The sequence below is a fragment of the Mustela nivalis genome (assembly GCF_964662115.1).
Source record: "Mustela nivalis genome assembly, chromosome: 4".
NCBI lineage: Eukaryota > Metazoa > Chordata > Mammalia > Carnivora > Mustelidae > Mustela > Mustela nivalis.
Window position 1 is genome coordinate 26,587,090 of NC_139023.1, and position 144,179 is coordinate 26,731,268.

General features: G+C 43.5%; 2 protein-coding genes across 2 annotated transcripts in view; both read right to left on the reverse strand.

Moving 5' to 3' along the window:
• Positions 1-7,968: 7,968 nt before the first annotated feature.
• Positions 7,969-79,335, reverse strand: DCUN1D4 (defective in cullin neddylation 1 domain containing 4). Its single transcript, XM_082728386.1, is given in 13 exon segments — positions 7,969-11,302; positions 11,544-11,646; positions 13,722-13,826; positions 26,010-26,118; positions 32,930-33,021; positions 37,439-37,509; positions 45,098-45,189; positions 47,914-48,028; positions 58,437-58,476; positions 58,656-58,726; positions 78,957-79,014; positions 79,016-79,086; positions 79,089-79,335. Coding segments are annotated over 13 exon segments (1,215 nt in total). The 5' UTR covers positions 79,321-79,335; the 3' UTR covers positions 7,969-11,246.
• A 43,273-nt stretch (positions 79,336-122,608) lies between these two features.
• Positions 122,609-144,179, reverse strand: part of CWH43 (cell wall biogenesis 43 C-terminal homolog) — a 54,609-nt gene continuing 33,038 nt past the window's right edge. Inside the window, exons 12-16 of the mRNA XM_082728377.1 lie at positions 143,173-143,322; positions 137,442-137,586; positions 133,536-133,597; positions 126,364-126,519; positions 122,609-122,874 (exon numbers count right to left, since the gene is read on the reverse strand). Coding sequence (XP_082584503.1) covers positions 122,796-122,874; positions 126,364-126,519; positions 133,536-133,597; positions 137,442-137,586; positions 143,173-143,322 — 592 coding nt within the window. The 3' untranslated portion in view covers positions 122,609-122,795. The remainder of the gene's footprint in view (positions 122,875-126,363; positions 126,520-133,535; positions 133,598-137,441; positions 137,587-143,172; positions 143,323-144,179) is intronic.

Consider the following 144,179-nt stretch of genomic DNA (forward strand, 5'->3'; position numbering starts at 1 on the left):
TCTCATTTTTCCCATTTTTTCCATCTGAAACTCCAAACGTAATGTATTTTAGATCTTTGCTGGTGTCCCATAGATGCATGAGCTTCTATTCATTTCTTTAAAATTTTCCTGTTTTTCAAATTGGATTACTATTCAGTAATCTATCTTCATTTTTATTGAATCTTCTTCTTGTGAACTTTTCATTTGAGGTATTTTTTACTCCTAGAATTCCCATTTGGATGTATTTTATAGTTCTTATTCTTCTATTGAAATCTCCCATCCTTTCCCTTCAAAATGACCATGTTTTCCTTTATGTTTTTAGCCAGTCATTACATCCACTTTAAAATTCTTATTTGCTAATTCTAACATTTGGATCACCTCAAGACCAGTCTCCATTGATAATTTTATCTTCTGAGATTTGGTTATATTTTATTGATTCTTCACAAGTCAAGTAAGTTGGGGTTGTATCCTGGATATTGTGATTGCTTTGTTGTGGAAATTCTGTGTTCTGTTATATTCCTCCAAAGGGTGTTCATTAACTTGCTTAGGTTCAAATAGCAAATTCTGTCTATTGTGTGGCACCTCACATTTCAGTAGTTTGATCTTTAGATGGGCTTACTGGCAGCCTGCCCTGCATATGCGTGTTTCAAGGATTGGCTTAACATTTGGACAGAGTTTATGTGCAGAATTTGGGATTTCTCCTTCTTGGCTCTGTTTCTGGGATTCCCCTTCACTTTCTAGAGGCTGTGGTTGCCCTGAAATCTAATTTCTGGTTATTAGAAAGGCTGCAGAGTTTCTTGAAGTTTTGCTCATCTCATGTGGGGCAGACTGGAGCATCACAAAAAGCTAAAAAGCTAAACTCAACTAAAAGCTGTCGAAAATGAAAAACTTTTTCTGTGCCATTCTCTTAACTCAGGTGTCAACTAACCTTCAGACTCTGCCTGTTTTTGCCTGCTCTTCAGTGTTTTCAGGTCATTATTTGTTTTTCATTTATCTTCAGTATTTTATGGTTTCTACTTTAACATGTGGCTGCTTTTTAAGGTTTTCTGTCTTGTTTATTTCAGAGGTTTTACTTGTATATTGCTTTGTATTTGTGCTGTGTGGGTCTTGAATTGGGGCCTCCTATTTTCATTAGTTTAGGAAAATTCTTAAGCATTGTTTTTAAAATATTCCCCTGCCATGTCCTCTGTCCTCTTTTTCCAGGTCTGAAATTATTGGTATTTTAGACCTTTTCACTGTGCTGTAAATCTCTGGACTTGTTTCTATGTTTTCCACCTTTTTTTTTCTTTTTTAGTTTCTTGGTTCTTCAGTCTAGATGTTTTCTGATGTATTTTTTATTCATTAATTCTGTCTTGGTTGGGCTTATTACTCTTCTGTGAACTCCTATCCACTGGGATATTAATTTCATTTATTAAAATTTTCAGTTCTATAATTTCCATTAGATTCTTTTTTTATAGTTTCCAATACTCTGCTGAAATAGTCTCTCATAAATATAATTTATAGTTATTTAAAGGCCACATCAGTTAATCCTCATATCCAAATTTCTTTTTTTTTTTTTCAAAGATTTTATTTATTTATTTGACAGAGAGAAATCACAAGTAGATGGAGAGGCAGGCAGAGAGAGAGAGGGAAGCAGGCTCCCTGCTGAGCAGAGAGCCCGATGCGGGACTTGATCCCAGGACCCCGAGATCATGACCTGAGCCGAAGGCAGCGGCTTAACCCACTGAGCCACCCAGGTGCCCCCTCATATCCAAATTTCTTATGGGCCCTTTTTCTATTGTTTTTTTTTTTCCTTCCTTAATAAAGTCTAGCCCCTTTTTGTAGGTTTGGTTATTTTTGAATGATTAACATTAAATAACATTACATTGTATAGAAGAAATCATAGATACAGTGTAAAGTTCTGTATGATATTTCTTTAATAAAAGAAAGATCACTTCATGGTTTCAATAGTCTTATAGATCTGGATATAAAAACGTGGAGCAAAGACAGCTGGGAAAATGGGTTCTGGTCTTGGAACTTTGAGGACTAAAACTGCTCCATCTGTCTTTCAGGGAACGGCATATCTCATAGTTGCTTCTTACTGATGCTCTGTGCCAATCAGCTTTTTACTTATTGACATATAAACAATGTGAAATGACAATCTAGGAACACCTGGGCGGCTCAGTTAAGCTTCTGCCTTCAGGTCAGGACATGATCCCCGGGTCCTAGAATCAAGTCCCATGCCAGCCTCCTTGCCCAGTGGGGAGCCTGCATCTTCCTCTGCCTGTTCTGTCTGCCATTTCCCCTGCTTGTGCCCTGTCCCTCTCTAACAAATCAATCAATCAATCATAAATAAATAAATAAATAAATAAATAGACAATCTACCCCAAATCATCATGATATTATAGATCTCATACCCGTCTGTTTCCTCCTGTCTGTTTCAGTATATTTTCATTCAGATTTCTGAAAAAGAGAGTGCGCGAGGCTCAGTGAAGTCTATGGATTGGTACCCACTGGGACAGGCACGTACCCTGGGTTAGTCAGCCATAGCCGTATCCATAGGTGTGAACTCACATATTCAAAAAGGGCAGAAAGCCTTACTGAGAAGTAAGTCTCAGCAGGCATGCCTGGGTGGCTCAGCTGGTTGGGTGTCTGAATCTTGACTTCAGCCCACATCACAGACTCAGCGTCATGAGATGAAGCACGGAGTCTGCTTAAGATTCTCTCCCTCCAAGGTCCCCGGGTGGCTCAGTCATTTAAGAGTCTGCCTTCAGTTGGGGTCATAATCTTAGTGTCCTGGGATTGAGCCCCACGTCGGGCTCCTTGTTCAGTGGGGAGCCTCTTTCTCCCTCTCCCTCTTCCTGCTGCTACCCTATTTGTGCCGTCAAATAAATAAAATCTTAAAAATATGGAGCACTGGGTGCGGTGCAAAAACGATGAATCCTGTTACACTGAAAAGAAATAAAAAAAAAATATATATATACATATATATCCTTTCTCCAGTGACCTCAATTTCATGGCTGAAGTGTAACCAACCCATACGTTCCCACTTCTGAAAATCAGCCGATCCCTGAACTCTGTGTTTCCCCAGGATTTGATAAAATTAGCAGAAGCGGGGCACCGGGAAGTTCATCAGAGACCCAAGCAGCACACATAGGGCTTACATGCCTCACCCCTCCTTGTGGCAACCTTTTCTCCATATCACACGGCCCCCTCCCAAGCTGCTGGAGGTGAAGACATCTGTCCGAGTCTAACCCTCACTCCCCCACCTTCCAGCCACCTGACTTAGCACGAGCTACGTAAACATTCCAAACCTCAGTTTCTTTGGTATACTTCCCATGATTCTTGAAAGGTGTCTCAGGAGACCAGGGTCAAACACTGGTGTTTACACAGTATAAAACCTCACTGGCTGCCTTCTCTTCTGAAAGGAGTTAAATATTGTCAGTAAACCACCAACTGGCCCTCCTGTCTCCTACCTCCCTTGAATCCATTACAGTTTGCTGGCAATCAAGTCTCAAAATCCGCGAGTACATACATGACATCAGTGGAGAAGGTAGCAAAGATGATTGTGTTGTACCAGAAAGTCTCACGTATTTTTTTTCTTGCTCCCTGTCACAGGTCTGTCACCTGCAATGTCATCTCACTGTGGTCAGAATTGAAAAAGTACTTGACCTCAAATGCCCCTTTATATCCCCAAATCTCCATGCTGGAGCAAGAGGGAGAGAAGGTTGTAGGTGCCTTCTAGCAACTTATCCTGAGGACGGTGGTGGGCTACGGGGGGAGACCTAAGTCCTCCAACTGCTTAGCTGCAAAGATTGTGACAATTGGACAGTACTGGGTCTCTGCTAGCCCATGCTCTCCCAGTCTCTGGCACTGGGGTCTCTGGAAATTTGTCAGTAAGGGAACTCCCTTTTTCCTGAGCACTGTCCACAGGTTGGCCCTGCTTGCTTCATGGCTCGCCCCGCCGCTGCTGGAGGTTCCCCACCCCTAAATCTCTCTGCCACACAGTCTGACCCTTCATCTCCTCAGCTTCCCACTCCCCTTGCAGAGCCCCTGGGGGTCTTCCTCCCATGGGTGTCTTCCCTTCTATGAAAATGCTTCGTGGCTGGGCCTAGGGAAAGACACTCCTGGAAGACGGACCCCCCCCCCCATCTCTCTCTTGTGGGGAGTGGGCTGGGGTGCTCTGCACCTGTCACTTCCATCTGGTGAGTGGACAGGCTTAGGGCCAGTCTCCAAAGGCAGGCAGAGGGGTACACCCTCCAGGAGATGGAAAAGAGGGCATTTCTCACTGGCTAGAAGCCTTGCACTGTGTGGGAGTTTTGAACTATAGTCGGATGTCCTCAGAGTGAATTCTGGGGACCTGGGAGGTTGGTCATTGCTCCATGACAGAACATGCTTTACCATCTCCTGCTTGATGTAGCCGCCTCGGTACATTTCATATCCTTTTTCCTGAGATATTTCTTCTGTTGGCATTTTTTGGGTCAATTACATATCTCTTCATGACAACCACAAACTCTCTGTCTTGAAAAGCCCAGTCTCTCTACTGTCCCTATATCCTATCTCTGTGTCCTCTGTAGCACCCGAGAGTCAACCCATGCCGAGTCCCAGCTAACCCTATAATGCCGTATTCTCCAGAGGAACTCTTGGCACCAACAGAGTGTCTTTCTGGTCTACCACTTATCAGTGGCTTATGCCACTTACACCAATGGGCACAGACCCCCACGCCCCGAGGTCCTTCCAGATTTTTCAATCTGTCGATTTTCTATTTATCCCAGTCCCCCACTCGGCACACTTAAAGATTTTAATGCCTGTGTTCCCAATTTCACCTAAGAGTTGTGCCTAACGTACAGTTGAAGTCTGTTGCTTACAATGATCACACTGCAAATGTGAAAATCAACCTCGATGAGAGAAATAGAGGAGGAGGAATTTGAAGCATTAGTGAGCATTCAGGCATGCAGAATAGGGTGCAAAAAGGCACGCAGTATTCTATTAGGGTGATCTGTGATGGAGTCATAACTCCTGTCCAAGTCCCACTCTCAAGAAGGTGTAGGTAGCAGCCCCCACAGGTAATGAGCCAAAATAAAAAAATAAGCAAGTAGACACGAAATGGAGTGGCTTTTTTTTTTTTTTTTAGAGATGGAGGAAGGAAGGAAGGGAGGGAGGAAAACAGAGAGAGAGAGAAGTGGGGACGGGCAGAGGGAGAGAATCTTAAGCAGGCTCCACGCCCAGCACGGAGCCTGCCATGAGGTTCAATCTCATGACCCTGAGACCATGACCTGAGCCAAGATCAGGAGTCGGACACTTAACTGACTGAGCCACTCAGCCGCCCCGAAATGCGGGGGCTTTTAATATACTATTGAAAGTTGGTGACAACTTTTTGGTGAATGAGTTCACCGGCTGTGAGTACAGCTGCAACTCTCCTCATCATCACATTTATCCCGAGACTTCTAGAAAACACTAGTTTGAATTTCAAATATTCAAATTTCGGCAATTCCCAGATGTCTCAGCTAGTAAGTGCCAGAGGCAAAAAAATAAACAAAAAAAACAAAACAAAAAACCCTCCTCAGCTTACCTTCTCATCGCCCCGGCTCTTCACAGCCCACATGCTTCAGAGAGTGGTTGCAAAGGCGTTATTTCCAAAGAATTGAATACATTTCCTCAGAAGAGATTACATTTTAAATGATGTTTTTAAAAAATTTCCATTTAATTACCGTAGACAATTTGTGTTTCTCAGTTTCCAATTATTATTGTCAGCATAGCCCACTTACTCACTGTAATTTCTGAGCAAGGACTTGCACACAGGGGACGGTTTTGGGTTTTGTTGTGGCAATTAAAGATAAATGTTACGAACAGATTCTGGTGGGAAATAAACCCGACCGTCTGCTGCTGAATGTGCCAAGAGCCGTGAGCGAGCTGTTTGGGATTCTCTTCTGCCCCCAGGGCTTAGGCTAGTAGACAGGGCCAGGAAGCTCTTGTATCATTTCCTCACGCGCTAGGTTTCCCCCTTCCAAGCTGTCATTAGGTTCCACGGGCAATTCTTCTTTAAAGGGATCACAGAAGCTTCTTTCTCATCTTCTACCTGGAAGCTCCTTCTTCACACGAAGATATGGGGAGAAGGTTCAGGGGAGTCAAAAGGGGGGATGCATGTTGCTCTGTGGGGAGCACATCCTGCCTCCCTGTGGGTTCAGACGAATCAAGAAAGGTGCAGTCCGGGAGCTCCCTCCCCTCCTCACCCCTCTAGCTCTGGGGCGGAGTCCGTGATCTTCCATCTTTTCCTGCAGGTAATGTTTTCCATTTTCTGTTCACTGTGCCTCTATGTCCCATTATTTCAAATAGCTGTCTTTTAAAAATGCGCTTCCAGGGGTGCCAGGGTGGCTCAGTGGGTTAAAGCCTCTGCCTTTGGCTCAGGTCATGATCTCAAGGTCCTAGGATCAAGCCCCGCATCGGGCTCCCTGCTCAGCGGGGAGCCTGCTTCCCCGCCACCCTGGCCCTCTCTCTGCCTTCTTGTGATCTGTCAAATAAATAAAATCTTTTTTTAAAAATGTGCTTCTGTTGGAGCAACCATCCTGTAACCTCTTGCTTTCATAGGTCTGCGGCAATGCAGCTCAAGCTGGGTGTGTGCGAGTGCATGTGCGTGTGCGCGCGTGTGTGTGGGGGCAGGCATTAGTCATCTATGCCCTCCCCGGGACATCCTGCTCATTACGTTGCTGGAGAACCTCATTTCAATGACTGGGGTTTTTATGCGGACTAGTATTGCCCAGAGAAACCCCCCTCGTGTTCCTGCTTTGTAGGGTTGCACAAAGTGCCTCATGACTTTCTGCTGTTCCCTGCGGCCCAGGTTGGGCCCGTCCTACCGCTGGCCCTCTCCCAGTGCTGGCCGTCCGTAGCCAATGAAGCTTTTCCTTCATCTCCACCTACCGACTCTGTAGGCGTCTGCAAGAGGATTTTCCAGAGTTGAGCCCAGCTTTGGTCCAAATGATAGCGGAAAGCCCATCTGTGTCATCAATTTAAAATGGAGATTGTTTTAGGAACCTTGTCTTCTACCTCCTGTCTTGTCTTCAAGCTCCTGGGAGTCTTAAATAAAAGTCTGGATCAGTCCTTGTGGGTTCTCTGATCTTTACGTGAGGTTTCTTAGGTCCTCACGATTCTCTGCCCTGCACGGTCTTGTGACTTGCTTCCTTCTACGTGCATTTTCGGGGCACCCGCGCTGTGCCAGAGGTCTGTCATTGGTGAGCTGATACTCCACCATCAGACAAGTTCAGAGTGCTAAGCAGGGCTAATACTCGCTAGAAACTAATTGGACGGTAGTACCAGAGGCAGTGAAGTGGGCACTTCTGCCTGGCTCTGGCATTTTCCAAGTACTCAATTATTAGCTCAGTTTTAGAAATCTGCAGCGTATGATTGCATATCTTTTTAATTCACTGTCTGGCTGAGGAGGGTTTGTACTGTTCCAGATGAAGAGACTAGAGAGAGGCAGGACAGCTACGTATGGTGCTTTTCCCCGGATTACGAATGAAATTGCTATCAAGGCCAATATTGGTATGAAGAGAGAGATTTTAATCTAGACTGTTTATTAGGTAATAGAACTGTATCAATGTGAAATTTCTTGAGTGTGATCCTTGTATCGTGGTTCTTAAACTGTCCTTGCTTCGAAAACTAGGTATCAAGCATCATAATGTAATTTACTCTTGGTTCAGGAAGAAAAGTGTTATCTGTCCACAGAGAGAAGTGTACGTATGTACAGACAGACAGACACACACACACACTCAGAACGCCACAGAAAAGGCGGCAAAACGTTAACAGGCAGAAAATCTAGGTGATAAGTATATGGATGGGTTGAAGTTCATTATATTTCTTGAATTTTTTTTCTGTAGCTTTGATTCTTCGGTATAAAGAGTTTGGTGGCGGGGGAGGGAGGGACCAAAAAGTAAAAGAGAAAATGCTTTAAAACTACCTTAAGTGGTTTTTGAAGCAAAATCCCAAGAAGAGAAGAAAGAACTCACGAATCGGTTCTGAAACCAAACACAAATACTTTTTATTTATGGGATATCATTTTACATCAATTCCATTAAAACCTAAAACCAGTTTGCTGTACTCAAGTTAGGTGGCAGAACAGGGTTTCAGTTAAGCTGGAGTCACAGAACTTGCACACGTCTATGGGCGGAATGCAGATACTGACGACACGAAGCGTTCACAGTTACAGGCTGGCTGCCGTCCGTTTAACAGTAACCCCCCAGGGAAAGGCCTTAGGATGAAAAGCAACCCACGTTTTGGTCTCATTTACAGACACCCAACACTTAGTTGGTCAATGAATTTTATACATTTATTATACAACATATGAAAGAATAAAAGATAAGGCTTACAGAGGTATTTTAGCAGTCGTAAGAATAAAAACCAAGGGCACACACTAACTCGGAAAGCTTTCCGTATAAACTTCAAAAGCACTGTTAAAATGGAGACGGAGAGGCAACAGATGTGTGTTGTTAAAGGAGAAGGTTAGAGGCTTGTCTAGTCGGATTTGTAAAAACTTAATTCAGAGTTCATGCTTTGAAAAGGCTGCATGTAACATTATAGTGGGTGTTTATGGCAAATCCAATCGTGAAATTTCTGACCTACCAGTAAACACCGCAAAGTTTTATCATGACGACAGAGTATTGCAATGTGTAGTTCAAGACACCGTGGGAAGAGAGAAAGGGTGTAGACAGGTAAGAAAGAAAAACCAGAAGAAGGCACCCTAATTTCTTGAACATTAGCCAGTAAGTGTCTGATGACTGCTCAATTTTATGTAACTTAGGGACATTTTTTAAAAAGAAAAGCATCTTGTTACTCGTTTGGCCCCCTTTTCGTCTCCCTAAAAATAACTGCATAAAATCAAGAGCCAAGGGCAAGCAGTCCACAGGCACAGAGGCTTCCTTTTCAAGGGAGCTCGAAAACTATCTGGAGTCTTTTAAATGTACGAGATGGTCACTGCTTGGGGATACTTACTTTCCATATTCCAGATCACGAATAGTTTTCCCTTGGGTTTCTTCCCCACTGATCAAAATGTTCACAGTGGCTGAAATGGAACATCTCCCCGTAACCATCCTCTTATGTTAGGATTAACTGTGCTTAGTGTTCCCAAACATTCTCCAGTACTAACCGTAACTCTGAAAATAATTTCATCTATGATTTCTACTTGTTTGAACAAAACTAGAGCGGATCGAATCTAAGAACTATTGCCTTTAAAGTGTGATTTTTTTTTTTTTTTAACTTTGAGGGATACTTCTGAAAATGAATCAAGTTCTTCACAAATTCACACCTGCCTCTGGCCCATCACCCCTGGAACACCAGGCACCTGCTGGGATGGAACAGATCGGTCCCGAGGGCTATGCTTGCATCAACACCTTCTCTTCTCTTCGGTTATTAACTTGTGCAAACTGGTATGAGGTTGTAAGGTAGAGAGGCGAGTCTACCATTCCTAAGCAAGGAATGATGAAGTCTGCTTAATCATTACAGAGTTTTTCACACTTCTGGTTTATTTCACAGCAAACCAAACCTTTCTTTTTGGTAGAAAAAGGGAGTGATTTCATTCTACCGCATCATGATTTTGTATATGCACACACACCGTATATACATACAAAATTTCTGTCTTTGGTGGTTCAGTTAGGGAGAAAATAATATGAAAATCCAAACACTGTTTGCAAAGAAACTGTGACATAGTGGTCAGGAGTAGCATTGTCTGTGTGCTTTTGCTCATTTAATGCCATTTAAAGGTTCACATTTAGTCCAAGAGATTTTTTTTGGCCAGATTTTGTGATAACCCGAACCTCTTCCAATCATTATCCCATCACGGATCTTGCTCATACCTACTGCATGCACCTGTCCGAATGCACCATTAGCTTTTTATCGGTTTAAATCATTAGACTTTTATGTTTTCACAAAACTTTAGGGACTAAATTAGTCATTCAATAGCACCAGAGAGTTGAGGGGGAAACAGGTTATCTATACATTTCCTCAAGAAGGGTAAGGCAAGGAAAAGAAAAAAGAGAAAAAAAAAAAGACATAAAATACAAACCTAAAAATACCGTCCTGTTTACTCTCGTTTCCTCATCCACATAAATAATGGCTATCACCTTTCTGTACAAACTACTCGGGTAATGAATGACGAGTGGCCCCTCTAGGAAAGGTCCTACCGTGTGATAAAATGAGCTCAATGCTGGTGGTTTCGTGTCCATTGCCTGCAATGGACACTCTGCCAGGAAAAGCCTAGCATGAAAGAAAATGAAACAAAACACCTCTCACTTCTAGTAGAGTTCTTTTTCCAAAAAAACTAGAAAATTAGACACCATGAAAGCTTAACTAAAAATCTAAACCACAACTAAAGGTGCTTTGTGGTTACAAACTGCCAGCAAACCATCAGGTTTCCACGGAGCAGGCAAAATCAATGTTACCTAGAATGGCACGGGAAGCATGGGGAGACCCAGCACTGACAAGGAGAAGGCAAAAGAGAAAACAAAAACAAAAACAAAAACAAAAACCCAAAACAAAAACAGCAAAGGAAGTTTACAAGAGTTTCAAACTCATTTAAAAAAGGTGCAATTTTAATTTGTTCATTTGTACCAATATTCAAACTACTACGGCCTAACATCAGAGAATAAAAACCTACACCCTGCATGGTGGAAAGCATCTGTGGCATGGTACGTGTCGAGATGTTCAAATAATTGTTCCTTCCATCATTTAAAAACACTCCCATTGAAGTAAACCAAATTATATTTGGCGTGTGCCTCTGAGAAGGTCTGACTCGCACCTCTTTCCACTAGTTGGCCTCTTAAACGATGAGGTTAATTCTGGCAACATTCGCTTATGGTAAAGGTTGTTCTCTCTTGTGTTCTGAAATGCTACACTGGAGACCAAATAGAGTATAACTGGTTCGTTTGAAAAAAGGGACTAGAAATATGCCACAAAAATTATTTTTACAATACAGTTTTGCAGAAATAATCTCTAGGTGAAGCTTTGTCTTTTTATACACATATACAAAATTTAAACAGCAATATACACATCATCACAGTGAGGGCGCTGGCCAAGTCACCAATCTGTAGTGTTAGGAACAAACTGCAAAGCAGCCTGCCAAAAGGACGAGGCTACACAGCAAGCAGAGCCGGCCCGTTCAATAGCAAACACCAAAACGTCCCTGCAAACGGGAGACAGTGCAAGAAAAGCAGCATGCGCTTGGATACAAACAGCAATTTATGGCTAATGGTTGACAGATCTGTGGTAACAGTGACTCTCTCGCTGCTATGCATAAAGTCCTAGGACATCTGTTTGTCTTTATACCACTCCACAAACTCGTCCAACAAAACTGGCCCTGAAGAAAGAGAGAAAACAAAGGGGCTATAAGGCTCTTCCCAGTGAGGAGGGTGCGCTGATGGATGGGGCGACTGGGATGGGGGCGGGGTTGATGTGTATGTGTGTGTGTGTGTGTGTGTGTGTGTGTGAGAGAGAGAGAGAGAGAGAGAGAGAGAGATTGAGAGAAAGAGAGAGACTGAGAGAGAGAGAGAGAGAGAGAGCGAGCGAGCATGAGTGCACAGCCAGTGCCCGGTACTTACACGCTCCGTCTTCGTCGTAGTTGCTGAGGTCAAGGTTAATTGTCCTGCTAAACTCTAGCACATTGCACCACTGGTCTTTGTTAATAACTTTATATTTTGATTGCTGATGGAGGGAAAAGTAACATGAATTACTGACACTTACAATGAACAAATGACCCAGTTTCAACGGCTGTGTGCATCAACTTAATAAAGTTCATGAAGGTTAACTCTTTCATTTGAGGTATGTTAAGCACCAATCTAGGAGAGGGATAGAGACAGCAAGAGTAGAACTTAAGATGACAATTCCCATTAGGAAAATATTATGAGGGCGCAACACAAAATGACAAGCACATCAAAGAAAAATGATTTTTATCCCTAGAAGTGAAATTTCTAGACTGCCAAAGCCCTTATTAACCTACTTCATAGAGATTCTGCAAGAATTACAAGAGATAATTTATGTAAAGTACCTCATTCAGTGCTTGGCAGAAAGCAGGTGCTAAATAAAGAGTAGCTCCCCATTAATAATCCCTGGCCTGATCAGCACGTTCAATGTCAAGTACACACACAGCAGGAAGTTACTCTCCAGGAACTGACGAAGGGCTAGCAGCGGGCTCAGAGCTAGGTGCTCTAGCTGTTGGAGAGAGTTACTGTTCTAATCATTCAAACATTGAATCTGATCATAAAAGTAATAAATCACAACACCCATGAAGTAGTTCTCCTATTCCACTCAGACAAAAAATATGCCACAGGTATTTTTTTTTTTTCAAAGTACACAATTCCTGTATAAGGACTGAAAAATTAAAACTCAGATTGAACAGTTTTTAAATCCTACTCACTAAAAGTCAGGAACACTGGGAACCAATACGAGGAGGGGAAAAGCAGAGAGAGCTGAGCCCACGGTTTTGAGGGTGCAAACACAAGAGAAGCTCAAAGGAAACACTCCCTGTGTCCTTTGAAAAGAAAAAAAAAATAAGCCAACTAATGTAAAAGAAGAACAAAGCACAGACTACAAGTTGAACTTCTGAAGCAACTCAAAGCAAACATCAGTCTTGGAAACAGCTAAAGATGCTCCTGGAACCATGCAAAGTCAGACTGGCTTGCGGCAAGGTCTTTCAGCTACAAAACTCCTTGCACTGGGGCTCAAATTCTGCTCTACTCTGAGAACAGGACTTATTTCTACTCATTTTTCGAAGAAACCTAACATTTCATGGGATGGCCAGAGAAATTAGAACAGATCGCTTGTAGCCATGGACTGTCACATCAATAAATACTTCTTATAGTAAAAACTCTATCTTATACCCGTCTTGAGGAGTCCTGGTTAGTGACCGTTAAAAGCAATTTTTAGTAACAGCCCTCAAAGAATCAGATCAGCTGAAAGTTTTTCTGGATCACTGCATAAAGTGGGCTGTAAGAAAGATTAAGGAAAGAGTGAAGCTGGAGTCAGGGTAGGGCCCAAGTTTTTCTCAAAGACCCAGGACCCTCGTCCTTTGAAGCAAAGGGCACTTTTTAAGGGGTCTGGGTCTGGAGGGCAAGAAGGATGCCGTCCGTGACAACCCCGAAGCTGAAACTTACGTCTCCATTACTTTCAGGTCCTACAGTATCACAGGGCATCAAAACCAGCTCCGATAACGAGCAGCTCAAAACGTTTGATCATTAACACTTAGAGCAAGCAAACCTCGGTGGAGTCAAGCTCTGGAGACTTTTTCGAATGCAAACGCAAAGGAAATGGAAACCGAGGGAGATGCCTAACCCTTAGATTGAGCTAGGTGCCCGCATTCTTGGAGATAAAGAGTACAGGACCAACTCCTATCATCAGAAGGTGCACAGCTGTTTCTGAACCTTTGCTTCATAAGAGTGAAAATTCATCTACAGCCACAAAAGAAAGTAAAGCTTGTTTTACTGCTGCTATCCAGAGCAGGATATCCTAGCGGAGGTCAAGGGGGGCAAGAGAGCGGGAAGGACAGAGCCATGGCCGTCTCCGATGCACCCGCACCCGGAAGTGATGCGGCACAGACACCCCGCCCCCCCCAGACAGCCTCAGAGAAAACAGGGAACTGCTCACGGACAACGATTATGTCACCATCATTCCTATAGGCAGAAAAGTACAACAAACAGAAAAGTATGTGAAATGGTTAAATAAAGTATACTTGGTAGTTCTAAGCAAGCAAACATACATTCCATAAAATAACAATTTGGTACCTCTAAGAATTGGTGAAAAACTGGAAAAAGGGGCCAGATTTTTCCTAATAACAGTCCCAACATGCACTTGGCAGTGTTTATGTCTAGGCTGCGCTGGTCCTTTTCCTGTTTAACAAACAAAAACAAGGATGAGCCGGATGCCCCCAAATAATAAATTCCAATAATCCAAATTTCTATTTCACTTCAACACAAAATTAGTAAACAGCTCATTTGTCATACACCATAAAAACCCTGAACCAAACCTGAGGTGGGGGAGGGGGATGGTTCAAATGCAAGCGACGGCTTAATCAGTTCGGTGCTGGGTCAGTTTACCGTGGGCAAGACTCATGTCGACGGAGGGACCGCCCTAATGCAAAAGCGATTAGTTATGTAGTCACGGTATCTATGATCATTTCACGGGATAAAGAAAAATCGACAACTCAATCACTTGCTGCGACATTTACAATAATTATCCAAATCATAATTATGGACCCCAAAGCCTGTAACTTTACTAAATGGAATTTAAAGGTTTTGATTTCCATGCTTAGGAATCAGGTTTCCTTAAGAAAAATCATTTTTTCCCACAATTTTATTTCACTGCTAAGTGTTTTTCATTGTTTTTCTTGAACCTAAAAAGCTGGAATTAAATCAACTCCTAATAAATGCTGGGGCTCTGGAGATTCCGAGAGGATGAACGCATCCACGCACTGGGGAGCAAAGTGTCTAACGTGCTGTGCTGCAGTCCTCCTTACCTTGGATTTATTAGATGTGGAATATCTTAGCAGAACACCCCTAACTAGTAGCCAAGGGAAAGACAACATTTTATAAGGAAACCAGAAAAGCAATAATACATAAACCTGAATATGGGCAGATTAAGTTCAAGTTCACTTCTACTTGCGATGAAGGATCCTACTTTCTCGTTCTCACCTTTCCCACAAGTTTCCATTCCAGAAATACAAGCACGCTGTTTCTAAGTAAAGGGAGCGAGGACCTGGGCCCATGAGCGGTAACCTCACATACCCGAAGCTAGCCTCCTTGTGGTATTTTTACTACAGCGGAAATGGGCAAAGGATTTTCGACAAAGGGAGAGTGAGCGCCTGGCCATCCCGCTTGGGACGGAATCTCGGTGTTCGTCAGATTCACGGATGATGCTGGGACCACCCCGGTCAGCCACGTCTGAGCCACACATACCTTGCGACCAAATTAACTGTTACCTCGAGGACTCTAACACTGAGGTGCTCACTAGTACACACGGAATCTCTGGCCATGACACTGCATTTGAAAGTGAAGGACTTGAACAATACGGCCCATGGGAGGGCCCCGCTCTACAACAGTACACAGGGCAGATGCAGATACAGGAAGATGGGCAACAGGTCTGTCTTCCGTCCCAGTGGCAAAGGGTTAAGGACTGTTCCCCGACAGACCAGGTCAGTTGGTCCAAATCCCCCTTCTACATTACAGGCCACGCATACGGAGTCTGATGATGGTGGGGGCCCAGCTCCACAGTTCCATGCAAACAGGTGGGACCTCCTTTCCACGGCGTTCTCTGCCTGTCTCCTGGCCACGCATATGCTCTTGCTCAGGGCTGCGGGACTCACTCCCAGGGAGAGGAGGACAGGAGGTGAGGCGCGCCTGAGACTGCCCACCTCTCACCAACCACCCTCCTCGGTTTGCTGCATTACAGGGGCTCACACTTCTGCGAGGCACTGTGCAAGCAAAGGGACAACTTCCCCTTACCCTGTAACATGGGTGTGGCACACAGCAACAGCACACCACACTATAAAGCAATCCACAAAAAAATAAAATAACGAGCAAACTGTTGAAAACACACGCGGCACCACGGGACGGGGCCCAAAGTTCATTTGCTGAACAACCGCTCAGGTAGCACAGGGCTGAGGCCACCGGCGTCCTGCACACCCTCTCCCCCTGAGGAGTTTGTAATCGCTCACTACACCTAACGTCGCTAGTCTTGCCTTGATACAGTTGTGCCTTCTTCCAACATCAATGCCTCTGTCCCCATCACGATGGACATACACTAAGGTGACAAAAAAAAAAAAAAAAAAGATACAAAGGACCTGGACAGACTCTTTGCAACAATATAATCATCTGACAAACTGATGATCATGAAGGAATTTCAATGCATGTGTTTGGCAGTGATGCCAAAACATGGAGGAAAGGCATCAGACTCACAGGACCGGAAGCTGAACAGCACTCACTTACTCCTGCTCTGCAAGGGTGCCAGCCAGCAGCTCGCAATCACTAACACCATCTTCTGCCTAGCAAATAAGAGAAAGATATTATGGACGCACTCGCGGTCTGAACGGTGGCATCTCGCTGAAAACCAACATTGCCAGTGGGGGGGATACAGACTAAGTGCAAATGACCATGAATGGAAACGCTCAAAGTTCCTGGGAACAGCACGGTTGAGAGCTCCCACAGCACACATCTCCTAACCAGCAAAACCGGAGACATGCCCAGGGGGTTCTAGACAATGATCCTAATGGCCATCTCCGCAAAAGGGCTCCCAATCAGAAGTGAAAAGAATCTTCTAGGATGCTATGAGGCAGCCATCGACATCATGGGCAGTTAAAAAAAGAAAAAAAAAAAATCACCTTAACAAATTCAAGGAGTACAACAAAGAAATACTGAAGCTCCTTGAGAGAAATTTGAATAGTACCCTGTCAACACTGACCTGATGACCCTCTGCTCTTGGAGCAACCAGGGAGCAAAGGACAGATTTCTGCATCTCAAGGTCAGAATCTAAGCAGAAAGGACCTTGAGGCAGTCTTGTCAAGAGCCCGTCAGCACCCCCAAAGGCCCATCAAGGCTAAAGGAGAAGAAACCAAACTTTCCTTCCTGCCTACTCCTGACCCAAGAAGTGGGGGTATCTCTTGCATGCACTTCCATTGTCTAGGAGAACAGCTTAGAAAAGAAGTTTATTTTTCAAGTAATAATAGGAACCAAACAGGTTCTAGACACCAAGGATACACTAACTCCCTACAACACACAACTAGAACTAGATTCTGCCTTGCTGTTTTCCTTAAACAGAGATTTTTAAAAGCACAGTTACAGACGAATCGGGCCTCTTCGTGGGGCAGCCGTAAAACCAGAGGAATGTACTCTGGAGATCTGAGGAAGTTATGTGTCATCTCTGGATTAAATGCATTCCTCAAGCTAAAGTCTAACAGCAGCGAATGTAGAAAGTGATGATGTTTATCAAGGTCTGATTTAAAGTTGCAGTACCTATTTACATATATTCAATATATACATAAAAATTACCTTGGTTTATGTAAAACTGTTCCAGGATAGGTCTTCTTGTAAAATATGAAAATTAAGCACTTTTTTTCTTAAATGGCTCAAATGACTTAACAATAACAGAAACAAAGCGATTTAAATATGTAAATATGGTATTACAAAATGAATCTGTCACCACCTAGGTATCTAGATATTCTGTACAAGAGGTTCCCAACTTCCAGATTCTCTATTTCCAATTTTCACAGTGTTAACAGCTTAAAACTTGCATGTGAAATGGGGCGCCTGGGTGGCTCAGTGGGCTGAAACCTCTGCCTTTGGCTCTGGTCATGATCTCAGGGTCCTGGGATCGAGCCCTACATCAGGCTCTCTGCACAAAAGGGTACCTGCTTCCTCCTCTCTCTCTCTCTCTGCCTGCTTCTCTGCCTACTTGTGATCTCTGTCTGTCAAATAAATAAATAAAATCTTTAAAAAAAAAACTTGTATGTGAAAAGGGGAGCCCCAAATTATTAAAAGTATAAAGAAAAAAAAAACCTTAAAAAAAAAATCCCTCTTGTTTTCAAGAGAGACTAGGTGAACTCAAGAAACCGACAGTGACTACAACTCACAAACATAAATGGAAAATACCAAGGCAGAAATTGGTGCGTGAAATCAAAAGGCCTAAACTGAAGACCTATGACACATGCCCTGCAATTCTTCTATGTCACCACTGGCATTATAAAAAAGAAAGCAAAAACGCAGTCCTCCTAAACACAGCTACCTAAAGGAACAAATGCAAGGTAAAGATAGCGCTAAAGAACTCGAATTTTGATACGGTTCTGTTTTTGAAACTGATAATACAATAAATCAGTTTTTCAAGTGGGAGTCTTTTTTTTTTTTTTTAATGCATGTGAAAAAACAAGCAAAATGTCAAAAAACCCAAGAGTGCCCTTCCACTGGGAAAAGTGAAATAGTTTTGCTCTTAGAACTTACCCAGCATTCATTAAGATAACAATGTTTGCAAAACAATTACTTAATTAAGCTAAACTATTGACACTTCCTTTAAAACAAAAGAAAAAAAATCTGCCAACAGTCTTTCCTTGTCATTTTACTTGGCACAGATTCCCTGACTGTAAGCACTACTCTTGGAAAACAAGTCATTATTTGGAACTTGAGCTTTGCAGACAACCTAAACCATGTCAGTGTAGAATAATTGAACAACTGTTCCTAATTCTATAGGGTAATTTAGGGACTACTTCAGCTGCACCAAAAGCTGTGAAAGGAGCTTTATACTGAAACACATTTAATACAATGACTCTGTCAGGACAGGGGCTATTCTAACCCCCACTTTATAAATAAGGAAACTGAGGCACGGGGAGCTGAAGGACCGTCATCAACCAGTCGGTGAAGTCCACGCCCGAGCTCTTGGGTGAGTAGCACAGCACCTCCCTGAGAACGGTTCAGGCAGCGCAGTCGCATCAGCTTTACAGCTGGCGGCTGAGCAACCGCGTCTGCCCCGCGGACCGATGCGGCCGAGCAACCCCGTCTGCCCCGCGGACCGATGCGGCCGAGCAACCGCGTCTGCCCCGCGGACCGATGCGGCCGAGCAACCCCGTCTGCCCCGCGGACCGATGCGGCCGAGCAACCCCGTCTGCCCCGCGGACCGATGCGGCCGAGCAACCGCGTCTGCCCCGCGGACCGATGCGGCCGAGCAACCGCGTCTGCCCCGCGGACCGATGCGGCCGAGCAACCCCGTCTGCCCCGCGGACCGATGCGGCCGAGCAACCCCGTCTGCCCCGCGGACCGATGCGGCCGAGCAACCCCGTCTGCCCCGCGGACCGATGCGGCCGAGCAACCCCGTCTGCCCCGCGGACCGATGCGGCCGAGCAACCGCGTCTGCCCCGCGGACCCGCTGCCCAGGGTAAGGAAGCGGGAGTGAGCGCACCGCCCCTCCTGCCTACTTTCATCCTCCCCCGGGACCACCCCCTATTTTCTTCCGAATTCACAACGAAGAGCAGAAGAAAGCAGAGGGACGGCGGGCGGGTGTGTGCGGCGGGGGCGTAGACAGGGAAACGAGGCGACTGCGCCGCTGACGCCCCGAGACCGACCCACGCGAGGAGAGACGACCAGCGGCTCCGAGATCGCAGCGGACTCGGTCGGCGTCGGGCCCAACTCTCTGGTGACACGGGCCGCTGCGCCAGGCCTGCGAAATGCTCCTTAGCAGCTTCTGCGTTGCTGGTTTGCAGGGAAATGACTCCGCTGCTGTTTCACTTAGAGGGAGACGTGGGACCTCTGCCATCCCGCCCGGGCACCGGGGCCCGCCCCCCGCAAAGCGCGCCCCGCCGGGGACCGCCACGGGGAGCACCGCACCAGCCGCCGGGAGCACCCTGCCAGGGCCGGGAGCAGCCTGCCGCCCACTAAGCCCGCGACCGCGCCTCCCAGGAAGGGGCGCTCGGGCTCTTCTGCCTCCGTGGAGCCCTCCGGTTCCACTTCTTCAAGCTGGACCTCCAGGAGTGCGGGGTCAAGAACTCCCGCCAGAGAACTTGCCCGCTCTTCCCGGCGCCTCAACGGAAGGCCTCCCTGCCTCCAGCGGTGGCTCCTCCCACCTCCTCTTCCTGCCCTCGGTCTGTCCGTCTGGATCTCTCCGGTCTGTCCATCCGGATCATCTCCCGCACTCTAGGAGGCCCCCACGTCCCCTCTCTCTCCTTTCTGCTCCGGGCCGGACGGGGCCTGCTCCTCTCAGGGCTACGACGGGGCTGCGTGTCCCCCTCGGCCCACCATGTCCCCTCCTCAAAACTCTGAGTGTCCACTCGCCCCGTGACCGCAGCTGGCTACCTGCCTCTGCCATAGAAAACAGGAAAAACCAAATGTACCATATTTAATAACTCTTCCCAGATCAACACAAATTACTATACTTAGTCTTTTACCTCCTTCCATTTGTCCAATCTTATTCTCACTAGATCCTTAAAAAAAGAATCAAGAAAAAATGGCTGTTTTATTTTAAATGAGTCCATATAATGATACTTGTTTATGTAGTAATATTTACATTTGGGGGCGGAACCCTTCTGCAAAAATGCCCACTTGTATGAAAGAATTGGCCATTTCAACCCCTGAATGTGTGTGTTCCACCATCTTCCTCCACCAAGACACCACAAGATGGGGACAGTGTGAAGTCAGGGAAGGCAGGGTGGCCCTGCGTGCTGTTCCCTCCTCTCTGGCTTCCAGTCTCAACATCTGCATAATGACAACACTGGACCACATGGTCTCTTGTGGTTTCTTTCAGCTCTAAAGTTTCACAATTCTAAGACATCCATGAGACTATAAAAGTAAGTTCAAGTCAAAAATTAAGTTAGAAAAATAATGACAACAAACCACTATTTTTAATTGGCTACAAGTTTGAAAGTGAGGGAAAAAAACCCATCACATTCATAGGGCTATGTAATCTTGGTGGAGAGATGTCAAAGAGGTCATCTTGCCATCTTCTGGTACTGTATCATAGCTTCTTTCCTCATATATTAAAGTATAATTGGAAGTATTTAACGTAAACCATTGTTATTTATAATAGCGAATACTTAGGATACTGAAACAATAAGAAAGCTTAATTTCTGTTAAAAGTTTGCTTTTAAAAGGTCTGCTATGTTAATTATATGTTATTACCTCTAGGAGTTCTTTCTTAGTAAGGAAAAAATAAATATTAGAGGGCAAAAAGAGGAGATGGACTTTTCCCAACCAAGATGAAGTTAGAGAAATCAGATTTCCCCTCTCACTTTGAAAGAATGGGAAACTGGACCAATTATCTGAAATGATGGCTGTCACACGATGGACAACAGGCAGCACAGGACCATGACCGCTAGAAGGAGATAGGACAGAAGGCCTAGGGTGATACCTGCTCATTGTTCTGAGGCAGGTTCCAACCCAGAACACAGGAGGAAGAAGCCAAACCAAGCCCAGGGGTTCTTGCTGAGTTGGAAAGGACAGAGGCTGTAGTTCAAGGAGGCAAAGGTGATTATGATTTGTGGGACAAAATACCAGCAAGGTGGGGGCCTACACAGAGAGGTATCTGGAAATCCATAGAGTGTCTCCCCTGGTCATTGGCCAAGGACTTATCTGTGCAAGTGCGAGAAGAGACTGAGTGCAGGGAAGGCAGCAACCACTCACTGAAAAGGAGTAAGAAGAAAGTCCCAGACCTCCGCAGGGCTGGGGAAAACCCTGTGTTCCCACCAGCTACAGTGGAAAGATCTAATACACATGGCCTTGGGTAGAACCTCAAAAGAGACTTACCAGTGGGGTTGAATCATCCCAAAACTGAAGGTTGCTCCAGACCACGACTTTCATAGGATCAGTCTGGTTCCAAGGAACTATAACTGTACACCAGGAAAATGCTTAAGCTCAATCTTATTTAAAGGAATACAACAAAACTCAGGAACCAATAACACCTGGCATCCAATCAAAAGCCAAAAAAAAAAAAAAAAAACTACTAGGAATGCAGAGAACTTGTCAAATATGATCACAATCAAGACAAAAATTAAGGAATAGAAAGATACGTAAAAACGAGAGACGTGATGGTACCAGGAAACGGAGTTTTTAAAACACCTGTCATAAACATGTTCTAGATGTTCAAGAAGGTAGAAGATATTATCACATAACGAGGAGAGAAATGGATATAAAAAAGGCTCAGATGGAACTTCTCCAACTGAAAAATACAGCACCTAAAATGATAAATAAACAGGCCAGGATTAACAGCAGAATTAGACACTGAAGAAGAAAAAAATCAGTATTAGCAGGCATCGTAAGAAATATTACAAAGGGTAAGGGGAGACCCCAAAACTGAACATGGAATCACTGGCTTGTGGAACAAAAATCAAGCTTCTAACACAGGTGTTAACTCCTGACCCAGAAAGACAGAAAGGGGGAACAGAAAAAATGCTGAAGAAACAAGAGCTGACAATTTTCCCAACGTAATACAAACTGTAAGTCCACACATTCAAAAAACTGAACAAACCCTAACCAGAATGAACAGAAGGAAAATTATGCCAGGGCATATCGTAATCTACTCGCCAGAAAGGAGGGAAAATGAATAAAACCAGCTACAAAACACTATGTTCAACGGAAAAATGAACATCAGACTTCTCATCGGAAACTAAGACAGAAGACAAGGGAAAGAGATCATTTAAAGAATATTAACAGTCAATCTCTAATCTTTTATCCAGAGAAGCACCTCCTGTATCGAAGGCAAATTAACTTTAGAGAACTCACCGCCAGAAAGTCTGTACTATGAGGAATGTTAAAGGGAATTTTTTAGGCAGAAGGCAAAGAATACCAGGAGGAAATGTGGATCTACGTCAAAGAGCACAAACATGGCTCATAAAAGATATCTTTGTCTATTTAAAGCAAAAGTGATAACAATGTATGCTATGGTCTGATGTTTGTGGCTCCCCCTGAATTCGTATGTTGAAATCCTAACCCCCAAGGTCATGGGTATTAGGAGATGTGGCCTTTGAGAGGTGGTTAGGTCATGAGGCTGGAGGTGAATGCCATTCTAAAAGGAGGAGACCCCAGAGAACTCCCTCTTCCCCTCTGCCACGTGAGGGTACAGCAGAGAGCCATCCAAGATCAGGCTTCAGGCAACCACCAGAGACCTAACCTGCTGGCACCTTGACCCTGGCCTTCCCAGCCTCCAGAACTGCAAGAAAGATTTCTGTTACTTAATAAGCTACTTAGTCTCTGGTATCTGTTATAGTAGCCTGAACAGACTAAGACAATATACTGTGAAATTTATAGGACAAGTAAGTACAATGTCCCACAGCAGTAGCAGAGAGTATGGGAGGGCAAAAGGAAAGTCTGCTATTGTAAAGGTTCTTGCATTATACATAAAGTGGTAAAATATTATTTGTAGATTGTGAAAATATAAAGATGTATACATCAAGCCTAGAGCAACCACAAGAAAAATGAAACAGAGAGGCAGCTATTAAGGCAATGCTGGAATGGAATGATTAAAATGGGACCATTTAAAAAAATACCTCAATCCAAGAAATCATGATAAAGGGGAAAAAGGAACAAAACAGATGAGACAAACAGGGAAAAAAATACTATAGGACACGTAAGTTTAACCATACCGATAATTACATTAAATGTACATGGTTTAAGCATCTTGAGAGGGTATTTTCAGACTGTCTATATGTTATCCATAGGAAACTATATTCCGAACAAGGAACATTACGGGAGATAAAGAGACATTTCATGATACTAAAGGATCAATGCTTTAAAAATCTGCAACCATATGAACTGTATGTACACCTAACGTCTGCACTTCAGAATACGTGATGAAAACGACAGGAGGAATAAAGCTGGAGAGTTCATCGCTCCTCTCGGTAACGGACACAACCCAGAAGGCAGGTAACGGGAAGGTCAGAGAAGACCGGAACAACACTATCAACCCGCGCCACCTAACTGACCGCCGTAAAACACTTCACCCAACAGCTGCAGGATACCCATTCTTTATGCGTTTTACACAAAAACACATTCATCGCGGCAGGTTGTGTTCTGGACCGCAGACCAAGTCTCCACACGTGTGGTGAACTGAAATGACACGTGCTGTGTGTGCTCGGACCACAACAGAATTCAACCAGGGATCACCGCGAGGATTACCTAGAAAGCCCTAAATACGTGGAAAATAACACCAACGACACGTTTCTAAATAACCAACGTGTCAAAGAAGAAATCACAAGAGAAAATGGAGAATATCTTGAACTGAATGCCAACGAAAACACGTACAACACCTCAAAATGGCGGATGCGGTGACGCAAACCGAACCGAAGGGTCCAATGACAAAGCCATCTCAGAGCGTAATTTGGCCCAACTGAATGTGTCTGGTGAGGACTAATGTGGGCGGCAGTTACTCATCTTCCCTACCGGTAAGAGGAGTTCACTGGCAGCGCTCAGTAAAGGAAGGATCTCTGCTGGCTGCGACTGGGGATGCAACGAAGGAAAATGCCGACTCCCTGGCTGCGTCCCAGACAAGGCAGGCCCGTGCCCAAACCCCACAGCCGCGCTGGAGGCAGCAGCAGTGGTGGGCGGGGGGCGGGGGGTCGGGGGCAGGGGAGGCTGTGGGCAAGGGGACAAGGGGATGCGGGTGGCTGGGCCCAGAAGCCCGAGGCGGCAGAGAGCTGTGGGAGCGCAAGCAGGGCTCCGGGCGGGGGGCCCGATGGCGGAAGGCAGGAAGCAGAAAGGCCAGAGCAGGTTCAGCAAACAGCGGGCTGGACGTCACAACACGTGTCCCATGAGAAAGGAAACCCGAGGGCCCCGTGGCCTGGACGTGGGACCTGACCCTGGGTTTGAGTCCGGATCTACTGCTGATGGACGGCGCGACCATGGTGCAATGTCTCTGCTTCTCCGCAGCCCACTCCCCTCCTCTGGGAAGGAGGCTGAACCCACCCCTGCTTGTCACGCACTGTGTGTTGGGGGACAGCCACACCGAACACATGGCGAAGCACGACATACCCTGAAGGCCCAGGGGGCGGAAGGAAGGCTCTGCAGAGCCGGAAGGTGGCCCGGTGACCCTGGGGCTGAAGGCAGACGAGGGACACCCTCCTGACGGGATGCTGGATGAGAAGTGACAGGATGTGGAAACCAGGTGACTGTGGCAGCGCAGGCCTGGAGTAACTAGGGCCTCGAGTGGTGAGGCTGTGGTGGAAGCACCAAGGAAGAGGCCAGCAAAGGGGGCTTCTGCGACAGACCACACTGACAGGCCACACTGACAGGCCACACTCACGGGCCACGGATGCGGCAAGCCGGGGCGAGGAGTAAAATGGAACTCGAGGCTAAAGCAGCGGGTGTGTGGCAATCTCTGACCCCCAAACAGAAAAGCTAGAAAACAGGGCTTATTTTGGTGAGAAGCTGTAATGCTTTGAAACACACTTCGCCCATACAGCAAGAACAGCGGACTCTGGGAGGAACCCGGTCTCATGTAATAAAATGGTTAATCCTAAAAACCATGTAGCTATTCTAAAAGCATCAGGCAAATAACTCCCATGTACAACTTCACAAATGCCATTTAGTACAACACTGTGTCTGAGCTGCACCATATCATTTCTAACATAAACTTTGATGTGTTGTGATTTTATTGGTAGGTTATAGAAATGCAAAAATTCACAAATGAGGCCATGTTAGAGAACTACTAATGTGTTATTACAGATGCACCAGAATTTACCATCAAGTAAACCCTTGGGGCTGACCTACCAGAGTTAACGCATGTAAAAAGGGAAAAAGATCAGCATGGTGATTATGTTTAAAAAAAAAAAAAAAAAAAAGAGTTCTCTGTCCCTGAACTCTCTGCTTTAAAACCCAATCAATCAAGAAAGCCTCGTCACCTGAATCCACCAAATGCACAAGCCTAACAGAGACCGCAACACCGTTCCTGAATAGAGTATAACCGTATGGGCCGTGGGCTGTGTGTGAATGAACACAGCGCCAGCCCGAGCCTCGGGACTCCCCACCCACGGTGACTCGGCTGAGAAAACGAGACTTCATTCACTCCAGCAGAACCACGGTCACACACTCAGATGGGCCTCACCACGTGACAAACAAGATTGCTCACTTTTCAGCACGATGACTAGAAATTATGTCTGAGTCACGTTCACTGGAATGCGCTTGGGTCTAAACTTCAAACGATTCCCAAACACAACACAGCACCCAGAGGGAAGCTGGATTCTACCTGAGTGGCTTACTCCGGTAACTCAATGGGTGAAGGTCTGCTGTTTCACCAGAATGACAAGCTTTCCCAAGCCTGTCTCAAAGACATTTAAGAAAACGGTCTACCGCATGCCCATTTGTAATTGACTTCTAAGCCAATCTCAAGAACAACTGAAGGTCTGCCATCACAGCTTTCTGCTAACATGCTACATTTTTGCCCAGAATCAGTTAGTTTAGAAAGCGTACATGTAGAAAGAAGTTCTAACTAGCATCCTGGGAGTAACTTACTCAACTTTGTTGCTTGCAGCATGTAAAAACAAACCTCAAAAGGCAATAAGAAAAGGGGGTGGGGGAGGGGAACATCTGGAGAGGCTCCAGAGAACTCACCCGTGCAAAGTCAAATGCATATCTGTAAATAAGTTTAAAGTTTGTAGAATCATTTAATAATGATCTTAAGTATTCCAAAGTATTTCTGAGTTTTTCTGTTGTATCACATCTAGAAAAACAGAATAAAGGCAAATTATAACCTGAGTTTTTTTCTTAACTGGGTCGTTACATAAAACAGAATATCTAAAGAACACATTCATGACGATCTTATTTTTCCCACATTTTTGACTTAAAAAAATTTCCAATGTACATAAAAATGGAAAGGACAGGAAACAGGCACCCACATACCCATCCCCTAGGTTCATAACAAATACTGTCAGATTTGCACCTTCTCACATTCAGGCACTTTTTTCCCGTACCAGCTACTACTTCAAAGTAGCTGGCCAACATTACGACGCTTCAATCCTAAACGTATGAATACCATCATCACTCTTAATATTTTACCAATGTCAACTTTCTTAGCTAATGTACAACCCATATACAAAACTTCCAACTGTTCCCCCAATTTTCTTTATAGATGCTTTTTCTTGATCCAGGATCCAATCAAAGCTCATGTACTGTGTTTAGCTGTTTATCTCCTTAGTCTCTAGAAGGACGTCCTGCCTTTTTCTGTCTTTCTTGACAATGCCATTTTCGAAAAAAGTCGTTCTGCAGAATCCCAGTTTGTCAGATAATTTCCCTAGGATTATACTTCAGCTAACTACTTATGGTAAGAACACTGCTCATGAGATCCTTCTCCCTGTGTCCCGCGGGGAAGCTCCTAATGTCAGTCTGGCCCATTGTGAGTGATTCTAAATTGCTTCATTCAATTTAAGTACCATCCCCCAGATTCTCCACTAACAGGTACTTTCCCTCCTCTGAAATGGTATAAAATTTATGGGCTGCTATCTTGAGACTGAATCCTGTTCCTCAACAACTTTCATCCGGTGGCTTTAGCACCCACCTGCTTGAATCGACTTCAAATTTGAAGATGTGAAATGGTGATTTTCCTGACTCTCTCCTGCTGTGACACTACCGGCTGGAGCTCTTCTATAAAGAGAAGTTCTACTCACCCCCTTTCTTCTCTTCTGGACTTAAGGATTTTTGCTTTTTATTCAGTGTTATAATCTTGCATTGCCTTTCGTCTTTGTGATGCACAAATTGTCCTCATTTGGGCAGCAGCCCCTCCAAGCTGGTGCCACTGTCCTTCTGACATGTCCCCGTCAGTCTCTGAGCACGTCCTTGCTTCTGGCACAAGACATCCTAGCTCACTTTGTACTATCTCTACCCTAGACCTGAAATCAGCTATTTCTCCAGGAAGCTTTGGTGATAAAAACCCATTTTTTACAGGTAAATAACACACGGTTTATTTTTCCTAAGGAAGCAGACTAATTGGCTATTTTTACAAACTGATTTTCTGTTCCTAATATCTAGCCCTTAAAAAGGAGAACCAAGAGTCACCACTTCCACCAGTGATATTAACCTTTTCAATGCTGGATGTGCTTCTTACTAAGTATAAATAATGCATACTATAAGTCTTATCAAAGTAAACATTTTACATACTTGATAAACTAAAATATGATTCATACTAGAGCACACTGATCTATTTTTAGCAATAAATCTCTAAAGGTTTTTTTTTTGTAGCTAACTACAAAACAGTTCCCATAATCTAATGAGATAATAAAATATTTAAAAGCCAAAAATTAGAGTAAATGCTTCATTTCTATGAATCTACAACAATTTAGAATGTCCTCTATTTCTTCCTGATGTTTAGAAAGTAAAAAAAAAAAAAAAAAAAAGATAACAATTAGAGTATTTTAGAAGTCAGAGAAGGCTTCTTGAAGGGACTGAAATGTTTGCTGACAGTTAAAAGCAGACAGCAAATATTTTTAGCAGAGAGGGTCTTTCAGATAAAAGGAACAGCACGTGCAAAGGCCCAGTGACAGAAGGGGGGCATGCCAAGTTAAGATGAAAAGGAAACCACTGTGACTAGACAGGGTAGATGAAGAGGGGAAGTTAAAGGGAGGTGGGGCCAGGCTGTAAAGGGTTTTGCGGTCCAGACTGTTTTGTTTTTTTAATTGAATGCTAGAAAAAAAAATGGAAGCCACCCTTTACACCATGGGAGAGACCACAATAACTGGGCCTGCATCTTGAAAAGCCCACTCTGGATCTCTATGGAGAAAGATTGGGGAAGACTAAAAAAAAAAAAAAAAAGATGTTGCTAGCCTAGATAGATCTAGTGTCAGACCCCAAATGTGGGGTGAACAGTGGCTCAAAGGTCATATAAGAAAAGCAGTAAGTGGGAGTCTAGGGAACAAGCTATCTCTGCATTGGGCATTCTACTGTATGGTTTGATTTATTGTTTATATATACATAACTAATAATATTTTATTAATAATAATATGGGGGAGGGTCAAAGAGGAGAGCAACCAGCTAACCCCCAAACATTTAAGGCCGAGGTCTCTGCTCTTCACAGGAAGGGCAGGTGAAGGACCAAAGCCACAGGACATCAGCCAGATATGGGCAGGTGGTTTAGGGGACTCCTGCCCAATGAGAGGAAGAAGAAAGATGTTTGTTGCAACAGATTCGAGGGCAGGGACCACTCATCTAGACAAGAGCTCTAGCTGCACAGCTAACAGAAAAGGAAGGAGCTGCGAATCTTCAGGCAGGACCACAAGGCCAAACGTGAATGAAGCTCAGTTGCCTGCCTGCGAGTCCTGCCCCCACCCCGGCCAAAGACATCCTTCTGCTTGAAAGACACCCAGAGCTCCTGTCTGGAGTGTAAAGCATAAAATGCCTGAAGTAAAATTTTCACTTCGTGGATGTACCGAAGACAGTGATGTGGTTTAGGGCTAATATCATCAATAAAGGGTTTAATCTGCTTAAAAAGGGGCCCTGATATGTACCCCAGTGTTCGCAGCAGCAATGGCCACAATCACCAAGCTGTGGAAAGAGCCAAGATGCCCTTCAATGGACGAATGGATAAAGACATAATCCATATATACAATGGAATATTATGCCTCCATCAGAAAGGACGAATACCCAACTTTTGTATCAACATGGATGGGACTGGAAGAGATTATGCTGAGTGAAATAAGTCAAGCAGAGAGAGTCAATTATCATATGGTTTCACTTACATGTGGAGCATAAGGAATAATTCGGAGGACATTGGGAAGAGGAAAGGAAAAGTGAATTGGGGGAAACCGGAGGGGGAGACAAACCATGAGAGACTGTGGACTCTGAGAAACAAACTGAGGGTTTTGGAAGGGAGGGGGGCAGGAGGATGCGTGAGCCTGGTGGTAGGTATTAAGGAGGGCACCTATTACATGGAGCACTGGGTGTTGTGCATAAACAACGAATCTTGGGACACTGAAAAAATAAAATTAAAAATAAAATAAAATAAAATAAAATTTAATTTAATGTAATTTAATTTTAAAAAGGGGGGGTCCTGCCACACAGTCTCTAGACTGACCCCCATCAGGGAACAGGCCGCTGAGCGACCCTGTTTGAGCCACAGATCGCCATCTAGTGGTCACTCCACAAGATCACGTGCAGGGCCTGTGAAGAAACCAGTTTGGGGCACTGAAGCGAGCCGCCAGAGACTTTCCAGAAAGCAGTCACATCTTCAGCCCATCTTCCCTGCTTTTCATTGTAGCACAAGTGAGAAAACTCCTATTGGCCCAAGCCCAAGAGTGACAGACCATGCCACTCCACTCAGGGACATCACCTCCCAAAACAAAATGTGCACCTATCGTGGGATGGTTTCTTTTGTGATTTTGCTCCTGTAACAGACTCAGAAGCACCAGAAACTGGAACAATAAGCCTCAAAGGTTCTGAAACCAAAAGTAAATTCTCTATTACCTGGGGAAAGGCCTTTACCCCTTCACTTAGCCACAGGTATTTTTCTGGCGCCTCATCAGCTCTATGCTGAGTCAGCTACCTCTCTGACACTGTTTTGTTCTGTTTAGGGTAAACATCCCTATAAGCTTAATTCATCAGAGGTAACCTAAAGCCTATATGTTGCAATAAGGCGATAAGCAAAACAAAGAGTCGACTGAAATGAGCTGTGCCTTCTGACTGAGAATGATCTACAAAGCTTAGCAATGACTGTGCCCCACCAGCTGCTGTCACTCCTTCCAACACTCACGAAACAAGGCCCCGGTGGGGCCGGGCAGAGTTCTGAGAGCTCAGGTGTGAACCACAGCGCACCACTCCCCCTTCCTGATTCGAGAGGCGCTGGCGGAGACACCCAGGAAGTGGCGGAGCTCATTCAAACCTCTGGTTCCAAAACCCATGGGCTGTCTGTCTTTGGCACGTTCCCACTGTACAGTAACCATTTTTTTTTAAGCTTAGCATTTTCATCAAATATACTAAAATTTTATAAATACAGGTACTGTCATATAATTTTAATTCCACTTTGAGTTCAAAATACTTCCCTAGGCACGTTTAATAAAACTAAAAGAGAGCAAAAAAGAAAAAAAAAATCCAAAACAGAAGACAAAACAAGTAATTCAGAAGATGGACCACCTTCTGTCTTTCCAGCCTGAGTGATTAGTTTCCATCCTTATGTACTTCTTGTCCATATTTACTGGGCGTGCACACCGTATAAACACAGTTCTTACTCAATTCAAGAAGCCTAGAGAAAAGTGGCCTTATTACTTTTAGATCTTTTGCCTGAACTTTGCTTCCGAGACCCTGCCCTGAACGGACTGTCTTGTTCATGGACTTTGTTTCCCTAGGATGTAGAAACACTGCTCTTGGCACGACCCGGCCATTCAAATACTTGCTAAACAAATGATGCCTCTAGGGAGGTCCGAGGGAGGGGGAGTGGAGGTTCTTAAAACTTGACAAGATGAAAATGCTAATTCTGAACTATAAAGAACCTTAGAGGTTATTCCGAGTAATTATCTCTTCCCTCGTCATGGGGAAAGCTGTCTCAGAGCTGCACAAGGAGGAAAGAAAGCAGGCTTCTCAGTGTCCTGAGTGGCCGGGCTTGTCATTCCGCCCCAAATGGGAAGGACCAAGTTTCGTACAGGAACACATCTGCCACCAAGTGTGTCACACCAAGTGTTAACCAGGGCTCCCAACGAAGGACTAGCAGGGTTCCTGTAATCCCCCTCTGCACCCCCCGAACATACGCACACCTCCTCCAGGGAGCTGCGCACTTCCCAGCGAAGGTGGCCCCCACATGGGAAAACCCTGGCATTGTGTAACTTTCTTTGGTAAAGGCAAATGTCAAGAAGAATCCAGAATGATGTAAATTGGATATTCTACACTCCCTCTTAAGACAAATGAAAGTGCGTCTGAAAAATAAGAACGGTGCCTCCTCTGAAGACTTGATATGAAATAAAACCTTGATATGGCCATGCCATCATCAAGACAAGGATCCTATAATGGAGCAGCCATCCTGTGCCGTGTTCGGAAGGCAGCAGAGAAAGACAGCGAGGAAAACCATGGAAGTGAGTAGATGTAAAACTGTCAAGGAGATGTGCCCAACACCAAAAACACAATTTTTAAAAGAGATTTCAGAGGACTTAATCCCTCAAACTCTAGGCACCGTGCTATTGACTTTTACCTAAAACTCATTCGCCATCAGACAATAGGTGATACAGGAAGAATGTTGACTTGAGAATCAGAAGTCTGGGGCCTTCTTCTCCTTTCTGCCCCTTTTATCATGTACCCCTGCCTAGCCTCAGTTTCCTCATTTGTAAAATGTGCAGGAGAAAGCCTGATCTGTCTTCTTCACCAGGCAGCTGTGAAAACGTAATCAACTACTACAGCCAGGTGCAAAGACAGCATTTTTATCAGTAACAAATGTATGACGCTAGTAAGTTGGCAAGTTCCAAATTGTTTCAATAAAACCATAAAACCATTTCCACTCCAATGTCAATCCAATAAATATCAAAGTCTATTATTCCAAGTTGAAGTGCAAAAAAAAAAGATCAAAGTTACCATGTTTAGAATCAGCACTTTACCTTCTAGGACCATGAAATATTTACGTACCCGTCCCAACCGTATCCTTCAGTGCCCAGCAGAGGGTAACAACTGTTTCCTTGAATGAAACTCTTAGTGTGTGCTCTCCCTCACTCACACACACACACGCATGCGTGGAAAGTGAACTCATAAAACCACTGGGTTTTTTGTGTTTTTTTTTTTCCCCTTATTCTGGCTCAGGTAATACAAATAGAATCATTATTATCACTTTTTAATTACCAGCGTAATGAAGTTCCATTTTTCCCCAAAGCTAACATCAGATTATATAAAATAGAAGATATCAAATATTTTCATTTCTAAGTTAAACTCAAGTCAAAGTCTTCCCCCTACCTGAAAGCCGGATGCTATTACGCCTTTACTGTTTAAGCTTTAAGTCTGTGCTGATAGGACAGCAACCAGACACACGTGGCCACCGAGCTCTTCAGATGCAATTAATGCAAACTGAGGTGGACCAGAAATGTAAAACATGCACCAGAGTTGGAAGATTTAATATGAAAAAAAGAGCAGCTCATTAATTTTTAAAATACTGATTATACATTGGAATAATAACAGTTTGGATATTTGGAGTTAAATAAAATATATTAAAATTAATTTTACCTGTTTCTTTTAACCTTTATTAATGGAACTATTAGAAAGTTTAAAATGACACACTGGTTCACATCTATGAGAAGAGGCTTCTATTGGGCAGATCTGCTCTAGAAGAATACTAAAATAAACAATATACATTCCATACAAATTTTAATTTAAATTCATGCATAATGTCCTCTTCACCAGGTAAAAATGGGATTTGGTCTTTACACCTAGGGCCACAGATGAAGTCTGCCAGATCACCTGGCTTCCTCCAGTCACCCAGCCCGGGCTCCCTAACCTCCCTTAGAAACAGCCAGCTGGGAAGTGCAGGGAGGCCTCCCCCACAAATCCACTCCCAGGGCAGCCTCGGGACTTACTGTAGAGAAGTCATTCCTTTCAACCATTCCTGCAGAGTGAAATAACCCATGTTTTGTGCATCCAATTTCCAAGCTAGGACAAGCATAACTACCTGTATAAAGACAAACAAACCAAAAATTAGAACAACCAATCAAATCAGAATGACAGATCTGAGGAATTAAAACATATCAACAACTTTCCAGATGCCTGTGTTTACGGTAGTTTAGTCATTGAAATATGAACAGGGTAACTTCAAAGATGCGTTCTAGTTTGGAAAACATCTTTTTTTTTTTTTTTAGCAATTTCTTTTTTTTTTTTTTAAATTTTCTGAAGCTCTTTTTTTTTTTAAGATTTTATTTGAGAGAGAGACAGTGAGAGAGAACATGAGCGAGGAGAAGGTCAGAGAGAGAAGCAGACTCCCCGTGGAGCTGGGAGCCCGATGCGGGACTCGATCCTGGGACTCCGGGATCATGACCTGAGCCGAAGGCAGTTATCCAACCAACTGAGCCACCCAGGCGTCCCTAGTTTGGAAAACATCTTAAAAAAAGTTTGATCATCCGTCTGTTGACAAAGGCTGGGAGGAACATGAACTCTTACAACGCATGACAGTGCAAGTGTAAAGCCATTAACCACTCCAGAGCGCAATTCCGCAATATTTACCAAAATTAAAACCAGTTACTGACCCAGCAACTCCACTTACGGAAAGTTACCTTACAGATACATGTATACAAAGATGTTATTATTCAACAATATTTTCTGCAGTATTACTTACAGTATCAAAAGCCTGAGAACCACCACACATCTATTAATAAGGGCCTAATTAAATACTTCCTCGTTGAATGCTTTCCGCACAAAGAAATACTATGCCACCATTAAGACACATGAAGTAGAGCCATCAGCAGAAATGGGGAACAATCTCCAAGGTTTACTAAGTGAAAAGAGCAGGTGCAGAGCGGCAGGCTACAAAAATAAAAAGGCGGTTGATGGGTCATGTAATAATGGAGTCATATCACAGACACACAATAATGTTTGTGAATTTAACTGTATAGACTGGAGGAAAATTATCTGAGAGGAGCCCAACATTCCACTTGAAAAAGCATGGTGCCTGGACCGAGCACAGGCTGAGTGGCCCAGCCCAATCACTTCTCAGGCTTCTAGGGAACCCTCGGAAACGCGGTATCAGGAACCGCAAAAACTCTTGTTTACGGCACAGCTTATCACTTAGCAGCTTTAGAGAGACGGCCCACAGCTCCTGATGGTGAGCTTAATGAATGCCTGAAGGTATGAAGCCAACGTTTCAAAGGCATGTCCAGCTTCTAACTATCCAGGGCTCCGCACAGCGACAGAGCTGACCCTGCCCATCCATGAGTGTGGAAGAGGAGGAAGCCTTCCCATCTCGTCTACCTCAAAGACCCAACATAAGACGAGGAGTAACTGAAAAGGAAAGGAGGTCATCCCTAGACAGGTAAAGAAGAGGGATGGGGATTTGCTAGGACCACCCCACCACTCTGTGGGGCTGGTTCTCTCTGGACAGTTGGCCATACCTAAGGGACACCCAAGTCCTGAACTGGGGCTATACACTGACAAATGACTACGTGTCTGCCTGTTTGTAAGCACAGCAAAAACAATGGGAAGAAGACAGATGTTTCTGCAAACGTTGGCCAGGGACTAACATGTTCCATGTTTTCTTTACACAGGACTCGAAGGCTTCATTTCAGCTACCAGAAGAACTTCCCCAAACATCAAGCCACCAGCCAAATGGCCCCACTGGGTCCGACAGTGATGGTGGTAAGAGGATGACATAACAGGAAAAAAGTAAGGCAAGCAGTCAATTAGAAATCACTCGAGATGATTTAATTAGCCTCTGAGAGCCAACACACACATTAAGTACTTCAGAACAATAGTATTTAGGAGATGCAGCAAGTCTGTCCTTTTGTTCTCCAACAAGCTAGTTTGTAGATTAAAAATGTCCAGTTTTATCTAATTTCTAACTGCAAGATTAATGAAAAGCTTTCTCTTCATGCTGACTTTATGGTGAAATTTCCACCTTGGAAATTATTATCTGTGAGAACTGATTCTCTAAGCCCTTGCACCAAATCTCAATTAAATCAATACATGTCAATTTTTAAAGTTACTATGTTTCTTAGATTAAAAAATCTAGATTACTAGGTAGATTGCTAGAACTGATTAGTAAACCAATATTTCCACATACCACGCGTATCATCACAAAATACCATTGCTTAACAGGTTAAAAAATTTTAACTTAAGAGACCAGGAGGCTACTCAGAAGAACTTCCCAAAAAAAGCTTACACGTTCTTCCAAATATATACACAGTAGTGGATCTCTCCCTAACCCTTAGCTTTTCTTGGAATTTTGACTCTGGCATATCAATTTACCTAGGTGACATGACCCACGTTTTCTAATTCAAACTTGGTATCTTCTCACATAATATGTATACTCAATATTCTACTGAAGAGATTTAAAGTTCACATAAACACTTGTTAAGTTAAAACAACGGTTAGGACACAGAAACATACACACACACACAAATATGCAAGAAATGTGGCTAAAAAGCCAAGTCGATATTTGCGATGAGTATTTCTTTACACAAAATGGGACTTTTTCTTATGGTAGCTAATCAGGATGCTAATTACTTAAAGGATTTTGTTGTTGCCTTAGTAAATGACAGCACATTTGAATTTTATGAGCCTGCTTAAATTTTATAAGCTGTAAGTCTCAGGCAAAGAGAGGGCTTTACAACCTGTAATTTTTTTATTTTTTAAGATTTAATTCATTATTTATTGCTTCCCACTGAGCCCCAATGTGGGGCTCGATCTCAGAACCCTGGGACCTGAGCCGAAGACAGACACTTAATGACTGAGCCACCCAGGTGCCCTACAACCTACTTTTAAAGTGTTTTCAAGTGCTAAGTCAACAGAGCAGACAAACCTTTAAAAAAATATCCCCTCACTTATTTTTCAAATGTTAACACTTCTGATATTGGGACGTGTTCACAACTGATGCATATCAGTTTACTTAGCAACATGTTTTTCTTTCTTAGTGATGATATAAAACATAACTTCTATTGGTGTCTTAGAACTGAAGCACACTAATAAATATTCTAGGATAATATTCTGAATTCAGTCTCCTGGGCTTCAGTGTGATTTCACATTTCAAGACTATTTTTTTTCCTTCAGAAATCGAGAACTAAAGGCCTCATCACTGCTCCACAAAAGGATACTAACAGTAGCTCTCTGTAACTGAGTACAGCTATTTGAAGAACCAGAATCAAGGGCAGCACTCCCTCTTCCCCAACAGGCCTTCTCGGGCCCAACTCACTCTTATCCCTCTTACCATTCAGTCCAGAAAACACTCTGCCAACCTCGGCCCAGTCGCCATCAGGAGATTTCCTTCATAAAGCTGGTGAAATATTCTTTTCTGTGTCTATGACTAGTCGTCTATGGGCCTCATCAAGCAAATACTCTGTATTGGCCCTGCTGTCCCTAAACCTTTAGAGCAGGCTGAGTAATTTATTAAGATCCCTGAACTAGATCACATTAAAATAACAAATATAAGGACAGAAATCCATGTAATGAGCTAAAAGCTCTTTAGAAAAAGTAAAGCGTTGGGGGGAGTTGGGGGAGGACAGAGGCATAGAAATGTTAAGGATAAAGAAAAGTTTTAAGAAAAAGTGTTAAGTCTTCATTTCCAGTTGTCTTTAAGAGCATGGGCACCAGCAATCTTGCCAAGAAGAGTCTGAATGAGAGGGATGATCTCTTGAGATCTCTTCTAGATCATAAATTCATTTAGGAGCGAAGACATATTTGTTAAATCGGAGGCTAATGCTATATTAGACTGCATGGTTAATGAGCCAGGACACTTGTATGAGTACCGTTTTTCATTTTAGTGTAAGAGAGATGATGTAGGAACAGGAAATAATGTTCAACAATACCATGATGATAAGAATTAAGAAAAAATAATTAAGTGTATAAAGTAACTTCTAATTAAATTTTTTAAGGACATATTTAGGGCCTTTATATACTAAAAAGTAATCCCTGTGTTAAATCTGATCAGAAGTGGAAAAGCTATAAAAAATTCTTGATCATTACAACCTACTCAAAACACTGATGAATAATGAATTATTCAAAGATCTGGACAAACTCTACATTGGGCTGGAACGCCTATAGAGGGGGACAGATAGACTGTGACTCAGTCTCCCAACTGATCTCCCACTGAAGGCACACAGGCCCATACCACTTTTTAAACATCTAGCCTAATTACTTTATTATAACCAGGACTTTCAGATACAAGAACGTAAACAAGAAAAAAATGACTAACCAGTCACACCATACCAACTGCAATGAAAAAATTTTGCTTAGAAATCAAATTAGATTGGAACTTGTTGCCTAGATTGCTTCATAAAACTAATACACACCGTTACGTTTTTACTGTTGTTTTATTTGTCAAGGGATAAAAGAGGTAAGGAAAATAGTCAACTGATTTGCCTACCTTAATAGGCTACACTTACATTTTCTGGTTCGACACCAATGTCTTCACAGAATTTCTCCATGCCTTCAGGGCCTACGACATCATCGGTACCTGTGATGAAATGAAACCAGGTACACTATTACTCCTATAGTAGTGTTATACAGTTAAAATATGATTAAAGGAAACTAAAATCAAGTAACACAGGCCATAATCCTTTCTGAAAAAAAGAAGTCACCAAGTATAAACTATAAAATATTCTGGAATTTCCATTACTTTTAAAAGAATTCGGCTCTGCACAATGATTTAAGTCAGTTTATTGCCACGTCTTCCAACCTGAGGACACAGGCTACACAAAATTTGCGTCTCAAGATCAGGCTACCTGAGTTCAACTCCTTCTCTTTCAAGGAGCTCACAGCTCTATCTTATTTTGGTCATAATTTCAATATATACAATAATCTCCGGAAACCCAACAGGAACCACATAACATTCCTTACAAAATTAACTGGGAAATAACATAATTGCTTCTCTTCCGTAGGAGAAAAGCAAGCAGTCTTTCTGTTCTTGATAAGGCAATAAAGCCTCTTTCTTCCCACTCTGGCTTCAGCTTTGTTTCCTCCTAAAAGAACTGCCTACATGTTCTATCTCTACTTTATCTCCCATTCATTCTTCAACCACTGCAATTTAGTTTCTGCTCCTCTCTATTGAAACGCTTCTTGCCAAGGTCACCAACGACACCGTCACTGCCAAATCTAACAGGCAGCCGGTTTTTATCTGAACTCTCCGCGCTATCTGAAACTTTGGAGTTCTTTCTTCACAAAGTTTGCCTCCTCCCACAGCTTCTGGAAGTACCCTCTCTCATCTGGTTTTCCTCCTCCTTCTCTTTTGGCCTCTTCATGGGCTCCTTTGCTTTCTCCCAACTTGTTAAATTTGACGTGTAGAGTTCCATCTTGAAAGCTTTCCTAGTCCATTCTATACCCTCTGCCAAGGAAGTTGCAAGGGCGCTCAAGCTCTCGGGCCCACGCTTTCCCTCTTAGCTTGGGACTGTCTACCACGTCCTGTCGGACGGCCACAGCTGAACTCATCTTCTGCCCTGAGCCACCTCCTGCATTTCATTTTCAGCCACCACCTCACTGACCAGATCATCTCTCCATGCCACGCCTGCTCATCCTCCCATAGTCCCTCTCAGCGGGTGGCCCCACCAGAAAACAGAAACTTGGGAGTCATCCTGGACTTCTCCCTTCTTCTACACGCTCCACGTCCAGTCAACTAGCAGGTGCAATGCCAATTTTGCCTTCCAAATATTTCTGAGGGGCTCCTATCCTGTACTAGCCTGTTCAGGCTTTATTCTCCCACGCAGATGACCACAGCAGTCTCCTGGGGATCTCCTGAATTCCACAGCCCCGCACCCCCCGACCCACCCTGCGCACAGCCACCTAAAGGAGCCATCCCAGACATAACCCCATGCTGGCTTCACGCCCTTCAGTGGCTCCCCACTCCCCGAGGATGAGGTCCAAAGTTCGGCATATCCCATAAGGTTCTCTACGATGTAGAGCCTCCCTTCCTCTTCAGCCTCCCATCTCTCCACCTTCAGCTCAAGTTTCTTAGAAAGAAATGAATCAATAAGCAGTCCTCAATGAATAAAAACTGAGCCGCAGAAACACTTACCTGTGGTTTGCTCCGCACACACGTCCTGCCACACACCTAACACCAGACTGTTCTCTGTGGCCTCAGCTCGTCCTCCTCTCCCCCTTCCCAGCGTCAGCTGGCCGGCTTGTTCAGTCCTGAAGACTGAAACCAGACAGGGAGTCCTCCACTCCCCCCCACGCCCCCCTGCAGAGACTGGGAGGGGGAGTCCTCTGTGACCCCGCCACTCCAGGAGCACCTCCCCACATGCGGCCCATCTGCTTTAAGTCCCGGCTCCTGTGTCTTTCCCTCAGGATTCCTCCAAAGTAAGAGTTACTGTATTTCCAGGGGACCCTCAGCACCCCACCTGGCACGGAGCAGGTGCTTTTAGAAAGCGTACTGAATGAATGAGTGAAGAGTGGAATACAGGAGTTGCTCTACAATCTCTGCACAGCCCCCTGGATCTAGCAAGCCCTGCAGAATCCCACCGTCTTCATAGCTCTGTTTCATCCAGGTAACATTGACCTGACACACGGTGGACCTTTGCTAAAGACGGAGAATACATGGGCCCTGCCCTCCAGGAAGGAAGACAGAGCATAGGAGTAATTCCTTTTTTTTTTTCTTCTTTTTCATTTTTCATTTTTTTTTTTTTTTTTAAGTAATCTGTACACCCAACGTGGGCTTGAACTCACAATCCGGAGATCAAGAGTTGCCTGCTTAACCACCCGAGCCAGCCAGGAGTAATTTCAACACAAAATAATGATATACAGAGGCGCCTAGGGGGGCAGGATCCACAGAGCACGCAACACTCTATCTTGGGGCTGTGGTCCAAGTGCTACGTTGGATGTAGAGATTATTTTAAAAAAAAAAAAAAACCTAAAAAAAAAAAAATAATTAAATAACAATAAATGTATAAGGTTGCTGTCCTCAACATAAAATGAATATTGAAATCACCTAGAGGGCTTGTTGGAAAGTTTTATGTCATTTCCCTGCTTCGAAGCCTTGGCTCCCCGCAAGTCAAACCCAGGCCCTTCCCTTCTAACACAAGTTACTGGCCACCGCAAATACTTTCTCTGCATGTTGTTATTCTCCTTTGCATCACAAATGTGCTGTTTTGTTACAAAATGTTTTGTTTCACATATTCAAATCTGTTCCCCTTTTCGGGGATTTTCTTTTTTTCTCCTTTTATTTTACAGGTTTTTCTACATAGTCCTAATTTACTTATCTTGATGACTGGGGGGAAAGTTCTTGTTCAAACAAAAATTTAAATACTGAAATCTTTAAATAATACTTAAACAATAAGACAATAATAAAAGTTATTATCCAAATAAAAGAACTGCATTTTTAATCCGGTTATGTTTTGCTACATTAACACACACACACGATACCAAAGTTCATGTCAAAGTGAAAGTGAAAAAAAATTAGAAAGCAAGTTTCCCCTCCAACCCTTCCCTACTCCTCAGAGACAATCATTTATTAAACAGTCCTTTAAATAGCCTTCCCAAAATAAGTTGCTTATAGAATTCTACAGGCATGGAATAGGTCCATGTTTATTTGCTGTTTCTGTTCGTCCATGAAATTCTCTGTGGCTTTCCAGGGAGAATCTGATCATTTCATCTCCAGCCAATGTTCGTGTTTGCCTGCTCCTTTCCAATGACTTGTTCCCCATTCTTTCCATCTCTTGTCTAACAGCACTGGCTCATCATTTCCAAAACTTGGGCAAATAAGCATCGCCAGGGGTGAGCACTCTTATCTCTCTTCACTCAAATGAAAACACATTCAGCATTTTACCACCTGACAGGCTGCACGCTCTGCCTTTGAGGGTGTGGACACCAACACATGGGCAGCACGTAAATATCCTACAAATGACACAGGAATACAGCCACATGGGAAAACGCTCCAGTAGACAAAGTCAAGGCAAAGTAGACTATAAAGGAAAAGGTGTTTTCTCCCTTTCCTACCAGGCGGGCACAGGACCTCTCAGACCTTCCTGCTCGGACTTAGGTATGCGCAAATACACGATGAAATCACTTATCAGTTTGTGACACACAAGGGTTCATGCTAGGCCTGTAAATCCTGCCCCTCGCATACCTGGTGGTCTGCCAGGCGAGGGCCCACACATGCGCTCTGCTAGTGGCCTGTCTTCCATCACCTCCCTGCACGGAAGCGTGTGTACGAATCACTGTCCTGGCCATGGTTCTACTACTGTAAAGATTCCAGCGACAAGATCCAAGAAGAATTCTTCTTGTGGTGAAATATCCACCCATTCCTATTATGCTAAGAGGTTTTGTTCTTAGGAACGGATGCCCTTTTTTGGTATCTACTGGGAGGACCCCTTGAGAGGTAGTTGCAGATGTGGAAAAAAAAAGTTACTTTATAATTCATTTAAAATTCCTGTCTTTGGTTTCCATTCCTCCCAACTGGAAAGGGCTCTTCTGCCATAACCTTGAGCCTTGAGCCTTGCAAGGTGCCTCTTTTTCCCCAGGCCTGCGCACAGGCACTTGATGGGTCCCAGCTGACTTTCCTACCTTGTCCAACCTCCAGCCTTGGCCACTGACACCTCTCTCTGCCAGCATTCGGCCCAAAGACGATGCTTCTCAGGTCTGTCTGTTGGCCTGAGTGCACCCCAGAGCCTGGCACCCAGCAGGCCCTAAGGGGAGGTTTGCTAACATATACTGTGTGTCTGTTATGTTAAGTTCTCCACGGTTCTTCCTTTCCTCCAGATTCTACGTGATGCCGTTGTCCTATTACCTACAATACTTGCCTCTGTTGTTTCTAAAGAGCAAGTTTTAACCATATGCCTTGCAGGGGCATGACTCTGCCCAAAGTAGTATTTTATCCTAAAAACCGTAAACTATAGCTTGTCAATCAACATTATTTAAAAGATACCCATAATTCCGCTACTTAAAACAATTTTTCTCTTTTAGCCATGGTCGTCTTTCTCGTGCATGCACTGAGATTTAGTTGTAATCACGCTACTCGTTGGGATCAGAAATTTATCAATTCACGCACAGAATTCAGCCATCTTAACTCCGCCATAAGAACTGAGAATTCTTCGTTCTGAATACAGAACTGGCTGACATGAAGTGGTTAGAGGTGAAGCATGAAGGAGATGATTTTTAAAAGTTGTATCGAAAATCCTAAGCTGTGGATTGCCCTGGTAACAAGCTAGTGGAGATATATTTGGAAGGCAGATATACTGACAACGCTCTAAAAAAAAAGTAGTCCCCCCCCCTTTCCCCACCATCCTAAGCAGGGCCCCTCATAAATATATTTAACCTTTTTCATGGTGGCCTCAGGCCCTCAGAGGAAAGTTTCCATAATGCCACGACGCTGCATCCCCGAGGCAAACGAGGCCACACTGTCCCCTGCGTTACCCGTAGCCTCTGTTCCCCTGCTGACAGATCACTTGGTCACTTAGCATCTGCTCCTGCTCCTTAATCTCACTTTGGTAAACCCAAACACAATCCTGTCATAGAACTTAATCCAAAACAGAAACTAAGGACCTAGAGTCAGGACTTGGGAGAACTTCTATGATTTACATATATGTGAGCTTCCTTGGAACTCTGACTTCGACAATGGCACGTGTTTGACTTAATTCCTTATTCTTAGATAGACTTCAGAAAGTAGACGTTATCGGGTCAATTGCTCAGGTAACACTGGTTATTTTTCATCCTAATGGAAAGAGCTGGGACTCCTGTTGCAGATGGAGGTCTGCCATGGGCAGTGGGGGGCAGGGTAAGGAGTGGAATGAACTCTGGGAAGAAGGGAAGAGGCACCCCAGTGAGACGACTACACCACGAAGGCCCCTACCGCCCCTCTACCCACCCCAGATGAGAGTGCAAGGAGTCAAGCCCATGCCAGTTGCTCTTTCTCAAGGAAACAGAACTCACCACAGGTGCTAAAGACTGCCTCTTGCTAGCTGGCGCCCCAATCCCCTCTCCTGCCCTACCGCAGCCCTGCCTGCCCCCCCCCACCCCAGACTCATCCCACAGCACAACCTGACAGTCACCCTGGGTCATGTCACCATTTGCTTTTCTTGAATAATGACCTACAGCCTTTATTCATGTGCTTGGGATATTAGAAGGGAAAGCAGGTATCAGCTGGAGAGCTCCTCATTAGACCCAATTTCAAGCCATTTTCCCTACCAACACAGGAAAAGAAGACAAAATGGGGGAAGGGAGTAAAAACAGGGATGGCCGCACCCACAAAGACTGTTTGCAGAGATGAACTGCAAGGTACCACCCGGCAGGGATTTCAAGGAACCTAAAGAATGTGGCTTAATCTTTATCCCAAATGTCACCTTCCTGAGCCAGAGAAAAGCAAACAACAAGGAAAACTGTAGCCTGCCCTTTTTAAAGGACACAGAAATGTGGCCATACCATGAAAAAATGATGTTTGCTTGGAAAGACACACACACACACACACACACACACACACACACACACACACACATCAAAATAGCTATGCTCTGATGGCAGAATTAGGTGTACTTTTTGTCTGTTTAAAAGACAAAACTTTTTCCTTTTCATAACCTACGTCCATAAAAATCAATGTGAACCAAGACAAGAAAGCAAAAAAACTTCATAGCCAAAGTAATATAAATATGAAAAGACCACATTCAGCACCCAAGTATCAAACACCTGGCAAAGGGCCAACCGCTTTTCCTAGGAATACAAATGTCTTTGAGAGATTCACTTTCTCTCGATGTAACATGGAAACACATACATTCTAATACTATGTATTTGTACTAAGGTCCATGCCCTGCAAACAAAATCCGGCTCCAACTAGTTCAAGCAATGAAGGAGAATTCATTAAAAAGATATGGGAGTAGCTCGGGAAAATCCAAAGACCTGCAGGGAAACAGGATCATGTCCTTTCAAGTCTACCACCCAGGAGAGAAAATGCGCTTCTCCTAGCTTCAATCTGAAACTCCCTGGGAACTTGATCTGATTGGCCTGGCCTCAGTCACCTGCCAGCCCCTGGAACAACTTCTGTGGCCAAAGGGACAAGGTTCTTACCAGAAAACGAACAGGGTGAGGTAGGGGATGGGGTGCAGGGGGTGGGGGTGGGGGGTAGATCAGTCCAACAGGAGGACACGTAATAAAAGGGTATGTGAACCAGTTAGCAAAAGGTCGTGGGTCAGTACAAAGAAGGCTATTAAGCTAATGACGAGGCTTCGAAGCTGACCAGCAAGAGCTGTCAGATGGCAGAGTGGAGAGGAAACCCTCCAAGCAGAGGGACGCGGTGCATCCGGGAGTGGTCTTTTAACCTGGGGGGAGCACGGAGTTTGCAGCAGGAGGCGAGGCTGGAACGGAATGGTAGGGAATGTCATGTCCGATCTGCTCAGTTTTTTGTTTTTGTTTTTTTTTTTTTTTTTAAGTAAGACCACAGGAGGTCCATGAAACCTAGTTGGGAGCAGAGAGAGAGGACAGGAAAATCGGTCTGAAAGGGGCTGAAATTGTCAAACGCGCAGGCTAGGAGAGGGCCAGAAACACTGCAAAGAGGAAGGGGAGAAGAGCCTTCAGCTCAGACTTGTCTGGAAATACTCCTTTTCTTTTTACCCTGCACACAGCCACAGTGACAAGCCACCCTGGATTTCAGTCTGATATTATCCGACCAGTTATTGTGAGCTGCAAACACAGGACGGAATTTGAGACACTTTAAATGACAAAACAAACATTTTCTGCCAAATGATCTTTCAAAATAGACACTTAATATAAGAAATTCCATTGCACATAAGGGTTCAAAGCAGCAAAGCTTATTTTAACTTTGATGTACAAACCAAAGAGTCACCCGCTACCAGCATTCTAAGTAGGTTTCCTAGCAATCCCGAGTATTTCTCCCAAGTGTATTCATCTTTTCAGTTCCCTTCTAGTGTTCTGAATTCTTTGGCTTAGCTGCTGGCTATAAATAGGACATTTGGTGACTTGTTTCGACTATGTTCCCTCTCTCAAACAGGAAGAGACGGCACACATACCACATTAGAGAAGTACACATTTTTAAATTCTTCACTCTTTCCTAAGGCAGTCCTTCCTCTCATGAGGGATAGTCCCAAATCTGAACGAGGACCTACCTGCATATTCGTAGAACCACTCTAAGCATCTCTTACTTGAAAAGGCTTCTTCTTCCGTCTTTATTCTGGTTGAATCATATTTCCTATACATGCTAGAAATGGAGAAAGGAGTCTGAAATTATTTAAAGATGCGGAGTTTCTTTTAAGTGGCAGACAGTTTTTTCCTCTTTTACCCAAACCAGACATCTATTCAACCAGTATTTCCAGTATGTTTTAAACATTTTGCTTCCTGCACGTGGACGTTTCAGCTTTTATAACTACACTTTTAAACACAGTCAGACCCAAAACAGAATTAAATGGTAAATACTTGATACAGGTTTTGCTCTGATTAACAAGTACTCAGTAAGGACGGATTTAATATACTCCCCTCTACCTCATGAGCCAGAACCACCTACAGAAGGATATAGTGAGACGCAGCCAGAACTGGCTAAAGTGTTTCCTCCCAGCAATGACCCTACAACTCACTCCTGTCTCTGCATTAAATTCTCCTTTCAGGTCTTACAAATCAGGGTGGGCAGAGAATGCAGTCTAAGGAAGAACCCATCAGTACTGGACACATCAAGGGAATATTAAGCAAATAAAAAGAAACATAAAATTATGTCCAAGCATCTAAGGGGAAAAAACCTCAGAAGAGAGAAGTACAGGAGCCTGGCTTCAGCCCCTCTCCTGTCGTGCCCCACTGGTATGGAAACACCCAGCATAAGCTGCAGAACCAAGTCAGGAAGCCCAGCAGCCTACTCCTGCAACACGGACTCCGCAGGAGTTCTGCATTTTGTGATGACTGGGACCTAAGAACCAAGATGTGTCCCATCTGGGGAAGGGAGAGAAAGCCAAGATCTTTAAAGTAGTCCTTTCAACAGAAAATTTCTGACTATATACCTTTTCTTTTCCTCATTTATATATAAATTGCCTAAACACGTATGTGTATGCATATATATATATATGTCAACACTTAAGAATATAGTTTTAATTTACATATTATATTTTACAAAGATCATACAGAAGTACATTTTAGTAAAAATTTATTCATGACCTAGACATTCACCAGAGTATCTGTATATACCGATTATAGTTTCTGGGTTTTCATACCGAGCATGGCTATAGGGTATCAAGATACTGAAACAGCAAACCCCCCAGTTTTGTATTTCTTCTATAGACCATACTACCCAGAAACAAAGGTGGGACCGGCCAACGGTTCAGAGAGCTTCCAATCCTGGGCTGAGACATTCTCAGCTCACGAACTGTAACCGATCAACAACATGGAGACCTACAGAGGACCCTGCCATGTTTGAACCGCTTTGAAGTACTCTACATAAAAAAGGACAATTGAGTACTATTTGGTAAATAAAAGATACCAATACATGTGATTATATGAATGAACCTCCGAAACAACATGCTAAGTCAAAGAAGCGTGAAACAAACACACCGCTCACGTGAAATGCCCAGGAAAGGCCAATCTGTACATGGCCGCTAAATGGGGCGTTGTAGGCATCTGGGGGTGAGAACGGGGTTGGGGGTGGGGGACTGTGAATGGGTCTCAGGTATCTCATTGGGGAGGTGGACATCTTCTAAAACTGGTTTATGTGATGGTTGCATTAACCCTTAACTACTTGGTAAAAATCACTGAACTGTACGCTTAACGTGGATGAGCGCTACGGTATGTAAATAAAGTCGGTGTTTTTTTTTTAAAAGACCAAGAATGAAACTCAGCCAAAGCTACAGACCCCTATCCCTTGGGTGGCCAGTGAAATGCTATCCTATTGGCAAGAGGACATCACACCCTCCCGCAATGCAGCTACCAGTTTCTAAGCAGCTTTCTCATACGGAGTTATCCCAGCGAGTGGTGAGAAGGAACGAGGGCTGTGGATGCAGTCACAAACTCCATGTGACTCTCAGCATGTAACAGCTCCATGACCAGAGCATCAATACCACCAAAGAAGTATCAAGTGCCTGTCTTCCCAAAGCTGAAAATCACTGGTTGAAGCCTTGCTGGTGATTGTCTTAGTCACTGCTACCTTCTTACAGATCACATTTGCTGCTCATCTGGGCTAGGATGAGGGATGCCATTTTCAGAGTCGAGTTCTCTATCCTTCCAAATGAGGCAGAGCATATTAAGTACCATGGCAAGAAAACAACAGAAAGATCTCATCTAAATCCCCTTGGTTCACAGATGTGAATATTCGGGCCCATGAGTGAAGTAACCTACAGAGCCAGAATGGAGGAAAGTGGAAAAAAGGCAGAAAAGATTGAAATTATGATGTCTGTTCCCAACGACTCACAAAAATCCAGGTGAAAGATTAAAGATGCCTAAGATAAACAAGTCTACTGACTTTCAGAGTGACCAAAACCACTTCTCCAAAAGAGAAGTGGTTTGCAGGGTCTTATTTTTCATGGTTTCTAAGGAAATTCTCACTCATCTGAGACTGGTCTGCCTGGCTAACACTCCAAGCAGGCTAAGAGTGGCCAGACCCCCGGCGCCCCCCCAGCCACTCGGCCCTGGGGGCCCTCATGAAAGCAATTATGGATTCCTGTGATTGTGTTTGGTGAGACCCTCTTAGAGGACAGATACATACCAATCCTGTGGTCCTCAACGGGCACAGACGGCAAGCCCTTGAAAGGAAAGAAAGAGACTCTACACCAGTTTTGGTGGCTCAACGGACCGAGATAAAAGTTCAATTTCTAAGAACTCGACTTACCTAATTTGGATTTCATTCATAAACCCACACGTAAAATAAATATCCCAAGATAATTACGCTCTGAAAGTGTGCCTCTTTGATACACGTCATCGTGTCTGATCTACTGGCTCTGCGACATACCCATCGTGTCTACTTTTCTTGGCGGATAAGTCATCTCCAGACGCGGGTCTTCTCTTTTTCCTCGGCGGCATCACTTTACTAAAGCAGTCTGAAGAGCTGCACGAGCGCAGGCTTCCTAGGGACAAAGGGTCACAGGGCACAACAGCCAGTTTAGCCACATCCTACGTCCCCAGAGCGCGCCACCCACCAAATTAAGAACATCCGCGGCTTGTACTGTAAAGGGTTTTGATGTTATTTGTAAATGTTCTAAGGTGAAAAAAAAGGTTTTTGGTTCCTCTTTGGGAAAATGTTTCCGTCAAGAAATAAACCTAGAAAATGACACAAGTAAGTTAATATCCCCCCGCCCCAAAAAAACATATTAGAAACGGAAGTTATCATGATCTCCATTTACTCTCCAAAAACACGAACGTAAATCATCAAAGCTTTCGGTCTCTTTCATAGGTCAGTGTTCCTTCAAAAGGAACTGCACTGCTATCTCATTTGTGTATTTCATTAGGCAAGGTCAGAGCAACCAGTAACCTTGAATCTAAAACACTAACAAGTACATTAGTCCCAATACTATTAAGCTTCAAGCGATAGCTGATATCAGAGAAACAAGATTTAGATTTTTTGGACAGAAGCCTGACAGAATCTTGAGCAAAATTTCCATACTAATTTTTAGTCTGCTTCTGCCACTTTTGGTCAGGATTTTCAGAAGCAAACCTTCATTTGGTAAAAGATACTAAAATGTACTAACAGATGATCCCAATAGGGAACATGTACAGGGACCTCACGGTCAGCCAGGCCCAGTTTCTAACACTTACACGATGTCTTCACTTGTTAACCTCCTACCCGGCGGCTTATGAAAAGAGAATCCTCACTACTGCCTACGCCGATAAGAGAATGGGGGGCAGGGAGAGCTTAGGTTAAGAGGCAAAATTGGAATTCAAACCCAGACAGTCTTGCTTTGGACTGTCTAAAGCCATTACAACTTATAAAACAATTATAAGATAATTAAAACGTGTCCATCCTGGCACAGGTGCTACTGGATATGCCATCTGGGTCCCACACTAACCCTGAATGTCAGTCTGGCAAGGTAGAGATTGTTATCTCTGCTCGACAGATGGGAAAAACCAAAGCTTGGACATTCAAGTGGTTTTCCAAGGTCCCCAAAGCGTTGAGGGGTGAATTCAGGACCCCCATGTCTCTCTTCCTGCCACTAGTCCCTTGGTAGAAGGCCCTGGGCTCTCCCTGAGTCAGAGGGACAAGAGGGAGCTTAAGAAGGGTGCTGGTGTTTGAATGATCTGTGTTCAGTGAGTAAGTTTATGCAGCTTGGTCCATCACTGACCTATTCTGGTTCACCGTTTTAAGAGCAAAAACTATGATGCCTCCCTCTCGGGACTTCCGTGAAGAAACACACGCCTTGGAAGTGCTTTGCTGCCAAGCACTGTGTGTAGAGAGATGGTGGGGGTATAAACAGACACACGTTCTAATGGCAGGGATGCCCGCACTGCTCAGGGGGACCCCAGTACCCCTGTGTAGGCATTGCTAGAATCCCCATTTTCACAGATGAAGAAACTGAAGAAGAGCGATTAAGTCCCAGCCAGAAAGCAGCAGGTGAAGTGGATGATGGAAGCCAAGCAGCTCCACAGCGAAGTCCCCGCGCTCAGCCACTACTCAGTATCGCCTCCCTGAGGCCGTCCCAGCAGAGATGGAGAAGCAGAGAACTCGGGACAGAGCCCCAGGTGAGTGTGGATGTGTCAGAGCTGAGAAAGACCCAGGCGGGAAGAAACACTCGGAAAGGAAAAAGCGTTGTGCTCTACAAGCCAAAGGAGGAGAGCGGGTTTGGAGGTGTGGTCCAGGGCAGCCGAGGTCAGCTCAGGAAGGAGCGAAGGCCCCCACGAAGACCCCCACCGGACTGAGGGATGAAGGGCCCACAGCAGCAGGGGGCAGGGGCAAGGGTGGAGGCCAGGCTGTGGAGGGTCTGGCTGCAGAGGGATGCGGGTGAGGGAGCCCGCACAGGGCACAAGAGAGCTCTTTCTAGAAACCTGCTCTGAGGGCAGGGAGAGAGCTGTCCATAGCTACAGGTCACAGCCCCAGGAAGAGCGCTGATCAGGACTGGAACCTAAATCCCGGTTCACAGTGAGGCTCACAAATGGAGCTAGGTTCCCAGGGCGCCGTGCTTCAGGCACAGATCAGCTGAGAGCACCTCTTCTGTCATAAGCCACGACCACAGCCCGAACGGGGCGGCTGCCCAGTGCCAGGCACTGAGCGATGCATGAGCTCCTCCTCCTGCCTCCTCCTCTAGCTCGGAAGCAGACCCCAGACAGGGTGAAAAAGACAACCCGCAGTCACCCTTTTCCAGCTCCCGCCCAGATCCTGTGCAAGGATGCCAACGGAGAGTTTTCGGAGACAAAAGGCGGACAGTATCTCGGACCCCAGCAACAGCAGCGGCAACTGGAAGAGGAAGGTGGGGAAAGAGCCTCCCACCACCGCACACCCCGTCTTCCCTACAGAATGGTCCTGTTTATAAATAACACTAAAGCGTACAAAAAGGTCGAAAGAGTTTCACAGTGACCCAAGCTTTTTAAAAAAAAAAAAAAAAAAAGAAAGAAAGAGAAAAGGAAAAGATTTATTCTTGTTCCATGAATGCTTTGGGGTAAGGTCTGCAGAGTGTAACAGTGTGTCCCGCCTGGCTGGAAAGCCGGCCACAGGGCTTGGAAACAACAGTGTGTCCAAGGAACAGCGCGTGTTGGCGAGGACGTGGGGCTAACAAGACCATCGTGCACTGCTGGTGGGCAGACAAGCTGGTGCAGCCACTCTGGAAAACAGTACAGAGGTCCCCCCAAAAATTGAAAATAGGAATACCTATGACCCAGCAATTCTGCTGCTGGGTCTTTATACCCAAGAAAAACAAAAACACTAATTTGAAAAGACTATATGGACTCCAATGCTAGGTGCAGCATTATTTACAACAGCCCAGAACGGGAACAATTTTAGTGGCCAGCAATAGATGAATGGATAAAGAAGAGGTGGGGCACACATACAGTGGAATATTATTCGGCCATTAAAAAACAATCAAGTCTTGCCATATGCAACAACGCAGATGACCTGGAGAGTATTATACTAAGTGAAGTAAGGCAGAAAAAGACAAACACCGTTTGATTTCACTTATATACGTAGAGTCTAAAAAAACAAAAAGAAAGAAAAAAGAAAAAACAAACAAACAGAAACAGACTCATAAATAACAAAGAACAATTTGGTGGCTGACAGAGGGGATGTGGGCTGGGGGGATGGGTAAAATAAGAAAATAAGTGAAAGCGATTAAGAGATACAAACTTCCACTTATAGGTAAGTCACAGGGATGCAAAGTAGAGCACAGGGAATAGAGTCAATAATATTGTAATAACCTTATAGGGTGAGCGATGGTAAGGATGCTTTTCCTGGGGAGCCCCATGTACTGTACAGAATTATCCAATCAGTATGTGGTACACCAGAAACTAATACAACATCATATGTCAACTACACTTCAATTTAAAAAAAGAAAGGAAGGAAGGAAGAGTGGTCTGTCTTAAACCTCAAAGCTCATTTTCCCCTCCTTGATGTCTATTTATAAAGAGAAGTCAGGGCACCTAGGTGACACAGTCCGTTAAGCATCGGACTCTTGATTTCAGCTCAGGTCATGACCGCAGGGTCATGAGATCGAGCACTGCCTCCATTTTAAGATTCTCTCCCTCTCCTCCTGCCCTTCCCTGCCCTTCCCTGCCCCCTTCCACTCTGCTCACTTTCCTTCTCCCTCTTAAAAAAAAAAAAAAGTCATTTCCATCCAGTACTGGGGATGGGTTGGTTCTGAGCACCTCATGTGGCAATAACCACCCCTTTACACCAGGGTCTGCAGAACACGGAGGAAAACGCACCATATCCCCTCAGCCCACGAACAATGCACACTGCTTAAAATGATGTCTCCACCAACATTCACCAATGAAAGTTAAGCCACTAGCTCCTCTGCGATCTGCTTCCTCGCAGACACACTGGCACAATGTCTGGCTTTCGCTGAGGCCTCCTTTTCAAGGGTATCCTACTTTTGGTAAACACACAAACATCTTAGGCTCACTGGTTCAACTTTCCCTTATTTTCTTCCTTATTGTTGAATGTTTTCTGTTAAAAGTTCCACAAATCACTCTTTTTTTGGGTGGTTGTATAAAATGCACTCCTATTTGAGCCCCAATTTGGCATTTTATTCTTTGATTAAAATGTTTATCTTCTAACTCGGCTTTTGCTTAGACGGCTCCACTCTAATGACCAGCATAGGCGAGTGGCTGCCTGGGGCCATCTTTCACCAAGAAACGACGTCTGTTCACCTTCCCAGCGCCCTCACTGGCTCGCTGACCCATTCACCCCGCCCCAGAGGAAAGACGTGTCAAACTCATCCCCCAGTGTAGATACAAAGGCCACACAGCATAGCTCCAGAGGTAGAACCCTAGAACCCGTAATGTCCGGGAAAAGTTTCAGGCTACATGAAGCAATTTTTTAATGCTGAGGAAAGCAAGCTTACTTACAATACACTTTGCCACAGGAACCAAATCAACAAAATACACAACTCAAGGCTTATGTGCTCCAAACCTGCTCCCCTTCCCCCGACCCCGACAGAGCTCCAGGGAGTCTACCTGAGCAAGGGCAACACCGAGCGTTTTTAAGTGCACACACAAAGGTACACGCTGGCTTGGAGGGCCCCATCTGGTTCACCTGTGCATACACAGCAGCTGATACAGTATCTTAGTACAATAATAAGATACATACATTACTGAGAATCCTACAGTAGGCTCTCAATAAATAAGTGTTCCTAAAACATGTGTCAATCAAATTCTATTTAAAAAGTCAGTACAGGGGCACCTGGGTGGCTCAGTGGGTTAAGCCTTTGCCTTCGGCTCAGGTCCTGATCTCAGGGTCCTGGGATCGAGTCCCACATCGGGCTCTCTGCTCAGCAGGGAATCTGCTTCCTATCCATCCCCCACCCCAACCCCTGCCTGCCTCTCTGCCTACTTGTGGTCTCTGTCTGTCAAATAAATTTAAAAAAAAAAAAAAAAAAGGAAGTTTCCTCAGTGCCTTTCCAGATATTTAAAATACCAATGAATAGACAGTCTTATCATCATTTCAGATTTTTTTTTCCGTTTGTCAATAAAATAAGCACTCAACTATAAGTCACCTGGCAAGTAAGACTATTTTTTAAACAAAAAATATTCGAGAACGTTTGCTTTTTTTTTTTTTTTTAAGATTTAATGTATTTATTTGACAGAGAGAGATACAGCGAGAGAGGGAACAGCAGGCTCCCTGCCAAGCAAGGAGCCAGACATGGGGCTTGGTCTCAGGACTCTGGGATCATGACCTGGGCCAAAGGCAGATACTTAACGACTGAGCCACCCAGATGCCCCGAGAATGTTTGCTTCTTAAAATACCTCTGTAATGTCTTTTATAATAAAAATTATAATCACTTAAATGAATATTTTATAAATTTGTATTTATTTGTATCATTAAAATTTGGCTTTACTGACTCAGAATTTGTATCACTTAATCCACTTCAATTAAACTTTAAACTAGAAAAACAACTTAAAAATAAGGTTATGAAATGTTGTCTACTTCAAATAATGTACTATTTTATCCCCAAGAAGTAGCTATGGAAGTACAATCAATGTGACATTATCGATCGAGGCAAAATGTAAAGGTGGACATTTTAAAGAATAACTCTGAAGCATTTTTAAAGTTATCCTCACAAGTCTGAGAGATATTATTACCATCCCAATTCTACAGATGAGAAAACTGACCTATAGAGTTGAGCACCCAAAAGTTCCTAGATCAATAAGTGCTTAACAAAGAAAAAGCAACTTCCATAGATGAACTTTAAGAAATCCCAAAATTCATTTGAAATGATCACAGGTACAAGTTTTCATTCTTTGCCAATCATCCAAGAGAAAGCACTGAATGAAAAAGATTTTAAAGATCCATCTTATATCATGAGAAATATTTGCCACACAGGAAAGAAAGACATAGTGATTTCGGTTGATAATAGTAATAATAATAAAGAAAGAGGAAGGGGGGGAGAAGAATCTCAACTAACAATCACAAACTCTGACATTCTTTAATATTATCTTGATGTCCTGGTGTTCAGTCTCAGTATTTCTACACTAGATGGACAGTCTGAAATCTACCCTGATGCTGGTGTGTGTGTGTGTGTGTGTGTGTGTGTGTGTGTGCGTATAGTCCTTAAGAAGGCAAGAAAAACTGCTTATATTTTTTACCCAAGGGTTATAACTTGAGTTCATGTTCACTTATTTTTGATTTAGTGTTAGAAGAACTTCGGATCACTAAACTGGATCCAAAGTGATCTCAGGTATTAAATAGAACAAATGAAATCTTCTATTCACTGCCTGTATTTTCAAATAAATCGGGTAGTCGGTGAAGTCTTTTCACATTAAACAATCAGAAATACTGCCAACATCCTGCCAGCTTATTTATTTTAATAGTTGGTCCCACAAAATCTATTTTAAATAGCAACTCGAGTTCACCTGGATCAGACCAAAGGCTGTTTAATGACTATCCTGCTTGCTATTTTGAGGATAATTTGGCTAAACTTATTACTTTTTTTTTTAAAGATTTTATTTATTTACCTGATAGATAAAGTGCACAAACACAAGAAGGCAGAGCAGCAGGCAGAGAGAGAGAGGAAGGGAAGCAGGCTCCCCGCTGAGCAGGGAGCCCAATGTGGGGCTCGATCCCAGAACCCTGAGATCATGACCTGAGATGAAGGCAGAGGCTTTACCCACTGAGCCACCCAGGCACCCCATTTTTTTTTTTTAAGATTGTATTTATTTGAGAGTGTGTGCACGAGAGGGAGAAGTAGATGCCCCACTGAGTAGGGAGACTGATGCAGGGCTAGATCCCAGCGACACTGAGATCATGACCTGAGCCTAAGGCAGACACTTAACCAACTGAACACCCAGGCATCCCTAAACCTGTTATTCTTAATAAACAGTATCCAAGTAGGTGCTCCACTGCCTTTTCTATTTTAATATTTTTGTTTGGGGGCCTCAAGAGATCCATAAAATCAGAGAATTTGTCTGACTTTTCCTAACAGCGTAAATGCATGTTCTAAAGCAAAAAAATCTCACTAATTTTTCGTTTTATTGAGTTTATTATAACCTTGTTTCACTTAATAACACACACAGCTCATTCCGGCACTTCAGTACTTTTCACATGGCTGTTTCGCCTCACTTGTCACTGAACAATGTCACAAAGACATAGTGATTTCGGTTGATAAACAGATCACATTTCAAAACACCTTTCTAGCACCTAATATTTTCTTTCATGTCCTTGAACAGTTCATTGAACTACTTGCTTGCCTGAGTGAAACTATTTGGGTCGAAATGGGAAACTTTTTCCCTAAATTTTCCCTATAAGAAAATTTTGCCGTTCCTTTCTAAATACTGACTTCTGACATTTGTCATCTTTCTCCTCATTCATTGTTTTTTGTCCCTTCCATTTGGCTTTTCTTATTCATTCCCTAATCTGGATTTGGAGCTACTTGTCCAAGATGAACTCTGTCTGTCTCTCTTTTTCTTTTTTTGGTGGGAGGAAGACTGAAAGCAGCAAAGGAAAGTGTGAGAAGAGACAGAGCAGGAAGACAGCAGCCTCTCTTGGACTTAGGACTGGCTCCTCCATGTACAGTTCCTTATAGAGACTGCTGAGACCACGGCTGAGCCAAAAAGATTCAAAGCAGCATCACGGTGATTAATGTTCTCGGATTTCCAAACATAGCAGATTTAATGTTTCATTTTTAAAGCACACTCTGTCGGGTATGGTAATCACAAGTGATGCTATAACCAAATAGGGAAATGCTAATGAAATGGACTATTCGAAGAAATTACTAATGCTAATTGACACTGACGGGCACGTACGAGGTACCAGGCATTGCACCAGCACGTTACATACCACACAGCACACACATCCTCTGTCCCCAAGGGTGAGAGAGGAGGCATGAGGCCAGATACATTTTCCACTTTCATTTTCTTAATTATAGTTTCCAGTTTTTAAATTGCCACATTCAGGTTAAATATTTAGACATAAAATTACTATAGTAACAATATTCATTTAAATCTAAAGTTCAGAATTAACTACATAATGTACAAAATTCAGAACTTAAGAGGTTTTAATCACTTCTGCTAAAGAAGAGACAACCTCAAGGCTGTACCAACACAAAATTCAGTTTTCAGTCAAAATTGAGTGAACTCAGAAGTTTAAAAAACTCCTCAGAGCCCACCAATATATCAGTTCAGAATTGGAGAGAAACGTGCTTTACTTCTGAACTATTAAAGCTGGCCCTGAAAATTTTATTTCAGCATAATTGAGAGTAGCCGAGTCAAAGAGACTTAAATGTGTATCAGTAGGAGGCTGCAGAAATATTATGATAGATCTATGAACTTTAAAAATGCAGAGACATGAAAATATAGAGCAGATGCTTTATAAATGTGCTACTAGAAAAAGATCGAGATGCACTGAGTGACAAACACAAGAGGCACATATAAATATATACTGTTGAGGGGGGATACCATCATCATTGGGGAGACAAACAAGAATGGAAGAGTTACCCCTAGAGAGTCAAATGCAGACTGCTAACAGGGGATGACAGCTGGGGTAATAAATGGAAAAGAAACTTTCATTTTTTTAGTTTATACCTTTTCGACATTTTTTAAAACCATGTGCAAACATTGTTTTCAAAATGTACTAAGCAAATTGCATTTGATTGCCCTTGAGTTGATTTACTGACACAGAAAGATCAGGTGAAGAGAACCTCTGTGGCCTGGCCTTCTAGAACACTCCTAGCATAGACTCTGCCCCCCACCCCCACCACCCACCACCTCTCTCCCTCCTTGCTCTGGAAGGAGAAGTGTCTGATCTAATTAGTGGTCCAGGGAGAAGAGCTGAGCAGAGGGGCCCAGCCTCTTCTGATCTCCCTTTCAGACTGGTCTGCTGGCAGACGCTCGCACTCCTCCGCTGTCATAACTGGCAGGCTGGGTGCGGGGGGGGGGGGGGGGGGGGGAGGGTGCACAGCAGGTGCGCCCGCCTGGGCAGCGACTGGCGACTGGCGGTGACTGGGCGTCAGGCTATCTCCCTCAGGTGAAATACAGAAAAGCCGCCGCCTTCTCGCCACACACCAGAGCTGTGTTCTCCAACAAAACTGTTACTTCAATCTCCATCTTACACCTCATTTTCAACTGGTTCTGAACCAATCTGGAGGAGAAGGGAGGAGAGTTCTAAATCCCCAAACCTCCAAGATATACCATTAAATGAAAAAAAAAAGCAAGATACTGTATAATATGTCCATTATGATTTTAGAGATGCTAAATTTTTAAAGTACTATAAAAGTATATGCATACATAGACTGTCTGAAAGAACACATATTAAACAGCATAACGGGGGAAGGCTGGACTGGGAGACGAGAAGGACTGTCACTTTTTATTCCATTCGCTTTTGTGCTGTTCAAAATTCACCAACAAGCCTGGACTCCTGTGGTCATTTTCAAAAACTTTAAAATACATTTTAATGATTTTTGCTGGGAGATGTAGTAACCACAGATCAAGTCCAAGCTTCTGTGAACCTTCAGATTAGCAACAGTTTGGGGAAGTGGTTCTCAAAGGGTGGTCTTCTGACCAGCTGCACCAGCATCATCTGAGACCTTGTTAGAAATGCACACTGTAGGGGCGCCTGGGTGGCTCAGTGGGTTAAAGCCTCTGCCTTCGGCTTGGGTCATGATCCCAGGGTCCTGGGATGGAACCCCCCCCCCCCACATCGGGCTCTCTGCTCAGCAGGGAGCCTGCTTCCTCCTCTCTCTGCCTGCTTCTCTGGCTGTCAAATAAATAAATAAAATCTTAAAAAAAAAAAAAGAAAGAAAGAAAGAAATGCACGCTCTGGGGCCCCAGCCCCAGTCTACAGAATCAGAAACTCTGGGGGAGGAGATTAGCAATCTGTTTTAACATGCCCTCCCTGGAGGGTTATAAGCTAGCTAAAGTTTAAGAACTACAGGACTAGAGAGCTGTTTGTAATTATTAATTTCCATTTTCCAATTCATAAATCCTCAAGACCTATACAACACATACATCCAACACTCTACTCATCTATCCAATGATCAGTCATCTCAATTCTGAATAATAACCATTGTGGGATACTTTTCGAACCACATCACCATAGTAAGTTTTTAATATAAACTAAAATACTTGAGTAAAAAAACAGTACTGTGAAACCGCTAGGGAGGATTCCCAGCCCCTTTAAAGAGACTGAATTATTCTGACAGAAGCCAGAGCCCCACAACAGATAGGCTGCTGGGAGGGAGCTATAACATGGCTTCCCTCAGACACCCTAAGAAACACCTCAACCAAGTAACAGCTTGTTGCTGTATTACAACACAGAGCATTCTCAGCTCGTGTTTCTCCTTCATAACTTTATATTACAAGGCTTATTTAAAATTAAGTAGTGTAAGCATTTACAGATACCTGTTGGGTGATCGTCTTGGCCAACGTCTTCTGTTAGATTCTGTAAGAAATATGTTCATTATTACCAAGAAATCACACACCACATAGCAATTATGAAAATTCATAAACATTTTCATAAACAGCCAGAATCTTCATATCTGTAATCTAAATTTTTACCAAATACACGTAAAACAACTACTTTAAACAGCTGATAGTTTTGTCTTTAAGAGGTTGACTTACTAGCTTATTAAGGGTGTGGTAGATCTTATGAATATTTGCCAGTGTTGAGAGATGAGGGTTCAGCTGGAAGTCTTTAAAAGAAAAAGAAGAAAATTCAGTGTCATTTATTTCCCAGGCTGCCAAAACAGTGTAAAAGAAGAAAACTCAGAAATGAAGAAAAACAAATGTTTGGATACCACTGAATGGTATTCTCCATTAATCTGATACTTATTAAATAAAATACAACATGCAACTACTGACCTATCTCTTAGAAATAAAGTCTGGCAATAAAGTCAAATTCCCAACCGAATTTGTTTAAGTTCATGAAATTTTCATGTGAACGGTAAGGAAAAACAAAAATCCCTCAGTAGTTGTAAAATCCTACCAGCAATGAACCTGAACATAAGAGAAAAATGTCAATAATGTTAGCGAATTAAAGTCACACAAATAGAAGAAAGATCTCAGAAGAAACATGTTCACTTTCTCTTTCTCTTTCCTTTTCCCCTTCTCTTCCCCGGAATTACTAATACAGTATCAAAGCAAGCTCCTGGACAGGAAAGTATAAAAAAGCATCTCAACCATTTGGCATTTCTTGCAATATATTTATTTTGTTGGCTCTTATACAAGAGAGACCAAAAATGGAACCCAAGCCCCTCCCCTCCCATCCAGCGAACACAGACAAATCAAAGGACTCCACTGCAAGCTGAGGCCAGGAGCCCAGAGCCCAGGGATAGAGCCTACAGTTACTTGCACTGCAAGATTAAAAAATGCCACAAACCCAGGAACGCAGAAGCAGAAATCATGCTCATAAACCTGTCCAAATCCAAGAACATTATCCCCCATCATCTCTAATAATTTCAGGATCACATGCTCAATCATACCCCCATCTTAGAATCCCACACAACATAAAACGTTCAACTGTTAGGCTTTTTGAACATCTAAGTTCAAATGTTTCTTGTCGCTTGCACATACATATGAGGCTACATAAATATAAGTTGAAAGTCTACAAACCATTTTATATTTGAATAAACATCAAAGAGTATTTTCATAAAATATCAAGATTTATACTAGTTCCTTTACCATCAGAAAAGTTAGCCTGAAAGTAACCTTGAAGAAATACTGTAACTCCCCCAAGTTAGGCCATTCTGATTTTTAAAAAAAGGAAAAAAATCGCCTTTCACTAGATCAGTTTCTTTGGGACATGTATTAGATGCAAAGAAAAGACCAAAGAGCAGACACTACAAGTTGTCTGTGCTGGGCTGGACTCTGGGCTGCTGCTCGGAGTCTGGAAAGCAAGCTGACTTCCCTGCCAGTATTTAGAAGGCTTTACTTTCTTTTCGAAATTGTGCCAGGAATCCAGTTCTGGGCAGGCCGGTAGAGCAGAGCCCCTGGCATTCACAAGTCACTGTCAGGAACAGCAGGCACATATGCGCGCGCGTGCGCGCACACACACACACACACACTCACACACACACACACACACAGGTGTGCTGCTGGACCCACCTGGTGGCAGAGATGGTCAGAGGCTCTGCTCACAGCCATCGAGAACTGCCCAAATAACCAGATTTGTTGGCTGAGAGACAACCAGAGCAGGGCTTCAGACTCTAAATGGGCTTGACTAAAGACAAGTGTTACTTGTTTAGCATCTGAATGCTTCCGCCATACTTAAGGTAAATGATGACATAATGTGGCCCAGAATCATGATTTTCCATCTTAATCAGTGCAGTTGCACAGAAGACGTTTAGGAACGCATTTGGAGTATGTGAACATATGTGTGTGCGTTTATTTACTTATGCGTATATTTAGTAAACACTGGTGGGGTCTCTAGAGCTAGGAGCAACAGTGCTCTCTGATTCACAAGAGGCTTTGGGGAGCCTGAACACAAGCAGCCCCCCTGCCCCACATTAGCACCACACCATGACCTCCCCTTCTTCGTACTCTCTCAATTTCAAAATCAGAAGACAAACGATACACTCCATCATCATCTCTAAATTAAATGCTGAAATAAACTCCTGCCCACCCCCCCCCCCAAAAAAACTAAAAACTGAAGAAATTTAAGGATCTAGATTCTGTCTTCACTGAAGCCACACGGGGGGGCGGGGCACAGAAAAAGAGGCTTGCCAAAGATCATTCAAGCACCCAGGTTTCCAGATGCCCCACCCCCATGCTAGACTTTTTCACCACTCTGATGTTAATTCAACTGTTGAAATTCACATAAAAGAATCTAAATGACGGACCCCTGGGTGGCTCAGTTGGTTAAACATATGACTTTGGATCTCTGCTCGGGTCATGGTCTCAGGGTTAAGAGATCGAGCCTGGCATCAGGCTGGGTATGAAGCCTGCTTAAGATTCTCTCTCTTGGGGCACCTGGGTGGCTCAGTTATTAAGCGTCTGCCTTTGGCTCAGGTCATGATCCCAGGGTCCTGGGATCGAGCCCCACATCGGGCTCCCTGCTCCGTGGGAAGCCTGCTTCTCCTCCCATTTCCCCTGCTTGTGTTCCTGCTCTTGCTCTCTCTCTCTCTGTCAAACAAATAAATAAAATCTTTAAAAAAAAAAAAGAAAAAGAAAAAGAAAAAACTCCTCCCTCTCCCTTTGTCCCCCCTTAAAAAAAAAAAAACTAAATGAATTAAAATTTCTAAATCCTTCTATACACACACACACAGAGTTCTGTACTAAAAATCACAGCCAAAATACCACTTCAATTTACGACCTCTCTGTGAAGACCGAAAGGTGATGTGAATTTCAGGACTACCAGTTATTTAACCTAAATCTCACCGCTCTTATCTATAAAATGAGATTATGATTCCTAGATAAGGCAGACATCCATTATAATGCCTAGACCATATTAAGTGTCCAATAAAAGAGACCAATTATCACTACATTCGCTAACATCATTTTCTGTATCACACCGCTATCTAAAATGGTCCCTAATTTCCACTGGTCCAAGTCAAACCCCAAAACCTCAACTCCCAAATTGGGGCCACTTCTGTGATTGAGGCATGTGGCCTGGTATGTCTTTACAGCCTATGATGGCATTTCTATATTCATATATCATCAACTGGTGTCCATTAGGACAGTCAAAGATAACCTTGACATAGTGGGAAAAAAAGACGAGCATTTAAGACCAGGTTCTACATATGAACTTTCAGCTCACAGGCAATGTGGCTAAAAGGTTTATTTCGCAAATCACACAATACACTCAGGGATTTTCCATTTCCACATCCATTGTCATCACCACCTCATCACTGCATCACCAAAAGGAAAAAGAAACCAGCAACACGTATACTTTCTCTTTAGCTTCACCAAGGAAAGCAGCAGCTAAGGAGGAGACACAAATTCAGAGAAAAAAAAAGACCAAAATGGCATTAAAAGATAAATCCACAAAGGTTAACACATATTGAATTTATGGTTCATCTGTTTAGTGCTCAGGGCAAGTAACAGACCTTGAAATCTACAATAGATTTCACATCCTTAAGGAATAGATATTAAGGGTAAAGATCAAATGCTTTCCAGAGAACGTATTTAGGAAAGCACTAACTGATTCATAAAAATTTTCTTCTGCTCATATTTCAATTCCAAAGGATAAATGCTAGGTTAAGTCACCTTTATTCCATGATCAAATGACTCTCCACAGTAAAGCACTGACTGGGTTTCACTCTCCTCTACGACATGCAAACCCTATTATCCTGTATTAAAAAGCCAAACCTGGCTGTGCAAAAAAAGCATAGCCTGCTTAATAAACAGCACGCCTAAATGAGCTGGTATTCTTACAACCATCAACAAAGAATGACTGGGATAAAGCTTCCTGCGTTTTTGTTTGTTGTTTTGTAATTACCATTTGCTGTGACCTATATATGATAAAAGAAAAAAATGAATAACAAGTGGGGGAGGGGGAAGGGAAAGAGGCCAAAGTCCATGTCCCCAACCTACCCTAGGTATAGAGTTCCATGATAAAACAGGCCCAAACATTAGGAAGGAAACAATTATGTAACTTCAGACAATGATCACCAACCACCAAAAGAATCAAATTTTAAAAACTGACAGTCCTAATAGGAGTTTGTTTCCAGAAGATCAGAAACAATTTCAATTCCTAAAAATCCAATCCTTCCCTCATACCATATAGTCAGTTGTCAAAGACAGCGGGGAGATGATCTCAATTACAATAGCAACAAAAAGCAATCATACACACGAGAATAAACAAATACGGAACATACAAATGAAAAAACCATGAAAGTTCACTGAAACACACAAGTGTGAGATATCAGAGATATTACACCACTGGAATGCAAACCGTATTATAAAAAGCAACTACTTTCCCTTTGCACTAAACTACAAATTAAATGCAATCAAATTCCTACTCTTCCTGCCTTCCAGATCTCCACCCCAAAAGAGGTGGAGAAAAGGAAGGGAGTCAGGCAGATTGATTCTAAAGTTCATCTGAAAGAATAAACACTCTGGCCTTGCCAAGAAATTGTTGAAAAGGAAGAATGAGGAAGAACGTGCCCTATCAGATAGCAATACACAGTATAAAGCAGAGGTTGGTCAATCTTTGTAGAGGGCCAGATCGTAAACACGTTTAGCTCTGTGGGCCATGCCATCTCTGCTGCAACTGCTGGTGCCATTAGAGGGCAAAGCAGCCATAAACAACACATAAATAAATGAGGACAGCTGTGTTCCAATAAAACTTTATTTATAAAATCTAGGCAGTAGGCCGAATTTGGCCCGTGGGCCGTAATTTGCCAATGCTGGGTATAAAGGCACAATAATTACAACAGAATGGTAGATGTGCGAGAAGATAAATCAATGGAAGAGCGCTGATCAACATATGTACATCTGTGTAAACACACATACTTAATTAATATACGATAAAATGACACTCAAATCAATGAGGAGGAGAGAATCAGTAAAGAGAGGGGCAAATAGCTAGCATGTGGAACAGACTACAGTTCATTTTAACCTCACCCAGAAGTTATAGATGGAAGGGGAAGGCGTTTGAGCTGAAAGAAAATCCCTTCTCTTGGGTTCGGGGCCCTGCACGCTCTGCCTCTGCCCGTCTCTGGTCTCATCTCCTACCCGACCTCCTCTCGCTTATTCGCCTCAGCCACGTGAGCTTCCCGCTGTTCTGTGAAGATTCTCCAATCTCAGGCCTTCACTCGTGTTTTGCCTCAAGCCTTCTGCTCTCTGATGAGAATATGGCTGCTCTCACATTTCCCGGGGCTGCACCACCACGTGCCTTCTTACACAACCTCGCCGGACCAACAAATAGGACCCCTTCTTCGATCTTTATCACTTTCCCACACGTTCCTTTCCTTTTTCTTTTCTTTGTATCACAGCTTTGTCATCCTCTTCTCCCTTTAAAGGGTAAGCTTCATGGAAGCCAGGACTTGGTCTTGCCCATTACTGCATCCCTAGTACCTAAAACAATACCTGGCACATAATAGGCACATAAATACTCAATGAATGAACGCAGATCAAAGGCACCAAATGTTAATTTCGGTACGTTCAGGGCATTTCAAGGGCATCCACACCATTAGACCTTCAGATGTGAGAAGCAGCATGGTAAAAGACGAAACTCATCAAGAAGGCCAAGGTGAGAACATGAAGAATCCGTGAACCCTGCTTACCAGTCTAGATTTACTCTCTCAAGGCCCAGTCTCCATCTGGGCCACCTGGGGGTATGCAAATCACACAGACAGACATGGCACATTCAAACAGCATCAATTCTACTCAGGAGTAATTCACCTGAAACAGTGTTACATGGACACAAAGACAGGAGTACGGCACACGACTTCGAGGAGATGTCACCACACCAAGTTCTGCTGCCAGGATCCTGGGGACACTAAAGTCACTGAACCTCTGCCAGAGCAGAATGTTAGTGGAGAACTCTGAGGAGCACTGCTGTGGGTCCAGGTGCTGCAGTGTTCAATTTGGGAACTGTCTAGAAGGATCACTTGGCAGCAAATGCGTGGCATGGATGGTGGGTGGCCTGGCTTCAGAATGGCCTCTCACAAAGACCACCGGAAGTGACTGAGGCGAGGAAGGATTAGGGCCTGATTCGAGATGGGGCAGGACCAGTGGAGAGGAACAACACTGAGTACAGTGGGGCCTCCCCACACCCGCAGGGAACTCACACAAATCCGACCTCATTCACTTGGCCAAAAAAAAAAAAAAAAAAAAAGGTAAAAGAAAAAAGAAAAAAGAAAAAACAAAAGAAAGGAGGAAGAGGAGGAAGAGAGAAGAAAAGAACCTTCACTTGTCCCATTATCACCTCCCATGCTACTGAATAAGCCAGAGACAGGCACACAGATCCCATAGCTGCTCGGTCAGTCCGTTCCCACATGCTAGTCACATTTTGTGACTCTCACAACACTGGATGAGTCTAGTATTTAAAAATGTATTTTCCATAAAACATGGTCCCTAAATGCAAGCCAGCTGCTTCAACTGGTGCTCCGCTGAAGAGCCAGAGATCTGTTCCAGTGCCGGAGGAAAGAACCGGCCGTGCTGGGCTGATCTCAGGGAACCTCCAGCGGGGCACCTTCTGAAAGCATTTCCAAGGGACGTTTTTAATACAGGGGGTTTTGACCTTACACCAGGACTCAGAACTATCGTCCAGATAAGACGTGATCGCACTATCGGGAAAAACCACTATGACTGCATTCAGGAGACGGCGCGGAGGAGTTCAGTATTTCGTGTCCATCTGTCCAATTCTCCCTTTACTGGCTCAGGCAGGATCGCACAGCTGGCTGTGGCCAAGCTGGGAGTGATTCACAGATCTTCGAATTCCCAATTCAAAGCCCATTCCTCCATTCTAGCTTATTTCTAATCAGAGCGAGAACGGATCGATCTCCAGGCTCCGTTAAAGGAAAAAAGAGCAACACTCTCTCCCACTCGAAGTTGTTAAAAATCAAGTACACAAACTTAGACTAACATTTTCTTAAAAGTTACTAAAACTGGCTAAATCTAAAACAACTTACCAACTTTTTTTTGTTTGTTTATTTATTTTAGGGGGAGGCAGAGGGAGATGGAGAACTTAAGCATTGACTCCACACCAAGCTCCACAGGGGCCTTGATCCCAGGACCCTGAGATCAGGACCTCGGCCAAAGCAGAGTCAGACACTCAACCAACTGTGCCACGCAGGGGTCCCCACCACCTTTATTTAAAGGGAAGAGATGGGCAGACAAGATACCACCAACACCACCAATGTTATTTTGACTTCAAGAGCACCTCTTTCTTCTCAGCACTAACAATCAATAAAAGTATTTCATTATTTTTCTAAAGATTTTATTTATCTTAGAGAGAGCGAGAGCACACGCATGCCTGCAGGGGAAGAAGAGGAGGGAGCGGGACAGGCCTGACATGCAGCTCCATCCCAGGACCTTGAGATCATGACCTGAGTCGAAATCAAGAGTCAGACGCCTAACCGACTGAGCCATCCAGGCGCCCCTAAAAATATTTTATTATTAGCTAGACTCTAGCTGGCCCATCAGTGGGCAATACACTCAGGTATAAAGGACTTTAATGCAGCACTGTGCACAGGTATGTGCTTAATAAATGCTTCTTGATGACAATGAAAATGATGAACAAAAGCAATAAAGGCTCTTGGGGAGGGGAGGGGCAGAATAATGACCATGTTAATGACAAAGAAGTGAAACAAAAATCAGACAAAAATTAAAGGTTATCAAAATCAGCATTGGTCCTGAATGTTTCTCAGACAGATCCAGAACATGAGCGAGCAGAGCCTGGCCTCTCTAACTGGAGTACAGAACGCTCAGGGGCTCTCCAAGTTACAGGTTATATGGCCTGTTCTCCTGAAATGTTAATTTTACTCAGTGATAAGGAAAAAGAAAAATACTCTGTTATCAAAGTCAAGGGTGTATGGTAGCTGAAATGTATTCAGGTTTGCCTTGTCTCCTTCCTTCTAGAAACAGGAGCCCTCTTTCCTGTGGGCTTCAGACAGACAGAATGAGAATGCCAGTGATGTCAAGAAGAGACCCCTACCAACCTATAAAGAGAACACGTAACAATGTCTGATTTCAGTCAATAAGATTTCAGATTTGTTACTGCAGCATAAAAGAAATTAAAAAAAAAAAAAAAACAAACACCCAAGTCTTCAATAACTCCTTACAAAGCCCTACATGATCTGACCTAAATCATCTCATTCCATTATCCTTGCTCACTCCATTCCAGCCACTCTCTTCCTTGAAGACGCAAGTGAATTCCTACCTCAGGGCCTTTGCATTTAATATACCCTCCACGTCAATGACTTCTGGTGTTCACAAAGCCTCACAGCCGACTGCACTCCCTATTCAAATGTCACATCATCAGAGAGGCTCTCCCCACTCCCTATCAAAAGCAGCACCTCCTCCCCCCACCAGCTTTAGATTTCTCTGTTTGTGTGCTAGGTTTGCAGTTCAGCTTCATCCTACATGCCCCTCTTTGCTAGGAAGTAGGAATCTCTCTTTTATTTTTTTAAATATTTTATTTATTTATTTGACAGACAGAGATGACAAGCAGGCAGAGAGGCAGGTGGAGAGAGAGGAGAAAGGAGGAAGCAGGCTCCTCACTGAGCAGAAAGCCCGATGCGGGGCTCAATCCCAGGACCCTACGATCATGACCTGAGCTGAAGGCAGAGGCTTTAATCCACTGACCCACCCAGGCGCCCCAGGAATCTCTTTTTAAAATGCCTAAAAGCGCCTGCCTCATAGGGATATCGCAAGGCTGGAATGAGTCCATGATGTGATGGGCTTAGAACAGTAGCCAGCGCGAGGTAGGCACTCCCGGGGATGCACTATCGGCCCAGCGCCCTCTTCCCCACAGCCCAAACCAAGCCTGCCGGTGAAGCCTCTTTCAAACTAATCCAGCAGCTGCCCATAGAGAATCACCTGGGAAGCTTGAAAAAACGGCCAGGGCCACCATCCGGATGGGAGTGGGGTCACTGATGTTTCAGCAGCCCAGAGGATTCTAATAAGCAGCGAGAGAAGGGAGCTCTAGCCCCACTCTGGACTCAGTCCCCAGCCTGCGGGCAGCCAACCTGCTAATGGGACAAGCTCTGCACGCTACAGACCAGAATCTAACTCAGTCATTGGTACCCCAGCAGCGCATTGAAAAGAACCAGAGCAAGATCCAGGGAAAACATGACGAAACTGAAAAGCCAGGTGAAAATGAGAAACCAAGTAGCAGCGGGAAGATATTAGCATCTCTCTCCTCATCAATAAGTATTTGCCACTTTACAAGGCACAAAAGCCAGAAGGTGAGGCATGGCAAGGGGAACCCGGATAGGGGGTGGGAGGCAGGTCATCGTGGGTGACTCAGCGTTTTCACGGAACATAGGCTCCAAAATGAAAGGCATCCAAGCATACCGCGGCTGGCTTTTTCCTTGGGGCTCTCCCAGGACCCATAAAAGAGGCTGTGAGGAGAAGCCATCCGGCGCAGAGAGGCGGCGTGCCACCTAGCCGCGTCATCCACTCCACGGCCTGTGCCTGCCAGTGCCATCTCAAAGGAGCCGGCCACTTCAGGACACCCTGCATGGCTGCACTCCAAGTGTGACAAGGTACAAGGGGCCCTAGATTCATTCCCTGTGCCCCGCCTCAACCACTGAGGAACACAGATCCACTCTAAAGTTCAGAGGAAAAATCATCCTTTAATCTCACTGATGTGACAAGAGTTCTGCTGCTCTGGCGTCGGAAAGGCCTGAGCTAGAGTCTCAGCTCTGTGACATTCCAGCGGAGTGACCCTGCCCGTGACCCAGTCTCACTGTGCCTCAGTGTCCCCATCTGTACAGCTGCTCTAATGGGCCCCTTTGCACAAGGCTTCTGTGACAGTGAAAAGAGATGGTGCCTAAGAAGCACAAGCAGAGCACAGGCCCATCCCATGCGCCCATAAGGTGCACTGTTTTACTCCCCTGTTATTATCAGAACATAAAAGAGACTAAGACACACTGAAGCCAGATCAGAAAGTAAAGACAAGGCCGAAGGGATGACAAGGTGACAGGTCATTCAAAGTATGACACCAACAGCCAGCTGCCTGGACTTGAATGTATAACCATCTTCTTCAGCTTCCTGTTTAATTAAGAACAAGTAATCTGTGGTCAAATTTGGGGAATGGCATTTGAAGAAAGGGATATTAAAGCGGAAAAGGACTTAATCTCAACTACAGAAAAAAAAAAAAGAAAAAAATAATTTCAAAGATATTATATGAAAACACATAAGTAGTTCTACAAAAAGGTAAGGGGTTTGGGTTTTGTTTTTGGTTTTTTTTTTTGGTTAAGGTTAATTTACTTATTTGAGAGAGAGCATACCAAGAGGGAAGAGTGGCAGGGGGTGAGGGGAAGAAAATCTTAAGCAGACTCCTGGTGAGCACAGAGCTCAATGTGGGGTTCAATCCCACGACCCTGATATCACCACTTGAGCCAAAACCAAGAGTCAGACGCTTAACCAATGTGCCACTCAGACGCCCCTAAAAGGTAAATTTTATGTTTTGTAGCTTTTCTGCAATGTTGTCCGGTATCTTCTATATTTAAAAATACCACAAAAAGTGTACTTAGAAAGTAGTTAACACAGGTCTGTTTAAAATTAAGACCCCAGAAGGCTAAAATGCCGACATCACTAGTGAGTTAAGGAATGCAAGACTTCTCTTTGCCATGATCAGTTCCCCACTTAGAATCAGTTTTTAAAACCTACTGTCATTGAGGGGAAGACGACAGAGCCGAGAGGACAGGAGGGATGGGAAAGAAGGAACTCCTCCTACATCCTGATGCTACTGGGGCCCCTTCTAAGAACAAAAGAACCAAAATGGGGATGACCACATCAGCTGGCTCTGCCATCAACATTCACAGGCCAAAGACAAAAATAGAATGTTGAGTGCCCTGGCACTGGTGGGGCCCCAGACCCTGGGGTCAGAATGCCCGAGTGAGAATCTCCATTCACCACTTAGAAGCTGTGTGACCTTGAGAAGATTAATTAACCTTTCTGTACCTCAACTTCCTCATCTGTAAAATGGGCGCACTAACAGTACACAATCTGCCTCTGCGGGTGGTTGTGAGGACTGAATGTATTAATGAAGGCAAAGCGGCTGGAACAGCCCAACAATCACCACCAAACATGTGTCAGCCCCTCCCCACTCCCCCTTGTTGGCCACACTCCCTGCGCCCTGCCTGTGGCTTTTCTCCTCTCCTCTCTCTGCTCCCTCTTCTCAGCCTTTCACGACCAGTTCCTGCCCACCCTCACCTTACCCCCTTGCACCCCAGCCTACCAACACCCCCTTCCCCAGCCCCAGTTCTCAGTACTTTGACCCTTGCTATCTCTTTCCCTGGGAAAGCACCCCCCTCCCCCACCCCCAGGGGTGGGCACATACAAAACTTTTTCCTCAGCGGGGAAAACTTCAGAAGTGAAACCCACATGATAAATGCTAACCCTTCCATGAAGTCTAATTTTAATGACTTCCCATTTATTTCCAAAGCACTCTGGGCAACCCAACCAACCTAGCTGCCACCATGCCATACCTAAGCTGTCCATTACTTCTCTGCCTGCACCGCTAAAGCCGCCAAAAGAAGCTCTTTGGACACGGGGCCCCAACCCCAAACCCCCAGTCACGTGTGTTACGGCACTGCCTGGCAACAAGAAACCCTCACATGTTTGGTGAATGACTAAGTGAGGGAATGCCTCATTTGGTTCTTTCTGATAACCTCTCTTCCTCTCCAGGGTCTCCTTTTAAAGCCTAACGAGGACAGTGTCATTACACAGCAATCATTAGCAACTAAAACAGAAGAGAGCCAAGCACTTCTCTTAACTGTGTTTGTTTTTTTTTCTCATTTAATCCTTGGGATCACTCTGATTTCACCTCCTACCTCCTCCTCTCTGCCCAGCTCCCCGCTCCACTCCAAGGCCACCGGCCTCTATGGAATTCCTACCACAGGTCTGCTCCCTCCCAGAGCCCCTGCATTCCTCTTCCCACCGCCTGGAATGCCCCTCACTCCCAGCAGTGACCCTGCTATTAAAAACTACAACATCCTCCACTCCACTCCACTCCCCTCCGTGCTCACGCACCTGTGTGCCCCACCTCCTGCTTTATTCTTCTCTACAGAACTTCCAACCACACTGTATGGTTTACGGGCTTACAGGCTCCCTCCCCTAAGCCATACTGAGAACTTCACAAGAGACAAGAAGAGGGCCTGGTACATGGTAGATACTCAGTAAGCAGTGTAGACCGAACAACAGCTCCATACCCTGCGGTAGGTGCGCTTTAGGCGTGAGGACACAGGTGTGCACTCAGAGAAACTGATGAGAAACTCACCTGCGGTCACGAAGCTAAGACATAACAGAGCAAGGATGAGAATCCAGGCAATCTGACTCCAGGGCCAACTCTAAACTATTAAGTGTCTCCCAACCTGACCCAGATAATAGTTAAAAGGCATCATCACATTCAGGGAGCAAATGCTAGCCGTCTGTGTCTTTGGGCGGTACAGAACAGCCATCCACTGGAAAACTTGAAAAGGATGAGTAACTTCACTCTAGACAGTTCCATGTGGTAAAGCACTACCGGATTTATAATTTATATACCACTGAGAGTTTTTCTCTGGACTTAATAGTTCAGGGGAAAAAAAAAAAAAGGAGAGATTTATCACACCTTTTTATACTGTAATATCCCGATGAACAGCAAGATGACAGATCATCAACTAACATGAAGGCGGCTTCCAATGACATATACGAAAAGCCAAAAGTTGTGGTAGGAGATGGAGAAGTACAGACTGCAAGGGAACACACAGGAACCTTTGGGGGGTCAAGAAAACATTCTGGACCTTAATTTTAGTAGCAGTTATGCCAGTATAGATATTTATCAAAATTCATCAAGCTTTACACTTAAAATAGGTTCAATTTTATAGTATGTCTAGGATACTCAGTAAATACTAAAAAGCAATAAAGACTATCAGATAGAGTTCTACCCAAAAAAAGGCACAAAGAATATTTCCAGGCTAATACTCCCAAATTAGATCCAAAAAGACACCCCAGAAGTCAGGCATTATTAGCTCCTGAGCAGCACACCTCTCTCTCTCTCTCTCTTTTTCTTTTTTTTTTAAGGACAAAGAGGTGATTGGAAAAAGACAAGCAGTAAGGAGCTCTGTATAATGAGATCCAGCAGCGTGGCTGATGTGCAGCTCAGAGCCCGCCTGACCATTGGCAAAGGCGGTGCCCACAACTGACATTGACTGTGTGCTCCTTCCTGTCCTTTGGGTAGCCTCAGATCAGGACCCTAGGACCCTGAACAGAGTCCAGTCGGGGCAGTAAGGGACATCACGGCTCGTCTCTTCCAGAGCCTCTGCCCCACCTTGACCAGGGACAGGTACGGATGTTCAATCTGTCAGGATTCTGAGTTTCCAGCATCAGAAACCAACCAGCTAATAGAACAGGACCGGGATTTCTTTTTTTAAAGGGCCATTGGTTAGTTCACAGAAGGACTAGGAAATCCAGAAAACTAAGTCACACAACTTAAGGACACACAGCAGAGCACATGGACACAGCCAGAACTGGCCTGGCCCCTGGGACCACAGCCGGCAGCTGCCCCCCACTATCTGTCCCCTCCAAAGGGCCTCCAGGCGCTCCCTGCTTCTTTCCAACACTTGCCTCCACCTTCGGATTCACATTCTGGTGGGCGTGTCTGAGCAGCCTGGCCTGCAAAGGTAGGAATTTCCCAATCAGAGAAAGAGCCAGGGCCCTTAAGACTGATGATGCCCACCACGAACAGAAAAGGATGACATGCCATCATTAGGAATACTAGTGACAGCAAGTAATAAAAGGTTTTCAAAAAATATTTACAAGAAAAAAATCCTCAAAGAGGGAACTTAAAGGAATCATAACCATAGGTAATGCTACTTGGGGAGGGTGGGAGTTTTTTTCATATCATTTAGTGTTGTACTCAGTATATTAGTTTCCAAAACTACAAGCCTACCTTCCTAAATTGAAAATGACTCATTAAGAGTGTTTTCTAATAAAAAAAAAATTCAAATCCAGAGTAGCAAATACTTTGTCTGCTAGAATAAAGGACACAAGAGAAAAAAAGTCCTTAGCTCTGAAACAGTGATGTGATAATCGCTAAAATATATGATTCTACTTAAAGCACATTTTTTAATTTTATTTTTTTAAGATTTTATTTATTTATTTGACAGACAGAGATCAAAAGTAGCAGAGAGACAGGCAGAGAGAGAGAGAGAGAGGAGGAAGCAGGCTTCCTGCTAAGCAGAGAGCCTGATGTGGGGCTCGATCCCAGGATCCTGGGATCATGACTTGAGCTGAAGGCAGAGGCTTTAACCCACTGAGCCACCCAGGCACCCCAAAGCATATTTTTTAAATGTATGTTCTGCTTAAAAGAATAATTCTCAAGAGGTACTTCTCCTAACCCCAATCTCAGAATAAGAAAAAAGAACAAGCTATGAAAAGCTATTAACACGAATTCAAGATGACCAACTATAGAAAGATATCTGCGTCAATATCAGATCATCAGAAAATGCACCTCCAACTAACAAAGTTTATTTTCTAAACGAAAAAAGCCTTCCAGTGATCTGAATGTGTAGTTAACATGAAATAAACCCTACGGACCAGAATCTGGCCATAAAAGAAAAAGACAGGGAATGTCAGACCTGTCAAGCCCTGCCTTAACCTTATCTACACAAGACTTACATACCAGATCCAAAATGGAAGCATGCATTTTCACACACAGACTCCGGGGCCCTTAGTCCATCAACAGCATTTTACTTGCTCCTTGAGAATTTCTTCATGCCACAGACATTCTTCAAAACTGGTATCTTTGGGGCACCTGGGTGGCTCAGTGGGTTAAGCCTCTGCCTTCAGCTCAGGTCAAGGTCTCAGGGTCCTGGGATCGAGTCCCACATTGGGCTCTCTGCTCGGCAGGGAGCCTGCTTCCTCCCTCTCACTCTGCCTGCCTCTCTGCCTTCTTGTGATCTCTCTCTGTCAAACAAATAAATAAAATATTAAAAAAAAAAAACCTGGTATCTTTGCATGTATTTAAAAAGAACGATTGTTTAAATTGGTTTGCTTATGGCTGACTTTGTCAAAAAAGACCGAATGAATAAGTAAGAGTTTGTATTCCCTGAAGAGACAAACTGAAGATAATGAAAGACAATTCAGAAGCATGCTGGATAGCACAAGGGAGAACTAAAATTTTCCAGATAATTCACTACTTAAGAGTTGACCATTGAAGTTCAATTCAATACCTATTTGAGGCCCTAAACAAAGTGCCATCGCAGATGAGAAATGGATACCAACAGACGGTCCTGGATCTCAAAGGGGTAGGACTCTAATTGTGGAAGGGACAAGTAAACGAGCAGCTATTGCTGTATTAGACAGAACTGAGAACAAAGGTAACCCCAACTCTGGAGATTCAACGGAGGGACAGGATGAGTCTGCTAGAGAGGGAACAGGAACCCAGGAAAGAACAGTTCTGCAGAAGCAGCGCTGAGGGCAGCGGGCAAGGAGGCCGCAGTGGGCAGGGGGTGGCAGGGGGCAGAAACGGAGCTTGAACCGCACAAACCAATTCATCCCCAGGTTCCGAGGAGTCTGCATTTCATTAAGCAAACAGGAGCCCTTGAGGTTTTGTGTGGGGCAATCCTAAGGACAAAGGTGATTAAACTGGTGATGCAGAGGACAAAGTGAGAGGGGCTGAGGCTAGCAAAAGGATTACTTCAGATTAACAACAAGATGGGTGAGCCCTAGGACAGCAGCAACAGGTAGGAGAGCGTTCCATGGGGGGAGGAGCGGCAGTCCCGCTCTCACCAACAGCCAGGAAAACGCGAGGATGCGTTATTAAATGGATTGCGAATGAATGAAATTAGTCTTGTTTTCCTCTTTGTTTGGACTACTAGGAAGCTCAGAACCAAATATATGGCCTATTTCTAACATATGGCAAGCAATTATGTGCAGCCTGTAAGTCTATGGTTTATTTTCCTTCTGTTTTTTAAATTTACTTATGAGAGAGAGACAGGAGGTCAGGAGGGAGAAAGAGAATTCCAAGGAGACCCCATACCGAGTGTGGAGTCTGACCCTGGGATCAATCGCACAACCCCCAGATCATGACCTGAGCTGAGATTAAGAGTCGGACGCTCAATTGACTGAGCCACCCCAGCGCCCCTAATTTCCTTCTCTTTGCAGGCTTTTATCTATACTTAGTAAGTTACCTTTCATTATTTTTAAATGAGGCAGAAAATAAATTGACGTATTAAAAAAAGATGGAGACCAAGCCAGAGACAGCTGGACAAAGTAGCTGGATCAGGGATATAACCTGTAGGCTGCCAACCCAGAGCATTCCCCTCACTGCTCTACCACTCTAGCAAAGGCCACATCTCCCAAAAGAAACTGAAAAAATGCCAGACTTCCAGTTTTTCAAACTTCCTTACAAGTAGCAGTGCCATGAAATCAGTTCTCCCCAACAAAACTGAATGTGAAGTCTCCAAGGTGACCTCCTAGAAGACTCCTCTCTGCTAGGAGGGCGTTATAAGAAAACATCTTCCTTCCTTCCCTGTCTCACACAGGCATGATGTCTGGGGCCACAGCAACCACATTGCCAACATGAAGCAATGAGCCCGAGGCTTTCCATAAGCCAAAATACTAAAAATAGAGGAATAAAAGGATGCAAAAGGACTAGAGTCTTCAAAAACATCATTCAGACACTGCACCACCTTTACAATCAACTATTTTCTACACTTCTTGCTACTGGACAACTATAAATTCTGTTATCTATGCCATTTTTTGTAGTGTATTGTTACTTCCCAATGATGGATACAACACTGGTCAAATCACGAGTTCAGTTTCTGACAAGCTGATTTTTATTCTGCTTAGTTAACAAGATCATTACTCTTGAGACGAGAAGATGCAGACATGAATTACAAACATGTATTGCAGTCAAGAAGAAAGCAGTAATCTGTAAGAGCTGTTGGGGGCAGCTAAAGATAAAAACAGAAAGGGATGTAATGATAAATAACATTTGAAAAAGCGTGATCAAGTATTGATTGACAGGAGCACTTCTTGGAGGCAGGACCAAAGGAAGGAAAGAGTAATGTGCAGAAGTCCTCTAAAATGGAGAAAATGAGGGAGACTTTCTCTTCTGGCAATGTTATAAACAAGATAACCTAAAAATCCTTCCCAATATGAAATAACAAAAAATTCTGTATAAAGTAGAAGAAACATCTGTTTAAACACGTATCTTAGTTCACATGAAAATAAAGAACCTCCCCAAAGACCAAAAATCGAAGAGGAACCCGAAATCCACAGCATAAAGTAGAAGCTGATCATGTTTAGAAACCTAGGGTTTGGGAGACGGGAGGATGGGGAATCGTGTGCGTGTAAAGGGCACCTGATCTTTGTGCTGTAACAAAAACAAAAAGGGAAAGAAATTACTGGCATAATATTTTCTTTAAAATATTATTATATTTTATAATATAATACAATTATAACACAATTATAACTAGTTTTCAACCTCGGACACTTCACGCTTTATATAAACAAATTCCAGCATTAAGTGCGTATTTTTAAAAACATGTCCATATTACATACTTACATATCACAACAGGCTTCCTGAATATTTCATCATAAGATTAAGTAAAATATAAGATGAACAGAAATCTTTTCCTGAAAAAACCATACATTGCCCAATTTTTCGGCCATGACTTAATCATTAATCACTTCATCAAGTTCAGTATATCTGTAACCACACCTAAAAGGTTTCCAAATTTCAGAACTTTTTGGTAAAATTTTATCACTAGGGTCATTGTAATATTCTTCTAGCGACTAAGCTACCAATAGTTTCATAATACCTTATATATCACAGAAAAATAGTCTGTCATCTTTGAGCTAATGTTACAGCCCTCTACATGACAGATTCTGCAATGTTCAAATTCAGCATATAAATGGTAATTCAGCATATAAATAAATGGTAATAGGAACTGGCAAAGGATGTCGGGTCTGGGGCATCTACAGAGAGGAAGGTCTCTAATATTAAAGAGGCCAAGAAAAAAGAATTACACCCCCAACTTTAAACACACACACACACACACACACACAAAAACCTCTTAAGGTCGTCCACTGAGTTTACCTTCTGCTAGCCTCATTTGCTTCCCACGTTCCCTTGAAAATTGAAGACATCTTATATTCCCTTTGCTCAGCTTCATGAGGGGTTTATGAATGGGCACAGTTCCACCCTAAATTCCACTGAGCCACCTTCATTACTCAATTCATTTCAAGGCCATCTTCTTTCAGGAAGTCCTATCTTTGGGCAGTTCAAAGAGCCCAGGAAATGCAAACACATAATCTATATTATCGGCAGAAGGGTTCCATGGGTCTCCACTGCATTCCCAGATTTACCTAAAGACGGAAACCTTTTAACCTTCTGTTTAACGCTGGATGCCACAATAAATACAGCATCCTAAACTCTGCTTTGGACAGTGCTGCACCCTGAATGCTTCTCCAAACCTATGTGCTATAAGGTAAAAGACTAAGCATTTACTCTACAAATAAGGCCACTAAATGCAGGGGGAAGTAATCAACTCGGGAATCAAGAACCCAAGTGTGAAAGGACTGCGTTTGGCTTGGTTCTCCCCCTCCCGCCGACTCAGGGAGAAGGTCCAATGAATCGCTCCAGTCCCAGGGGACGAGAGAGGTTCCCAAGGGCTCGCTCGGGTGCTCCGGGAATAAACCACGAGTTAGCAGCGCCGGGAGGCTCCGAGGGGCGCGCTGCATTCTGGGACTCGTTTCCACAGTTACCCACGTGCACCCAACCCAACCGCGACTCCGCGCGGCGCGGACTACAAGTCCCAGAATTCCGCGCGACCGCCTTTCCCCTTCACACCCGGCCACTGGAGCCAGACCCTAAAGGAAACCCCTAAAGCGTCCTCCCCGCAAGCTTGGCAGAGGTCGCGCCCCGCGAACGCTACGCGGGGCCTCTGGCCAGGCCCTCCCTGCAGGGAAGCGGGTCCCCAGGCACCAGCGTCCACACCTGACGACCAGAAATTAGACAACTGCGTCACAGACTGCCAATCCCACGGACTGCCTGGGACCCCAACACCTCCCCTGCGCAAAACCCCACACCCGGTCTCCAGGGCCCGACCCCTCCGGATCCTGCCGCGGAAAACCCGCAGCCCGCGCCCCGGCCCCGCCTCCCAGTCCCGCAGCCGGAGCCCGCGCCAGCGCTGACCTCGCTTCCCGCCGCTCTGGGGGAACCGCGGCCAGCGCCAACCTCAGGGCACCTCCCCGCCCCCTCCACCTCAGCCCCGCCCCCTCCACTCCCCGCACCCGAAGCTCAGGGCTCCCCCTTCCACGGACTCTGTCTTGATCGGGGGGGAGGGATCCCCTCCCAGAAAACATAGTCTGACACCCCCCCCCCCACTCCGAGCCCCGCGCGGACCGAATCTGGACTTGACAGTCCTCCCCCTGCCCTGGCCCCTCCCAACCCCCCTTTCCTCCCAACTAGCTCTACACCCCCACCGCACTCCTTTACCCCTGCCCCCATCCTGTCACCCCAAACCCTCCCCTCTTCTCCTCTCACTACCCATTACCCTCTCTTCCCAACACCTGCTCAATCCCATTACCCCAACGTCTGCCCCCTCTCACCACTCCCAGTTACCCCACCACCCTTCTATGCCTCTCCAGCCCGCCGGACTCCCCAACTATCCCATCACACCCCAATCCCTCCCACCACCTCGCTCTCCCGTTACATCAGCCCTCATCTCCGTGCCCGCCCTCCTGCCCCGCTCGGCCGCTACCCCCATTCCCCCACCGCATTGTTCCCCCCACCCCCGCCATCCAGCCCTTCTTCCCATTGTCCCCGCCCCCGCGCTCCCCTCGCACTCACCCGCCTTTCTCACGGAGCCGCCCGCACCGCTCAGCCCCTAGGAAATCCTCACCCCTGCGCCCCGCTCGCTCGCTCCCTCGCTCTCTCTTCCCGCGCCGGTGCCACCCCCGGCCCTGCCCGCTAGCGCCCGCCGCCGCCTCCACCTCCATTCACCCCAGGCACTCCGGTCCCAGCCCTTCATCGCACGTCCCGCCCCCCCTGCCCCCAACACTGAAAAGGAGCCAGTCCCCACCCCCCTCACCTCCGCCCTCCCCCGGCAGGCCAGCCCCTTCCCCCCCACGCCCGCCCCCGCCCCGCGCCGCCCGCAGCGTCACCGCCCGCCGCGGCCCCGGGAGGGGAAGGGGTGGCTCCCGGGCAGGGGCTCCCGGCGCGTTTCGGGACAGGAGGCGCGGGGCGGGGACTGCGGGAGCGGAGTGGAGAGTGTTGGCAACCGCCCGGCCCCGGCCCGCTCGCTCTCTGTTACTCACTGACAGCGGCGGCATCCGAGTGCATTTTCGGGCAGCTCACACCCCACTCTCCGCCCAGGCTCCCGCGCTCGCCTCGCGGTCCCCCCACCGGCTCGCCGCACCTCTGCTCGGAGCTGAGGACCAGCCGCCAGCACACCCGACCCGCCCACCTCGGCTCCAAGCATTGGCTGAAGCTCGGCTGCGGGACCGCCCCTCCGCGTCGCTCATTTGACAAAAGGAGTGCGGAGGGCGCCGGTCTAGAGCTGGCAATGAGGCCACGCCCCTTGAGCGCCAATGCGATTGGCCCCGGCGCCTCGTCCCCGGAACGCCCCTGGCGGAGGCCACGGTCTGGAGCAGCAGGTTGGACCCGGCTGCTGTCACTCATCCCCGGGGGTCCGAAAGCGCGTGTAGGGGCGAGGCTGGGGAATTGGTCCACCTTGACCCTGAAGCCCCGCCCCGTCACGGGCGGGATTGGTGGAGCTGCAGACCAACCGAGGAAGATGCGTCGGCTCTGAAACAAAGCACGCGTGGTGTTCCGCGAAGAGCCGAGGAGGGAAAGCACAGCTGGGGCAGCTCGTGTCCCGTACAAGGAGTGAGGGAGTCCCCCCCTACTGGGATCCCCCACTTGTCTCGCACGCCTCCGAGGCGTTCTCAGCGGGAGCCCAGTCCGCGCGGAACTTGGACTGGGACTTCTCTTGCGAGGGGTTTCCTAGTGCTGGAAACTGGGTAGAGAATCGCCGCGTCCTCACTTCCAGCAAACCCTCGGGTGAGGAACAAATTCCCAGTTCTTGTACAACAATTACAACAATCTGCCCTCTCCCCCTTTTGGAGATGCACGTCTCCTCGAGGATCATCACACTTCTTCCCCCTTGGTCACGAGTAAGCTTTTCTAAAGGCTTCGAATGCTCCAGGCATTGTCCGTCACGCACACGTCTGGGTACGCCCCACACCGCATACAGGATATTAGGGCCACGCTCTGAGCTTCCGTCTGGCGCACTGGCAAGTCCAGAAGGTAGGTGCTGAGCCCTCAAGGACACCTAACCCGAATCTAACTCACGGACTCTGAGAGGGCCTCATTTGGCTGTTACTTGGCAAAAGAAGGTGTTAATGTAAGTAAATTCGTCGGACCATTGAGCTTCCTAAGTCAAGAATTCGCACCATTTTCACGAGTTGCAACCACTTTTTTCAACGCTTCCCAACCTACTCGTCACACTTAACCATAGTGTAGCAGAATGATATTTTGAGATATTTAGGGAGGATAGCCCCCTCCCACCCCAATCACAGGATACATACACCGCTTATCTGTATCCCAAGGCTATACCCCAACCTACAGCCAGAGCATTATACAATCAAGGAATACATCACATACAATTGGTAACAAAACAGTCATTTTGGTTTTCGATTACTTCAGCCAATGGTTTTGAGTTTCAGGGTTCTGAAATTTAGGTTTCAAATCGGGATAAATGTCATGCCATAACCAAGGTATTTTTAAAGAACTGGGTCAAACCAGTTCCTCTGTCCCACACCATTCCTGTTGTATACTACGTCCCTCTTAATCCCTAATGTCTCATGGGTAAATTGCATCCTTGTAATTTTATATCTATCATACTTCTATCATTCGAATATTTATGAATCACTTCACCTAATCATAGAATCTCAGAATTGTCCTGAATTTATCCACTGTAGGTTTCTTCTCAAGATTCTGATCCATATTGGTGAATTTTAACAATGACAGGTTGGTCAGCTGGGCCTTGCAGAGATGGTAAGCACTTCTAAACTCTAAAAGAGGCGTTCCTTGGTTCCTTGTTGGGTAGATCTAAATCTAAGAATGTCCCTCCTTACTCAAAATGGAAAAGCTGCTCCTGCATTCTTTATCTTGTTTATGTTTGCAACCTATTCATTATCTAGGAAGTAATAAATTCTGTAGAACTTAAATCATAAAATTTTATATATATAAAACGTATGTTTTTATTGATCATAGTACTTTAAGGGCTGAGATACAACTGTTGTTTTGCACAGAAATAGGTTTGCTTCTTGACACCTCCAAATTAAAATAAGCTCATAATTAATTTGTTTTAGGTAGCCATTTACAGTATTGATTTATTTGCTGCAAACTTGGTGATAATGTATATAATGGCTAAGCTACATGAGTGACCTGCCCGCTTCTTTGCCCGTGGCACCCAGCTCTTTACTGGCTCATGGTGTCCACAAAAATATATAGAATGTTCAACCTTTGTTATTTCTCAGCATCACTTTCAGTGAGGTCACTAAGGTTATTTTCTAATGAGAAATAGACTCCGAGTAATTTAAAACATCTTTTTGGTAGGTCGACTACAGCCTGAAGATCGAGGGGCTAAGCTTATTCTTAGTCTGCTAAAACTCAGGGCCCCACATGTATGAATAGTAAAATAGGTGTAATTGAGTGATTACATGATATTCTGCAGATATCACCCCATCATTTTAATAATCCACAAGACTATAAACCTTTGAGGGCAGGAATTTTCTTATATTTATCTTTATGTCCTTAGCATCATGTATAATGCTTTCAAATAGTAGACACAACTTAATTGTTCCTTAGAGTGTACTGAATGTTGACTGTAATGTGAAATTTTAGATCTGAGAGGAGCCTTGGGAAAATCCAACTTCCTCATTTTAAGCATATGAAAGTTGAGGTCCAAAGGAGTTAAATGTCTAATCCAACTTACTCAACTAGTTAATTACAAAGCAATAACTAAACTCGGGTTTTTTAACTCCTAGACCAGGTCTTTCCCCATATCAAAGCCTCAAAACTCCAAAGATGGGTAAACTACTCTTCCTTCCCATTTAAGAGTTGTAATAGCAATCTAATACAAATCCTATACTTCCTGGCTGGAATACTGCCTTCCCTTTTATGAAATTCAACAGGAAATTTTTTCAAAATGTAATAGAACATTTAACTTTTTTCTCATTGGTACCATCTCCAAATAACTTGATCTCTGTATGTGGGGGATGTTTAGTAAGATAATAATGTTACACTTCTGTGCCTTTATATTCAGATTCTTGGGGGGAAAATTAATAAGTGTCTTGGGACTGAGATGGTAGAGTAAAACTTTTCCCCAAATTCCACACATCCCACCATAGCATGCTGTTCTGCTTATGTTGGGGGATGGGGGCACAGAGTGGAGAATAGTATAGTCCTAAGACTGAAATAAACTTGAGCCTGCTTAGACAAATTGATAAATAAGCCCCTGATAAAATTGGAAGAGAGCTGGAAAGAAGTCATGTCAGGGAGGAATCCATTCAGCCTCAGATTGAAGTGAGAGAGTGTATAGAGCTCCACTAGTTATCAAAAAGTCAGGCTAGAGGTGCCTGGGTGGCTCAATGGGTTAAGTCTCTGCCTTTGGTTCAGGTCATGATCTCTGGGGTCGTGGGATCAAGCCCCGCATCAGGCTCTCTGCTCAGCGGGGAGCCTGCTCCCTCCACCCCCACTCTTTCTCTCTCTGTTTGCCTCTCTGCCTACTTGTGATCTCTCAAGTTGATCTGTCAAATAAATAAAATCTTTATTAAAAAAAAGTCAGGCTAGATGGGATTACATGGAAACAGACAAACCAAAAAAAGTAAATCTGTCGGTAGAAGTCAGGATAGTTCATTTCTCCAAACTCATAACCAACTAACAGTTTGCTGATCTAAGTGATTCCAACTTTTTTTTTTTAGTTGTTTCCCATGTGGTAGGCATTACTCTTATACTCTGATAGTGCTTTCCTTGTTAAAGTACTCCACATAACCTCAAAACACTCTAAGGGAGGGGCGGGCGGGGCGGTTACTAATATTATTCCCATTTTACAGATAAGTTAACTGAGGCTTAGACCTTTCAGTAACTTGCTATCTAGCTAATAAGGAACAGCGTGCCTAAGTGGTCAAACTCCCTGTGTTATATAATATTCCCTCTCTTCTTAATCAGGTTAACGTATGCCCTCCATGCCTGAGAGATTTACTTAAGGATACAGTAATATGGAGGTGAATGTGTTTTTAAAAGATAGTGAAACTTGGCCTCTTTCTAGAGTTGAGTATGTAGACACTCGGGCTGCCTTTGTTGATATATAGTATGAAAAAACGAGTCTAAAAGATTATTTCCAGGTGACTCAGTCCTTCTTATCTATTTTAGCCTTTTGACCTTATTTCAATAACAGCTATCGACTTCGTGATATATTATTAATGAGATTATTTATCTAGAGTATCCAATGAGGCACTGCTGAGTATAATTTCCTTACTCTGATAGATCAGTGGGAGGGGGCAGCCCCTTCAGCCTACAGGAATTAGCCTTTTAACCGTTGAGGCCTGTGCTTCTGGGAAATAGTTTCAGCTGTCTAGCTTTTAATTTCCTAAGAATATCACCGTAACTTTTCACATATATACATAGAACAGTTTTGCAATTAGCCACTTACCAATGCTAATAGGGTAGGAAAAATGTAGGTTTTGTTTTTCAATACCTGTACGTAGTCATGTTCCAATCATTAGGTTAATGGAAAAGCATAGAAATAGACATTTTCCTCCAGTGTCACCAACAGGGACAGTCCTTCCTCAAAACTGGTCATGATTGGCAAGCTGAAAAGATGGCATCATCCTCTCCTTTCATCAGCTTCCTTTTCCCCTGCCCCTCTTCTGCTAGAGGTCAGAACACTGACAATGACACACAAGCAAGTGACCTCTTGGTAATCGCTCCAGGTTACTTCATATAAAATTGATATCCTGTCATGTGCATTCATAATGTACATTAAAAGGGTTTCTTTTCTTTTCTTTTTTTTTTTTTTTTCATCAACTTCTGTTGGGGCAATAGTGTAACTCCCACAATAAAAAAGAGATTTTAAGGGATGGAACTTTCTGGAACCAACGCTACACTGAGCATTGTTAGCCATGGCAACACTTTTGATACTTTTTTCCTGAAGCAGAATATAGGCTTAATTCAGATGGCCTGGATTAAAGACCCATTGGCTTAAGAAGACAATGCATCATGTAAAAGAAATTATTTCACGTCTCTGTGTTTCGGTTTCCTCATCTGCAAAATAGTGATAATAATAGGAACTACCTTATAGTTATGATGTAAGAACTATGTGAATGAGTCAGTATAAGTAGAGGACAGAAAGGTACCTGTCTCCATACCTGTTAGCCTCACCATATCCGTGAATCAGTCCCTCCCGCACACAGCCAGCTGTCATCCCAAACCTTTCTTTTCCTCTGCCTCCACAGTCACTGTGTTTTATTAACTTGGCTTCCTTTCTCCTTTCTAGAGTTTACAGTGAACATTGAGTTAGGGACAAAATCGTTCTTCACCAAGACATGCCACCCATGTGAAATTAGTCTAGTTTGAAACTGAAATGTGAGATTTTACACAATAAAGAAAAAAAAATGAGTACCCAGTATCAATGCTGTGTCACTCCAACTAACTATCATAGTGAAAATTGATTGATACTGGAAGTTCAGATGTACATAGGAAATTCCTAAATAATTAAACAGATTGTAGTAAATTACAGGGGATTCTACATAACTAGAGGTACATATGGTCTTCTCATAGTTATTAATTTCTCTTCCTCGTCCTTTGAAGTCATATTACCCTTCTCTGAGTGACGCAGCTACTGGTAAAGATTTTTAATCTGTTGTACCAGAGGCAAAGTGTCTTTAAGTATTACCTTTGGGCCAGCCTGGGATAAGATTCAGACCCTCCCACTTAAGGAGGCATTAAATTTGTTTGGGCCTTAATTCCTCCATCTATAAACATAGGGTTAATACCTTCTAGGGATAAATATGATAACATATGTACAAGCACTTATAAAAGTAGGAGACGGAAGCAGGAATAAATGCATGAGCCCCAATTATGTGATGTTTTCACATACTTCCTTGTGAACTTCATGCAGTTGTGTGAGGTACGGTTTAATTTTTATGCTTGGAGCTATTTTCAAGTAAAAATGAGTCTTTGTTTCTAAGTTATCTAGAAAATCCGGGTTTCCTTCTTTATGAACTGCCATTTTAGGGATCTCTCAGAAAAGCTAAGAAGTTTCTAATTCTGCTGAGATTTGACATCAGTGTTTCAATTTCAATTTTTTTTTTTGTTGTTAATTTCTCCAGCACAACTATAGAATGCTTAAACTGGCGTTTTAATTTTCTTTCTTTATTTCTTTTTTCTTTTTACCCAGGGCCTTCTATTTTTCAGAAATCATACCTGCCTAGGGATTTAACAGAGTGTTTGAATAAAATAGTGTTCATTACCGCATGTTCTTTTCTGAATTGGGTATTTTCACCTCATTCGCATCGAGCTAATCAAGTCCTAATGATGTTGCATTAAATTCGATCTCAGAAGGTATAATTTTCCAATCGAATCTAAACAATGCATGAGGTTTATAGTGACTTTCATAAATATACCATTGCTTCACTTACTCCAGCTAGCAGAGTATGGGCAGAAAAAAATAACCATTTTACTTGTACAATGGCTTCTGTGTGCTGTCAGCCTCTTCATTTCTCCTCGCCTTTTCTAGCCTGCTTCCATGAATACAATGTCTTTCTAACATCCCTCTCAGGGCAGTACAGGAGGCCCCATCCATCTCCAGACGTCGGTGGCTGCACGGCAGCCGAGCATCTCATTATGGCAAAGTGAAGCATTCTGGGAGAGTGGATGGAGCCGGCAGGCAGCAGTAGGCAGTGGGGGAGGGAAGAGGAGGACAGGAGCCGAGGAAAATATATGCTCACTTCCTTGGTGATAACATGTTATGGAAGTAAGAACTTCCTGTTCTAGAAAGGAAGAGGATGTAGGATGTCAGAAACCTGTGACTAAGCAGATTCCCACTCCTACAAGCTCGTTACATCTGCCTCAGTGACCACAAGCCCCCGACACACCTGAAACCCAACCCCCAACTGAAGTTACCACAGAAGCCATGTTGTGGGAAGAAAGTAATGAATCCAAGTATTTCAGAAAAAGATCTATCGTTCCAAATTAGAAAAAGGAAAGAATTTGGAGGCATGTGCGTGTGTGCAGGTGCGTGTGTACACACGTGTGCAGGCACACTTACACACATATAGAGAGAGATTTATCCAACTGGAATGTATTTCCTTCCAACTGACCTGAACGTTTACACTTTAGTTTGTTATACTGCCTTAGCCAGGATAGGTTAAAGCGAATGCCCTTAACATGTTGGGAGTCACAGGATCCCTTTAAGAATCATTGAAAATGATGTCTCCCTGTCAAAGGCCTGAAATCCCTCTACGTCTATCCCATCACCCCCTAAATTAAGAACTCCTAGATTAGACATTCATTTGAGTTCACAAGTATTTCCCTTTAAAAATCCAGACACTTGAGGGACGATTCAGTGGCCATCGGAATTTGTTGGCAAGAGAGGAGTTTCTCAGTCTGATTGTCATCTGGGCCTATGCTCAAGTAATGGGAACTGGTGGGTGAGGTGAATGGTTTCAGGCTGTGGAACAGTAGGAGAGGAGGGAAGCCTTGGCTCTGGGGGGCGCAGCAGTTTCAAGGCAGTGTGGTGTACTGGACCATTGGACAAAGAGCAAGAGAGAAGCAGTGCTCTTTGGAGAGGAGATGCCAAAAATAAACTCCTGTTTCCAAGTTTTGTTCACCTCCAATTCCAAACTGAGTTGCATTTAAAGCTGCTTTTTCTGCAGCCACCCCCAGCCAGACTCTGGGTCCTCCCCTGCCCACAGTCACCCTTTGCTTTCCCTCTCATCTAACTGTTTCATTTTCTCATCCCTGAGCAGCTCCCTCTGGGCGGGGGCCACCGGGCCACCTTGCCCCACCCCCTAGTCTGGTCAATTTCCTGGGCAAGTCTGACCTTGACTCTCTGCACCTGCTTTCATCTCATTCTTCATCCCTCCACCTCACAGGCACTGGTTCTGGTTTCAAAGCTCTGTCACTACAACCTTCATCTGTTCTAAACCTCCATTCAAATTTTAGATAACCGTAGCTTGGGGACACATTTCCAATTCACAGATAATAGACTAGGGGCTATAAATACTGTACTGGCAAACACTTAATTTAAGTACCACTCACTTATTACCAAGCACTATTCTAGTGTTCCTGTCAACTCATTTAATTCTCTCAACAATCCCGAGAGGTAGAAACTTTTGTTAAACTCGCTTTACAGGTGAGGCGACTGAGGCACAGACAGATAAAGTAACTGCCCCAAAGTCACACAGCTAGTTAAGGGCAAAACTGGGAGAATTAAGCCCAGGCAATCTGGATTCAGATCTGTATTTTTCATCACTTTGCTTCTTCATATGGCCTCATACGAAGGGCTGTTGGCCCACTCTGTGCAACATCCCCCCGCCCCCCAACCCAACACACATTCCAAGTCCTTTATTGTGGAAACTACACCTATTTTTCTTGAACCAGTAGGCAGTCAAGCCCAACATAACTCTAGGCGGCCAGGGCAAAGGTCCCGTGTTCTCTCTGCCCATCGTCAGTGGCAACATGAAACATGGTTTCCCTAGTTCCGGGGTGTGGAACTTTATTCTCTTCCTTGTTAAAACAATCTGGGGATCTGGCACCAGGACTACCCATTGGGGGAAATAAGAGTAGGGCTCAGGGGCACCTGGGTGGCTCAGTTGGTTAAGTGTCCGACTCCTGATCTCAGCTCAGGTCTCGATCTCAGGGTCGTGGGTTCAAGCTCCATATTAGGCTCCAAGCTGGGCAGGGAGCTAACATTTAAAAAAAAAAAAAAAAAAAGAGTGGGGCTCAAAGTAGCAGAGTATGGTTATAGGTGATTCAGCTTTAAAGGATTACCACTGCATGGGGGTCAAAACTCTGCCACTTCGATTCACAGACTTGTACCCCTGGGGATAAAAATACATTATATGTTTATAAAAAAATTAAAAAAGTTAAAAAAAAAAAAAAAAAAAACAACCTCTGCCACTTGCCCCCTGCCCCCCACTAGCCTTTTCTCCCTTTTCCAGCTCCCCTGCCAGGAGCCCAGGGCTCCTGTCATCGTGGTGCTTGGTGGCCAGCCCTCCTGGACAAACCCCTGCCCTTTTTAGAACGAGGTCCATCCTCAGTGAGAGAAGGCGAACCTCTCTATTCCCTAGTAAGAGCAAGACTGAAACAAGCTTAAACAATATCCCAGAGGAAGGACACAGAGGAGTTGCCTGAGAATCGGAAGGAGACCAGACTGATACTGAGAGATCATGGTACTCAGGGGCCACAGGAAGGGTGAAATTCCCGAAATTCCTCACGCCACTTTTGGGGTAGGAAATGGAGACACTTCCTTCTCTCCTACCTCTGAGTCACTCTGCTGCTAATGGAACAAAAGGAGGCCTGCCGCCCCACAGCACGCAGGCAAAATACAGAGCCCAGCGCCCTCAGCCTGCTCCACGCACCGCAGAGCCACATGTAGTCCCTGGGACCTATTTTGATGATCAAAACTTACCCGTCCAATGTCTCGTTCCCTCAGCTCCTTGTGCATGACTGGCTTGCTGTTCTCCGATAAGCTAACCCAGGGGAAATACACAAGTGTGAACATAGTACCCCTCGCAAAGATATTTACCCTTGATATAAGACTCCTAACAAACACGTGGCCCAGCACCAACAACATACCTCCCCCAGCCAGCATCCCACCCTCAAGCCTGTCCTCCTCCCTGTCTCCGTGGCAGCTCTGTCCCAGCCCTTCCCGACTCCGCTTCAGGCTCACCTCCATTAAGCCCTTCTTTGCCTGAGGTTGCCCACAGTCATGTCTTTTTCCACTGAACACCTGCCTCACTAGAACGGAACTTGGCAGGAAGGAACAGAATGGGAACAAAAGGGAATAGAATGTTTGGACAGGACAATCTCAGAGGTGAGCCGGGCACATTCCCTCATCCCACAGGCGAGGAGACAAAGACACAGAAGCAGTGGGGCCACTTGGACTTTCTCCTGCCTGGCCTTCCCCTCTTTTGCTAGGAAGACCCCTGCTTCTTTAGGAGGAACCGCTCACCTCACCATTCATCAGATGAAGTTTTGATAGCCAATCAGGATCCCTCCCACTCCCAGTGGGCACGTGATCTCTTGCTTGCTCATTCATCTATTCATGAAATAACCATCAGCAAGGGCCTTCCATGTGCCAGACACTGCCGGGTTCTAGGAATAACACGTTGAGCAAAAACAGCCCCACTTGGTGCCCTCATGGGGCTTATGAGCTTGCAGAGGAGGCATTCCTTAAGTAACCATGCAAGCAAAGTAAAACGGCTCTTTTGACAAGTAGGAGAAAATGAGCACAGTTTTTGAGAGCATACGATAGCAGAGCTGACTCAGCAACTTTGTACAGGTGTACAATTCGTGCACTGCACAAAGGAGCACAGCCCAGGGGGCAAAGGGGCTGGAGTACCACTTACAGTCTGCTCACAGACCCATGGACTTGGTGTGAAGCTGCGTCTGCTCAGAGGGGCATCTTGTTCTTCACATCTTGGTGGTCCAAAAGACCACCACCAAATGACCCCCCAAAAGGGTCATCTTTTTCTAATATGCCCCAAAGTCTCAAAAGCTCTGGTTCTGCTTCAGTCAGGGAAGAGAGTGGAAAGAAGGGAGGTTCCCCTGAGGAGGTGACTGGAGACACACGAATAACGAGTAGTGAATAAACTAAGTGGGAAGGAAGAGGTTTCCAGACACCTGGAAGAGCCCAGGCAGTGGCCTCGGCATGATGGCCATCTGGTCCCTAGTTCCAAGCACTTCTGAGGCTTAGCCGATCCCCTGCCTTCCCAGACAATTGCTCTCAAGACGTTCCATTTCCTATTTGTAGTTCAAAATTAGTTTCTGTCACTTGCACTTGGAGAGTCCTGGCTCACAGAGCAAAGCTGGCCCAGCTCTCCTTCCTCCTAAGTTCATGGGCCTCCTCCCTCTGCCTGGCCCCATCCTTCCATGGGAGAAACCTCTCCTCTCTCAGGCTGACTCACCTTGAGAGCCCAAAATGGATGATCTCGTATTGTCTCCAGCATGAGACAGAAACTCAGTAAACGTTTCGTGAAGCAAGACTCGATTAACTCTCTACGGGCGGCCATTTTGTCCACTGGGCCATTTTGTCCAGTGGGAATAGTGGAGTACAGAGTAGCTTTCCTGTATGTCTCTCATCTCCACCAGTTCACCCATGGTTTCTACAGGCTCGAGCATATGCAGACTCCAGCTTTTGTTTATGTTAACAAAGGGCTCTGGTTTGTCTAGAATTTGGCTTTGGAGAGCTGATGGCCCTGATTTCATAGGGAAGAGTCAGCAGCTTTTACTCTGTCCATGCATGCTGAGTGCTAGGAGGCTGCCTTTAAGAGCAAGCATTTTCCAGATCTCAAAGTCCATAGCTGAACATTAAAGACGGTTTTCACCTTGTACCTAATATCAACTAAGGCCTGGTCTAAAGGGGTCAGGCTACCTAAGATGCTCTGTGGTTCTGTCAGCCGAGAGCAGTCTACTGTCTCACCAATCTTTGTATTATTCCCAAGTTAAGGACAATCGCTCTTTTGGGTACATCCTTCCCCTCAAACTCCAGGGCCTGAAGAATTTCAGCTTTGTACTCTATCTCATGCCACTGTTGCTCTTAGCTTTGTTAAAGGAGCTGGTATTTGATATTTTTTTGAGACTCATGTCCCCTTTAAATAAGGCCAGCTCTATTGGCTTGAGATGGAGGCTGCTGAATAAGCCAGCATTTGGAAATAGGGATCATAGAATTAGGGTGCTTCTCTTCACTGTATCTCACGATCCAAGGGTTTTGTCTTTTCTCAATTCATCAGATTAGAAGGGAAACACAAAGATGATGCATCGGTCAGATGCTATCCATATTTCCTTCACCAAGACTCCCAAACCAGCCACTCTACTGAAGCCAAGTGGTAAGGTTGTGAAAGGGTAACACACCAGATTTTGGAAAAGCAGCCGAGACTTGAACATGGACTCTTCTGCTCAACACAGGACACATTATCTAAACTCTCTGGGCAAGATTTCTTTATTTTTTAAATGAGCACAGTAGCACTACTTACCTCACAGGAGTGTGGTGAGGACTCAACAGATGATTCATGTGGCAGAACATTGGCACCCCTAGCATGTCCCATGCCCTCATCTGTGGAACCTGTGAATGTGTTCCTTTATGTGGTTCCTTTACGTGGCTCCCAGTGGGCCCTACATAATTTCAAGGGTCCTTGTAAGTGAAAGAGGGAGGCAGGAGAGTCAGTCAGAGGAGATGTGATGGGGTCTGAGTGGAAGCAGTTACTGCCACAAATTCTGTGGCAGGATCTGGATCCGGCTCTACTCTACTTGGCTCTTGCTTCAGTGTCCCAGGGCTCTCCCACTGAATTCCTCATCTGCGGAAGTCAACCAGAGTAGTTGCATTGTATGCAGTTAAGAATCCTGTCAGTTGAGATAGTACAGCTTCAGGGTCTACTGGATTCAGGAACTAGAGCTCAAAAGGAGGCTCTCCCCACTCTGTCTTGTTGCCACTCCCATCTGTTTTGACCTGTTTTTATGATGGCGGTGGTTTTGTTGGTTGTTTTGCATGTTTCTCAATTTGGTAGGATGCATTCTCTTACAATTGGTCGGTGGGCGGGGGGGGTCACTCCTTAAAACAGGTGATCTCAGGACAGAACTCTGACTGACAGGGCCTGACTCACGTGATCATACCAAAGCCTTTCCGTATGGCAGGAGATGGGATGGAACTGGCCAGCCCTGAGTCAAATACTGTCTTCTGGGGCCAGGGGGTGGTGGATACTGTGGTATGAAATCCCAAAAGAACAACACAAAGTTAGTGAGGGGTGGTTTTCCAAGCCTGCGTGAGTATTCTTTCCTGAAGAATAGAGGGAAGGAATGCTAAGCAGGATATTTTTTTTAGAGATGTCCACTTCGTAATCATTATTGTAATTTTATGAGAATTCATTTATTTGTTCAAATAATACTTGTTTAGCATTTACTGTGTATCAAGCACTGTCCTAAACTCTGGGGATATAACAATTAACGAAACAGATAAGAATTCATCTCTGGCAATTCAAGGAACCCCAAATAGCCAAAACAATCTTGAAATTATGAATAAGGTTGGATGACTCACTTCCTAATTTCAAAACTTACCACAAACTACAGTAGTCAGGGCGGTGTGGTACTGGCATAATAGTAGACATGCAGATCAATAGAATAGAATTGAGAGTGTACACATTAAAATTACAAGCATTTATGTTTAAGTAATTTTCAGCAAGGGGTCAAGACAGTTCAATGGAGAAAGGATAGTCCTTTCAACAGCGATACTGGGACAACTGGATGTCCACAGGCAAAGGATAAACTTGTACTGCTCCCTCAAATCATACAGTAATGAGCCCCAAATGAATCATGGACCTAAATGTAACAGGTAAAACTATAGAACTCTTATAAGAAAACATAGGCAGAAACCTTTGTGAATTTAAGCATGGATTAGACCATGCTTTCTCAGAAATGACACCAAGAGCACAAACAACAAAAGAAAAATACAGATGAATTGGACTTCATCAAAACTAAAAACTTGTGCTACTAAGGGTACCATCTTGAAAGTAAAAAGACACTCCACAGAATGGGAGAAAATATTGCAAATTGTTTAGCTAGTAAACGACTGGTAGCTAAACAACATAAAGAACTCTCACACTTTTAAAAAGTTACCTGTACTTGGAAAACATAAAACACTGATGAAGGAAATTGAAGATGACACAAAGAAATGGAAAAACATCCCAATCTTCCAATCATGGATTGGAAGAACAAATATTGTTAAAATGTCTACCCAAAGTACTCTACACATTAAATTCAATCCCTATCAAAATACCAACAGCATTTTTCCCAGACATAAAATCCTAAAATTCACAATCCTAAAATTTGTAGGGAACCATAAGAAACCCCAATAGCCAAAGCAACTTTGAAAAAAAAAGCAAAGCTGGAGGCATCACACTTCTAGACTTCAAGATATATTAGAAAGCTATAGTGATCAAAACAGTATGGAGCTGGCATAGAAATAGACACATAGATCAGTGGAACAGAATAGAAACCCCAGAAATGAACCCACAAGTATATGATCAATTAATCTTTGGCAAAGCAGGAAAGAATAGCCCATGGGGAAAAGACAGTCTGTTCAACAAATAGTGTTGGGGAAACTGGACAGCAACATGCAAAATAATGAGGCTAGACCACTTTCTTTCACCAAACACAAAAATGAATTCAAAATGGACTAAAGATCCAAATGTGAGACAGGAAACCATGAAAATCTGAGAAGTGAACACAGGCAGTAACCTCTTTGACATTAGCTGTAGCAACTTCTTTCTGGTTATGAGCTACCTTATGGTCCAGCAATTGCATTACTAGGTCATTACCCAAAGAATACAAAAATACTAATTCAAAGGGATACAGACACCCCAATGTTTAAAGCAGTATTATCTACAATAGCCAAATTATGGAAACAGCCCAAGTGTTCATCCACTAATGAATGAATAAAGAAGATGTATATATATACATATATAGATGTATATATGTATACATACACACAATGAAATAGTACTCAACCATAAAAAGAATGAAATCTTGCCATTTGCAACAATATGGACAGAGCTAGAGAATACTAATTTGCTAAGTTGAAATAAGTCAGTGAAAAGCAGATACCATATGATTTTACTCAAATGTGGATTTTAAGCAACAGATGAGCAAACGGGGAAAAAAGAGAGGGGGAGGCAAACCAAGAAACAGACTCTTAGCTATAGTGAACAAAATAATGGTTACCAGAGTGGAGGTGGGTGGGGGATGGGTGAAATAAGTGAAGGGGATTGAGGAGGGCACTTGTGATGAGCACTGGGTGATGTATGGAAGTGTTGAATCACTATATTGTACACCTGAAACTATTATTACATTGTATGTTAACTAAACAGAATTTAAATAAAAACCTAAAAAAGAAGATACATAACCCAATCAAGAAATGGGCAAAAGATCTGTATAAACATTTCTCCAAAGAAGGTATACAAATGTCCAAGAAGAACATGAAAAGATGCTCAGCATCTTAGCTATTAGGGAAATGCAGATCAAAACCTCAGTAAAAGACACTGAACATCTAGTAGGATGAATGTTATAAAAAAAAAAGGCAGATAATAACAAGTTTCAGCAAAAGTGTTGGAAAACAAGTGTTGAAGAAATTGGAACCCTCATACATTGCTAGTAAGAATGTAAAACTGTACAGCTGCTTGGAAAATAGTTCGGCATTCCTTTTAAGGTTAAAAATAGAGTTACTATGTGACCCAGACTCAGCAATTCTTCTCCTAGTTATATGTCCAAGAGATATAAAAACATATATACACATAAAAACTTGTACACAAATTTTCATGGAAACATTATTCATATATATTAACTGATGAATGGATAAATAAAATGTGCATAGCTATATAATGGAATATTACTTAGCAATGAAAAGGAATGAAGTGCTGATACATGCTCCAACATTGACCTTGAAAACATGCTAAGCAAAAGAAGCCAGTAACAAAAGATCATGCATTGTATAATTCCAATTTTATGGAATGTCCATAATTCCAATTCTGGAATGTCCAGAATAGGTAAATTTATAGAGGCAAAAAGTCAGTTAATTATTGCCTGTGGGGGGATGACAAGAAGGAGAGTGACTGCTAATGGGAATGTATTTGTTGGGGGAAGGAATGAAAATATTCTAAAATTGTGATGATGGTTAGACAAATCTGATTATTTTTAAAAATCCATTAAATTGTATGCTTAAGTAGGTGTATGCTTAAGTAGGTAAATTGTGTGTTAAGTAGGTAAATTGTGTGGTATATGAATTATATCTCAATGTTAAAAAAATCCATGCCTTTATGAACTTATATTTCTGTTGGAAGATAAAGAAAACAGAAATATATAAATAAATATGGTATTTTCAGTGTTGCTAAAGAAAATTATAAAACAGAATGAGGGATAGGGAGTTTCAGAGAGTGGATGGAGGCTGCAGTTATGACTAGAGTGTTGTTGAAAGCTTTACAAAGAAGGTTCCATATGAGCACACACCTAAAGGAGATGAGGGTACAAGCTATGTGGGGAAAGAGTACTCCTCAGAAGAAACAGCAAGTACAAAGATCCTGAGGCAGAAGTATCCCAATCATATGGTTGAACGGCAAAGTCAGTGTGGCTTCAGATATTAGGTTAGTTGGTGTCCTGCCTGTTACTGTTTTAGACCTTATACCAGCTTTTGGTACACAGGAATCAAGAGTACATCATCCTATTCTTGAACCTGGACCCTTGGTCTAGGAAAGTGATTCTCAATCTTTTTTCTGTCTTGATACTCCTGAAAAATATGTTCCAGTGAGCAACTTGATCCACAGACATTAAGATTAGGAGTGAGATAATCTATACCATATAGGTTTGCATATATGTATACTGTCCTAAGTCTTCCACTCAAGAAAGTATATCAGAATGAAAAGGACTGAACCTAATGTTAGTATAAAGATAATTTTGAATCTATTCAATTTATTTAAAAAAACATAGGACAACCTATAGAATGGGAGAAAATATTTTCTTTTTTTTTTATTGCCACACCTCTAGTTTACTTATTTATTTATTATTTTTTATTATATTATGTTAGTCACCATATCACCATACAGTACATCATTAGTTTTTGATGTAGTGTTCCAAGATTCATTGTTTGCATATAAAACCCAATTCTCCATGCAATACATGCCCAGATGTGGTCCAGACACACAATGGAATATTACTCAGCCATCAAAAAGGATGAATACCCAGCTTTTGCATCAACATGGATGGGACTGGAGAAAGTATTTTCAAATCGTATTGTCTGATAAAGGCCTGGGGCCTAGAATATATAAGGAGCTTTTACAACTCAGTAACAAAAAGACAACCATGTCAACTATAGTCAGATTTTTTTTTAATGATACCAATGAGACCTTAAGGGAAGAAAGAACACATTTTCTACTGTGTTTGTAAGTCTGCATCCTACCCAACTGCACCACATTCCTTAGGTTCACAATAAATATTGTTGACAGTCTGAATGATAAGAAAGGGGGAAGAAAAAAAAAGGACAGCTAACTTTTAAAGTGGGCAAAGGACTTGAGTAGACATTTCTCCAGAGAAGATACACAAATAACCAACCAACAAACAAAAATATGCTCAACATTGGTAGTCATTAGGGAGATGCAAATAAAAGCCACAATGAGATAGCATTTTATACCCACCAAAATAGCTATAATTAAAAAAGAAATAAACACAAATACCAAGTGTTGGCAAAGATGTGGAGAAATTGGAACCCTTGTCCATTTCTGATGAGGATGTCAAATGGTTCAGCCACTGGGAAAAATAGTTTGGCAGTTCCTCAAAAGCTAAACAGAATCACCACATGACCCAGGAGTTTCACCCATGGATATATATGCCCAAAATAATTGAGAACAGCTACTCAAACAAATTCATGCACTTGATTTGATGATAGCCAAAAGGTGGAAACAACCCAAATGTCCATGAATAGATGAATAAATAAACTAACTGTGGCATATGCATACAATGGAGTGTTATTAGCCATAAAAAGGAATGAATACTGATACATGCTACAACATGGATGAAACTTGGAAGCTTGGAGACATGTGCCGCGTGAAAGAACACATACGCCAAAAGTCCCATATCATATGACTCCATTTTACATGAAACATCCAGAATAGACAAATCCGTAGAGACAGAGTAGATCAGCAGTTGCCAGGAACTGGGGGTAGGAGTCAGGGCTGAATAACTGCTTCCTGGGAAAGAGTTTTATTGTAGGATGATGCAAAAGATTTGGAATCAGATAGTCGGGATGGCTATACAACATTGTGAATGGACCAACTGCCACTGAGTTGTCCACTCTAAAATGGTGAATTTGATGTTCACTTACTTCAGTAAAAAACATCATAATGCATTCCAATGTAGGCCTTTTATTATTGATAAGAAATAACCTAGTAACATAGTAACTAGTAACATATCTATAAGGACACTGTAATCTAAAATGCTCTACCATGGCAATGCCATCCCCCCCACACCAGTCTACTTTGATATCCTTTTAATTCTCAGGTAAGGGCTTGCCACTGTGTATCACATAGAGATGCATGGACGGGTTGGCAGGTGTGTTCTTAGAGGTGAACAGATTCACTCCCTTCTCCATCAGCTGGCTTGTTTTGAGGGGGTCATAACTCTTGATTCTCTTGATGACCGTAGTTCATATCTATCCTGTCTTACCATCTCTTAGGTACCTGTAGGTCTTATTTCCTTGCACTTTTTAACATCTCAAGCCTACTTTGTCTGTCCCCATGCCACTACACTAGTTTCTCAAAAGTGACCACTGTAGACCAGTTGCATCAGAAACACCTCACCCCAAAGCCAGACTTACTGAATCAAATTATCTGGGGGGAGTGGAGTGGGGAGGGAGAGAATCCCCAAGAATCTGCATTTTCATTAAGCAACATTGCCATATGCTTTTGCATGTAGACATTTCAGACCTTTACCTTTGTTCTGGATTCCCCATTAATAGTTAATTTACTAATTCATTCAACATTGAGTGTCCATCCAGGCAGTAGCCTAGATCTAAGGCGAGGAAAAGAAATGGGAACCCCAATTTGCAAAAACAAACATATAAACAAAAAAATTTTTAAAACCCTGTACTTTGATTTTTCGAAAGTACCAAACCATTATTCCATATAAACTATCTAAACCCAAATTATTTCAACACCAGTTCATTCAGACCCATATGTTTCTAGATAAGACTATAGTAACAGTAACATCACATGGATTTATGTGTTCCAAAGATCACAGACAGTTCTAGCAACTGGCCAGATGTACAAATTCTGTCAATCTTGACAGAATGGGATGTCCTTCAGTCCTATAAACTCTGTAAGTATCCTTCCCTAACTTCTCTCTTTGGAGACCCTACTAAGACTTTGTCAGCTCATGTTTTTTCTTGCTCAGCAACTTCAATAAACTTAGCTTTATAAGCAGCAGGTTTCCTTGGTGTTCTTTTTGTTGGGCTCTAAGAGCAGGCACAGATATAATATTATTTTCTACCGTGAATTATTGTTTATCTCCCTCACTATTATTTTGCATTCTGTATTATGTGATACTATCCCTAGAATCTAAATCTATAGTGTTTCTGTGCATTTTCCTCTTGAGGCACATCAACCAAGACCCAGCCTTTGGCTCCTTGTTCTGTACACCTTGAGAACAGAGTATAGGAGAGTTATTGCAGGAATTGAGTTACTGAAGCAGTAGCAATCCCACAGTCTTAAGCAATTTTGAAATGTGTCTAGATCCAGTAGCAACAAGGACTGTGATTTCTGAAATGTCGCCAGGGTGTCTCTTGACTTGGATTTAGTCTCCTTTATCCTATTCAGGATTTAGGGGATGTGTTCTATGAGAAGATTCCTCTTTGTATAGCCCTGAACATTTTTCTTCTACTATTTCTTTATTTCTTCCCCTCCAGTCTCTTCATTATTCCCTTCTACACAAATGCATAAACTTCTAGGTCTATCCACCATAAATCTTAACTTTTTTCCCCCTTTAGCCATCTTCTTTTTGAGTTCTAGCCCAATCTCTTGGGTTGGTCTTCCTATTCAGTAGTTCAATTGTCAGCTATGTGCTATATAATAACCCATCAGCAAAGGGTTTTCTCCCCTTGTTTTATGAATGTAACAGCTTCTTAGACCTCCCTGTGTTTAGTTGTGGCATGGGGAATTGTAATGGACTGAATGTTTATGTCCCTCTAAAATTGGTATGTTGAGGCCCTAACCACCAATGCATTTGGAGGTAGGACATTTGGAAGGTAATTAGGTTTAGAGGAAGTCTGGAGTATGGAGCTCCCATAATGGGATTAGCATCCTTACAAAAGAGGAGGAGACCCCAGAGCTTGCTTTCTCCACCATGTGAGGACGGAGAGAGAGGGCAGCTGTCTACAAGCCAGGAACCAAATTTGCCTGCATTTCGATCTTGGACTTTCCAGCCTCCAGAACTGTGAGAAATAAATATCTGTTGCATGAAGCCACTGGTCTATGGTTATTGTGTTATAGCAGCCTGAGCAGACCGAGACAGAAGGTGGAGTCCTCTGCTTTCCTTCCTGGTACCTCAATGTATCATGCAGTTGGACAGCTTGCTACATTCCTCAGTCCAATCCCATCTGCTTCTGTCTTTTGTGAATTTCTCAGCAATATTTCTAGGAACGCTCAATCTGTAATCTGCTAACAGTACCATCTTTTGTATCCCCACACTATCACGGACTTAGCCTTTTAAAAATGTTTGCTCTGCCTTTACAACAAGACTTTGGACAGGAGATAGGTAGGCACATGTGTTCAGTCAGTCATCTCGGTTCAATAGCAGAACTCTGATCTCCATTCTAGGCATGGCTTCTCTCAGTGACTTCGCGAAAGCCTGGGGTGGTAAAAAGGGCATTGATCCAGAAGCCAAGATACCTAGATTTCATTCCCGGGTCTGTGCCTCACTTGCTATGTGATTTCAGGTGAGCCACTCACTTCTCCAGGCTTCTTGTCCTCCTCTGAAACCCAAGAGGGTTGGCTGGATTAGAGGCTCTCAACCTTCGGATTCCAGCACGTGTCAAAAAGCCAGAAATAACAATGGTTTAAGTAGGATAGAAATAAAGTTCTCTATATTGTAAATAGACAGCCCAAGGATCTCATGACAGCTCCAGCATCTTCAGGCAGGCACCCAGGCTCCTCCTTCTTGGCTTTCCCTTGTTGTCCTCAACACCTGCTTTCCGCACCATGGTCCAAGATGGCTGCTTTAGCTTTCATCTCCACATTTCGGCAACAGAAGGAAGGAAAGGGAATGGCCCCCTTTAAGGACCCTGTCTGAAACCTCACATGCCACTTCCTTTTATATCCTGTCCCCAGGAACTTGTTCCTAACCCCTACAATGATCGCTGTAGCTACAAGAGAGGCTGGGAAATATAGTTCCCCGCCTCCGCCCCCACGACCCTGGGTGTCCATGTGCCCAGCTAAAATTTGAAGGTTCTTACAGAGGCCCAAGGAAAAGAAACATCAGGGGACAGCCACAGGCTCTGCCACGGTGATGACCAGTGGTGATTTGTGCACCAGGAAACCTAGTAATTGAGTAATTAAGTACTCAGATTACTAATGAATTATTTGAAAAACCACGGGTGGATTCAAGGTCATCCCTATATTAACACCTATTCTCTCTTCTTTATATCTTGATGAGTTTTCCTTTTGAGGCAGTGTTTAGTTCAACAGTAGGGAACTTAGTGAAACATAGCTTTTTCAGGGCCTCGGTCTGCAGGGAATTCTTGCAGCTGATAGGGAGTCCTTACCAACGTTTGTGGTTTTGTCCAGTGTGAATACATTAATAAGAAAGTGTCATGCACTTATCTTAATGGCAATCATGTTGGCTTTTGTGAAGGGAAGAAGGTTAAGAAATCTTACAGCAAGTGAGCTCGGAAAGGGCTTATCATCTTGAAGACATGTGCGATTCAGGGCATATAAAATCTCTTCTGCATGAACCCTTTACAGTCTTTCACCTGGGAAGCTTGTTCGCAGTACAGTGGACAATACAGTTCACTGAACAGTTCACAGAACAAACACAGCTCACAATACAGTGGGTCCCTGGCCCACTTCATACCATAGACTAAAAATCTCTGGGAGCGAGGCCCAGAAATGCACCAAGGGCACAGGCTCTCCGGATGATTCCTAAGGACGCTGGAGGTTAGGAGTACTTCTAGGGATCTTGGGAAGAGCTCTAGCCAGCACTTTTCCCAATCTCCCGTGGACTCCTTGCCCTGTGTCTGGCTGCCAGGCAGCTCGGGCAGCTGGAGGCTGAGGCTCCCGCCTTTCTGAGGATGTTCGGTGATGTCGTGGTTTTACCAAGTGTGCCCCACAGCACGAGGTTGAACCGCTACAGTCTCTAGCCCCATCCCCGACACAGCTCTTCTTCGCAGCTCAAAATTATAAGCAACTCTTGGAAGGTCAATACGTCCAGTAAACTCATTTGCTGCCTTCTCCACCTGTCTTTCTGGTCCAGGCTTCACCAAGTGTAATGTACCAGGTTGTAGCCTGCAGATGTAAGAGATCTTTTTGGCTTCCGTACATACATGGATGAGCTCGGGACTGATAGATCTCCCCTAGCAGGCAGAAAAGCATAAACCGCTGGGCTGTGGGGTCCACAGCCGTCTGGGGCGGAGGCGGGTGGGGAGGAGTGGTGGAGAAGAAGTGAGCATCTGTTCTGTGCTCAGGGCTCACCACGGGTTTCTGACGTACACAAACTCATAGGACACTCCCAAGAGTCCCGCAGGAGAGAGTGACATCTCACTTGATTCTCATTCTCCGGAGTGCTTAAGTAACCTACTTCATCTCACCGAGGAAGTACAAGAGCCTAACTGACCCTCCTTGACTCAGGGTCGATTAGCAAAGTAGAAGAAAAGGGACGAGGATATCTGTGGTTCTCGAATTAACACATGTCCGCCACAGTACATCTTCAAACTTTTGTGTTTGCCCATCCTCGTAGGAGAAGCTTCCAAGTGTGTCTCCCATATGTACTTAATTATAAATATATACATCAGAAACCAGTCTGCTCTTCAGACCTTAGTGGGTGACAGCAGCAGCTGTGGTGTTCAGGCACAGCTTCTCCGGCCCCCTCCCCAGAGCACCAGACACCCCGTAGGTTTGACATGTGACCCAAGAGTTTGTACTTTTAACCATCACCTGGTTCCCTGGTGATGTCGAAGCGGCCTCTGTTGGACCTGGCTTTCAATAGCATTGCCATCACCATAACCCCAAGGCAGAAATTTAAAGCACTAAAATACAACAGAATAAAATAATAATTCTAATTAATATTTTTCCTGCACCCAGATAATTGTCTTAGGCTGCTCCAGGAGCCAGAGATTCCATTTTGGAAACCGGAGCATTACACAGAGCCACACTGCCAGAGAGGCAGGCCAGGTGGTACTTCAGAAATCACAGAAATTTCCCAAACCTCAAACGTTGCGAATAAAAGAGATAATAAAAGGACACGTCAGATGGGCACAGCTCTCGGGCCCACTAATATCCCCCTGGCGAGCTCAAGCACTCTGCCTTTCATCTTTAGCTAACTCTACTCCTATCATCTTTCCTCTGCCTTAATTTTTTTTTCCCTTTGTGATAACAGCTACCATCACTTTCAGGTAACGCAATCTAGCACCCCTGTTGTTCCTTTTATGGAAATTCTAGCCACTGCAAGTACATGTGGTACTTGATATCCACAAAGCAAAAATGTTCTGAGTGAATGATGCTTTGATTGAACTTTAATTTTGCTGTTGCTTTGAAGTCCTGGCCCTGTGTAAGTGATGTGCTGTTCAGCCTGGTTACTTTCAGAAGCACTTGGAAGGGAATTTTTCCCTACTCAACATATGATGTACATTTCCACTGTGCCCTTGTAGATTTCTTCAGTGCGTTTGCTGTTTTGGGTGAAAAATGAGGCAGGCTTAAACGCAGTAAATAAAACCAGTCCCAGTACTTTGAAAGAGAAGAGACAAGGTATTTACAAAAACTTGGTGCATAAATTTAAATTGAAAGGTTATTATATAGCATTGGGCTATAGTAGCAGGAGGTTATTGTAGGAATATGATTATATTATAAATAGTATCTGACATAATTAAGATATATTATAAATATTATAAATTACAGCAATAGGCTGTATTATAAAAGAAAGATGAAAAAAAGTTAATCAGTGCTTCAGCAGTTGAGAAAAGAAACATCTTTTGAAATTTCAACATAAAGGCAGCTGGAAGCGTAGCTTATTGGTAAAGACAAAATGCCTTCTTCCAGAAATAATCCCGGAGTTTCCTGTGACCAAATCCAAGCAAGAGAACAAATGTCACGGACTGAGAAGTGCTTTGCAAAAAGCCATTTGCGCCGCACAGGAAGACCGCTGTGACCCATTGCTGGCTTCGGTGGAATTAAGTCTTGATTAACCATCTTCCACTTTCTCCCTCTTGCCCCTCGCCTCATTCCTGCCTCCGACAGGACAAACGGGAGAAGAGAGGCACTGGGGACATGCACCATCAGAAACAGAAACAGAAACAGAAACAGAAGGCCCATCTGGGCCTCGGATGCCCCGGACGTCTTCAGTGACTTTCCAAAGAGGAAGAGCAAAACAAGAAGCAGTGTTTGTATATTGTGTCCCTCAAAAAATATTTATTTGAGTCCAGTAAGATGTCCTGCAATGTATGGACGCCGGTCTTAGAATCAGCAGCTACTAAATGTGCTATCCTAGGCAAGTCAACTCAGTTAGACTGAGTATGAGTTTCCTTGGCTAGAGAACGCAGAATATGCCTCCTGAAATCTAGCTGTGGCGGGGTAAGGATGGCCACACATTTTCCTATTGAGAAGCAGGGTCTTGGCTCAGGATCTTTGAATAGTGAATAGGATATGGCAGAAGTGACATTAGTCCAATTTCCAAGTCTAGGCCTTAGTCTTCTAGAAGCTTCCATTTTCTATCAAGAAATACTTTGGGTGCCCTGAGCCACCATATTTAAAGTCCAACTACCCAACAACGCAGAGAAAACAGCTAAAGGGCTCAGCTAAATCTAGCCTTCCAGCTTTCCTCATCAAGGCACAGTCGTATGGGAAAACCAACTTGGACTCTCCGGTCCAGCCCAGCCACCATACACATGCCGGCTAGTGACCCCAGTCAGTGCCACTTAGAAGGACAGCCCAGCCAAGTTCTGCCCAAATTTCTAACCTGCAAAATCATGAGACATAAGTTATTATATAATAATAGGTAATCTGTTTTAGATGATAGTGGGGCTCAAGAAGAGATTATAGATGGAAAAGGACTCGTCAACTGCAAAGCAACAAGTTTTGTCACTAGTAGAGAAAAGAACAAATTCAGTCTCTGAACACAGGCATTTACTAAGTAGTAATTTTGGTGACATTTGCCACTACTACTTAAGGATGCAGTCACTTGCCATCTGGTGACAGTAGTGGAGATTAAGAGAAATACCTTCAATGTCTAGATATTTATGTTGATAAGGGCCAAGGTTCTGTAAGTAAGGGACCCTAGCGCAAAGTCCCGCTGAGCAAAGAACATACCGTCAGGCTTCGAGTTATTTATTTGGTAAAAGAATTGGGAGCAATGACTTCTTTTCTTTTCCTATGATTATATTCACTTTAGAGTATTTTGAAATAATCAAATCAATTAGCCAGAATACACAAAAACCTGGTACTGTATCTGAAAATTCCATCAATGCTTCTCGTTGCAAATCTTTCAAAAATGCCCTAATAGCTTTCTTGCCTCAGTCAGTTGTTTGGGAAATCCAAGACCTTTGAAGACTGTGAAAAGTTACCTCATAAATTGAGTGTTTGAAACTTATAGTGCATTTTCCCCCTGAAATACCCCTATAAATGAAAATAAGATTCCAAGATACAAAGCCAATAGAATTACCAATGTTTTATAAGGCTGCATAATTATGTATTTTAAGGGCTTTTTTTAAAGTTTTTTTTTAAAGATTTTATTTATTTATTTGACAGACAGAGATCACAAGTAGGCAGAGAGGCAGGTAGAGAGAGAGGGAAGCAGGCTCCTTGCTGAGCAGAGAGCCGATGCAGGACTCGATCCCAGGACTTTGGGATCATGACCTGAGCTGAAGGCAGAGGCTTTAACCCACTGAGCCACCCAGGCACCCCGTATTTTAAGGTTTAAAAAAAAATCTCCAACGATTAGTGTATTCATATCAATACGACTCTTTATCTTGATTAACAGTTTTCTTATGTAATTGGCTGCTCCCATATTGGGGGCATAGATATTTACAATTGTTAGATCATCTTGGTGGATAGTCCCTTTAAGAATGATGTAGTGTCCTTCTGTATCTCTGAATACAGTCTTTAGTTTAAAATCTAACTGATATGAGAATCGCTACCCCAGCCTTCTTTTGAGGCCCATTGGCATGAAAGATGCTTCTCCATCCCTTCACTTTCAGTCTGGGTGTATCTTTAGGTTCAAAATGGGTCTCTTGTAGATAACATATGGATGGGTCCTGTCGTTTTATCCAGTCTGCAACTCTGTGCTGTTTTATGGGCGCATTTAGGCCATTCACACTGAGGGTGATTATTGATAGATACGTTTTTATTGACATCGTGTTACCTTTGAAGTCTTTCTTTCTGTAGATTGTCTCTATATTTCCGTTGAATGCTATTCTTGGGCTTTTTCCTCCTTTAAAGAAGCCCCCTTAATATTTCCTGCAGTATCAGCTTGGTAGTTGCATAGTCTTTTAAGCCTTGCCGGTCCTGGAAACTCTTTATCTCTCCCTCCATTTTGAATGTCAGTCTTGCTGGATAAAGTATTCTTGGCTATGTTCTTCTCATTCAGTGCCCTGAATATATCTTGCCAGCCCTTTCTGGTTTGCTAGGTCTCTGTGGACAGGTCTGACGTTATTCTGATGGGCTTTCCTCTGTACGTAAGGATCTTCTTTGTCCTAGCTGCTTTCAAGAGGTTCTGCCTACAATTACAATTCTTCATTCTTACCATTAGGTGTCTCGAGGACTTTCGAGAATCTGTAGTCTTGGGGGGAAACCTTTCGGCCTCTAGTACATGAACGCTGGTTCCATTCATGAGATTTGGAAAATTTTCATGAAGAACTTGTTCCACTATATCTTCTAGACTTCTTTCTTTCTCCTCCCCTTCAGGGATTCCAATAATTCTGACGTTGGAACATTTCATGGCATCATTTATTTCCCTGATTCTGTTTTCGTGGCTTCTAAGCTGTTTGTTCCAGGCTTCCTCCTGATCCTTTCTCTCTATCTGTGAAGAAGTCAAACTCTCTCTCTTTGCAGATGACATGATTCTTTATATGGAAAACCCAAAAGACTCCACCGCCAAACTACTAGAACTCATACAACAATTCAGCAAAATGGCAGGATACAAAGTCAATGTACAGAAATCAGTGGCTTTCTTATACACTAATAATGAAAATACAGAAAGGGAAATTAGAGAATCGATTCCATTTACTATAGCACCAAGAACCATAAGATACCTGGGAATAAACCTAACCAAAGAGGTAAAGGATCTATACTCGAGAAACTACAGAATACTCATGAAAGAAATCGAAGAAGACACAAAAAGATGGAAGACCATTCCATGCTCTTGGATCAGAAGAATAAACATTGTTAAAATGTCTATACTACCTAGAGCAATCTATACTTTTAATGCTATTCTGATCAAAATTCCACCAGTATTCTTCAAAGAGCTGGAACAAATAATCCTAAAATTTGTATGGAATCAGAAGAGACTCCGAATCGCTAAGGAAGTGTTGAAAAACAAAAATAAAACTGGGGGCATCACATTACCTGATTTCAAGCTTTACTACAAAGCTGTGATCACCAAGACAGCATGGTACTGGCATAAAACAGACACATAGACCAGTGGAACAGAGTAGAGAGCCCAGATATGGACCCTCAACTCTATGGTCAAATAATCTTCGACAAAACAGGAAAAAATATACAGTGGAAAAAAGACAGTCTCTTCAATAAATGGTGCTGGGAAAACTGGGCAACTATATGTAGAAGAATGAAACTCGACCATTCTCTTACACCATACACAAAGATAAACTTAAAATGGATAAAAGACCTCAACGTGAGACAGGAATCCATCAGAATCCTAGAGGAGAACATAGGTAGTAATCTCTTCAATGTCAGCCACAGCAACTTCTTTCAAGATATGTCTCCAAAGGCAAAGGAAACAAAAGCAAAGATGAACTTTTGGGACTTCATCAAAATCAAAAGCTTCTGCACAGCCAAGGAAACAGTCAAGAAAACAAAGAGGCAACCCATGGAATGGGAGAAGATATTTGCAAATGACAGTACAGACAAAAGGTTGATATCCAGGATCTATAATGAACTCCTCAAACTCAACACACACAAAACAGACAATCATCTCAAAAAATGGGCTGAAGATATGGACAGACACTTCTCCAATAAGGACATACAAATGGCTATCAGACACATGAAAAAATGTTCATCATCACTAGCCATCAGGGAGATTCAAATTAAAACTACATTGACATATCACCTTATACCAGTAAGAATGGCCAAAATTAGCAAGACAGGAAACAACATGTGTTGGAGAGAATGTGGAGAAAGGGGAACCCTCTTACACTGTTGGTGGGAATGCAAGTTGGTGCAACCTCTTTGGAGAACAGTGTGGAGATTCCTCAAGAGATTAAAAATAGAACTTCCCTATGACCCTGCCATTGCACTCCTGGGTATTTACCCCAAAGATACAGATGTCGCGAAAAGAAGGGCCATCTGTACCCCAATGTTTATAGCAGCAATGGCCACGGTCGCCAAACTGTGGAAAGAACCAAGATGCCCTTCAACGGATGAATGGATAAGGAAGATGTGGTCCATATACACTATGAAGTATTATGCCTCCATCAGAAAGGATGAATACCTAACTTTTGTAGCAGCCTGGACGGGACTGGAAGAGATTATGCTGAGTGAAATAAGTCAAGCAGAGAGAGTCAATTATCATATGGTTTCACTTATTTGTGGAGCATAACAAATAGCATGGAGGACATGGGGAGTTAGAGAAGAGAAGGGAGTTGGGGGAAATTGGAAGGGGAGGTGAACCATGAAAGACTATGGATTCTGAAAAACAATCCGAGGGTTTTGAAGGGGCGGGGGGTGGGAGGTCGGGGTACCAGGTGGTGGGTATTATAGAGGGCACGGATTGCATGGAGCACTGGGTGTGGTGCAAAAATAATGAATACTGTTATGCTGAAAATAAAAAATAAATTTTAAAAAAATGTCCCCAGCGAATTCCATGCAGTGATTTCTTTAAACCTCATAAAATAGGCTCCACTTTATCAAACTCTTTTCAGTCAGATCTAAGGGAGTCCACAGGATGTCAGAGCCCACCCAGGAGGGCAACAGCTTTAGGGAGGTAGCGTCTGCTACCTGCTGTCTGTCTGTCCAGGGCTCAGCAGAGAGCCCAAGCCCCGGAAGCCCTCGGCGGCAGTCTGCTGTTGACCCCGGAAGAAGCAGGTACAGCAACCAAAATGTGGTTCAAATCAGAGAGACCGAACTTGGATTGTGCCCTGCCTCTTGCTGGTGGTGATCACGAACTGAACTCAGCATCCGTTTCCTCAACAATAAAATGAGAATCAATAATGCTAACCACATGGTGCCCCTGCATGAATTCCATGGAACATTTTAAGGGAGGACTTGGTGCCAAGCCTGGCACACAGGAGGTCCTCCAAAAGGGGCAGCAATTGTTATTACTACTCCTAAATGCCAATGTGTCCCATTCGTGGTTCCATCCACTGCCTACCTCTATAGTTCTGGGGAGTGGTGGGGGAGGGAGAAAGTGTAACGAGAAACTATTATGACTTCTGTGTTTATTTCTTTTTACCCCAAAATATTGGAGGGAAATTAAGCTTTACTTATATTTGATATATGAATTTGTAGGCAAACATACATGTAAGTTACAAATAGATACATTGAGAGTATACACTGCATTGCTCCATGTTTAAATTCTAAATAATACAGAGATACACATTAAAAATGTTCAAAGAGCCCTGGCCTGATCCTTCAGCTAAGTCGCTGGAAGGGAACACGGGCTATGAGAGTAGACCCTGACCCCAAAGGAGCCCCGCTGTCGGTAGAAGGAGCTAATGTCCTTAACCACAAGAGGGTCCTTGAGTCTCTGTCCCCTCAAAATTTCCAGCAGAGGCAAAGTCCTGCCTCCTTCAGGTGGGAGTGTTGTTGGAGGGGCAGAAGAGAGAGGGGGAGTAGGGGAAAGTGGGATGAACTCTAACAGCCAGCCAGCCAGTAGGCAATACATTGGTGACCAAGTTAGGCAGCGGGTGGACATGGCTTCCCTCTCGTCAAGGGACCTCACGAGATGGAGGAAGTAGAGCTTCCACAAGGCGGCTGACGCTGGGTCTGACAAAGTGAAGGGGACACATGAGGTCAGAGGGGTGGCTGGGAAAGAAATCTGCCCCAGAAATGTGGGCCCTGCCCCAGTGGGGGATCAACTCTGCCCTAGCAGGGTGGTAAATCCAGGACGAGGCCGTGTATCTGAGACATGTGTGAGTCAGGCAGCTGTAACTCAGGTTGGAACGTCAGTTTTCATAGTAGAGAGCTTTGGACTATGCATCAGATTTTCATGATATTCCCTGGAAATGCTTTTCCCCAACAAATTTTACAAGAGGCAGGACCCTGAGGAAGGTGGAATTCTGGGCCAGGGAGTCAAGAAAACTGTGGGGGCACCTGGGGGGTTCAGTGGGTTAAGCGTCTGCCGTTGGCTCAGGTTATGATCTCAGGGTCCTGGGATCAAGCCCCGAGTTGGGCTCTCTGCTCAGCAGGGAGCCTGCTTCCCCGCCTCTTTCTCTACCTGCCTCTCTGCCTACTTGTGATCTCTGTCTGTCAAATAAATAAATAAAATATTAAAAAAAAAAACTGCATTCTTGTTCCAGCTTTTCAACCATTTAGTTGTATCCTTCCATCAGTCACCCAGTGCCTCTGAATTCCGTCTTCTCACCTGTAGAGTGAGAGCTGATTTACCTGGGTTCTGGAGTCCTCTCCAGCCCTGTGATGATGAACTCCAGGATGCTGAAATGGGCAAATTCTCTTAGGATTTGCCTAAATCCTAAATTTGATCCCAGGGTCCTGGGATTGAGCCCCGCATCGGGCTTCCTGCTCAGCCAGGAGCCCGCTTCTCTCTCCCTCTGCCTGCTGCTCCCCCTGCATGTGTGTGCTCTCTCTCTCTCTCTGTGTCAAATAAATAAAATCTTTAAAAACATTTAAAAGAGCATACTGATGCTCAAAAAGCAAATAAGAGGGGCGCCTGGGTGGCTCAGTGGGTTAAAGCCTCTGCCTTCAGCTCAGGTCATGATCCCAGGGCCCTCGGATTGAGCCCCACATGGGGCTCTCTGCTCAGCAGGGAGCCTGCTTCCTCCTCTCTCTCTGCCTGCCTCTCTGCCTACTTGTGATCTCTGTCTGTCAAATAAATAAATAAAATCTTTAAAAAAAACAAATAAGAAATGAGAGGCAAGAGAATACAACTCTTGAGTTACCAGATTCCACTAAGTGAAAATTTTGTTGGAGAGCAAAGAGAGAAGAAAGGTGAAGCCTGGTCTCCGGAACAGAGGAAACATCAGCTATTACAAGAGTGACCACTGTCAAGTAGGGTTAGAGATTGGAATGTTTCCATTTCTCCCCACTGGACTCCCTTCCTCTCTACTGACCACCCCCACCCCAGGTTGAGTCACTGGGTTATCAGAGCTGTTGGGCCGATATAACAAATGACCATGGACTGGGTGGCTTCAACAAACAACAAATACTTCCCACAATTCTGGAGAGGGGGAAGTCCCAGATCAAGGGGCCAGCAGATCCACTATCTGGTGAGGGCTCTTTTCCTGGTGTGTAGACGGCTGTCTTCTCCTTGTATGGTCACATGGTAAAGAGCAGAGAGAGAGACAGAAAGCTTTTGGGTCTCTTCTTTATAAGGGCACCAATCGGATTCATGACAGCTCCACTCTTGTGACCAAATTTCTTCTCAAAGGCTCTACCTCCTAATGCCATCATATTAGACAGTAGGATTCCAACATAGGAATTTGGGGGGGCACACAGTCCGTCCATGATACCTGTCTCCCTGGAGGCATACTGAAAAAACAAGTGAATTATCATCTTAAATGTAAAAAGAATCTGGAAAAAAAAGAAAGAAAACAAAAGCCATAGTCAACATATTGCTAGATAGCTAACATTTTTAAGGGAAAAAAATAAATCCAAGTGGAAAACTGCCAGAAACATTAGAAAATGTTTACAAGGATATTGTTAGAAAATTTCTGTTATGGCAAAGAAAATGTTTATATAGTATCTTACTCTGCCAGGAAGCAGTACAAACATGAGGAGTCTGTCCACTTTCCTTCTCTACAAAGTAAGCTACAATTGAGGAGGAATTAGAATTCCCAGTCATCCTGTAGCCAATTATAGAGTAGGAACTCTGGTGCTATCATTAACAGGAACCCCACATTTCCCTAGAGTTGATTTAACTTCTAATCCATAGATTTCTTTAGAACCCCTAAAAATAAGGATTGCTAAGAGCATGTTGTATTTCGCAGGGTTGCCAGCTTATTAATCATTTCGAGTTTAGCCACCTTCTCGAAGTCTCCAAAGCAGTGCCCTTGAGCTTCTTTCCCCCAATCTACCACAGGCCTGAGCCTCCTACTTCAAGGCAGTCCAGTGGGTCTACTCAGAGGGCCCAGAGTCAGGGAAGTTGTGGTCAGCCACACCCTCAGCCCACCCCAAACATCAGGGCCTTTATTTTACCTCAGGACTCAGCAATGGCAAGCGTGTGCCAGACCACACGGTTAGAGGCCCTCTGACTAAACTCATTGGAATAACAACCATCAGGTTAAGGGGGATTACATAATATCAGGGCTCTGTGTACTTTCTGTTAAAATCAGTGAAGGGTGTATCCTTAGACTTGCACAGAGCACACGACTTTGAAGCACACTAGCGTATAGGTGTAAAGAGATTATTAAATATGTTTTTCTTTTTTTTTTCTAAGATTTTATTCATTTATTTGACAGAGATCACAAGTGGGCAGAGAAGCAGGCAGAGAGCAAGGGGGAAGCAGACTCCCCGCTGAGTAGAAAGCCCAACTTGGGGCTCAATCCCGGACCCTGGGATCATGACCTGAGCCAAAGGCAGACGCTTAACCCACTGAGCCACCCAGGAGCCCCTACGTTTTTCTTTATGTGTAGACCAAAGATAATGTCTTTGCAAAAATAAAATGCATGCATTTGCCTTTTCCCCTTTTCTCTATTTCCTGGGACTCTTCCATCTCTGGATCTGAGTTTCTTCTTACCTATCTTCAGTTCTTCTGCTGGTATTAAAACGTTTCACTGAGGGCACGTAGCTGGCTCAGTCAGTTAAACTTCTGACTCCTGGTTTCATTTCAGGTCATGATCTCAGGGTCCTAAGATCAAGGCCTGCATGGAGCTCCCTGTTCATTGTCGAATCTGCTGGAAATTCTTTCTCCCTATCCCTCTGCCCATACCCCTGCCAGCTCTCTCTCTCAAATACATAAATAAATTTTTTTTAAAGATTTTATTTATGTATTTGAGAGATGGAGATCACAAGTAGGCAGAGAAGTAGGCAGAGAGAGGAAGGGAAGCAGGCTCCCCACCAAGCAGAGAGCCCGATGTGGGGCTCCATCCCAGGACTCCGGGATCATGACCTGAGCCGAAGGCAGAGGCTTTAACCCACTGAGCCACCCAGGTGCCCCTCTTTTTTTTTTTTTAAACATTTCACTGAATTCTTAATTTCAAAGATAGTTTTTTGGAGAATTCTAGAATTTTTTTTTCAAACCTGCCACGTCACTTTTTATAGTTTTCGTTTCCTGTCAGAATATTCAAGCATGGCTTTTATGTCCTTGAACATAGTAAGCATAATTTTTGTAGTCTGTATCTGATAGATCCCATACCTGAAGCCTCAGTGTGTCTGTTTCTGTTGTTTCTGCTCATCATGGTTTATGGTGTCCTATCCCCTATTGTGCTCAGTTATCTTTGGTTATGTAGTGGACATTTTGTGTACGAATTACTTGTAGAAATACTTTGAGATCTATTAGCTCCCTCCTAAGAGGATTATTCATTGGATTTTATTTTATCATATTTTATTTACTTATTTTGCCAAGAGTCTTGGGCCTTCAGCCATTTGGAGTCACCTCAGTCTCAGTTCAGGGCTTGAGATTTTTTTGGTCCACCAAGATCAGAGCTTCTCCAACTGACATAACTTGTGGCTCTTGTTAAAGTGAAAATTTTGATATAGGAGAACTGGGGCAAACCTTGAGAATCCTCATTTTCCAGAAGCTGCCACCACCCCAGTGATGTCAGTGATGTGATGGTTAAGTTTACATGTCAACTTGACAGGCCAGAGGATGCCCAGATTAAGCATCATATCTGAGTATTTCTGGAAGGGTGTGTCTGGATGAGATTAGCATTTAGATCTGTGGACTCAGTATATTTCTCTCCTCATATGGGTGGACGACATACAGTTTAGTGAGGGCTTGAGTAAAACAAAAGGTGGAAGAAGAGGGAATTCACACTTTTTTTCTTCCTGCCTGGTTGCTTGAACAGAATATAGATCTCCTGCCCTTAGCTCTCTTGGTTCTCGGGCCTTCAAACCCAGACTGGAATGTGTATCATTGGCTTTCCTGGTTCAGGTCTTCAGATTCAGATCGAATTATACCACCAGCTCCTCTGGGTCTCCAGTTTGCCGATGGTAGATTATAGGACTTCTCAGCCTCTGTAATTGTATGAGCCAATTTCATATTATAAATCCACTTATATAGATGGATTTATCTATCTCTATCTATCTATCTAATCTCCATCCTATTGGTTCTGTCTCCCTGGAGAATCCTAATGCAGGACTGATGGTCCATGATTCCATACTTTAAGGAGCAAGGACTTAGAATGACTTGAAGCAGGCTTGAAGTTCTTTTGAGTGATGACTTATTTCCAGTTTGTCCTAACATGGGTTTTCCATTTCATTTCTGCTTCTAGTAATTCTAAAAGTTTATCTGTAGATTCTGGTGGGTTTTCTTACATAAACAAATCATATGGTCTGAAATAATGACAATTTTATTTTTTCTTTTCCAATTCTTATACCTTTTATTTGTTTTTCCTTATACCTTTTATTTGTTTTTCTAGCCCTATTGCTCTGGGTAGGACCTCTAGGACAACTGAAATGGTCATAGCAGGCATTCTTTGACCTCATCAAAAAAGCCATGTCTGGGAACATCTGTGTGGCTCAGTTGGTTAAGTGTCTGCCTTCAGCTCAGGTCATGATTTCAGAGTCCTAGGATCAAGCCCCCACGTCAGGCTCCCTGTTCGGTGGGGAGCCTGTTTCTCCCTCTCCTTCCTCTTGTGCTCTCCCTCTTGCTCTCTCTCTCTCATATAAACAAATAAAATCTTAAAAAAAAAAAAAAGCCATGCCTGATCTCAAGAAAAAAAATTTTTTTCAATAGTTTTTTTTTCCAGTCGTTTTTTTTTTCAATAGTTCAGTGTTGCCATGTTCACTGTAAGTACATATACATTATTAAGTTTTCTTCTTATTCCCAGATTGCTAAGACATTTTTTAAAAAATGGTGAATGAGATGGCGCGCCTGGGTGGCTCAGTGGGTTAAGCCGCTGCCTTCGGCTCAGGTCATGATCCCAGGGTCCTGGGATCGAGCCCCGCATCAGGCTCTCTGCTCAGCGGGGAGCCTGCTTCCTCCCCTCTCTCTGCCTGCCTCTCTGCCTGCTTGTCATCTCTCTCTGTCAAATAAATAAATAAAAAATCTTAAAAAAAAAATGGTGAATGAGGGATGCCTTGGTGGCTCAGTCAGTTGGATGTCCAACTCTTGACTTCATCCCAGGTCATTATCTCAAGGTCATGGGATTGAGGCCCACGTGGGGCTCCACACTCAGCGTGGAGTCTGTTTGGGATTCTTTCCCCTTCCTCTCCCTCCCCCTCTACTCCTCCCCCTGCTCACATTTTCTCTCTCTCATTCTCTTTCTCAAATAAATGAATGAAATCTTTTAAAAAATAATGAAGGGTATCAAGTTCTAACAAATGCTTTCTTAGATAAATCTTTTCATATATTGCAGAGGTGGAGAATTATATTGGTTGACTTTCAAATGTTAAACTGAGACTGCTTACTCCCGTCATTTACTGAGAGCAGAGGATTGACATCTCCACCTTGGATAAGCCATTCGAGATGTAAGTAGGTCCTGAGAGCTTGATGAATGAGTAAGAAGGAGACCAAGAGAAAGAGATAATCGGATCTGCATTAGAAAGTAACAGATATATGGGGTAGATGTGGAAACCAGAAAAGGTTAAAACAGAGATTCCTAAACTAGCTGATGTGGAGGGCACAGAGGATTTGTAAAACAAAGGAATATCTATTTAAAGTTGTTTTGGGTTTCTATAATGTAAACTCCTCCCTGTCTTTCCAAGATCTTCAGCAAAATAAGCTAATAAACCCCACGGTGAGAGTGTTTTATTTTACTTTGTTTTGAGGAAGTCAAGGGAAGACTCGAGTTCTAGGTGTGCTTGTCACAGTAGAGAGGTGACACTTGCTGTCAGTGTAGACCTGCTTCCTCAGAACTTTGGGAAATACTGAGCGCCTGCAGAGGTCCCAGTATTAAATGCACTGGGTGGGTGTATTAAATGCACTCTCTCTACTTTGCATTGTAGCCTAACCCAAGTCAGAAATGCAAGCGTGAGACCAGCTATGAACTGAAATATGACAGTGGAAAATAATTGAGAGAGACCTTAAAAACCTGAACCTTGCTCTTTAACCTCCCCACAACTCACAGGAATCTTGCAGGGAGAGGGGGGCAGGGACACTGTCTTTAGGAAGAAGTGAAGGTGTATTCAGGCCATCTTTTTTTTTTTTCTTTTTTCTTTTTTTTAAGACTTTATTTATTTTTTTATTTGACACACACAGAGAGAGAAATCACAAGTAGGCATAGAGGCAGACAGAGAGAGGGGGAAGCAGGCTCCCTGCTGAGCAGAGAGCCCGATTCGGGGCTCGATCCCAGGACCCTGAGATCATGACCTGAGCGGAAGGCAGAGGCTTAACCCACTGAGCCACCCCAGGTGCCCCGGATTCAGGCCATCTTACCCAGAGCTGAAAGTAAGGGGACCTCAGTTAGCATCTAGGTTACATAACTTAGCGGTATTTCTGTCAGGAGATAAGGTTGCTAAAGCACTTGGCTTAGTAGACGGTCAAGAGTCAATAGTTACTATTCAAGCTGTTTCTGTATCTTTCTGTCCCCCCAAATTGGCAGTAAGAATTCAGAGAAAAGGGCAGTGTTGTTCCAGTTTGGGGAAACCTCTACCACCACCTCGTGCTAGCATAGAATTGTAAGAGACATGAAGTAATACGGTTGCTGTTGTCAGGTTCTCGAAGTTCTCCAAATATGATTAGGCTCAAGGGTTGAATTAGTGATTTACTGACACACAGCAAATTGTCCCAGTCCCCTGGGGCTTAAAACACTAGTTACTGTCTGTTAAGAATTTTGGAGCAGCCAAGCTGCATGGTTGGGTTTAGGTCTCTCGTGAGTTACCGTCAAGATGTCGACTGGGGCTGAAGCAGAGCTTGAAGCTTGGCTGAGGCGGGAGGTACCATGGCTGAGGTGTTTCACCAACATGACCGCTGGCAGGAGGCCTTAGTTCCTCAGCACCTTTTCCTCACGGCTGCTTATGATATGGCAGCTGGTTTTCCTCAGATCCGGGAGAGTGAGACGAAGGCGGGAACCACAATCTCTTACAACCTAAGCTTGGAAGTCGCATGCCGTCACTTTCACTGTATTCTCCTCATCGGGAGTCACTCAGTACGTCTCTCCCACACTCAGAGAAGGAGAGTTAGGTGGAGCCAAATCACTTGTAGACGTTTTGTATTTTTTTTTAATTAAACTTTTTTTTGAAATGTGAATATAGTTGACACACAATGTTACATGAGTTGCAGGTGTGCAACATAGTGACCTGACAAGTGTGGGGGGGCCCTCTGTCCCCATAGAGCGCTAGTACAATTGCATTGACTATATTCCCTGTGTTACGCCTTTTATTCCCATGACTTATTCGTTCCATAACTGAATAATGGAATTATTATTCAGTTATGGAACGAATAAGTCATGGAAGTGGAATCTCCCACTCCCCTTCACCAGTTTTTTTTCACCATGATAATATTATTTTATTATCATATCTACTATTTATGAAGTAACCAAATAATGCACTTAATCTCTACCAGGCATTTGATTTGTTATAGAACCAATCCCGTCAACAATCGTACATTATAGATCCCTTCACCAATTTTGTTTTTACTGATTATTTATTTATTTATTTGACAGAGAGTGAGCAAGCGAGCATGAACTGGGGAGAGGCGCAGAGGCAGAAGCAGGCTCCCCAGGGAGCAGGGAGCCCGAAGCAGGACTCCATCCTGGGACCCTGGGATGATGACCTGAGCTGAAGGCAGATGCACAACCAACTGAGCCACCCAGGTGCCTCCCCCTTCACTTATTCTGCCCAACCCCTCTTCCCCCTCCCCTCTGGCAACCATCAATGTGTTCTCTATATTGATAGGTCTGGTTCTGTTTTTTGTTTGTTCACTCATTTGGTTTTGGGTTTTTTTAGATTCCACATATGATGGAAGTCATATTTTTCTTTCTCAGTCTGACTTACTTCACTTAGCACAATACCTTCTAGGTCCATCCACGCTGTCCCAAATGACACAATCTTACCCTTTTCTATGGTTGCGTAATATTCTTGTGTGTTTATGTATACATATCCCATCTTCCTTACCCATTTATCTATCCATGGACACTTAGGTTGCTTCCATATCAGGGCTACTGTAAATAATGCTAAAATTCCAAAGCAGTGATTCCATTTTCTTTGAGAATATACCCAGTAGTGGAATTGTTGGATCATATGGTATTTCTATTTTAAGTTTTTGAGGGACCTCCGTACTGTTTTCCACAGTGGCTGCACCAATTTGCATTTCCATTAGCAGTAAACAAAGGTTCCTTTTTCTCCACATCCGTATCCTTCATTCACTGTGCAGAAGTTTTTTATTTTGATGGAGTCCCAATCATTTATTTTTGCTCTTGCCTTAGGAGACATATCTGGAAAAGTGTTGCTACATCTGATATTTGAGAAATTACTGTGTTCTCTGTTAGGACTTTTACAGTTTCAGGTCTCACATTTAGGTCTTTAATCCATTTTGACTTTGTGTGTGTGGTGTAAGAAAGTGGTTCGTGACCATTCTTGCATGTAGGTGTCCAGTGTTCCCCAGTACCATTTATTGAAGAGATGGTCTTTGCCCCACTGTATAATCTTGTCTCATTTATTGTAAATTCATTGGCCACATAAGCTTGTATGTATGTCTGGGCTCTCCATCCTATTCCATTGATATATGTCTTTTTTTGCTTCAGTACTATATTGTTTTGATAACTACCACTTTGTAGTATATCTTAAAATCTGGGAGTGTGATACTTCTAGCCTTGTTCATCTTTATCAAGATGATTTTTGGCTATATGGGGTCTTTTGTGATTCTATATAAATTTTAGGATTATTTGTTGTAGTTCTTGGTATTTTGATAGGGAATGCATTGAATCTGTAGATTGCTTTGGGTAGTATGGATATTTTACCTCTTAATTCTTCCAATCCATGAGCATGGAATATCTTTCCATTTGTTTGTGTCATCTTCAATTTCATGCAAGTTTTATAGTTTTTATAATACAGGTCTTTTGCCTCCTAGGTTAAGTTTATTCCTAGGTATTTTATCCTTTTTGGTGCAGTTGTAAAGAGAACTATTTTCTTAATTTCTCTTTCTGCTACTTTGTCCTTAGCATATAGAAATGGTATTGATTTGGGGGTATTAACTTTGTGTACTGCAACTTTACTGAATTCATTTCTTACTTCTGGTAGTTTTGGGTGAAGTTTCTAGGATTTTCTATGTATAGTATTATGTCATCAGCAAATAGTGACAGTTTAATTCTTTTTTTTTTTTTTGCCTCTATTTTTTTCACTTTTTTTTCAGCATTCTAAGATTCATTGTTTATGCATTACACCCAGTGCTCCATGCAATACATGCCCTTTTTAATACTCACCACCAGGCTCATCCAACCCCCCACTCCCCCTCCCCTCCAAAAGCCTCAGTTTGTTTCTCAGAGTCCACAGTCTCTCATGGTTATCTCCCCCAACTCACTTCTCCTTTCCTTCTCCCAATGTCCTCCATGTTATTCCTTATGTTCCTCAAGTAAGTGAAACCATATGATAATTGACTCTCTCTGCTTGACTTATTTCACTCAGCATAATCTCCAATCCCATCCAAGTTGATATAAAATTTGCATATTCATCCTTTCTGATGGAGGTGTTATACTCCATTGTATATATGGGCCATATCTTCTTTATCTCTCCATCTGTTGAAGGGCATCTTGGCTCTTTCCACAGTTTGGCAACTGTGGCCATTGCTGCTATGAACATTGGGGTACAGATGGTCCTTCTTTTCACTACATCTGTATTTGGGGGACAAATACCCAGTAGTGCAATTGCAGGGTCATGGGGAAGCTCTGTTTTTAATTTCTTAAGGAATCTCCATAGTGTTTCCCAAAGTGGCTGCACCAACTTGCATTCCCACCAACAGTGTAAGAGGTTTCCCCTTTCTCCACATCCTCTCCAACACTTGTTGTTTACTGTCTTGTTGATTTTGGCCATTCTAACTGGTATAAGGTGATATCTCAATGTGGTTTTAATTTAAATCTCCCTGGTGGCTAATGATGATGAACATTTTTTCGTGAGCCTGTTAGCTGACAGTTTAATTCTTTATCAACATAGATGCCTCTTATTTTTCTGTCTTTCTTTTGATTACTGTGGCTAGGACTTCCAATAGTATGTTGAATAGAAGTAGTGAGAGTGGACATCTTTGTCTTATTCCTGGTCTTAGAGGGAAGGCTTTCTCAGTTTTTCACCATTGAGTATGACGTTAGCTGTGGATCTTGCATATATGATCTTTATTATACTGAGGAATGTTCCCTCTACACCCACTTTGTTAAGTTTTTGACGTAAATGGATGTTGAATTTAATCAAATGATTTTCAGCATCCATTGAGATGATCATCTGATTTTTATTTTTCATTTTGTTGAAGTGATGTGTCACATTGATTGATTTGCACATATTGAACCATCCTTACATCCCTGAGGTAAATCCCACTTGACCCCAATGATCCTTTTAATGTATTGTTGAATGCAGTTTGCTGATATTTTGTTGAGGAATTTTGCATCTATGTTCATCAAGAATATTGGCCTATAGTTTTCTTTTTTTGTTGTGTCTTTGGTTTTGGTATCCAGGTAATGCTGGCCTCGTAGAATGTATTTGGAAACTTTCCTTCCTCTTCTATATTTTTGGGATAGTTTGAGAAGAATAGATATTAGCTCTTCTGTATTTTTTTTAATTTAAATTCAATTAGCCAATATATAGTACATCATTAGTGTCAGCTGTCAAACTGATAATAATTTATCAGTTTTGTATAACACCCAGTGCTCATCACATCATATGTCCTCCTTAACGCACATCACTCAATTACCCTAATCCCCAACCATGCCCTTCCAGCAATGCTCAGTTTGTTTCCTATAGTTGAGAGTCTGATGATTTTTCTCCCTCTCTGATGACTTCCCATTTTGTTTTCCCCTCCCTTCCCCTATGGTCCTCTGCCCTGTTTCTTATGTTCCACATGTCAATGAGCCCATATGATAATTGTCTTTCTCTGATTGACTTATTTCACTCAGCATAATACCTTCCAGTTCCAGCCACAACAATGTAAATGGTAAGTATTCACCCTTTCTGATGGCTGAGTAATATTCCATTACATATATATAATATACATATATATGTATATGTATGTATATTATTATATATATTATACATATATTATTATTCCATTACACATATATAATGTACATATGTACATTATATATGTGTAATGGAATAATAATATACCATTATATATATAATGGGATATTATGGATATAATATAATAGAATGGATAAAGAAGTGGCATGTGTATATACATATATATACATACATACATATACATATATGTATGTATGAAGTGGTATATATGCATGTATATGTACACATATATGCATATGTGTATGTATATGTGTATATATACACACATGTATATGTATGTATGTATGAAGTGGTAAGTATATGTGTACATACATACATATATGTATGTGTATATATATGTATATATACATACCACTTCTTCTTTATCCATTCTTCTATTGATGGACATCTTGGCTCCTTCTATAGTTTGGCTATTGTGGACATTGCTGCTATGAACACTGGGGTGCAAGTGCCCCTTTGGACCACTACATTTGTATCTTTGGGGTAAATACCCAGTAGTGCAATTGCTGGTCATAGGGTAGTTCTATTTTTAACTTCTTGAGGAACCTCCATACTGTTTTCCAGAGTGGCTGTACCAACTTGCATTCCCACCAACAGTGTAAGAGGGTTCCCCTTTCTCCACATCCTCGCCAACATTTATTGTTTCCTGTCTTGCTAATATTAGCCATTCTGATTGGTGTGAGGTGGATCTCATTGTGGTTTTGATTTGTATTTCGCTGATGCCAAGTCATGTGGAGCATTTTTTCAGATGACATGACACTTTATGTGGGAAACACAAAAAACTCCACTCCAAAATTGCTAGAACTCAGGAATATAGGAATATAGGAATTCAGCAATGTGGCAGGATATAAAATAAAAAATCAGAAATCAGTTGCATTTCTATATACTAACAATGAGACAGAATAAAGAGAAATTAAGGAATTGATCCCATTTATAGTTGTACTAAAAACCGTAAGATACCTAGGACTAAACCTAACCAAAGAGGTACAGGATCCATACTCCAAAAACTACAGAACACTTATGAAAGAAATTAAGGAAGATACAAAGAAATGGAAGAACATTCCATGCTCATGGATTGGAAGAACAAAATTGTTAAAATGTCTATGCTACCCAGAACAACCTAGACATTCAGTGCAGTCCCTATCAAAATACCATCAACATTTTTCACAAGAGCTGGAACAAATAATCCTAAATTTTGTATGGAACCAGAAAAGACCCTCAGTAGCCAGAAGAATGTTGAAAAGAAAAGCAAAGCTGGTGGTATCACAATGCCAGACTTCAAGCTCTGTTACAAAGTTGTAATCATCAAGATAGTATGGTACTGACACAAAAACAGACCCATAAATCAATGGAACACAATAGTGAGCCCAGAAATGGACTCTCAAGTCTACAGTAAACTAATCTTCAACAAAGCAGGGAAGAATCCAATGGAAAAGGGACAGTTTCTTCAACAAAATGGTGTTGGGAAAACTGGATAGCCACATGTTGAAAAATGAAACCAGACCATTTTCTTACACCATACACAAAAATAGATTCAAAATTGATGAAAGACTTCAATGCAAGGCAGGAATCCATCAAAATCCTAAGGAGAACACAGGCAGTGACCTCTTCGACCTCGGCCACAGCAACTTCTTACTAGACATATCACCAAAGGCAAGGGAAACAAAGGCAAAAATGAACTACTGGGACTTCATCAAGATCAAAAGCTTCTGCACAGCAAAGGAGACAGTACGCTGCCTCACATCAAACATAAAGACGCACTTCAGACATAAAGACACAGACTGAAAGTGAAGGGAAGCAAACACATTTACCATGCAAATGTAAGCAAATAAAAAAATAGAGAGTAGCAATACTTATATCAAACAAAACAGACAGAATCAAACAAAACAAAAACTGTAGCAAGAGACAAAGAAGCCCATTTACATGATAAAGGGATCAATCCAACAAGAGATTATAACAGTTATAAATATAATGCACCCAACAATGGAGTACCTAAATGCATAAAGCAAATTCTAACAGGCATAAAGAGAGAAATTGATGGTAAAACAATAATAGTAGGGGAGTTTAACATCTCACTTCCATCGATGTATAGATCATCCAGGCAGAAAATCAGTAAGGAAGCAGTGTCTTTGAATGATACTCTAGACCAGATGGACATAACAGATATAGAGACCATTCCATCCAAAACAACAAAATAAATTAGCAGTAAAGCTTTCTTCTATTACCCTATATTCTATATTTTATCAGAAATTTAAGAAACACAATTTGGTGAAATGCTTTTACTTAGCAATATATTTTATAAATTGATAGAATTTCCCACTGCTAAATGCCGTATTTTTTTTTTCCAAATTGAGGATCTTTGTGTGTAGTTCCCCACTTTCATTCATCTCTTCTTCTTCTACTTTTGTTTTCCTTAGACTTGCTCAGTCAATGAATCCTGTTTTAAATAGCCTATAAAAAGTATTTGGGAGTACTCATATGAAAATGATGATTATTCTCATAATGGTGTCCTTCTTTGTAGGATCCAAATCTAAAAAAAAAAAAGTAATTGACATGTAAAAGCCACTCAGAAAGGTACATTCTTACATAAAATTTCAACCATAATCTATTATGGTTTTATCTTATCTATTATAAAATCAGGAGAGAGATGATCAATTTACAAAACAGCAAATGCAGAAATAAAAAGGGATTCATGCACATGGGGAAGGCAGACTACACATTTAGCCTTCAGAGTCCTCTTTCCATGGTTATGAATCATTCCAAAAGCACAACTGTTTAAGAATTATTGGCTGATAACACTGGTGGAAAATAAGTCTGGATTTTTCTCCAGTCTTCAGTTTGAATAATATCCATTTTATGGATGAAGGGATCATGAAACCTGAAATGTTATTTATGTCACATTAATGCATATGTAATCTACTTTGGCACAATTTCAACTTCTAAATCTTCTGTAGGTGCTACAAATGAACCACTCACTTTGCTGATGAATAATTAATTAATTATACAGCTCTGGTTGGGATGATGAAATACAAAAGGCACTAGAAAGGAAACTAAGACCTGAATAAATGAAGCCACTGACTTACTTTTCTTTATCAGCAATTGCAATATCCACATAACCTCCAAAATGCAGATAGGAGGTCTGGGGTTTTTTGTCATCTCAAAACAGTAAGAAATTTAAAATAACACCTCTGATCTGCTATTATCAGATTAGAACTGAGTCCTAGGGAAGTAATCAAGGATATGCCCAAAGATATAATAAGGAGTCCTCAGAAGACTTTTTATAATAATGAAAGAATAAATGTGTAAAAACAACTAACTTGGTTAGCTATATTTGGTACATCCATATAATAGAATATTATGCAATCATTTACAAACATTTTCAGAAAAATACATTATTATGGAAGGAGGCTCATCATATGCTATTTGGATGAAAAAAATGAGATTATAAATAGAATGACTATACAGAATCCCTTGTACATATAAGTTTCACACAATTCTAAAGTTGAGATGACTGTGTGATATATAGATATATGTGCATATAAGAAGCAAAGATGCATCCAAAACTGTTACCAGTGATAACTTTGAATTGCTTAGCTCCCCACTAGAACATAATCTCCATAGGACAAAGACTTGGTTTTATTCACCGTTTTGTCCTCAGTATCTAGCACAAGGCCTAGCGTGGGGATGACATCATGGTACTCAATGAGAACCTGTTGAATTAAGGAATGGAATTTTTGATGAACTTAGTATTCTTTGACTATTTTTATTTGATAAATGTTCAATACATATATATACACACACATATATATATATGTTTAATACATATATATGTATATATATAAATGTTCAATACATATATATGTGTGTATATATACATATATGTTCTCTCTCTCTCTCTATATATATATATATGATTTTTAAAATTAAGACAAGGTTTCTACTTATGCTTCTGCTATTTTCATAATTACTCTGAGTGGGAAAGCAGATCTAGCTCCCTTCACAGGTGGTTTGGATCAATCTGCAGTTGTGATTAGCTAAAAAGATTTTATTTGGACTTCTCCACACTCTTTTTTTTTTGTTTTTAAGATTTTATTTACTTATTTGACAGAGAGAGACAGGGAGAGAGGGAACCCAAGCAGGTGGGGTGGGACAGGGAGAAGCAGGCTTCCCGCAGAGCAGGGAGCCCGATGCGGGGCTCCATCCCAGGACCCAGGGATCATGACCTGAGCCGAAGGCAGATGCTTGACAACTGAGCCACCCAGGTGCCCCTTCCACACTCTTTATGTATGAGAATAAGGAAATGGGGGAACCTTTATCTTCCCAGATTTTCAAGCTTCCGTGTAAGAAGTCACCTCCGTCAACCAAAGGCAGAAAACTCTGGATTTCACTTCAGTGACTACTACAGTGTTACTGTTGCTCTTGTATCTACCCCCTACTCAGCATTCACCATGCACTTCTTTTTTTTTTTTTTTTCCCAAACAACTTTATTGAAATGTGCCAAGAGTACATGGGCAGCACAAAGGTAATGAATGGGGTGAAAAAAAAAAATCACATGTATCACCAGGGGCTATTCTAGGAGCACTAGGTTTCGTTTAAACCTTAAATTATCTTAGGAGGAGCACTACTGCTTTTCCCATTTTGCAGGTGAGAGACTCGAGGCTTAGAGAGATTAGCCAAGTTGCCCACAGTTCCCCAGCTGTTTGCTGGCAGGCGTGAGGACTGGAACCCTGTCCCCTGTGTCTCTCGGAGCACATGTTCTTTACCAGCGTATAACACACGCAAGGGGGGAGATCAAACACAGTGATACAAGCAGTCAAGGCTCGGTGTAGCTCTCCTTGCCTTCATTCCTCACACTTTGGCATGGCTTTTTCTTGTTGCTTAGAGAGACAAGGAAGAAAAAGAAAACAGATACATTCCACCATCCCTCCCCCCATGCCTCCACGCTCGGGGGGAGCAAATCAAATGAAGTCTGAGAAGCTTCTAGAGCAGTAAGCTGGTAAAAGTAGAAGAAATGTCAGATAATAGTAAAGGACATGGGCTTGTAATGTAATGTTCTGGGCTTGGTTTTATGCAGACATTTCTTCTCATTATCTAGTCATGAGAAGAAAAAAAGAGCACCTCCTCCAAAGCACATAATTTGCTGCAAATGGGTTTCTCAGATAACCTCTATTTAGAACTAAACAAAATCCAATATATTTCACATGCTAGAATCTCGGCGGTGGAAATGAGTTATCTACTCTACGTAGCCTCCGTCCTAATTGCACATTAGAGTAACTGGGAATGATTTTTTTTTTTAAGATTTTATTTATTTGACAGACAGAGATCACAAGTAGGCAGAAAGGTAGGCAGAGAGGAGGAAGCAGGCTCCCCACTGAGCAGAAAGCCCGATGCGGGGCTCAATTCCAGGACCCTAGGATCATGACCTGAGCCAAAGGCAGAGGCTTTAACCCACTGAGCCATGCAGGTGCCCCGGGAATGATTTTTTTAAGACTCAGAGCCAGAGGTGGGGCGCTCCAGGTAAGTCCTTGTACGGTGAGAGCTGAGACCCTCAGCAACCCAGCCCTGCTGACAGCTCCCACTTCAGAGCTCTGCCACTCACTAGCCGTGTAACCCTAGTGTAGTTATTTCATTTTCCTCAGCCTGAATTTCTTAGCTATAAAATGAGGATAATGAGTGTACCGACCCAATGGTCGCCCACAGAGAGAATACACAAAACACGCAGAACAGAGTCCGGGACACAGAATCCTCAAATATCCACTATCACTGCGGGGCTGGTGGTGATGCAGATGATGCCCAGGTGATCTTTCTCACCTGACCCTGCGACCGTCACCTTTTACTCTATCCCAGAAAGCAGGGACCTAACTTCAACCCAACCAGGATCTTATCATTCTGACCTTGAGCAGCCTTCCCTGAACAAACATCTAGAACCATATTTACTTCGGAACTCGCCACGGGATAATAATATATTTAGGTCCATAGAGGGAAGGAAGGCAGATGCCTCAGGAAGGACTGTACTCACCTAGGATTAAAATGAATTTCCTTTGGAACTTCCCTCGGGTCTGTAACTACTTTCTGGTTGTCTCTGTAATTAATGGGGTCATCAGGGATCCTGAATTTGGCCATCTGAATTTCAGAGTCACTCACTTGAGCACGGGAGATTCTTGCATAACCCAGTCTGTGGCAGAAATAGAAACAGTCTGTAAAGGTTTTATCACCGTACAGAAATCTGATGAGACCTAATAGACATCACCCGCGTCATTAGGCCAATTTCCCCATTCATGACTCTACTGGGTACATCGCTAGAATTAGCTAGATTTATTATCCCAAATATTTATCTAAATACTGCTCTTATTATATGAATGAATAAGAAACATGCACACATTTAATCAACGAAACGCATACTAATGAATATTCTGGTCTCAACAAATCACCTATCACACAATTACGTTCTGCATCAGGAACAGGAATTCTCCAGAATGCCAGGAGGGTATGCCTAACTGCTTTCTTACCTTTCAAATACTATCTATTTTCTTCCACATTTACAACTCTAAAATAAAAGATTCTATATGTCTGAAAAAAAAATTGCACATCCTGTTTTTGCTTAGAGCATTCAGTTCTCCACGAAATCAGAGCATTTTATAAGAGGCCCAGATGGGAAAACGGGGGAACCATGGGCAACCAAGAATTCATTTTATTTTATTTATATTTTGCCTCTTCAAAAAACAAACAAACAAACAAAAAACTAGCTGTGTCATTCATTCACTTATTCAGCGAACAAATATACATATCAAGTTTCTACAACATGCAGAGGCATCCTTCTAGATGGGGGGGAGAAACAGGGAACAAAACAAAACCCTTGTCCTCAGAGAGCTTTCAGTCCAGTTGGGGAGAACAAATCAAGCACGTGCGTACGTATGAAATCTATCAGGTGGTGAAAAGTACCCAAGGATCCCAGAGGAATTGGGTAGAAAGGACAGGGAACGCTAAGTGGCAGAGGTTGGTAGTTTATAGCAGATGGTCGGAGCAGTGACAGGGAGCAAAAGACTGAATGGAGTAAAGAATCAATCCGGACAGATGTTGGCGGAAGGGTGCTCTAGGGAAAGGGAACAGCCAATGCAAACGTCCCGAAGGAGACTGGGCTGGACTTTTCTGAGGGCCAGCGATGGAAGCGGAGTGCACAAGGGCAAACCCTCGGGGAGATGTGTTTGCATGCGTGTCAGGGATGGCTGAGGTCGGAGCTCTCCGCGCCGACCGCTTGAAGGACTTCCCAATATTCTTCGGACAGTGAGAGGGACATCCGAGCGGTTCTGTGCAGAAATGCAGTGGCGGCTGTGTAGAGAACAGACTCCAGGGAAAGGGTGGGAGAAGGGAGAGCATTTGAGGCCACGGCAGTAATTTGGGTGACAGGCGGTGGGAACTGGAGCCAGACAAGTAGTAGGAGACAGATTCAAAACAAAAGCTGTAGCTACGTACAAAATAGAGACAGAAAGCCAGAGCTGGGGTGCATGGAGGTAGCAGGTCTGCCCACCATGAAGGGAAAGAGATCTGTGACAGCATCACAATAAGGTGTCTGACAGGCTGAGCTATTTGTCTAAGCTCAGGTCCCCAATCTGTGCAGTTCCCTGTCATTCTAGGTCACGATCTCTAGTAAATCTAACTTTTGTTGTTTATCAAATCTCTAAAATCAAAGTTCCAACTCATGTCATAGATGCTGCCTTCCAGGTCCTTCTAAAAGTCCTTGACGTTAAGGAACCAGACAATCCAAGTGGTCTTCTAAAACAAAGAACCTCTTATTGTCCAGTAAGTATTTATTAAGTGCTTATGAAGTACACGACTTTAAATGAGGTGGCTGAGATCAAGGTTATAGAATTGGTTTTATAGACAGAAATCAAAAACAATAATCCCTAACTTAACTAATTTGGGTTATTTTAAACTTTAAATTCCAGTTACTTAACATACAGTGTAACATCAGTTTCAGTATCGTGATTCCACACTTCATACATCGTGCAGGGCTCATCACAAGTGCCCTCCTTAATCCTCACCACCTGTTTTACTCATGCCCCCCACACCCCCTCTGGTAGCCATCAGTTTAGCTAAGAGTGTCTTGGTTTGCCTGCCCCTCTCTTTCTTTTCCCCTTTGCTCATTTGTTTTGTTTCTTAAATTCCACATATGAGTGAAATTATGTAGTATTTGCCTTTCTCTGACTTATTTTGCTTAGCATTATAATCTCTAGCTCCATTCATGACATTGAAAATGGCAAGATTTCATTCTTCTTATGGCCAAATAATATTCCACTCTGCGTGTGTATGTGTGCGCACACGCGTGTGTGTGCCACTTCTTCTTTACCCCTTCATCTATTGATGGATAGTTCGGCTGATAATAATTTGGCGATTGTAAATAATGCTGCTATAAACATAGGGAGGCACGTATCCTTCTGAATTAGTGTTTTTGCATTTTGGGTGTAGATACCCAGTAGTACGATTCCTAGATCATATGGTGATTCTATTTTTAACTTTTTGAGGAACCTCCATACTGTGTTTTCCACAGTGGCTGCACTAGTTTGCATTCCCGCTGAGGGTGCAAGAGGATTCCTTTTAATCTTTAGCCTCGCCAGCACTTGTCATTCTTGTGTTTTGGACTGGAGCCATTCTGCAGGTGTGAGGTGATTTCATTGTAGTTTTGATTTGTGTTTCCCTGTTGATGACTGATACTGAGCAATTTTTGGTGTGTCTGTTGGGCCATCTGGATGTCTTCTTTGGAGAAATGTCTGTTCATTTCTTCTGCCCATTTTTAGTTGGATTATTCATTTGCGGAGTGTTGAGTTTTATGAATTTTGGATACTAACCCTTTATTAGATATGTCATTTGCAAATACCTTCTATATCTTCTCCCATTCCGTAGGTTGCCTTTTAGTTACGCTATTTCCTTTGCTGTGCAGGAGCTTTTTATTTTGGTGTAGTCCCCATAGTGTATTTCTGCTTTTATTTCCCTTGCCTCAGGATATATATCTAGAAAGTAGTTCGTACGGCCGATCTCAAAGCAGTTACTGCCTATGTTCTCCTCTAGGATTTTCATGGTTTCCTGTCTCATATTTAGTTCTTTCATCCTTTTGAATTTATTTTTGTGTTTGTTGAAAGAAAGTGGTCTAATTTCATTCTTTTGCATGTGGCTGTCCAGTTTTCCCACCACCATTTTTTGAAAAGACTGTCTTTTCTCAGGATTTTCTGTCCTGCTTTGTCAAAGACTAGTTGACCATAGAGTTAAGGGTCCATTTCTGGGTTCTTGATTCTGTTCTATTGATCTATGTGTCTGTTTTTGTGCTGGTCCCATACTGTCTTGATGACTACAGCTTTGTAATAGAGCTTGAAGTCTGGAATTGTGATGCCTCCCATTTTGCTCTTTTTCAAGACTGCTTTGGCTGTTTGGGGTGTTTTTCAGTTCCATATAAATTTTGGGATTTTTTTTTTTTTTTTTTTTTTTGCTCTAGCTCTGCTACCTTTTCCATCTGTTGTAAACTAAATGTCTGTATCATCCCCCAAATTAACCCTAGTGGGCCATATTTGGAGATGGGGCCTCCAAGGAAGTCATTAAGTTAAATGAGATCATAGGGCTGGGACCCTGATTCGATACTGTAGCCACTCTGGAAAACAGTGTGGAGGTTCCTCAAAAAGATGAAAATAGAGCTACCCTATGACCCAGCAGTTACACTACCGGGTATTTACCCCCAAAGTTACAAATGTAGTGATCCAAAGGGGCACCTGCTTCCCAATGTTTACAGCAGCAATGTCCACAATAGCCAAACTATGGAAAGAGCCCAGATGACCATCGACAGACGAATGGATAAAGAGATGGTATATATACACAGTGGAGTATTACTCAGCCATCCAGCCATCCAAAAAAATATCTTGCCATTTGCGATGACATGGATGGAACTAGAGGGCACTATGCTAAGCAAAATAAGTTAATCAGAGAAAGACAATTACCATATGACCTCATTGATATGTGGAATTTAAGAAACAAAACAGAGGATCATAAGGGAAGAGAGGAAAAAATGAAACAAGATGTATTCGGAGAAAGAGAAAAACCATAAGAGACTCATAATCATTGGAAACAAACCGAGGGTTGCTGGAGGGTGGGGGATGGGGGAACTGGGTGATGGACATTAAGGAGGGCACGTGATGTAAGGAGCACTGGGTATTATAGAAGACTGACGAATCACTGATCTCTCCTTTAAAACTAATAATACATTACAAGTTAACTAATTGAGTTTTTTAAAAAAGATTTTATTTATTTATTTGACAGAGAGACACAGCAAGAGAGGGAACACAAGCAGGGGGAGGGGGAGAGGGTGAAGCAGGCTTCCCACCTAGTCGGGAGCCTGATGTGGGGCTCAATCCCAGGACCCTGGGATCCTGACCAGAGCTGAAGGCAGACACTTAATGCCTGAGCCACCCAGGTGCCCCAACTAATCAAATTTAAATTAAAAAAAAAAATTTCTTTAAAGAAGAGACACCATACAGCATATGTGCGCACACGCACTCTCTTTTTCTGTCTCTGTCTCCAGAACAGTGAGAAAATAAATCTCTGTTGTGCAAGCCACCCAGCCATATTTAGCATATATATGTAAATATTTATATATTAAAAATCTGCCACCTCACTCTTCCAAGGAGAGGTGATAAAGGTCTTGGGCCACAAGTATACAGAGCCAAATGATCAGCTATTATGGGCACTGGTACTATAAATATCACTTTTCCTTAGCAACTCACAATATTTCCAACTTCATTTTATACCTACTTTAGTATATATCATAAACAGCTTTTTAAAAGCTCTAATATCCGCATTAAAACAACGAGTTTAATAGGAATGTAAACAGAAACAGTGTTTTCAATCTGGTATCACATACTTTACAAAACTCACACTTTGGCATCTCCCTCCCACCTTAACTCTTCAGAAACACCAAAAAATAATAGTCAAGCTATCTGTCCTACAGCCACATGGGCATGTTCTGGGCCTTTTGGAGTTCATGAGTGTCATTATTAGTGTAACCGGAACTATCTTGGCAACTCAAGGGTCTCCCTGTCTTCTCCCAGGAAGCATATGAACCCACCAGGAACCAATAAGGGTCACCATTTTATCAAGTCAGATCCAACGTTCTCAGGAAGAGTCCACATGGGTGGTCTGCTGCCTCCCTTCCCTGCCCATACACTCCCCTTCACCTCTTCTCCCACCTCCTCACCCCTGCACACACGCCAGCCCTACCTCACTTTTCATCAGACACATCTGCCCTCCTGCCTTCGGGCTTCTGCACAGGCCAGTCCCTGGAAGGCTCTTCTCTCCACCACGGGGCCCACTCCTTCAACTCTCAGCTCCAATGTCACCTTCTCGTGAGACCTGCCCAACCCCCATTTCCAGTGGTACCCCACCTCCATGCTCTGGACGCTCTTTCCCTCGCTCAGGTGCTTCCCACCATACTCATCACCTCCTACACTGCGACACCATGGAACTGCGACTTTCTTGCCTCAGCCAGGGCAAGGATCCGGCTCGGTTTTGTTTACTGCTGGTGCCTGGCACATGTCATGCCCCACCAGTGCCCGTTGCCCGATGAATGCAGTGAAGAGGGGTTGGGCAGCACGGGGCGCTTTCGCTAGACTAGGACTCCGGACGGAGCAAGCCGGGTCTCCAGGGAGAGAGACTGATCCTGTCACTCCCTCTCACTCCTAGAAGCCAACCGTGTTCTCTCATAACCAGAGACCACAGATCTTGCAGTATAAAGGCCACTTGGGGGTGATGAGTTCAATGTCAACTCCTAGCTTCAGGTAGCCGATGCCAAGACACCTCTGGGTGATGACCTGGTCTGCGTGGAGAAGGGACTAAGGCCCAGAGAGGCCCAAACCTAGAAGCGCACATCAGAGTTCCCAGCACTGTCCCGAGGAGGGTAGTTAAGAGGCATCAGGTCAAATATCCCCCAAAGACTGTGTGCTTGCAGGACGAGAGCTGTGAGTTTCAGGGACTGTCTCCAGCGAGTTCCCGCCACTGACAAACCCTGTTAGCGGAGGGACCTGCGACTCAGTCCACTGTCCGCATGATCTGTCCCCGCTCACCTCTCTCACGTCCCCTCGGCTCCCATCGCACTCAACTCCAGCCACGCCGGCCTCCTCGCTGTTACCGACCAACACCGAGCACGCGCCACTCCGACTTCTGCACGTGCTCCTTCCCGCGCGGGCAGCGCTCTTCCCGGGGCGGACGCACACGACTGCACGCGGCTCTTCCCGGCCGCTGCCTGTCCTCTGGACCCTGGCACAGATGCCCCCCGACCCGCACTCCGCATCCCCATCCTTCCTCCCTGGCCTCATCCTTTCCACCACATGACCACCTGGCGCTCTCTTTCTTCGCTTATTTTCTGTCTCCTTCCACTGGAACGTAAGCTCCGTGGTCGTCGAGGACTGGTTTTGGTCCTGTTAGATCCCCACTGCTGAGAACAATGCCTGGCACGTGATAGTAGGTATTTAATAAATACTTGTTGAATGAATGAATGAATGATTGAAAAAAATGAATGATTGGTCCCTTTTTTGGTATTAAACTGTTTTAGCTTTGTTTTAGGAAATAGGGCCTACAAAACAGATTTACACAGCTACAAATTTAATTTTAAGATCCTTTAGATACAGTAGATGTGGATATATATATTCACACTAATAAATGCATATATTATATGGATATTATTCACTTTTTTATATCCGGGATTTTTTATAAAATATAATTTACCTAGAGATCTCGCCATAATATAGTAGTGATTCCAACAAGCGAGTTAGCCTACTGAAAATTACATGATTAGAACTTGGCAAAGCTGGAATTCAGCCCAGGGCTTTCTTACTCTGTGATCCGTGTTTCCGCCATGCCCTCCAGTCCAGACTGGTACCCTTCCTAACATGTGCTCACAATTATGTGCTTATCATGCCTAATAACTTATACAGTATCCTTTTTATATAATTAAGCTTAATTTAGCACTTAGGCTTTCTTAAATGATTAGGCCATGCCTTGGGGAAAAAAAAATGTTCAACTGTGTAACTAGCCAATGTTTATAAAAAGTAACAAAATTAATTGCTTCTATAAAGTTCCTCCTTCCAGGAGAGACCCAAAAGATCACAGTGATGGTAGATAATAAAACAGCAGCAACCAAAAACCTCTGCTCACCTGATCAGCCCTCGGTACATAATATATTCACACCATCTGTCTTGATCTGTACTGTCAATATCCTAAATAAAGAACAGAGGAGAGAACGTTTAAAGCATAAAAAACAATGCCCTATCCTGAATCACCAAGCAAATGTGTGAAGGACAGTAATAAACATGCATTTTGTGCACACAGTTTTTTCTGCCTCACTCCTAACGATCCGTTAGGATCCCAATTATTTGTTCATTCTACAGATATTTCTGGAGCATCTCCTGGGGGCCCATCTCGGCCCTGTACTAGATGCTGGGGGTACAAAGGTGAGGGTTGGTTGCAGAGGTGGGCCAGAGAGCTGGCTCCCACCGGCTTTCCAGGTCTTTGACTCCAACCGGAATTTACTGCTCAACCCCCGACCCGGGGTGGTTCTCCGCAGTGCTCTGTATACACCAGCTACACCCTTCCGCGTAGTTGCTTCTACGTCTCCAGCCTCCCCTTCCCCAGCAGAGGCCTCTTAATCACGCTGGCTCCCTGGTACTTAGCATGAAGCCTGGCATTCGGCAGGAGCTCAGTCTGGGTTTGTTAAATTGAATCATTGGAAATAAACACATTTGGGGAGTAATCATGAGTCTTTCTGATGTTGAAAGCTAAAGACCAGTGTTATTTTTCATCAGAGAAGCAGAACATAAACATATTCTTTTTCTGTAATGTGCTGGGAAAACACTAAATATGGAGCTTTTACACTAAACAAATTTCCATCTTCTTCTTTTTAAAGAATCCTATAAATGAAAAAGAGAACTGACTCTTGATCTTTTCTCAATTTTACCATTAAAATTTAACTTAAAGCAGGTTTTTAAATCGCTAAAACGCTAGTATCTCTTTCTTAATTTTTTCATAAGCTTAATGGCGAACACAGGGACACTTGTCCATATTTATTAGGACGTACATGTCACACTTACATACACCCATGTACGTGCCTTGGCATACATGGGAAAATGAAAATACATTTTTTGAATTAAACTTTAAAATGTTAAGGATGAAAAAAGCAAATAAATTGAAAGACTACTATCTGGTTTGCCTTGGAAAGAAAGAAAAATTTAGTCATTCCCTTGTATATACAGGGAATAATAAACAATGAATACATTTAACGGTCATGTTTTAGATTTTTTAATGATGCTGTCAAATTTGAAGCCTGCAGGATTCAAATACTCATTTCTTAAAGAGAAAAATCTGTTCATCCGAGCATCTATGATTAAAACTCCTCTCTGCATTAATAAACTTCCTAATAGAAAAAGCTATAGAAGAATCCACTGCCAGTCTTGACACAGCATCTGACCAAGGTAGTGGTAACCAACAGAGGATTAAATAAAAATCAAATAAAATCTCTCTTCTTTAACACCGTCCACATCCCTTGCACACACAGAGTATAAGAACTCCTTCTCTTATTAGGATGCATTTTTTCCCTTAGATTTGCCAAATGTTGTGTTGTCTAACATTCTCTTGCACTTTAGAGACCATGTACTTACACAATTATCTTATTTGATTTTATGCGTACATCCACATGTACGGAACACACACACATAGCGAGCATTTACCGAGTGCCTCGTCTGTACAAGACTGAGGGCTCTGAGACATTATCTTCTATTTTGTCCTCATAACCACCCCGTGATGCAACTGGTATGATTATCACCACTTCACAGATGCGGCCACTGAGGCCTGGAGAATTTCAATAATTTGACCCCAGGTCACACCGCTGGTAAGTGCGGCCCCTGTTGGGCTAGTGAGACCACATGGAGACAGAGGCCCAGCCAACAACCAGCACCAAAGCCCCAGACATGTGAATGAGGCCATCTTAAACCCCCACCAGCCACCACCACCAGCTGACTGCCCGGGTGAACCCAGGTGAGGAGGGAAAACCACCACACAACCCACAGAATCAAGGGAATCTTAAACCGTTGTTGTTTCTAAGCTACTGTGGTTTGAGGTGGTTGGTTATATGGCGTTTAGTGACCAATACAACCTTTTATTCTTCTGACTTCTCCTTAATCTCTGTTTGTTACACAGCGCTTGGTGACCGATACAACCACCTTTTATTCTTCTGACCTCTCCTTAATCTCTCTTCTGAGGTAATTCCCTCACCAGCAGCTTCCCCCAGCAGATACATTAAATGCAGCCTTCCCAGGGGACCCGCCTCTCGCACTTCTCCAACTTCGTAACAGCGTCATCCACTTCCATGGTTCCCATGACCCCACAGACGGTGGCAGCAGCTTAATCTCTGTGTCTAGTCCTGACTGCCCACCTCGATTCCAAATCCGTACACCCGGCTGCCTGCTGGACATCTCCATCAATATCCCACAGACGCCTCCACTCAGGCTAGAGCTGAACTCATGGTCATCCTTGCGGAACTCTTCTTCCTTCAGTGTTCTCTTTAGTACCATCGCCGTCATGAACCTTCTGACAGAAGCCCAAATCAGGGGTCCATCCTGACTTCCCTTGCCGCTTCATCCACTGTCGCCGAGATTCACCCGTCTCCCAGGTATCGGACTGCCTTCCTCCCCCAGTTGTAGTATTTTTAGCTGTGTGTATATCAAGATTTCATAGTGAAGTCCTGACCTCCTGTACATCGAGGTGTGGCCATGTGACTAAATTCCAGTCCATGAAATCTAAGTAGACGTGTCGGAGGTCAGTTTCCTGGCATTTGCCTTTAGAGATGACTTGCATATGCTCTTGGCCCCTTCTTTTCCCCTCCTCTGTCTTGCTGGCTAGAATGTGGCTGCTGCCATCGAGAACCACGAGGCGAACCTGGGAATGCAGGCTCTGTAAAGTGAAGCCACAGGACAGAAGGGGCACATTCCTGACACCCTGGAAGGCACCGGTACTAAAAGCACCTGCCCAGACTTTTACATGAAGAAATACATTGCTTTCCCCTGTAAGCCACAGTGGAAACCCTCATCACACCCTGGTCCTTCTCATCTGTCTTTCCAAGCACTTGGTAAAATGGGTAAGCCTTTATCTCTGCAAACAGCTCAAGACATGATGTTGAAAGCAAAAGGTAAAGGACCCAGAAATCTACATAGGGCTTAATGAAATATTACAATTCTATATTTCATGATCAGTTCATGCATTTAACATTCCAGTGCACATATGTACCAAGGATTTGATTTGTGTGTCAGTTCCCTGGAGTGTGATAGTATCTGGGGACACTGACAAACTGAGGTTTTAGACCCGAACAGGAAGGGACTGAATCCATGATGGAGGCCCTGTATGGCTGGTCAGCCCCCCTCTCTGTAGATTTCCTTCTGTGTTTTACTCTCAGCATCATAATGAAGTCGCATAAGGTAGCAGATTATATTTCCTAACAAGGCTACAATAACCCACTTTCCACATGGCATTCTTCTAATTTGACTTTGATACTCCTCCCATGGAAAGATGGGGTTTCTGTCTCTCCCACTTAAATGCGAGCAGGAGTCACATGAGAGCGGAGGTCATGCTACGTAAACCCACAAGGCTGGGGTCCTATAAAGCAATACAACTTTTTCCTGATTCTCTGTGGGGCATACTCTGAGAACCCAGCTGTCTAGAGGGAGGAAGCCCAAGCTAACCTGTGGAGAGAAACCAGGATTGCCAACCGCCAGCACCAACACGCTACCTGGGAAGCATCTGCAAAGTGGACCCTCCAGCTCCCAGCTGAGCCTCCCAGCTGTGGGACACGGAGATGAAGCCCCCCCCCCGCCCCCAGCCCTGTCCACACTGCAGATCCAGGAGCCACAGACAATAGCTGTTGTATAAAACCAGCATGTCTCTTGGTTTTCTGTGCAGCGGTATATAATCAAAATACCTATTAAATTGTTGCACTGGGTTGTTGGGTTTTTTTTAACATGAAGAAGAAACATTTTACCGAAGAAATCAGAAATCCTTTTAAGATTATGTTACCTTGACGTTGCCGTGTTCAGTGAGCTGTCTATAATCTCTGGAACCAGGTGCTGAAGTGACGTAGCCCAGAAATATCACTTGCTCAGAGCTTCTTTTCAGTAGTTTTGAAACAGCAATTGCCTGAAGTTTCCTGTCAAGGTCATCTCTAAAATGCAAAAATGTACTTCTTTATTGTATTTGCAAGACAATTCTTAAAAAGCGCTAGTATGTAAGTTCCCAAAGAATATCTTCCCACAGTATGCAAACCCCAAGTAATTCCTACTTGGATGAATGAATTAACGCTATGCAAATGCACAAGACAGAGACACCGCACTTTGGCCAGGCAGGCTGACAGACTCTGGACGAAGAATGTGATCTTTCCCCACATATCAGTTGAAGTCAAGTTGATTGAAGTATCTAGTCAAAGACAGCATTTTGCTCGGGTTTTCATCAGAAGAAATAGCATCAGTAATCTAAGAGCTGATCGCCAGTATTACAGCTAAAGACTAGTAGGCAAAATAATAATAATAATAATAATGATAAAACACAATTTAGAGAATTGTTAAAATAGAAAAAGAGCCAGAAGTACTGGTAAGAGGAAAATTCACAGACCACACCCGCTTTATGGAACCTCCTCAGCTCCATCAACTGAACACTTTCTAAAAGCCTCCTTGGCTCTTCTGGTCAAATGCTGGCTAAACATGATGCTTTTATTAGGCTCAGCACTGTAGATGTGTCACTGAGATAATTAGGTAGGTACATCATGCATTGAAGGGGCCTAAAGTCAGTCTGTATGGGGAAAAATAGGGATATCATATTTGACATCATCCAGCCAGGAAAACGGAAACCACTCTAGGTGTTTCAAACAGGCAGAATTTAGTATAGGAAATTAAGTCTAGGAAATTGGTGACCTAGGTGATGGGAAGCAGAAGAGGAATCAGTGAGGCAACCAGAGTTTAGCAACAATGAGAAGCCAGTACCACTGGTCAGGCTAGAGAGACAACAGGAGGAAATGATATGCCCAGAGTCTGCAAGCCAGCCCTGACTGATGGGAGATGGTGCTGAGGGGGCGGGCGGCCCAGAAGTTGCTGGGGCCACCTAAGGAGCAGTTAGAGCCACAGGAGAGACTCAGCTGCTGCCAGAGACAGCAGAGAAAGAAGAAAGAGAAAAACAAGAGAGAGAGAGATGAGAAACTCCTTGTGTTCTGTCCTCCTCCAGGCCTCCACCTTGCACCAGTGCCCTCCATAGGCTAAACCTATCCAGGAGCCAGAAGGCAACAGAGTTGGGGCACCTCGTTGGCTCAGTGGGTTAAGCCTCTGCCTTCGGCTCAGGTCATGAGCTCAGGGTCCTGGGATGGAGCCCTGCATCAGGCTCTCTGCTCAGCGGGGAGCCTGCCTCCCCCCCAACCTCTCTGCCTACTGCTCTGCCTACTTGTGATCTCTCTCTCTCTGTGTCAAATAAATAAATAAAATCTTAAAAAAAGAATAAAAAGAAGGCAACACTCTGGGAAATGTGGTTCCCTGCGATGTTTAGGCAAGAGGGAGACAAGCCAGTAATGGATCCAAGAGCAAATAGGCAGTAGAACCGGCATAAGCATCTATAGAGACAGGTAGCTGATAATGACTTAAGCAAAACAAAACAAAACCACAAATAAATAAATAAATAAATAAACAAACAATGACAAAGGCAGATAGAGATGGCCAAGAACTGTCAAGATCAGAGAAACCTCACTGAGGTAGGATCTGAAAGCAGAAGTAAGCCTAGATAAGAATGTACAGACAGCTGAGTACTATTAAAAGATGTCTCAAGAAATAGAAGGGTCAAAGAACTGCCATTTGTTAAATGTCTTTGCTATTGAATATTCACAATCAATGAGAGGCAGGCATTAGCTCGATTTTTAAATGAGGCTGAGGACCGTGCCTAGGGTTATTTTGTAACTTCCATGTCCTGCTCTGTTCTCAGCCCTCCTGTGTGCCCAGAGAGGCTTATCCATGCAGAAAAGCATCTCCTGGGCTCTCTCTTTTCCGCTGATATCCAGTTAGGTTTGGCCATTTGGAGGCAACAGCAGGAGATAAGAGTTTGGGAGAGAGAGAAGTTTGGGTATTTCTTCCCCAGGAGCTGTATTTGTTATACTTCGTGGTCTCTCTTCCCGACTGCTATAGTATCTCTTATCTGTTCTTCTGACCCTTGCCATCTTGGTGAGTCGTTTCTTAACTAGGTCTGAAGTGATTTCTGTTCCTTCTGGAACACACAGCTGGAATTCAGATCTGGCCAAGAGAATTCCAAGGTCACTGTACCACAGAGAGTGTTTTCGTGCAAATATATTTTAGCAATATATTATTGGGAAAAAAATCTATGCATTTGGTTTCACATTTTCTTAGGAGATTAATTTCATTCATTGATAATAGTAAAAATAAATAGTATGCTGGGGTGCCTGGCTGCCTCAGTTGGAGCAACACGTTGACTCTTGATCTCAGGGTCATGAGTTTGAACCCCATGTTGGGTATAGAGATATTTAAATAAATTTAAAAAAAAAATAGTGTATGTATGAGTATAAAGAAAGGAGAGGAAAGGCGGGAGGGAATGTGACGGGGAGGGAGTGAGAGAGAGAACACATTTTCTGTTTCCTTACCTGTTAGTGTTTGATCAGCCCAATAACCCTATAATGTGGGCTGGGAAAAATAATTGTATCCAATTCCGAACAAGAGGACTGGAACTCGCTGAGGTTCTCTTACAACAGGACCAAAATTGTAACTACAGACTACAAGTTCTGCACTCTTTCTTCTATGTATATTTATGATGTTATAAGAAAAAAAAAAAAGTGGTGATTACCTGGTGACTCAATTAATTGCAGAAAATAACATTAATTTTAGTTACGGTGTACACCTAAATGCTTCTAAGGAATGCTGCGATTTCCTATCTGTTGGTGGTAAAGAGGTATTTGTGTAGTTGGTAATTTAAAAATTCTTGTTGAATCAGCTAATAACATGCATAAAAATTCCATAATTCACTCCTCATATGACTTCCTATTTGTATGCTCTAATCACTAGGAAATGAAATCTCTCAATATTTATTCACATAGTGATTTTTTACTAGTATTGTAGAAAACAACAGCAAATGGAAACATGTAATGGTAGCTTCTCCATTTATTCAAAGGATGACCGTCTTCACGTCACCTGTTGGGGGTAGCTACAGTGCTCACGCACAGGGTATCGGCAGAGCGGTAACTCCCGGGGCAAAGACCATGCCTAGCTCTGTGCCTGGAACACGGCAGCTGCTTGATCGGTGTTTGATGAGGTCATTCTTTTTCACACTATCCAACAGACCTTACATTTAGAGTTCTCTGATTTGGTTTAATAACAACACCGGTATGAACTAAGCACTTACTATATCCATGTATTTTGCATGAGATAATATCTCATTTAATTCTCATAAGAACCCTATGAGATCAGTATGTTACAAATGTGACAATGGAGGCCCGAGACGATTAAATAACCTGGTGAAGGATACACCTCCAGTTAGGATTCAGACCAGAGGGTCTGATTTCCATGCTTCCCACGGTCTGGAGTTCCATGCTTCTAGCCACTCAGATACACCAATTGCCTCCCTGGGGTCACCGCTGCTCAGGGTTAGCTAGCGTTGTTGCTGCCATTGCCACTGCACGTGTGCACACAGGTGTGCACATCCTCACGCACGCATGGTGTATGTGTGCGTGCGTGTATTACCAAATCAAGTGAACAAGCCAGAACATGGGAAAGGTGTGTGGATCAGAGAGCTTTACATACGCGGTTGATAGAAAGTTAGAAAAAGTAACTCTTCCCTCCCCTTTTCCAAGCACCTTCTGAGGGCTCTCTTTTCTCTTCTCTTTCAAGTCTATTTACATTTTGGAGGTTAGAAGGAGTTAAACATGGCAGGAGGAAAAAAAGCAAAGAACAAATGGGAAGGGTTCTAGTCAGCCGTTTCTTAGATGAAGACCTTGCAACTTGAAACACAAAAGCTCCTATTTTTTAAAAGCCAAACCCAGTGCGATATAAGGTCAGCAGAATGGGTGTTTGAATGCCTGTTCTTGTGATGTGAAAATTATTGAGAGAAACAGAGGCGCTTCTTCAAACAGCTTTTTAAAGGTCTTCAGAGACCATCGGTATCATCTGTCCTCTAAACACCCTTCCTATTTCTAAAGAGACACGCAAGGGTCCAGTGACGAATGGGTCCAGTGACGAATGGTTCACTTTATTACATTTGGATGGTTTGTTTATGTTACTGAGCTGTGACTTAGCTCAGAAGATATTCAAGTATGCCTTCGCAGATCCAAAGAATGCTGGGAGAGAACCAGAAAATACAGGAGCAGACACATTGGTTTTGTTGAGGCGAAGCTTACAATACAGCGGTATTATTCTGATGGTCCTAGTGTGACTTTAAAGCTCTGTGGCCTCTTGTCGTTGATGTGGACAGGACCTGTATGCCCTGTCTCATAGCACTTTAGGTTAGTATTTTTTTTTAAGATTTTATTTATTTATTTGTCAGAGAGAGAGATCACAAGTAGGCAGAGAGGCAGGCAGAGAGAGAGGAGGAAGCAAAGCAGGCTCCCCGCTGAGCAGAGAGCCAGATGCGGGGCTCAAACCCAGGACCCTGAGATCGTGACCTGAGAGGCTTAACCCACTGAGCCACCCAGGCACCCCAGGTTAGTATTTCCAATTGTTATGACAGAATGTTTAGCATGGCGGAGTATAAATTATACACTTTTATCTTTACTTTTATGATATACAGTTGGCATTATTCATGATTTATTCAGTACAAAGTCACTGGTTGTAAGTGTCTTCCTTCGGGGATAAATCTCACTCCCCATTCCTCATGTCTCTTTACAGAAGGACTTGCTTAGAAAACCACGCCTGGCCTCTCTATCTCACACCTCTCACTTTTTGGGAGGACTTTCCTAACTAGTTCAGTTTGGCAGAATGAACTGGGTGCACCTGCCTCAAATCCTCCCCCTCTCCTCTCCCTGCAACCTGCCAGCTTGTAGACCGGGTGCTTCTGGCATATTCTCTCTACTGAGGGGAGAGTTTGACGGGGCAGACTCTGCCCCTCCCACTCGGTCTGCGGCTTTGGGGGAGTCAGTTTCCTGTATTGTTGGAGGGATGTTTCAGCAGGCCCCTGGGGACAAACTTAAACCGTGCCGCCCACATTGGCTTATCAGAATTAAGAGAGAGTCTGATCTCCCTGCCAGATTCCCCTGCCTACCCATTAGCGGACTGTGAGAACAGGAGGTCAAAGGGGATATCGTTTAGTACCCTCAAATCCCAGCAGTAGTAATCCTGTAGGAAAAGAGAATTTCCTTTTTCTGTAGTCTGGTTTAGCATGTGGCCAAGTACGAGCCGGCCTCGAGCCGGGTCTGCCTCACGCCGTGCTGCACCATCCTGTCTGACAAGTCATCTACCCTCTCTCAGTCCACAGTCTTTATCTGTAAAATGGGACTATAATGGTCCTAACTGTGTACAATAATGCACTTAGCACAGCACCTGCTCAGCCACTATTGGCTCACATGGGACCCTGGTCACGGCCCTGGACCCTCACTAAGGACCGCCTGCATCTCAAAGGTTTCTATGCCTCATTCTTAAAACCAGCTACAGACGGAAAAATGCTTGGGGAGTAAATTTAAAAAAAAAAAAAAAAAGTCAATGTATGGAAATCAAAGTAGTGTGTTAATCATATTTCTTGGGATTCGGGTACTATGAGAAAGACGGAAGAAACGCACTCGTGATTCCCAAAGTGTGTCACCACAAAATCCACGCATTTGCCCGAGATGTTCACGGTCAGCGTGATGGCTGGTGCGATCTCGCCCTCTGGTGACGGAAGAAGGTGATGCTCCGATCGCACAATGGGAAACCGGGACAAAACCATGATCCTGCGTTGGAATGAAAAGAAACATGCACATCACCGTGGGTCCCACCATATCACGGAGACAGGCGTAAGCTCAGGTGTTAAAAAGGGACATGTCACACTTCAGGCAAACCGCTGAGGGCCATTTAGAGCAGGAACGTGCAGTCGGCTAGACAGGGCAATAAATCTCCACTCTTTAGCATGTCTCGCTGTGTCCCTAAGCACAACGCCATCAACTCTGCTTTACTAAATGCTACGGAGACACAGAAAGGGCAGACTTAGTATTACACAAAATCCGTTTTCCTGGCATTGTTACTTTGCCAACATATTTGCATAAACCGTTCTAATATCGATCGGCACATTTGGGTATGTACAGTCTTGCCAGCAAGGACACAGTGTAACAATTCACAAAAGTAGAAATTCCGAACTGTCTGATAAAGATAGGAAAACGTGTCCTACCTCGCTCCACGACCAAGAAGTACGTATGAAAAGGATGAGCAGAGCTCTGGCCTCCGCCAGCGCTCTTCCCCCGGCGCATGAGGGCGAGCACTGGCCCCCGATGAGTCCCTCCAGCAGGAGCGTCTCTGCAGCGACCTTACAGGAATCTACACACGTGTCCAGCTGGCCTCGCCCCACTGGGCCCTCCAGGCTGCACACAGCTATCTACTGGACGTCGCTTAACTAACCCAGAGGCACGTCAAGTTCAGCACAATCCCATGGCTCTGCCCGGTCAGTCCTATCCCAATACACAGCGTCCTCTCTACCAGACACTCAGGTAAAAACACACCGATGCTGCCCTTGTCCCTTCCCGGCCCCTGACACCTCAACCACCAGTAAGTCCTGTCAGCTCTGTTCCAGAGTAGTTCCAGAATGCGCCCCCTT